At 44.9% G+C, this 136,064-nt stretch overlaps 1 protein-coding gene across 2 annotated transcripts; it reads right to left on the bottom strand.

Annotated features, from left to right (window-relative positions):
- Window positions 1-19,950: 19,950 nt before the first annotated feature.
- LOC139421078 (retinoic acid receptor, alpha b) lies at window positions 19,951-118,068 on the bottom strand. 2 transcript variants are annotated; one of them, XM_071171601.1, is made up of 8 exons: window positions 117,751-118,068; window positions 39,585-39,733; window positions 28,276-28,417; window positions 23,616-23,776; window positions 22,175-22,351; window positions 21,553-21,757; window positions 21,181-21,339; window positions 19,951-20,692 (listed from the first exon to the last, which is right to left on the bottom strand). In XM_071171601.1, exons 1-8 carry the CDS (start codon window positions 117,935-117,937, stop codon window positions 20,487-20,489), a joined length of 1,386 nt encoding a protein of 461 aa, XP_071027702.1. In that variant the 5' UTR covers window positions 117,938-118,068; the 3' UTR covers window positions 19,951-20,486. The 2 variants fall into 2 exon arrangements, with proteins under 2 accessions (XP_071027702.1, XP_071027703.1); XM_071171602.1 differs by lacking the exon at window positions 117,751-118,068 and adding an exon at window positions 69,724-70,708.
- Between the last annotated feature and the right edge of the window lie 17,996 nt (window positions 118,069-136,064).

The following is a 136,064-nucleotide window of genomic DNA, read 5'->3' as shown; positions in this document are numbered from 1 at the left end:
TGGAGGTGATTAAAGACACAGAAAGTGACACCACACCAATGAATATAAAAACTAGTTTGGAATTCGACCCAATGGATCAAATATGCTGAACATTTTGATTGGATACAAAAAGCTAAATAGAATAAAGCAATACCATTATTTCAAATGTCTAGTTTAAGTGTCAACCACAGCCACCTTAGTTGTTATACGTTTGCATCTTAATTATATATATTTTTTTCACTAGGCAAGTCAGTTAAGAACAAATTCTTATTTACAATGGCGGCCTACCGGGGAACAGTGGGTTAACTGCCTTGTTCAGGGGTAGAATGGGCGATTTTTATCTTGTCAGCTCGGGGTTTCGATCCAGCAACCTTTCAGTTGCTGGCCCAACACTCTAACCACTAAGCCACCTGCCGCCCCTTTATAAACATGTCACGAAGGACCAAATCCATGTGTTGATGCCAATGAGCTACTTTAGTGACAAGTTGCATACTGTTACTTTTCCTAATAGTTTTGAAAAATGTCTTCATTCACATCATGTGTTGTATTGTCCTGAGCAGAGACATTAACGTAATCTTCATCATCGTCTTCGCTATTCATTTTCTCATGAGACCCCCTACAAACACCATTTCTTTGAGTGTTTCCGTCCTCGTTGTCATAGACATCCTCTGATTTCCCATAGCTGTGCCCTTTTTCCTTCTCATTTTTCTTTGCACCCTCCAGACCTCTCTGGTAACAGACATTTTCAACATTAACATAGTCCTCTTCCTCTTCGTTGTCCTCCCCTCTGTTGTCAAGACCTGTTGCATAACAGTTTGGTCATGAATTTTCGCAAAAGCAAACTCAAGGGAATTAAAAAAACCTTACAAACAAAATGATATAAACAAAAATCGTTGGCCCGAATTTGAGATGCTGCTTAACTTTTCAGGCTCAAGGCGTAAATCAAGTTAACAGTATAGTGATATCACTTACATTCTCTCTGGTCAGCCTCTGTAGATGGCTTTCTGTTCATCCTTGTCCTCCAGATGACTAGACAGATGACAAGAAGAAGCAGAAACAGCAGTCCTACCCCACCAGTCCCTCCAGAGACAATGATGGGGACCATGAAGACTTGTAGATGGCAAATTCATAGGATATAAAAACAAAAAATGGTGATATGAAGGACTATGAATCATCTTACAATACTATGATTTATCTCTCACGTAAAAGCTATTTTAAATGTGTTTTTTTAAAGCGTGTGTTACTTTACTTCTAATGGTGACAGCTAGTTCACTATTACCCGAGCTGAATGACCGGGTGGAGACATTGACTACATAGCTGCAGCTGTATTTCCCACAGTCTGTATACTCTGCAACAAGGAAGTGAAAGGAGGCAGAGTGGTTGACTGCTGGCTTAGTTCCAGTCCTGTTGAACCCAGAGAAGTCCAGATAGAAGAGGCCTCCAGGATACTGTGGCTGAATGGAGCAGGTGATGGAGAAGCTGTGGCCCCTGATCACCTCTGGCCCCCGAGGTTCCCAAAACATCCCTCCATTTGGAGGACTGAGAGAGATGTTGGGCTGTAGCAAGACCTCTGGGAAGAAAATAAACAGCAATTTGAAAGTCATGTGATTATGCACATATTCACACCTTTTAACTGAGAAATGTGTGTTGTTGGACTAGGTAATCAGTCTCTTGTCTCTATCAAGGCTCTGAATCTTAAATATATACAGTAAGCTCCAAAAGTATTGGGACAGTGACAAATGTTTGGACAAGAGGAATACCTATATAAGAATGATGTTAATTGACTACAGCTCAGCATTCAACACCATAGTACCCTCCAAGCTCATCATCAAGCTGGAGGCCCTGGGTCTCAACCCCACCCTGTGCAATTGGGTCCTGGACTTTCTGACAGGATGACCCCCAGGTGGTGAAGGTAGGAAACAACATCTCCACTTCACTGATCCTCAACACTGGGGCCCCACAAGGGTGGGTGCTCAGCCCCCTCCTGTACTCCCTGTTCACCCATGACTGTGTGGCCATCCACGCCTCCAACTCAATCATCAAGTTTGCAGACGACACAACAGTAGTGGGCTTGATTACCAACAATGACGAGACAGCCTACAGGGAGGAGGAAAAGGCACTCGGAGTGTGGTGTCAGGAAAACAACCTCTCACTCAATGTCAACAAAACAAAGGAAATTATCTTGGAAACAGGAGGGGGAGCACACCCCTATTCACATCGATGGGACAGCAGCGGAAAGATGGACAGTTTTAAGTTCCTCAGCATACACATCACGGGCAAACTGAAATGGTCCACCCACACAGACAGTGTGGTGAAGAAGATGCAACAGCGCGTCTTCAACCTCAGGAGGTGAAAGACATTTTGCTTGTCCTCTAAAACTCTCACAAACTTTTACAGATGCACAATTGAGTGCATCCTGTCTGGCTGTATCACCACTTGGTACGGCAACTAAACCTCCATCAACCGCAAGGCTCTCCAGAGGGGGGTGCAGTGTGCACAACGCATCACCAGGGTTCAAATTACCTGCCCTCCAGGTCACCTACAACACCTGATGTCACAGGAAGGCCAAAACGATAATCAAGGACAACAACCACCCGAGCCACTGCCTGTTCACCCTGCCACCATCCAGAAGGCAAGGTCAGAACAGGTGCATCAAAGCTGGGACCGAGAGACTGAAAAACAGCTTCCATCTCAAGGCCATTAGACTGTTAAACAGCCATAACTAACACAGAGAGTCTGCTGCCTACATACAGAATCAATCACTGGGCACTTTAATAAATTGATCACTAGCCACTTTAATAATGTTTCCATATCTTACATTACTCATCTCATATGTATATACTGTACACTCATATTAACATCTGCTAACCATGTGAACAATAAAATGTGATTTGATTTGGCCTGGGTTAAGATTCTTTGTGCAACGGTCAAGTCTCCACTAGGTGGCAGAGCAGGCTATAATACTGCAGTACTATGCTTTTTAGGATTTTCTCTCTGATGAGACCTTTTTTGCACAATTCAAACCATTTCAAATCAAATCCTGACAAAACTCAAGTCTAGACAAGGCAAAGAGACTCCCTTACCTGAACACACACCTGTGTCGTTACCATGATTGGAGTTATGTGTTCCTCCTCTTGTGTGTGGGCCCACTGCCCTGACCAAAGTAAGCCCTCTCTGGGGCACTAACAACATTCCCACAGCCAAGCTGTCTGCATGCCACAGCAGAGTCATTCAAATCCCATATGTCATTACACACGGTTCGCCAGTGACCAATTTGATAGACCTCCACCCTCCCAGAGCAGAGGTCACTCCCATTGACCAGTTTTCTATTAGGTTTAACTATGAATGAAATCATTATTATTTATTTTGTTTTAATTTGACAATTAAGGATAAAATAAATGCATTTCAGTATAATATTCAACAAAATCAATGTCAAGTTGACACAAGTATAATCAAGGTATTTTGACTTTTATCAACCACAATAGCAACACAGAGGGACTTTTCTTACCTGAGCAGAGAACTTTGGCATCTTGAGACTGTAAACAGTCATGGTGTTTCAATCCTCCATGTGAGCATTCTGTGAGGAGAGCTCTCACTGCCTTTACACCCAACATCATCCAGCCAAGTCGGCCTGCCACCACTACCCTGACCTACAGTACTAGTCAACATTTTGGACACACCTACTCATTTAAGGGCTTGTCTTTATTTTTACTATTTTATACATTGTAGAATAATAGTGAAGACATCAAAACTATGAAATAACACATGTAGAATCATGTAGTAACCAAAAAAAGTGTTAAACAAATCCAAATCTATTTTAGATTTTAGATCATTCAAAGTAGCCACCCTTTGCCTTGATGACAGCTTTGCATGCTCTTGACACTCACAGCCCTCCCACAGCCCAGCTGGCCACACACACCACATTGGCATTGTCCCACTTCTGACCACACACTCTTCCCCACTGGCCCTTGTAAAGAATCTCCACTCCACAGCAGTGACTAGTGCCATTTACCAGCCTGATCTCTTCACCAGCTCACAAAGAGGAAAAGAGATGATAGGAAAAATGATTAATAATGATTAATGAGTAATAATGTTTAACACTGCCAGTATGCTCAAAGCTGTTCTATTCAATGTTCTGTTACAAACGTGTTACTTAACTTTTTTGGACTTTAAAAGCATTTTAAAAGTATTTTAAAACCTTTTTGAGACTTGTGTTCACATGTAAATGAACACTTACCTGCCAATGAAGATAACACCATTTGATGAGCTGTTGGCGAGAAACACGGACGACCAAAACATTACAATTAAACAGAGGTTGCCATTTCTAAATGGGTAACGCCTTATAATAATGTCCATTAAAAAAATCCTACATTTAAAAACATATACATTTGCTCACCATTTATGAATTGTTATTGCTACATTTGCAAATGTTAGTAAACTCAGTATAGATAGTTATTGACACATTTATAAAAGTGTTCAATGTAAACCAAGCAAGGAAACATTATTTGCATATGCTGTTGTGTTATTTACACCATTTGTAAATCCGAATAGTTAGGTATATATCAGTGGAGGCTGGTGACTTGAACGATTTAGGAGGATGGGAGACCCACGGTATAGGCGCGGAACACACGGAGACGACAAAGTGTGTTTCAAAAATCCTCAAAGACTAATTATTTTATCCTAAAGCATCTAATAAAGACATTTAAAGTACAATACTATGGGGAATGGGAATGAGAGAGCTACAGCAGTGATTGAATGCGGGTATGAGGCATGAGTTGAGGTGTTCAGAGGCTTGACCAGGGCAGGACAGGATTTGACTGGGAAGACAAAAAACAATAACACAACACACTACACAGTTAGACAAAAGAGCTAAGAATGAGTTAGTCCAAGCAAGGAGTAAAATCATTGATTAGTAATAATGTGATTATGTTTGTGATTGACTCTACATACAGTAATGAGAGAAAATTGATAGGGGTACTAGTGCTTGGTGGGGAAACATTCAATGTGCCAGTGGATGAGCGAGCACATGAGACGTGGCTTCAGTTCATATCAGGAGAAAGTTGACAATAGTTGTGGAGTGGAGTCATCATCACCTGTTAATCAGGGAACAGGAAGGGACTTAGCTGTAAATACAAATAGCAGATACATTCCATTCCAGCTGCGCCACCGTAGGTTTGAACTTAAACTCAGAAAACTCCGAAATCTCAAAATTCATAAAGTCAAACACAGACTGCGCATCTCGCCCACTTGACACATGAAAGTAGCCCAAGAAACGTTCCTAAATAAAGCCCTGATCGTCCACATACCTGACGGTAACTGACAACTGCAAGCAGACTGGTGGCACCGTAGGTCCCAGAGCGGTTAGGCATGTTTTACCCCCTGGGGCCCGGAGTTTTTAATTATATGTTGACCTAACTAGGAAAACTCTGGACCCTATAAGATTAATAACCCTACAGTGATTAATCAGTTGTAGAAAGGTTTTATATGGGCTATGATGGGACCAGTTTTTCCTAATCAGGTCACATGGTTTAAAAAAACATCCTGGCCCTGGAGGGGATGAAAACCCTGTCAAACTGGAGCTACCTTATATTTGTTCACATAAATTATATTTGGACTAGATTAGGAGGGAGATTTCCTCTACCCAAGAAACATAGACAACAACTGATAGCCATAGTATGTCTAAAGTAAATCATCTAGACCCTAGCCCTATGTATGACATATCCTTCACATTTAGTGGTGCTATCACACTGGCCAGCTAATTCAACTATTTTGGCGATGAACGGTAGTGTTGCAAATATAGAGTAATCTAGGGCTCGGGTTTTGATTACTTACGTTGGACATACTATGGTTAACATGTTATGGTGCATATGCTCAATAAATCCAACGTATGCACCACACCGAACGGACTGCAACTACTGCAAGGCAAACACTGACGCTGTCGGTGTGATCGAAGCGTAAGCCGCTTGAGAACATCCCTGTATCTTCTTACTTTCTCGTTGTGTTCCGCAGTTTGAATACGCAGACCTTCGTCATGATCGATGCAGCTTTTTTGTTTTGCCGTTTAGCTGAATGGTCGATGTTCTTCGGGTCACTGTACCCACCTTTCGACCAAGGCTCAGACTTGCCAAAAAAGCAGGCGAGGCCAGCAAGACAGGCGGCTTGATGAAAGGCTCCCTGTTAACCAGCTTTACTTTTGATACCAATTGGTATTGAACGCCCTCATCTTTTCATCCTTCTTCATGAAACTGATCTCATGCAGAGGTCGACCCTCACTTTTAATTCGCACCTTTTCCATGTACCCCAGAGAATGAAAGGGGTTCTTCAACAAAATGTCCACAACGTTTTCGGCTGCGTTGGTCCATCTACCATTCTGGCGGAGAAAACTGCACACTCGCACTGGTAGCTAGCTACTGTAGCTATTGAAGTTAGTAAGGCAATTTTAAAATTGCACTAACTGGACACAAATAAAGTTCTAAAACCAAGGAAACAATTTATAATATACCTCCTCTGTCTCCTGTAATTTGAAAAAACTAATTTGAATTGAATAATATCCCAAAAATGCTCAACTATCACTTTTCACTCTTGATCTCTATTCAACAATGTTACCAAGCTTCTCAATACATTGAACCCCCTTAATGCCCTGTGTCACAATCCGTGGTCATAATCACCACGTATGTCTATCGAAGGGGGTCAGGCCTACGAGCCTCCTAGGTTTTGTATTGAAGTCAATGTAGCCAGAGGAGGATGGAAGCTAGCTGTACTCTGGCTACACCATGGCTCTGCCCTACAAAGTGCTGTTGAAGTTACTGTAGACTTTCATTGCAAAGGTAGTGTAATCAATTATTTGGTGAAATATGAATATATTTCATATTGTTTTATCTAAGAAGGATAACTTTTTAATGTTTCACTATTTTTATGAAATTTCACTGAGGACGGTCCTCCCGTTCCTTCTCTGAGGAGCCTCCACTGATCTATATCTAGCTCAAGGATGTCCTTTGTGAAACTGCCCTGTGAGAGATGTATGTCTCATGTACAGTAGTTAACTTGTGGTTAACATTTACCAGACTCTCACAGACCAACTGTTTAGTATACAGATGCAACTTTATTTTGTGAAATAGTTTCTCCACTTGATGTTGACTTATGTTATTTCCTGATACAAAATGTAAGCAGTGTTGAGGAAAGTGACTCTGAAAATATAGTTTACCAAGCAACAAATTACTTCACACTGGAGGAAAAAGTTCAGCTACTATATACAGTGCCTTGCGAAAGTATTCGGCCCCCTTGAACTTTGCGACCTTTTGCCACATTTCAGGCTTCAAACATAAAGATATAAAACTGTATTTTTTTGTGAAGAATCAACAACAAGTGGGACACAATCATGAAGTGGAACGACATTTATTGGATATTTCAAACTTTTTTAACAAATCAAAAACTGAAAAATTGGGCGTGCAAAATTATTCAGCCCCTTTACTTTCAGTGCAGCAAACTCTCTCCAGAAGTTCAGTGAGGATCTCTGAATGATCCAATGTTGACCTAAATGACTAATGATGATAAATACAATCCACCTGTGTGTAATCAAGTCTCCGTATAAATGCACCTGCACTGTGATAGTCTCAGAGGTCCGTTAAATGTGCAGAGAGCATCATGAAGAACAAGGAACACACCAGGCAGGTCCGAGATACTGTTGTGAAAAAGTTTAAAGCCGGATTTGGATACAAAAAGATTTCCCAAGCTTTAAACATCCCAAGGAGCACTGTGCAAGCGATAATATTGAAATGGAAGGAGTATCAGACCACTGCAAATCTACCAAGACCTGGCCATCCCTCTAAACTTTCAGCTCATACAAAGAGAAGACTGATCAGAGATGCAGCCAAGAGGCCCATGATCACTCTGGATGAACTGCAGAGATCTACAGCTGAGGTGGGAGACTCTGTCCATAGGACAACAATCAGTCGTATATTGCACAAATCTGGCCTTTATGGAAGAGTGGCAAGAAGAAAGCCATTTCTTAAAGTTTGCCACAAGCCACCTGGGAGACACATCAAACATGTGGAAGAAGGTGCTCTGGTCAGATGAAACCAAAATTGAACTTTTTGGCAACAATGCAAAACGTTATGTTTGGCGTAAAAGCAACACAGCTGAACACACCATCCCCACTGTCAAACATGGTGGTGGCAGCATCATGGTTTGTGCCTGCTTTTCTTCAGCAGGGACAGGGAAGATGGTAAAAATTGATGGGAAGATGGATGGAGCCAAATACAGGACCATTCTGGAAGAAAACCTGATGGAGTCTGCAAAAGACCTGAGACTGGGACGGAGATTTGTCTTCCAACAAGACAATGATCCAAAACATAAAGCAAAATCTACAATGGAATGGTTCAAAAATAAACATATCCAGGTGTTAGAATGGCCAAGTCAAAGTCCAGACCTGAATCCAATCGAGAATCTGTGGAAAGAACTGAAAACTGCTGTTCACAAATGCTCTCCATCCAACCTCACTGCGCTCGAGCTGTTTTGCAAGGAGGAATGGGAAAAAATGTCAGTCTCTCGATGTGCAAAACTGATAGAGACATACCCCAAGCGACTTACAGCTGTAATCGCAGCAAAAGGTGGCGCTACAAAGTATTAACTTAAGGGGGATGAATAATTTTGCACGCCCAATTTTTCAGTTTTTGATTTGTTAAAAAAGTTTGAAATATCCAATAAATGTCGTTCCACTTCATGATTGTGTCCCACTTGTTGTTGATTCTTCACAAAAAAATACAGTTTTATATCTTTATGTTTGAAGCCTGAAATGTGGCAAAAGTTCAAGGGGGCCGAATGCTTTCGCAAGGCACTGTAGCTACCATTGAGAGAAATCATTTGACCCAAGTAATCCACTACTTCAAAAATACCTCCTGGAAATTATCATATCTAAATCTGAAATGTAATTTATTACAATATATATATATATTTTTAACATGACTGGAAGAACACAGAGTCTGATATTAACATGAATACATTCCGTTGGACAACTGACCAGTTATCCTCCTCTCCTTTTGTAACAGTGTAGGGAGATCTGGTTGACAGCCAGAGAAAGAGAGTGTGTGTATCGGCTTAGCCCAGTGGCTCGGGAGATAAAACAAAAACAGTAGGTTCCAGTCGTAAACTACACCGTTAGCTAAATGGCAAAATAGTAATTAACTACTGAAAAGATTCGTTGAATTTAGATTAACTACCAATCAAAATGTAGTTAAATTACTAGTTGAATTAAATGAAGTGGAACTACTTCCCAGCACTATGTCAGATATAGTTTATGTTACAGCTACTGAGATTTGACTGTCTGCATGTCTCTTTAATAAGGGTTTGATTTTAAGTCAGTTTTATTTAAATTTATTATGCCTCTTTCCCCTAGTTGGAGGCTTTGGTGGAAAACATAAAAATTCTCTCTATATATAGCGACATGTCATTTAATGGAATATGTTGAACATCCTTTTACGGTCTGTCTAAAATGCTGATCTGTTATGGACTACGGAGTTCCTCCAAGCTCCTTCAATCTCAATTCAATTTCAATTTAAAGCCTTTATTGGCATGGGAAACATATGTTTACATTGCCAAAGCAAGTGCAAGAGATAATAAATAACAGTGAAATAAACAATACAAAATTAACAGTAAACATTACACTCACAAAAGCTCCGAAAGAATAAAGACATTTCAAATGTCATTATGTCCATATACAGTGTTGTTACAACGTGCAAATAGTTAAAGTACAAAAGGGAAAATAAATCAACATAAATATAGGTTGTATTTACAGTGGAGTTTGTTCTTCTCTGGTTGCATTTTTCTTGTGGCAACAAGTCACAAATCTTGCTGCTGTGATGGCACACTGGTATTTCTCCCAATAGATTGGATTTGTTTTCAAATTGTTTTCAAATTCTTTGTGGGTCTGTTTAATCTGAGGGAAATATGTGTCTCTATAAAATGGCCATACATTTGGCAGGAGGTTAGAAAGTGCAGCTCAGTTTCCACCTCATTTTGTGGGCAGTGTGCACATAGCCTGTCTTCCCTTGAGAGCCAGGTCTGCCTTCGGCGTCTTTTCTCAATAGCAAGGCTATGGTCACTGAGTCTGTACATAGTCAAAGATGTCCTTCATTTTGGGTCAGTCACAGTGGTCAGGTATTCTGCCACTGTATACTCTTTGTTTAGGGCCAAATAGCATTCTAGTTTGTTCTGTTTTTTTATTGTTTCCAATGTGTCAAGTAATTATATTTTTGTTTTCTCATGATTTGGTTGGGTCAAATTGTGTTGCTGTCCTGGGGCTCTGTGGGGTCTGTTTGTGTTTGTGAATAGAGCCCCAGGACCAGCATGCTTAGGGGCTCTTCTTCAGGTTAATTTCGCTGTATGTGATGGCTTGGTTATGGAAGGTTTGGGAATCGCTTCCTTTTAGGTGGTTGTAGAATTTAACGACACTTTTCTGGATTTGGATTATTACCGGGTATCGGTCCAATTCTGCTCTGCATGCATTATTTGGTGTTTTACATTGTACACAATATATTTTTGCAGAATTCTGCATGCAGTCTCAATTTGATGTTTGTCCCATTTTGTGAATTCTTGATTGGTGAGTGGACCCTAGACCTCACAACCATAAAGGGCAATGGGTTTTATAACTGATTCAAGTATTTTTAGCCAGATCCTAATTGGTATGTCGAATTTGATGTTCCTTTTGGTGGCTTAGAAGGCCCTTCTTGCCTTGTCTCTCAGATCGTTCACAGCTTTGTGGAAGTTACCTGTGGCGCTGATGTTTAGGCCAAGGTATGCATAGTTTTTTGTGTGCTCTAGGGCAACTGTGTCTAGATGGAATTTGTATTCGTGGTCCTGGCAACTGGACCTTTTTTGGAATACCATTATTTTTGTCTTACTGAGATTTACTGTTAGGGCCCAGATCTGACATAATCTTTGCAGAAGATCTAGGTGCTGCTGTAGGCCCTCCTTGGTTGGGGACAGAAGCACCAGATAATCAGCAAACAGTAGACATTTTACTTCAGATTCTAGTAGGGTGAGGCCGGGTGCTGCAGACTGTTCTAGTGCCCTGGCCAATTCGTGGATATATATGTTGAAGACAGTGAAGCTTAAGCTGCATCCCCGTCTCACCCCCTGGCCCTATGGAAATAAATGTGTGTTTTGCCTATTTTAAACACACACTTGTTTGTGTACATGGATTTTCTAATGTCTTATGTTTTTCTCCCAACACCACTTTCCATTAATTTGTATTGCAGATCCTCAAGCCAAATTGAGTCTAAAGCTTTTTTGAAATCAACAAAGCATGAGAAGACTTTGCTTGTGTTTTGTTTGTTTTCAATTAGGGTGGGCAGGTTGAATACATGGTCTGTCGTACGGTAATTTGGTAAAAAGCCAACTTGACATTTGCTCAGTATACTGTTTTCGCTGAGGAAATGTATGAGTCTGCTGTTAATGATATAATGCAGAGGATTTTCCCAAGGCTGCTGTTGACATATATCCCCCGGTAGTTATTGGGGTCAAATTTGTCTCCACTTTTGTGGATTTGGGTGATCAGTCCTTGGTTACAAATATTGGGGAAGATGCCAGAGCTGAGGATGATGTTAAATAGTTTAATTTGTAGTCTGTATATTTTATAATTTCACTTAGGTTTACCATCGACCCCACAGGCATTTTTGGGTTGGAGAGTTTGTATTTTGTCCTGTAATTCATTCAATGTAATTGGATAATCCAGTGGGTTCTGGTAGTTTTTAACAGTTGATTCTAAGATGTGTATATGTTTTCGCTGTTTATTCTTTGTTATAGAGCTAAAAGATTGGAGAAGGGATTTATCCATACATCTCTGTTTTGTTGTTGTTTGTTTAGAGTTTTCCAATTTTCCCGAAGTGGTTAGATTCTATGGATTCTTCAATTACATTGAACAGATTTCTGACATTCTGTTCCTTCTTTTTCCGTAGTGTATTTCTGTATTGTTTAGTGATTCACCATAGTGAAGGCGTAGGCTCAGGTTTTCTGGGTCTCTATGTTTCTGGTTGGATAGGTTTCTCAATTTCTTTCTTAGGTTTTTGCATTATTCATCAAACCATTTGTCATTGTTGTTAATTTTCTTAGCTTAGAGGTCAAATATACTGTTTAGGTTTCCTACTGCCAAGTTTACACCTTCACTATTACAGTGAAACCTTGTCCCGTAAATCGTCTAGAATTTGTTGTTGCCTAAATGTTTTTTGGTAGATTTCCACACTCTTTTCCTTCCATCTATAGCATTTTTTAATATTTTTCAGTTCATTTGGCCTTGATGCCTCATGATTTGAGCATAGGTCTGTTCAAGTAGAGTGTGATTTTGCTGTGATCTGATAGGGGTGTCAGTGGACTGACTGTGAACGCTGGGTTGAGGTCAGGGATAAAGTAGTCTACAGTACTACTGCCAAGAGATGAGCATTAGGTGTACCTACCATAGGAGTCCCCTCGAAGCCTGCCATTGACTATGTACATACCCAGTGCCCGACAGAGCTGCAGGAGTTGTGACCCGTTTATGTTGTAGTAGTTGTGTCTAGGGGGGCATATGGGGGGAGGGAATGCTGTCACCTTCAGATAGGTGTTTGTCCCCCTGTGTGCTGAGGGTGTCGGGTTCTTGTCCAGTTCTGGCATTTAGGTCGCCACAGACTAGTACTTGTCCCTGAGCCTGGAAATCTCTAAAATGGAGAAGCTGTCATCGTTAAAGTATGGGGATTCTATTGGGGGGATATAGGTACCACACGAGGACATTTTTCTCTGTTGAGATCATTTCCTTATTAATTTCCAGCCAGATGTAAAATGTTCCTGTTTGGACTAATTTAATAGAGTGGGTTACGTACCTGTATACTTCGATTATAGAAACAGAAAAAAAAATAATGTTTTTTTTTTCCTCATCTCATTTTATTCGATGAAAAACCAAGCATAGCCTTCCGTCCTCTCAGTGAAGTTTTTGTTTGCGGTCTGCCCAATGCAATCTCGGAAGTAGTCAAGACTGTCCATAAAGGGTTTGAATCCTGAGACCGCTTGGAAATACATCTTAATCACCAAAGCTATATTCATATATAAAGTTTGAGATAAGTGAAACAGTGAGCTGACATTCTCTGTTTTTATCTATGCTTTGTAGGCAGGCCCACATTGTTTTAGCCACGCAGGTCCAGTTTTGGACGTGTGGGAAACTCCCCCCGTGATGTAGGCTACGTGTCCATGCCCATCATTTCATATCTTCAAAACCCAAGTCCTCCGTTTGTTCTACCATATAATTGGTATTGTTTAAAAAAAAAAAGTGATTGGTTGTTCATCCTCTTTTCAGGCCTTACAAATAATTACTTTCATATTGCTTATTTGACAATGTTTGGCATGTTCATGCTCAGCCATAATGAAATTTACAGTAGGCCTGGCCCCTATATCAGTGTGAATGGTATTGAAGACATGCAAATACTTAGAAAAATGTGGCCTTCAAAGGGGTTCAAGTTAACATATTTAGCAAAGATGGGTCTACATTTTGTTGATTCGTTTCTGTAAGCCATTTCACCATCTATAACAGACTAACATTAGAATTGGAGTAAAAGACCGTAAACACACAACTTGAAGCAAACCCAAATTTCACCATGGAGCACATTCTGACTGTCCAGTGAGATGCCAAGCCTCGACACACCCACAACTTGTTCATTTATCAGAACCCAGGGCCCTACAGTCGTGGCCAAAAGTTCTGAGAATGACACAAATATAAATGTTCACAAAGTTTGCTGCTTCAGTGTCTTTAGATATTTTTGTCAGATGTTACTATGGAATACTGAAGTATAATTACAAGCATTTCATAAGTGTCAAAGGCTTTTATTGACATTTACATGAAGTTGATGCAGAGAGTCAATATTTGCAGTGTTGACCCTTCTTTTTCAAGACCTCTGCAATCTGCCCTGGCGTGCTGTCAATTAACTTCTGGGCCACATCCTGACTGATGGCAGCCCATTCTTGCATAATCAATGCTTGGAGTTTGTCAGAATTTGTTTGTCTACCCGCCTCTTGAGGATTGACCACAAGTTCTCAATGGGATTAACGTCTGGGGAGGTCCCTGGCCATGGACCCAAAATATCCATGTTTTGGATATGTTTCTGGATGGTTGGGAGAAGTTGCTCTCGGAAGGATGTGTTGGTGCCGTTCTTTATTCATGGCTGTGTTCTTAGGCAAAATTGTGAGTGAGCCCACTCCCTTGGCTGAGAAGCAACCCCACACATGAATGGTCTCAGGATGCTTTACTGTTGGCATGACACATGACTGATGGTAGCGCTTACCTTGTCTTCTCCGGACAAGCTTTTTTTCCGGCTGCCCCAAACAATCGGAAAGGGGATTCATCAGAGAAAATGACTTTACCCCAGTCCTCAGCAGTCCAATCCCCGTACCTTTTGCAGAATATCAGTCTGTCCTTGATGTTTTTCCTGGAGAGAAGTGGCTTCTTTGCTGCCCTTCTTGATACCAAGCCACCCTCCAAAGGTTTTCGCCTCACTGTGTGTAGAGATGCACTCACACCTGCCTGCTGCCATTCCTGAGCAAGCTCTGTATTGCTGATGCCCCGATCCCAAAGCTGAATCAACTTTAGGAGACGGTCCTGGCGCTTGTTGGACTTTCTTGGGCGCACTGAAATCTTCTTCACAACAATTGAACCGCTCTCCTTGAAGTTCTTGATGATCTGATAAATGGTTGATTTAGGTACAATCTTACTGGCAGCAATATCCTTGCCTGTGAAGCTCTTTTTGTGCAAAGCAATGATGACGACACATGTTTCCTTGCAGGTAACCATGATTGACAGAGGAAGAACAATGACTCCAAGCACCACCCTCCTTTTGAAGCTTCCAGTCTGTTATTCAAACTAAATCAGCATGTTAGAGTGATCTCCAGCCTTGTCCTTGTCAACACTCACACCTGTGTTAATGAGATAATCACTGTCATGATGTCAGCTGGTCCTTTTGTGGCAGGGCTGGAATGCAGTGGAAATGTTGTTTGGGGATTCAGTTCACTTCCATGGCAAATAGGGACTTTGCAATTAATTGCAATTCATCTGATCACTCTTCATAACATTCTGGAGTGTATGCAAATTGCCATCATACAAACTGAGGCAGCAGACTTCATGAAAATGTATATTTGTGTAATTCTCAAAACTTGTGGCCACGACTGTACAGTGCATTCTGAAACTATTCCGACCTCTTGACTTTTTCCACATTTTGTTATATTACATCCTTCTTCTAAAATGGATTAAAAAAACAAATCCCCCTCATGAATCTACACACAATGCCCCATAATGACAAAGCAAAAAATGTTTTTTAGAAATGTTTGCTAATTGGTAGGGGAGCGTTGCTGCACAGCTATTTCCAGAGATGATCGATTGGGTTCAAGTACAGGCTCTGGCTGGACCACTCAAGGACATTCAGAGACTTGTTCCGAAGCCAATCCTGCGTTGTCGTGGCTGTGTGCTTTGGGTCGTTGTCCTGTTGGAAGGTGAACCTTCGGCTCAGTCTGAGGTCCTGAGCGCTCTGGAGCAGGTTTTCAATCAAGAATCTCTCTGTACTTTGCTCCGTTCATCATTCCCTCAATCCTGACTAGTCTCCCAGTCCCTGCCGTTGAAAAACATCCCTGCAGCATGATGCTGCCACCACCATGCTTCACCGTAGGGATGGTGCCAGGTTTCCTCCAGAAGTGACGATTGGCATTCAGGCCAAAGAGTTCAATCTTGGTTCATCAGACCAGAGAATCTTGTTTCTCATCGTCTGGGAGTCCTTTAGGTGCCTTTTGGCAAACTCCAAGCGGGCTGTCAGGTGCCTTTTACTGAATAGTAGTTTCCATCTTGCCACTCTACCATAAAGGCCTGATTGTTGGAGTGCTGCATAGATGGTTGTCCTTCTGGAAGATTCTGCCATCTCCAAAGAGGAGCTGGAGCTCTGTCAGAGTTAATGATTGGGTTCTTGGTCACCTCCCTGACCAAGGCCCTTCTCCTCAGATTGCTCAGTTTGGCCGGGCGGCAAGCTTTAGGAAGAGTCTTGGTGGTTCCAAACTTCTATTTAAGAATGATGGAGGCCACTGTGTTCTTGTGGACCTTCAATGCTTCGGCAATGGTTTGGTACCCTTCCCCAGATCTGTGCCTTGATACAATCCTGTCTAGGCTTGGTTTTTGCTCTGACATGCAGTCAACTGTGGGTCCACATTTAGACAGGCCTTTCCAAATCATGTCCAATCCATTGAATGTTCCACAGGTGGTGTTACCCTCTCCGCGGTTTCAAGATCCTATTTTGCTACATTTTCTATCAAAGTTATTAATTGAAAATTTGCTCAACTTTTCAGGGGATATGTACATCAAAGCACATCGTTTGACTTTGTGGTCACAGTTGCGTGATCCAAGAAAGCAGTCGTGCGAACTGGAAACGAGTCCTTTGTTATAGGTCAGTTTGATTTTGTCACTGTCTACCAAGTTGCTCGTGACAATGTTCATGGAGACCCAAACGCACAAATTAGCCTGTTAAAATTGCATTGCAGACATTACTATATAAATATCCTATTGAAACAAGGCTAGACAGAGATAATATCATACATGTTATTCATGTAAGGAACTTGAAATTATTACCTTCCATTATGACAACTTAGTTACTGTAATACACAAAGACTCAACTAATGCCATAAAGAGTAGAATTGTCACCATCTTGACCCTTGTAACATCCTCCAATATCAGGTATGATTCTCCCCAACACTTGGCAGTAAATTATTGCAATATTTACATCAGATTTAACTTTTTATGTTACAACCAAATTGGAGAGTTAAATTACCATGTTCTACCTCCATGTACAAAATGTCAATGCATGAGCTTCTAGACACTTTCACAAAACAGGAAATCCTAGCCAACTTGTCTCTGGTCTGGTTGCTGATTCCACTGAACTGTGCCGGCACACAACACTGAGCTCAACACCTCAAACCCCATTTGATTTATTTTTGAAACCAAGAATATGAGACCCAAAAAACACGACGATTGAACTATACATACACATATACAGTGCCAGTCAAAAGTTTGGACACACCTACTCATTCAAGAGTTTTTCTTTATTTTTACTGTGCCAAGAGTGTGCAAAGCTGTCATCAAGACAAAGGGTGGCTACTTTGAAGAATCTTACATTTAAAGTATATGTTGATTTGTTTAACAATGTTTTGGTTACTACATGATTACATGTTTGTTATTTGATAGTTGATGTCTTCACTATTATTCTACAATGTAGAAAATAGTAATAATAAAGAAAAACCCTGAATTGAGTAGGTGTGTCCAAACTTTTGACATATACATATATATATATATAAATAAATACACACACACACACAGAAAGACAGTGTACAAAACATGAAAAACGCCTTCCTAATATTGAGTTGCACCCCCCCATGAATGCTCCCAACAGTTGGCTAGATGTAATTTGGGTGGTGGACCATTCTTGATACACAGGGGAAATGGTTGAGTGTGAAAAACCAAGCAGCGTTGCAGTTCTTGACACAAACAGGTGCGCCTGACACCTACTACCATACCCCATTTAAAGGCACTTAAATATTTTGCCTTGCCCATTCACCCTCTGAATGGCACACATACACAACCCATGTCTCAATTGTCTCAAGGCTTAAAAATCCTTCTTTAACCTGTCTCCTCCCCTTCATCTACACTGATTGAAGTGGATTTAACAAGTGACATCAATAAGCGATCATAACATTTACCTGGATTCACCTGGACAGTCTGTCATGTTCCTAATGTTTTGTACACTCAATGTATTGTCTAGACTACATTGAGGGGCCAATAAGAAACCTAAAAAAATAAGCCCCCCCCCCCAAAAAAACTGTAGTATAACCCTTAAAGGCGCTCTGAATCTTGTATGTGTTATTGTAACGTGACCTGCTATAGTCCCTGGTTCACCAAAATGCTGATCTTCAAGTCCCACCACAATCTTACTTTCAGCCTAATAGTGGACCCACCACCAGTTAAGAAACAACATTTAAAAACACACACAGGCATGGTTCTTTATTAAATGTCATTCTCTGCGTCCAATGATCTGGCATAATCAAAACAGTTATTTATTTTATCCCCAAATGCTGGTTGACATCTGATTGCATTACAAGTGAGAGTGCAGGGGGGAAAAAAACAGTTGTGAGTTGTCATACTGGCTGCAGAGAGGCTGGCCAATAGCAGCGTTCGATCGTTGTGAAGGACAGATCCACTCCTACTGAACAGCAGAGGCAGTGGTGTTGTGGGGAAAGGAGATGGGTAGGTAAGTTACACTATTTTGTGTAAACAGTGGTTAAAAGGTGGGGAAATAGCTAGCCTGATCCCAGATCAGTTTGTGCAACTCCTATTTCATTGTCATGCTTTGGCAAGACGGCACAAACTGATCTACGGCCAGGCTAGGGAATAGCTAGGTACTCGGATGTGTCAGTAGAGTCAAGAATGACAGACAGATAAATACTAATAGTGTGTAAACAGAGGCAGTTGCGTTGCTGTGATAGATAAAGAGGTGCTGATACTGTGAAACAAACTTACAGAGGCAGTGGTGTTGTGTTGTGGGGGGGGGTAGAGAGATGGGGGACATGTATACATACAGAGGCAGTGGTGTTGTGGGGTGGGGGGGTAGAGAGATGGGGGACATGTTTACATACAAAGGCAGTGGTGTTGTGGGGCGGGGGGGGGGGGTAGAGAGATGGGGGACATGTATACATACAGAGGCAGTGGTGTTGTGGGGTGGGGGGGGTAGAGAGATGGGGGACATGTTTACATACAAAGGCAGTGGTGTTGTGGGGCGGGGGGGGGGGTAGAGAGATGGGGGACATGTTTACATACAGAGGCAGTGGTGTTGTGAGCGTACTGGTATCGTGTCACAGAGTTTACACGGACATAGATAGATACATCCTACAGTCAATGTGCTACAATGTGAGCATACTGGTAACGTGGTACAGTTTGTGACTGATGGTGGGGGGTAGTGGGAGCACATAGATAATGTGCTACAGTACAGAGGCAGTGCTGTTGGGGGTAATACATACATTATCCAGAAATGGAATGAGAGAGGGACGACCTTAGGAAAAGGGGGGGGGGGGGGTCGTCACGGAGTTGTTGGTCTTTAAATTGTCAAATCTTTCTTTTTTTTTTTATTTCAGGTGAAGTATAAATTCAACTCTCTTTACAGGTCGTCAATGGCTATGGTGTTCCTAGCAGTCAGTCCCTTCCTTAAGCGGTCTGAACAGGCGACCAGTGATTCATGTCTTCACTTCAGGACACCAAACAAGAACAAAAAGCAAAAACATAAAAAGGCTTTGACAAAAGTGAAAATTGGCTAGACTCCATGTACTTTAAACACAAAGGAATACATCTTATGTACATTATTTCATGGATGCTCTTTTCTTACAGGTCACCTTCATAACTCCACAACAACTTGACTCTAGATCATAGAACCACTGAAAGAAAATACTGTAAATGGAACAAAACCAGAGAGATGCCAACCCAACCTGGTCCAATTTGTGTTTTGTGTCTCAATTTGATCCAACTTGTGAACGTGACAGTGCAAGAGGTCTAGTGCATAAAGTGAATTGCATCTGAAATTGTGTCGTCATTTTTGTTCTACTTATCTTCTGATTTGATACAAAAAAAACACACATTGCCACTGTGACTACTTAGTGTGCTGATATTCCTGGGTGAAACGAAGAGAACAAAACACTAGGTCTGGGGAGGTGGGATCACAAATAACATCTAAGTTCTTAGAACAGTGAGAAAAATACTGAGAAAAAGAAAGCAACTCCTCTTTTATGCATCATTCCACCTGGACAATTCAAATTGCAATGATTACTTTTTCAATATATATATATTTATATTTCCATATATCTTTTGTAAGAAAATCTGTCTCTCAAAGTTGTGAAGGAGAAGGAGAGGCAGCCCCCCCCCCCCTCTGAGCAGCCCCCGTTTGCTGTCCCTGACAACATTTAGGGATGACTCGTGCCCAGTGTCCAGCAGTCTGTCTGTCTAGTTCCCTGCAGAAAGACGTGCGTCTTGTCGATCTCTTTACCCCAGGTCTGACAGGCACTGAGCCTGAATTCCTGTCCATAGTCTTGAGGGGGAGAGAGGAAGAACAGAGTCATCACTGAGGAGAGTAAACAGAACATCTCAGATGAAACTCCTTGTGTTGCGTCTGCCAATCACTGGCGCTGGTTCTGAGGCATGTCTATGGTGGTGGTGGTGGGGGTGATGGTTATAGTGCCATCCAGATTCAGTTAAGTATGATGGTGCCCGGTCTGGGGCTGAGATAGGGGGAGTGGGGGGACGGCTGTCTCTCCATTGAGGCCTGCGTTTACCCTCAAAGTGTCAAAGTCCGTCCTGGTTGGGCCCAGGCTTGGCCCTCTTCCTAACCCCACTCCGGCCTGGTTTGTCACAGTGTGGGAGTCTGTAGTCATGCCTTCTGGCTGTCCCTGCCTGGGGGGTGGTGGTGGACCCCAGTCTAAGGGGAGGGTGCAGGGGGGCTGCTGCGGGCTGAGCTGGGGGACAGGCTTGGGCTGCAGCTGCCTGGCGGGGCCCCTCCTCCGCTGGAGCGGCCCCCGCTGGCCCCCTGGCCCTCCAGACCCTCTGAGTTTTCCAGCATCTCCTGGATGAGAGGGGGCATGGAGCCTGGGATCTCCATCTTCAGAGTGATCACTCGCTCCGCTCCTGGAGGAGGAGAGGGAGGGAGAGAGAACAGAGAGGCAGAGAGAGTGAGAGGGTCATGTGTTCCACAAGGTTCGGCCACTACAGCAAAATATCATATGTAAGACCCTACATATTTTAATTTAAATAAATAACGCCTGATATAGATAGAAATGGTAGTAGTGTTGCACTGAGACTAGGGCTGAATTAATACAGGGGCCCAAGAGGTAAGAAAAACAACACCAAATATACAATCACAGGAGCCAACTCAAAGTTTAAAATACACCAGAGAGCATAATTTAGCCACAGAGGATCAATCGTTTCTAAAACATTAACTGTGAATTAAGTTATATAACAAGCTCATACAGGTAACAGCCAAATAAAGTTAACACCAACATAAAACAATACAGTTTACCAAGCTACCAATGACTTCACACTGGAAGAAGTTTAAACCACACTAAATCTACCCTGTCAAAAAACAAACAACGCAGTGTGCAGGCGTGTTCTCTCACCCTTGGCGCTGATGCTCCTGAGGTCCGTGATCTTCATCAGCATCTTGGGGAACATGTGCGGTTTGTGAGGCCTCCTCTTCCTCACGTAGATCTTCAGAGCTTCCAGTAGGGGCTCCTGTAGTACGTCCACCTTGTCTGCCTGCTCCAGATCCTGACGGTCTACACACGCACACAGGCACGCACACAGGCGCGCACACACACACACACACAGGCGCACACACAGGCGCACACACACACACACAAATGAAAAACACATCCTTAATACCCAATACTAATTTGCTTGAAAACAAATCACAATTGGCCTCGTGATATCAACTCCCGGCCCTGATAGGAGTGCAATGTTGGATTAGAATTGGAGCCGCGGTGCAGTACCTCCACACAGCAGACAGATGCCGCTGAGCAGGCCGGTCTCGGCGTCGTCCATCTCCAGAGGGAGGAGTGTTTGGGCGAAGGCGAACACCAGGTCTGTGAGCGGGCCAAAGCCTGCGTTGTGCATTTGGGTCCTGTTCAGGGTCAGCCCGTCTGAGAACGTCATTGTGTCCTGGTCTGGAGTGTACCGCGTGCATATCCTCAGAATCTAAGGTAGAAAGAGGGAAGGAGGGAAAATGGGGGAACAGAAGTCAGTCAGTCAGTCTTGCGAGCCAAAATGGCTCTTCAGGGCCCATCTCCTGTAGCGTGAAGCAGCTTGATGTACCATTACCCCCCCCCCCCCCAAGGCAGGATGCTAGTCTATCACAGGGCCTTACACACACACCTCACCCCCCAATCTATCTGCTGAGTGCCAAGCAGAGGTGCATCAGGTCAATTTTTTTATGACCAGGGATCAAACTCCCAATCTCAGGACAGACACTAACCACAAGGCCACTGAGTTAGTTGGAAAGGGAAGGGGAGCACAAATATATTGCTGTTCACTTTCTGTAGATGTTTTGCTGTTTGTAATAAATACACGCATGTCCTAATGTGTGTGTGTGTGTGTCCTGATGCGTCTTCTCACCAGTATGTCCAGACAGGCAGCCTTGAGCAGGGTGATCTGGTCAGCGATAGTGAGGGTGGTGAAGCCTGGCAGATGCTTGGCAAACTCCACCGTCTTGATGATACACTTAGTGGACAGCTCACTGAACTTATCCCACAGGTTTACATCTAGAGCCACGCGGTGCTCTGCACTGTTATTCTGTAGGGAGGGAGAGGGAGATGCATACATATAGGTTATTCTGTGATTCTACAAATACATTGGCTGGTATGTTGAGAGTGCAAGGAGTGTATGTTAGTCAGTGTTTGTAATACCCAAACATGTTGGCAGAGCGAGGGTAATGTGTGTATGTGTGTATAAGTCACCGTGGTGTATTTGCCCAGCTGACAGGGCGAGGGTAATGTGTGTGTGTGTGTATAAGTCACCGTGGTGTATTTGCCCAGCTGACAGAGCGAGGGTAATGTGTGTGTGTGTGTATAAGTCACCGTGGTGTATTTGCCCAGCTGACAGAGCGAGGGTAATGTGTGTGTGTGTATAAGTCACCGTGGTGTATTTGCCCAGCTGACAGAGCGAGGGTAATGTGTGTGTGTGTGTGTATAAGTCACCGTGGTGTATTTGCCCAGCTGACAGAGCGAGGGTAGTGTGTGTGTGTGTGTGTAAGTCACCGTGGTGTATTTGCCCAGCTGACAGAGTGAGGGTAATGTGTGTGTGTGTGTGTATAAGTCACCGTGGTGTATTTGCCCAGCTGACAGAGCGAGGGTAATGTGTGTGTGTGTGTATAAGTCACCGTGGTGTATTTGCCCAGCTGACAGAGCGAGGGTAATGTGTGTGTGTGTGTATAAGTCACCGTGGTGTATTTGCCCAGCTGGCAGAACGAGGGTAATGTGCGTGTGTGTGTATAAGTCACCGTGGTGTATTTGCCCAGCTGACAGAGTGATGGTAATGTGTGTGTGTGTATAAGTCACCGTGGTGTATTTGCCCAGCTGACAGAGCGAGGGTAATGTGTGTGTGTGTGTATAAGTCACCGTGGTGTATTTGCCCAGGTGACAGAGCGAGGGTAATGTGTGTGTGTGTGTGTGTATATATAAGTCACCATGGTGTATTTGCCCAGCTGACAGAGTGAGGGTAATGTGTGTGTGTGTGTGTATAAGTCACCGTGGTGTATTTGCCCAGCTGACAGAGCGAGGGTAATGTGTGTGTGTGTGTATAAGTCACCGTGGTGTATTTGCCCAGCTGACAGAGTGAGGGTAATGTGTGTGTGTGTGTGTGTGTGTGTGTGTGTAAGTCACCATGGTGTATTTGCCCAGCTGACAGAGTGAGGGTAATGTGTGTGTATAAGTCACCGTGGTGTATTTGCCCAGCTGACAGAGTGAGGGTAATGTGTGTGTGTGTGTGTATAAGTCACCGTGGTGTATTTGCCCAGCTGACAGAGCGAGGGTAATGTGTGTGTGTGTGTATAAGTCACCGTGGTGTATTTGCCCAGCTGACAGAGCGAGGGGAAAGTCTCCTTATGGGCCTTGCGGACACGTTCGATCATCTGCTCGGTCTCGGTACTCAGCACGTAGATCTCAGTACACTCTGGCTTCTTCTCCTCCTTCTTCTTCTTGTTCCTGTCGTTCCTCACCGCTGAGGGAGGGAGAGAAAGAGACGAAGAGAGGGGGAGAGGGTTATCCTTTGGGCTCAAATGGCAATTTTCCGGGATATGTGACCACTAACCACTACAGGTTGACCTCACAATCCTCACATAGCCATGCCATCTCCGGCCAAAGAGAGAACACAGAGGCAGTCAGAAAAACGATCGCTATCCCGGAGACCAGACACTACTGGAAACACAAACGCTGATCAACTGGGACATTGTACGTTGGGGGAAATACACACATCAACCACTAGATGGAACCATATACACTTTTTATCCTCAAACTGGCACACACGCAGAGAGACAGAGAGAGACAGAGCGAGACAGAGAGAGACAGAGAGAGACAGAGAGAATAAAAAATGTGTTAGCCGTGTGTTATGTGAAAAATTGTCAGAGGAGAGGGTGTGAGTGAATTGTATGTGGGAGAGAGAGAGAGAGAAAGGGGAGAGCTGAAGTGCTTTGATGTGACAGTGTGAAAAGAGCTTAAGAAGGAGAATCTGTGTGTCGCTGATCTGGCACAATACAGACAGGGAGACATTGGAGAGTTGGGACTAACTCTCTGTCTCCAAACAGTAGCAACAGACACACACACTCTCTCTCGGTCTCTCTTTCACCTTCCTTCTCAATCTCTCCACATTCTGTCTACCCTCCTCTAGAGACCCACTGTATCACCACTAAGAGGTCGACCGATTAATTATGGCCGATATCAAGTTTTCATAACAATCGGTAATTGGCCGTTGTGGACGCCGATTATGGCCGATTACGTTGCATTCCACGAGGAAACTGCGTGGCAGGCTGACCACCTGTTATGCAAGTGCAGTGTCAAAAGGACCTTGTGGCTGCAAGGAGCCAAGGCAAGTTGCTAGCGAGCATTAAACTTAACTTATAAAAAACAATCAATCTTCACATAATCACTAGTTAACTACACATGGTTGATGATATTACTAGGTTAACTAGCGTGTCCTGCGTTGCATATAATAGATGCGGTGGCTGTTAATTTATTATCAGCCTACTTTAACTTTGACAAACGGATGATAATTTAACAAAAGCACAATCGCGAAAAAAGCACAATCGTTGCACAAATGTACCTAACCATAAACATCAATGCCTTTCTTAAAATCAGTACACAGAAGTATATATTTTTTTAAACCTGCATATTTAGTTGAAATAAATGCATGTTAGCAGGCAATATTAACTAGGGAAATCTTGTGTTCAGTGCACGCAGAGTCGGGGTATATGCAGCAGTTTGGGCCGCCTGGCTCGTTGCCAACTGTGTGACCGTAATTCATTTGCATGAATTTGACATAATTATGACATAACATTGAAGGTTGTGCAATGTAAACAGCAATATCTAGACTTAGGGTTGCCACCCGTTTGATAAAATACGGAACGGTTCCGTATTTCACTGAAAGAATAAATGTTTTGTTTACGAAATTATAGTTCCCGGATTTGACCATATTAATGACCAAAGGATCGTATTTCTGTGTTTATTAGAATCAAGTCTATGATTTGATATTTGATAGAGCAGTCTGACTGAGTGGCGGTAGGTAGCAGCAGGCTCGTAAGCATTCAAACAGCACTTTCCTGCATTTGCCAACGTTTATGACTTCAAGCCTATCAACTCCTGAGATTAGGCTGGCAATACTAAAGTGCCTATAAGAACATCCAATAGTCAAAGGTATATGAAGTACAAATGGTAGGGAGAGAAATAGTCCTATAATTCCTATAATAACTATAACCTAAAATTTCTTAACTGGGAATATTGAAGACTCATGTTAAAAGGAACCACCAGCTTTCATATATTCTGAGCAAGAAACTTAAACGTTAGCTTTTTCACATGGCACATATTGCACTTTTACTTTCTTATTCAAAACGGTTTTGCATTATTTAAACCAAATTGAACATGTTTCATTATTTATTTGAGACTAAATTGATTTTATATATGTATTATATTAAGTTACAATAAAAGTGTTCATTGTGCATTCAGTATTGTTGTAATTGTCATTATTACAAATATAAATATATAAAAAATAAAATAATACAAAAATATTTCATTTTTCATTTTATATATATATATATTATTTTTTAAATCGGCCGAGTAATCGGGATCGATGTGGAAAAATCATAATCGGTCGACCTCATATTTCTATATTCTCAATGTATTAAGAGCTGCCAAAATAAGGCAATGACACATATATGTGTGTGTGTGTGAGTGAGAGAGTGTGTGTGAGTGAGAGAGTGTGTGTGAGTGAGAGAGTGTGTGTGAGTGAGAGAGTGTGTGTGAGTGAAAGAGTGTGTGTGAGTGAGAGAGTGTGTGTGAGTGAGAGAGTGTGTGTGAGTGAGAGAGTGTGTGTGAGTGAGAGAGTGTGTGTGAGTGAGAGAGTGTGTGTGAGTGAAAGAGTGTGTGTGAGTGAAAGAGTGTGTGTGATTGAAAGAGTGTGTGTGAGTGAAAGAGTGTGTGTGAGTGAAAGAGTGTGTGTGAGTGAAAGAGTGTGTGAGTGAGAGAGAATTGGAAAGAAGAAGGGAACCATGATAAATAAGATGCTCTCTTTCCTCAGGGCAGCGCAGCACTGTTCACTATGTGTGTTACACTGTTGTTCCCCAGAGACAGAGCTGCCAGCGTGGGCCCAGAAAACACAACCTAATGAAGCCATTAAAGAACTATTAGCCTGGCACTCTAATCAGTCATGGCACACACACACACACACACACACACACACGACAACTTAGTAAATAGCATCAGTGTGTGTCACACCCCATCAGAGATAAGAGTCTTGCTGTTAGGGGTTCTAGGTTGACCGTTCCAGGTTGACCGGCTCAAAGGTCAATCAAGAGGGGTTAAGACAGCCCTGGACACACACACAGCCCAGCTACACAACTCAATATAGATCCCAACTTAAAAACGCAAAAAACACACACCTGCTGATTTTGTCAAATATATATTTTTTAAACACCACAACACACTGTGCGCCACTTCCCAGGTGTAGTAACATACTCCCCACCACTAGATGGCAGTGGTTGATTTCCCTAGCGGCCTTGACTGGGATGAATGTTGCTATAAACCAGCGGCTCGGAACACTGAGGAGAACTCACTTACAGGGGACCTAGAGGATAATGTGCTATGAGATTGTTTTAGCGCTTAGCCTCATTGAAGCCTATAGGGGGATATACAGTGTGTGTGAGCATATGTGTGTGGTGGATGTGTAGGAGGGCGTGGACCGAGGGAGGGAAGCCATCATGGGGTGTGGCGGGTTGCGCATCATTGCTTCGTGATTTTTTTTTAAAACGTCTCGAAATGTAATGGAACCATCACTTTTTGTCATGTCAGCGCATGGTGCTTTGAATATCTACTTCGGGAAGGCATTTCTTGGGAGACAGTATTCACTCAGAAGAGACAGGCGAACGAACGAGAGAGAGATGTCTACTGTTCATTTTTATTGTATATTTCGCTGTTGTTTATCATCTACTTCACTTGCTCTGACAATGTTAACATATGTTTCCCATGCCAATAAAGCCCCTTAAATTGAGAGAGAGAGAGAGAGAGAGAGAGACAGAGAGAGAGAGAGAGAGAGAGACAGAGAGAGAGAGACATAGAGAGAGAGAGAGACAGACAGAGAGAGAGAGACAGACAGAGAGAGAGAGACAGAGAGAGAGAGAGAGACAGAGAGAGAGAGAGAGAGAGAGAGAGAGAGAGAGAGAGAGAGAGAGAGACAGAGAGAGAGAGAGACAGAGAGAGAGAGACAGAGAGAGAGAGAGACAGAGAGAGAGAGAGACAGAGAGAGAGAGAGACAGAGAGAGACAGAGAGAGAGAGAGACAGAGAGAGAGAGAGAGACAGAGAGAGAGAGACAGAGAGACAGAGAGAGAGAGACAGAGAGAGAGAGAGAGAGACAGAGAGAGAGAGACAGAGAGAGAGAGACAGAGAGAGAGAGAGAGAGAGAGAGAGACAGAGAGAGAGAGAGAGAGAGAGAGAGACAGAGAGAGAGAGAGAGAGACAGAGAGAGACAGAGAGAGACAGAGAGAGACAGAGAGAGACAGAGAGAGAGACAGAGAGAGACAGAGAGAGAGAGACAGAGAGACAGAGAGAGAGAGAGAGAGAGAGAGAGAGACAGAGAGACAGAGAGACAGAGAGAGAGAGAGAGAGAGAGACAGAGAGACAGAGAGACAGAGAGAGAGAGAGAGAGAGAGAGAGACAGAGAGAGAGAGAGAGAGAGAGAGAGAGAGAGAGAGAGAGAGAGAGAGAGAGAGACAGAGAGAGAGAGAGAGACAGAGAGAGAGAGAGAGAGACAGAGACAGAGAGAGACAGAGACAGAGAGAGAGAGAGAGACAGAGAGAGAGAGAGACAGAGAGAGAGACAGAGAGAGAGACAGAGAGAGAGACAGAGAGAGAGAGAGAGAGAGAGACAGAGAGAGAGAGATACAGAGAGAGACAGAGAGAGACATACAGAGAGAGACATACAGAGAGACATACAGAGAGAGGAATAGTACTCACACTCCTTGGACATGCCCACTTCTAAACACTTCTGCAGGCGGCAGTACTGGCAGCGGTTGCGGGTGACCTTGTTGATGATGCAGCCCTTCTCGCGATGACAGGTGTACACCATGTTCTTCTGGATACTGCGCCGGAAGAAACCCTGAGAGAACGAGAGGGGTCGGCTGTGACATTTGCTTTAATTGCGCATGAAAAATAATGTAATTGTAAAAATAATTAAAAATAATAATAATTTAAAAAAGGTGAAGGGGAGAACGATTGCGGTTATGTTCTTGTTTGGCTTTGGCAATATACACATATGAATGGCATGCTTTGATGTCAATGTAGCATCGTGGAAGTGAAAAAGAGAGAACTAGAGAGAGAAAGAATAGGAAGACGAGAGAGGGGATTGGGCTGATAAAAGGTCATTTTTGATAGCAGTGGTATCATCGAGATAGTAAAACTAGAACAGGCGATATATTTTTGACGATAGATCCTATTTGTTTTCAGAACTTTTATTTCCATGACTGATCACTTGTTCTCTCATCTCTCTGCAGCAGACATACGATGAGCAATATGTTCAGAACCTAAAAAAAATAATAAATCACAGTATCGAATCGCAACAGACATATAATTGTTGGCAATTCACAGCCCTAATATGTAACATGCTGTCTTCGCACTCACAATTACACAACCCCCAATGAATCAATACAACACATCGACGTCTTAACAGTGCCCACACGGTGTTCAACTTCCCTTTCTGTGTGTGTGTCTGTCAGAGAGAGCAGAGTCCAGCCACGTGTTTCTCCACAGTGACGAACAGTGGCACCACACGTGCTACGCTCTACTCTGAATCATGCCCGATCACACTCTGCTATTTGGGCATTTTAAAACGAGGCAGTTAACATATTTTAAAGACACGACTTTTACAACCCACTAAGCTGAGGGAAATGTGCTAGCTTTGGCAGCGTGCGGACACTTTTGATGCCAATAGAGCAATTTGATGGGGAAAACAGTGTGTGGGAAAGACTATGTTTATTAGGCATTAACAGTTGACATTTGAGTCATTTAACAGATGGGTTTTATTCAGAGCGACTGTACATACATTTTCTTGCCTTCTTTTTGTTGTACTGGTCCCCTGTGGGAATCGAACCCACAACCCTGGCTTTGCAACCTCCGTGCTCTACCAACGGGGCCACATGGGGACTATTATCTGTGTGTGTGTGTGTGTGTGCACATGTGTATGTGAGTATCTGTTCATCTATGCGGCTGTGTGGGCCTAGCTTGGCCAGGGGCTAGGTTAGTTGTGCCACACCGGGTGGGCATTAACTCACTAGTCTTAAGCACCAATGAGCTCCCATTGGTTAATCCCTTAAGGGTCTTATGAGCATGCAGGGCCTGGTGGCATTTGGGGGGGGGGGGGGGGTGCATCATACTAACTCCCATTCCTCCCCAGATAGTGCCCTCCTCATCCGTAGGGACGATGACCGCAAGAGACTGACAGGCAAGTAGTGTGGGAAGCTTTCTGCCTATTGTGTTGAAGTGTGGTGTGTGTGTGTGTGTGTGTGTGTGTGTCAGATGCCTTGCAAATACAACGCATGTTTGTTAAATACAATGTGCACGTTTCACTGTCATCGTGTGAATATCTAGATCAAGGTCACTGATCAGATCATTGCCCATGAACAGTGCAGGTGTAATAGGGCTTGTGTGTTGGAGTAACTCATACAGATCCATTCACACTGGAGAAGACTAACAGAAGTGGAGAGCCTTTGTTGCTGACCTATGAACCAGTCATCGTGACGGGATGAGTGAGTGATGGCATACAGAGATCGGTAGAGGCTGCTGGACAGAGACACACTAAGTATGCCAAACGTTAGGAACACCTTCCTAATATTGAGTTGCTCCCCGTTTTGCCCTCAGAACAGCCTCAATTCGTTGGGACCTGGACTCTACAAGGGGTCGAAGGCGTTCCCACAGGGATGCTGGCCCATGTTGACTCCAATGCTTCCCACAGTTGTGTGAAGTTAGCTGGATGTCCTTTGGGTGGTGGACCATTCTTGATACACACGGGAAACTGTTGAGCGTGAAAAACCCAGCAGCGTTACAGTTCTTGACAAAAAACAGGTGCACCTGACACCTACTACCATACCCTGGTCAAAGGCACTTAAATATTTTGTCTTGCCCATTCACCCTCTGAATGGCACACATACACAATCCATGTCTCAATTGTCTCAAGGCTTAAAAATCCTTCTTTAACCCGTCTCCTCCCCTTCATCTACACTGATTGAAGTGGATTTAACAAGGGACACCAATAAGGGATCATAGTTTTCACCTGGACTCACCTGGTCAGTGTATGTCATGGAAAGAGCAGGTGCTCCTAATGTTTTCTACACTCAGTGCATGCGCCGATATGTGAAACAGGACAACGGATTTGACAGGAAGACAGATGAATATTTGAAAAACAAAACAAGAAAACAGGTAAAGAACAAAAGCACAGCTAAAAAAGGACGGTCAGATAGGAGAGAAGAAGAGTAGACAGGCAAACAAACCAACATACCGAGCGTAAACAGAGGGCCAAATACAAACAGATAGAAAAGGGATGAATAAACAGGCGGTAAAAAGAGACGGAGAGCAAACATGAACAGATGTACAGCCAGATGCAACAGAATAATGACTGGAGGAGAAGAAAAAGAACGATGCCCTGCAGCAACGACGAGTAATGCTTGTGGCGACAATTAGTGTGCCCCTCTGGTGTTACACTTTTCCCAGGAATATCACTAATCCGCTCCATCGCACACACACACTATTGTGGGGGAGATTAAGTGGCGACAGCCCTAATGCCAGCAGACCAGAGCTGGTGTGTGTGTGTGTGTGTGTGTGTGTGTGTGTGTGTGTGTGTGTGTGTGTTGTGGCAGAGTGCACAGGCCAGGCCAACCACTCCTCTGCTTTGAGCCCTGTGTGAAGGTCAGGTGACCCGTTAAGCCTCCCCCAAGACTGTCGCCCCTAATCAGGATCAGCGGAGCCAACATGGATGACTTGAAACCTACCATACATTAGCAAACATAGCACATCCGACGCCGTCCATTTTGTGCCAAACGGCCCTGGTTTCCTCAGCTTATGGGGTTTGTAAAGGTAGAGAAATGTAACAGAATGCAGCCGGTGAAAGAGTCAGTGTGGACATGATGGGGCGTGAATCTAGCCCCGCTACGCTGCGTTCGCATAGTGAACATACTGTATGTAAGCCTACACTCCCAGGCAGAAGGTAGACAGTCATGTTACGACAGGGGTACTGCAACATGTGGTGGGTGATGCCCTCTCCACATGCCAGAGGAGATCCCTGTGCCCAGTTTGGCAGTGGCACTGCTTGGCATGGCAGTGGCACAACCATGAAAAATATTAAGCCCTTTGACTGGGTAAGTCTCTGTGCTATCATATTTATAGACTCCCACTGATTCAAACAGCAAATTCTTCATAACATCAGGCATTAGTATTAGGTCAACTTGGAATCCATGGAAAACTAGCAGTAAGCACTAACTAAAATAGTGAAGTCCATTGTTGTTCTAGTGGTGTGTGTTTGATGCTTCATGGGATTATGCTGCCCTACACTGGCCAATCAGCATCCAACGCAGGCCAATCAGCATCCAACACAGGCCAATCAGCATCCAACACAGGCCAATCAGCATCCAACGCAGGCCAATCAGCATCCAACGCAGGCCAATCAGCATCCAACACAGGCCAATCAGCATCCAACACAGGCCAATCAGCATCCAAAACAAGTAGAGAGAGACCCTACTCCTCGAGCTACAGATATCTAGGAACTGATCTAGAAAGACGAGCCTACACTCCCTAGAAAGAGAGTGTGTGAGAGATAACCTCTCAGTCCCTTAAATATGCATTACAATATCACAGCCGGCATGAAATAATCATGGCGGAAAGAGGTGAGCTAGGTGATTTCACACCGCTGCAAACACCATGGTCGTGTAACTCCCCTACCACTCTTCATGTAGTCCAGGGCTGTGGTTTTATTATGGCGTCGAAGTGTACATCCCAAAAGGCACCTCAAATAGGGCGTGACTTGGGATGCAGACACAGGTAGGAACTCTTTCTCTCTGATTCTGCTATGGGCTGGGATGAGGGCTCTAACTCCTACGTGGCATCCAGCTTGGTAGTTGATGCCTTATTGATGCTCCTGTGCTCTCTCTTCCTAGAGAGGTCCTGGGTTTGGGGTCAGATAGGAAGGATACCTCAGAGACCCTTAGAGGAACCAGACCGAGACGGGCCGTGGCAGAACCAGCAGAACCAACTAGCCTTGTTCGTTCTTGGTTGTTTTCCATTTGCAGTGGAACTGGAAACGGGACTAGGTTTCATTGGCGGAGGAAACAAATGTCTAGTGACGATTTTAGGAGCACGGCCGATGACGCCATCCGACAGTGACATTGTTGTGATGCGTACTGGAGGCATTAGCATGACTGTTTTGTGCCATCCTTTTACTTTCTGTTTGCGGGCAGCAATGGAGAGTGAACAGAATAGAGGAGACAGCTGAAACGAGCCCGAGAAATGCACAACGTATCATCCTGCGAAGAGAGGATCGTTTCAGCCGGTTGAAAGACCAGCTTATGCGTCGGAAGGCTCTTCCCAGGTGCTCACAATCTTTTTGAGCTTTAGAGGTATTCGTTAGCGTAGCTGTACCGTTCGTAGTCAGATTTTCCTTCCTCTGTTGAGAGGTGTACTACGCACACACAAATGCACACGCACCTACTAAATAGTATGTCCAAAACAGTCAATTTCCTCTCGCTTGCCTTTTTGACAGCTACAGCTGTTAGTGGCCTGAAATCCCCTGGACTGAAACTCAGTAATTACAAGGTGTGAAGAATGTTCTGGCAGCAGAGGGCTGGTGCCGTGGTCGAAGACCGGCCTAGCGCACTGGAACTACAACCATAGCTAAACAACTACAGGAGCTAGACCGTACAGCTCTGGAACTAAAACAATACACTGTGGCTAAACTACAGGAGCTCGAGCTAACAATACTGGAACTACAGCAATATAAAAAGAGAGGGGGCGGTTAGCGCTTTACAGGAGAGAAGTGCTGATGTTAGTAAAGAGGACTAGAGCTGTGTTTGGATATTCGTACTAACCGCACTAATTGGGTATGTAGTCTGCTTATTGGTCATAGTATGGATATAGTTATTATGCCAAAAGTTCCCGGATGTCGTACTACATTCATCAAAATACGAAGTATACAAGCAGTGGACACCATTTCTGTGCTTTTAGGGCCCATAATGCAACTCTTCAGAAAACGGGCGTGGCTTCACAACGTTTTTAGATTGGAAGAAATGGTGGAAAATATGCTGCCGAAGTCCGACGAGAGTGGATACAAATTCATTGATTTAACTAATTATGAAAATGTTGAGCAATGTAATAAAGTAATGACTTTTCAAATAAGTTATGCTACACGTTATGCTGACTGACAATTTGCTAGTTATGCTATCCTGCATTACAGCAGTACGTACTGGTATGTTAGCTAGTTACCTAACGTCAGCAGGCTACTAATACATCGAACTAGCTAGTATATTAACTATATGCGATCTAACTACCCAACGTTTATTGACTTGATTATTCACATCATTCTTAGCTAAGTGGTATAATCGTTGTGCGTTCTTAACGGACATTGTTAATTCTGGCTATCTACTCCGATTTCAGAGCACTCTCGTCTGAGTGTGCCAGAGTGCAGAATAACTTCGGAATTTACGAACACTCAACACCTGTTGAATATGGCCGGTGTCAGTAAACATCAGCCAAAAAAAGGGTGATTTAAATTGTTGCCAGCAGCACAGTTACAGTCACCAACACTCTGGATAACATGTAAACAGCCTAACCAGCTCTGCTAGGGAGAGTAAAATGGTCAGAGTGAGATGTTCTCTCATTTATGTCTGGATGTAACTAGCAAGCTAGCTAACTTTAGCCAGTTAGCTTGGGTGCTTGACTGCCGGTGTGAGGTCAGAACGCTAGGATCAACCCTACTCCTCAGCCAGAGCGTCCAGTGTGCGCTCAAAACGCTCCGAGAGCAAAACACTCTGATTTTACGACCGGACAGCCCTACAACGCTCTGAATTTACAAACGGAGGAGAAGATGGAAGGTCTAGGTTCGGTGAGGGTTAAAAGTACACATACAGATGTCGGGAACACCAACTACACTGCCCATTACACACACCTGAAAAACACACACACAGGTTTCAGCCAGGCGAATGAATGCCCTGTGGAACCCATGGGTTAAGGGTCTATAAATAAAGAAAGAGTGGATGACCCGAAGAGAGAAAGATAGGAATAGAGCGCAAGAGAGAGAGCGATTGATAGAGCAACAGAATGAAGAGAAACATGGGAGAAGTGTGCAGGTAGATACACAGCAAAAGAAAGATGAAAATAGAGAGATCATCAGAGAGATGGAAACAGAGAGAAAAAGAGATGCAGGAAGAGAGGAGGCTGAGACAGAGGCGAGAACCTCCTGACAGGACTATGTGGACCTGTATCTGATATGGGATCCTTGATCTCTTCCTGGCCGCCAGCCGACCTCTGGGAGCCTGCGATTGACCCTGACGCGACCTGGGACAGGGGGATCTACTCACGGTACGGTGACCTTCTACCGTGGGGGGGGGGGGGGGGGGGGGTCATCACCCATGCACCACTTCACTCCACACAGTGTCCAGCCTTCCCCATCCTGTAAGCCTATTTAGCTGCACAACTAATCCTAGCCCCTGGTAACAGCCTGGAAGGGTGTGTGTGTGTGTGTGTACGAAACAGATTACTTGTGTATATGCACAGGGGTCACAGTATGCCGTGTGTATGTAACACGGCTAAATCCTCGGCCCTAATCTATGAGGGGCCAAAATCTCAATCTCTCTCATACAGTATCTAGCGGACTGACTATTGGTATGTGTGAGAGCATAATACCACTGAAGCCATGTTTGGTCTCTGTACTGAAAACGTCTTCCCTGAAGTGAACTCTGATGCCATCTATATGGATGTATGATCTCTGTGGTTATATGTAGTTGTTCAGTGAACTCTGATGACACCGTATGCAAGGATTTCCTTTGTGCCGTCTCAGGAATGCAGTCCGGTCTCTGGTATAAATGGAATGAAGGTCTCTAATCCTGCCCATGGGAAAAGGTTTTCTGAAAACGCTTCTCTTTTAGGTTAGCCCATAGGCCTGAGGCCTAGAGGGTCTGTTTTGTTCATGCATGTTGGATGCATTTGCAGTTTGTTTTGGCTGCGTTTCACATTATTTTGTGTCCAAAAGAAATGAATGGTAAATAAGTGTCATTTTGGAGTGGCCTTTATACATGCTAACCCCCCCCTCTGTTATTGGCATGTCCTGTCCTATGATCTTTGACCGTCTGTAACTTTCGCACTCATCATTATTCACGATTCATTTTTCGTAATCACGGTAGCATCCACATTCATGTAGAAGTGTTTAGAAACATTCTATTCTTATTTATAGTATAAGTGACTCCAGAATGACACAAAGCATTATTTACCATTAATTTCTATTGGGCACAAAATAATATGAAACACAACTTAAATGAACTGCAAATGCATCCAACAAGTTTGTAGAGTCACAACGTTGATGTAGTCATTGCATGTTAGGAATATGGGACCAAATCAGAGGTCGACCGATTATGATTTTTCAACGCCGATACCGATTAATCGGATGATTTTTTAAAAATGTATTTGCAATAATGACAATTACAACAATACTGAATGAACACTTATTTTAACTTATAATACAATATAATAAATCAAATAAAATCTATTTAGCCTCAAATAAATAATTAAACATGTTCAATTTGGTTTAAATAACGCAAAAACAAAGTGTTGGAGAAGAAAGTAAAAGTGCAATATGTGCCATGTAAGAAAGCTAACATTTAAGTTCCTTGCTCAGAACATGAGAACATATGAAAGCTGGTGGTGCCTCAACATGAGTCTTCAATATTCCCAGGTAAGAAGTTTTAGGTTGTAGTTATTATAGGACTATTTCTCTCTATACCATTTGTATTTCATATACATATGACTATTGGATGTTCTTATAGGCACTTTAGTATTGCCAGTGTAACAGTATAGCTTCCGTCCCTCTCCTCGCTCCTACCTGGGCTCGAACCAGGAACACATCGACAACAGCCACCCTCGAAGCAAACTAACAGTACACTTCAAGTGACCCTCGTTCAAGATGGCCATACTTCTTCATAACACAAAGGAATAACCTCAACCAATTTCTAAAGACTGTTGACATACAGTGGAAGCGATAGGAACTGCAAGAAGGTCCCTTAGAAATCTGGATTCCCAATGAAACCCATTGAAAAGAGAGTGACCTCAACAACAACAAAAAAATCTGAATGGTTTGTCCTCGGGGGTTCGCCTGCTAAATAAGTTATGTTATACTCACAGACATGATTCAAACAGTTTTAGAAACTTCAGAGTGTTTTCTATCCAAATCTACTAATACTATGCATATCTTATCTTCTGGGGATGAGTAGCAGGCAGTTGAATTTGGGCATGCATTTCATCCGGACAAGAAAATACTGCCCCCTGTCACCAAGTAGTTAACACACCATTCCTAGGCCATCATTGAAAATAAGAATATGTTCTTAACTGACTTGCCTAGTTAAATAAAGGTGTAAAAAAATGTATATAAAAATCGGTGTCCAAAATTTGTATTTTATTTTTTCCAATTAAATCGGTCGACCTCTAGACCAAATACCCAACTTTTGATTACTTTTTTTATAAGAATCTTTATGAGTGTCAATAATATGGACCCCTACCTTTTTGAGAAGAAAAATTATTACTTGTTAAACAAAATCTGTTGTGTTCTTATAAAATAATATAATTCACATACTGCCTAGCCTGGTTCACCAACTACTTCTCAGAAAGAGTTCAGTGTGTCAAATCGGAGGGCCTGTTGTCCGGATCTCTGGCAGGCTCTATGGGGGTGCCACAGGGATCAATTCTCGGGCTGACTCTTTTCTCTGAATGTATCAATGATGTTGATCTTGCTGCTGGTAATTCTTTGCAACCTCTACGCAGACAACACCATTCTGTATACTTCTGGCCCTTCTTTGGACACTGTGCTAACAAACCTCCAGACAAGCTTCAATGCCATACAACACTCCTTCCGTGGCCTCCAACTGCTCTTAAATGCTAGTAAAACTAAAAATGCATGCTCTTCAACTGATCGCTGCGCTGCCAGCACCCGCCCGCCCAACTAGCATCACTACTCTGGACGGTTCTGACTTAGAATATGTGGACAACTATAAATACCTAGGTGTCTGGTTTGACTGTAAACTCTCCTTCCAGACTCATATTAAACATCTCCAATCCAAAATTAAATCTAGAATCGGCTTCCTATTTTGCAACAAAGCCTCCTTCACTCATGCTGCTTAACATACCCTCGTAAAACTGACTATCCTACCGATCCTTGACTTCGACGATGTCATTTACAAAATAGCCTCCAACACTCTACTCAGCAAATTGGATGTAGTCTATCACAGTGCCATCCGTTTTGTCACCAAAGCCCCATATACTACCCACCACTGCGACCCGTTTGCTCTCGTTGGCTGGCCCTCACTACATATTCGTCACAAAACCCACTGGCTCTAGGTCATCTATAAGTCTGCTAGGTAAAGCCCCACATTATCTCAGCTCACCGGTCACCATAGCAACACCCACCCGTAGCATGCGCTCCAGCAGGTATATTTCACTGGTCATCCCCAAAGCCAACTCGATTGGCCACCTTTACTTCCAGTTCTCTGCTGACAATGACTGGAACAAATTGCAAAATTCACTGAAGCTGGAAACTTATATCTCCCTCACTAACTTTAAGCATCAGCTGTCAGAGCAGCTTACCGATCACTGCACCTGTACACAGACCATCTGTAAACAGACCACCAAACTACCTCATCCCCACATTGTTATTTTTGCTCTTTTGCACCCCAGTATCTCCACTTGCACATTATCATCTGCATTTCGATCACTCCAGTTTTAATGCTAAATTGTAATTATTTCGCCAATATGGCCTATTTACTGCCTTACCTCCCTAATCTTACTACATTTGCACACATTGTATATAGATTTTTTCTATTGTGTTATCGACTGTACGTTTGTTTATCCCATGTGTAACTCTGTTGTTTTTGTCGCACTGCTTGGCTTTATCTTGGCCAGGTCGCAGTTGTAAATCAGAACTTGTTCTAAACTGGCCTACATGGTTAAATAAAGGTAAAATCTATTTTTTTTAAATAAATAAACGTAGAATATAGCTCAGCATTTTAATAATTTATTTTATCAAGGCATTATTGCTCATCTTTATCAAAGGGTGTCAATAATTTCAAACCCAACTCTATATATACACATATGTGATCAATATTACCACACTACGTGTGTGTGTGTGTGTGTGTGGCTGTGCACATGCTCATCAAGTCTGAATGCCTGTGTACATCAATAGATTATTCTGGATGTGTATGTTGATTATGGAGTGCATGAGTGTGTGTGTCTATATTCCTTTGCTGTTTTGACAGCTCTGTTATTAAGGATGACAAATAGGTTAAAGCCCAAACAACTGCACATTTGCAGACAGCCATTCCCCCCCCACCAAAAAATGTAAAAGCCTCCAGCTAAAAGAAAAGAAAAGAAAAGTAGACCAGATACACACATCCTCCTTGGGACCCAAAAAAAGAGAAACAACCAGGGGAAAAAAGAGGAGAAAAAAAAACATGCCCATTTAATGAAGATTTCTTCCAGGAGATGGAAGAAGGGTTTGCCTGGGTGCAGGAGAGGACTGTATGTGTGTGTGTGTGTGTGCTTCATGACAGTGAGCCCTACCTAACCATCAAACACACACACACAGTACACCTATGGGAGGGGGCCTGTGTAGTTGCGCTAGTTAGGCTAGCACTAACCTGTGCTTCACCGCAGTCCCAGTGGAGGGCCAATATACATTCAGATGCTGGCAACCTTCAATTATTGAGAATACTTTATATAGCATGCTGGAGCTCAATTTGGTAGCCGGAGTGTTTTCTAGGCAATACGTTTCGTAGCCGGAGTAGTCAGTCTACACAGTTACGGTGTAGAACTCTGGTACTGGTTTTACTCTCTCCGCAGCACTTGACTGATATTAAAGTCATTCACTGGCCTGAGACTTCAGGCTTCCCAAGTCCTTGGGGGACAAAGCGAGAGAGAGGGCGATAGAGGCGAGGGAGAGAAAGAACGAGCGAGCAAAAGAGAGAGGTGGAGAGAAACACAATGTGAGATGGATGGAGAGAAAAAGAGCATGGACAGTGTCTCACCTTGCAGCCCTCGCAGGCGCTGACTCCATAGTGGTATCCCGAGGACTTGTCCGCACAAACAAAGCAGGGTTTGTAGATTCGCGGGGGAGGGGGCGGCGAGGGGGGACTGGGGACTATCTCCTCCGAGCTGGTGCTCTGGGTCTCTATAGCTGCAGAGAGAGAGAGAGAGAGAGAGCGAGAAAGGGGAGCGGGAGATTAGGTTAGTTTAATCTCTAGGTCTGGGTGATCATAAAAAGACACACAACGATGCTATTACTTAGCCTAAATCACCGATTAAGACGTGGTGGAAACAAGTGACACATTGCAACAAGTTGACCGTATGAAAGATTCAGTGGAACCACAGATGGTCATTGGGTCGGTAACTTGCAACACAGCTCACTTGAATAATTACCACACCTTGATGTAACTGCATGTTGCTCTGAGAGAGAGAGAGAGAGAGAGAGGGGAGAGATTCAAATAGATCAAAAGAGAATTAGGATGAAAGAGTGAATGGGAATATGAGAGAGAGAGAAGCACATGGTGATAAAGCAGATGATGTTACCGCCTGTGGTGGGCCGCTCCCTAGAAAGCCTCTATAATAGCATCGCCCCGTGTGAGAGGCAACCTGCTGTGGAGAATAGGTCGAGTTGGCCCACGACCTACTTACTGCTTCATAGAAAGCATGCGCGCACACACACACACACACACACACACACACACACACACACACACACACAGGGAGTAGTGCCAGCAATAATGAATGGAGTTGTGCTTGTCACCGAGGAGAGAAAGAGGCAGGAGAAATACACAAAACTGCTCCATTAAAAGAGCTCTAGAGAACACACAGCCATGTTAGCAACCATGGCTTGCCAGCCAATCAAGAGTCCGCCTAGGAGCCTCCGTGACCAATCAGGGCTCACTCAGGCATTATTGTGGCTCATCGCGGTTCACTAGGTAGCCATAGCGACCAATCACTATGCACAACGGTACAATTTCCATGATGACACTGAGCAAATGAGCTCCAACAGTAGTGTCTTATTAGAGGCTATTGCCAATGATGAATGATCACAGCAATGAATAATATCGGTCACGAGAGTGCATTCAAACCACATTCAAACGAGTAGTGTATTAGCTGCTAGCCTTTTAACAGCAGAAAGTAGACCATATACAGTGCCTAGTTAAAGTCTCCACACCCCTGGCACAGTCTTTACATTTTGTGCCTTAAAATGTCCTCTATACCGAACAAAAAATATAAAAATGCAACAATTTCAACCATTTTACTGAGTTACAGTTCATTTAAGGAAATCAGTCAATTTAAATCATTTAGGCCACAATCTATGGATTTCACATGACTAGGCAGGGGCGCAGTCATGGGTGGGCCTGGGAGCGCATAGGCCCACCCACTTGGGAGCCAGGCCCAGCCAATCAGATGACTTTTCCCCACAAAAGGGCTTTATTACAGACTGAAATACTCCTCAATTTCATCAGCTGTCCGGGTGGCTGGTCTCATATGATCCCACAGGTGAAGAAGTCAGATGTGGAGGTCCTGGGCGGGCGTGGGTACACGTGGTCTGTGGTTGTGAGGCCAGTTGGACATACTGCTAAATTCTCTAAAATGACTTATGTAGAGAAGTTAACATTACATTATTTGGCAACAGCTCTGGTGGACATTCCTGCAGTCAGCATGCCAATTGCACGCTCTCTCAAAACTTGAGACATATGTGGTGTTGTGTGACAAAACTGCACAAGGTGCACCTGTGTAATGGTCATGCCGTTTAATCCGCTTCTTGATATGCCACACCTGTCAGGTGGATGGATTATTTTGGCAAAGGAGAAATGCTCACTAACAGCGATGTAAACACATTTGTGCACAACATTTGAGAGAAATAAGCTTTTGTGCGTATGGAAAAATTCTGGGATCTTTTATTTCAGCTCATGAAACTTGGGAACACCACTTTACATTTATATATTTTATATATAGTTTATATATTTTTTCTTTATAGAAAGGGATTAAATTACATTTGTTCCCATACAGAGCTACATAACTTACTCCAATTTTCAAAGTGAAAGAAAGTTAGATTTTTTTTTTCTTCAGAAAATGAACTAAAAAACATAGATGCCTGGATTGCGTACATCTTCACACCCCAGAGTTAATACTTGATGGAAGCATGTTTTTAGCAGCCATTACAACTGTGAATAATTTTGAATAATATTCTATCAACTTTGCACAACTCCTAGGGCAACACATGCCCATTGTTTTCGTCAAAGTTGCTCAAGCTCAGTAAATCTGGTTGGGAATCATTGATGGACAGCATCAAGCAAATTTAAGTCGGGACTGAGACAAGGTCAACTATTGGAAAGCCAGTCTGGTGTTTCTTTAGCATTCAAATGTGTGTAATTGTCTCGCTGAAAAATAAAACTCTATCCCAGGGTTAGGTTTTCAGAAGACTGAGGTGGGTTTTCCTTAAATTCTTTACCTGGGCTTTGCTCATTTCATATTTATTTTGATCCCGACAAACTTCCCAGTCCCTGCCGATGACAAGCATAAGCACAACATGATGCTGCCACCACAATTCTTGAAAATACATAGGGTTTCACTCTGTGTTGTGTTGTATAGGATTTGACCCAAACCTTTAGTTTCGGCCAAAAGGTTTATGCATTTGCTGTGTTGCCGTTCGGTATTACTTAACGGCCTCGTTGCAAACAGAATGGATGATTTGGAGTGGTTTTCTTTTTTTAAACACTGGCTTCCCTTCTTTTCACTTTGCCCATACAGGCCAGTAATGTGGGGTGAATACAATGTTGTCGATACCTTTCCATTTTCAAGTACTGTTGTGGCAGCGTCACGTTATGGGTATGCTTGTCGCCGGCAGGGACTGGGGAGTTTGTTAGGATCAAAAAATATGAAAGGAGCAGAGCCCAAGTAAAAAGTTAAGAGGAAAACCTTCCTCAGTCCTTTGAAGAGCCAACACTGGGATATAATTTACATTTTCAGAGGTACAATTACACACATTTTAAGACGAAAGACACCAGAATGGCTTTCCATGAGAAGTGTAGTGTTCCTGAGCGGTCCCGTCTCAGTGCTGACTTAAATCTGCTTGAAAGTCTGAGACAAGATTTGAATATTGCTGTTCATCAATGACTCCCAACCAAACTTACTGAGCTTGATCAATGGATATATGTTACCCTAAAAGTTGTGCAAGGTTTATAGAATCTTCTTTTTTCAAAAATGATTCCCAGCTGCAATGGCTGCCAAAAGTGCTTCCATCACCTATTAACTCTGGGGTGTGATGACATGCACAATCAATACATCATCATTTTGTATTTTTTTTGTCATTTCGAAAATATTTACATAATTTTTCTATCCCTTTGAAAATGTGGAGTAGGTCGCGTAGATCATTTGGAAAAATATAAATGAATCCCTTTGTTGATGACATTTTAAGGCAGCAAAATGTGAAGACCGTAAGGCGTGTAGACTTTCACGAGCGACTGTGTGCGTTATGAAAAGGGAAACATGTCTGCCGTGTGATGAGAAACAGTAATCTTGTGTAATCACAGTCCATCATGTAAGCTCCTCCACTTCTTGGAAGAGGGGCTTACATAATTTGGAATAATATGCAAGGGAGACCCTGAACACGCACACACACACACACACGCACACACACACGCATGCACGCAGGGTCACATACAGCTTACATACATGTACACACAACACACCTTCAACCTTTCAGAGCTCTCAGTGTGTGTGTGTGATGCTTAGGGGTCCGACTGAACACTGGAGTGTTAGTAAGTGCTCCATTTCTACCCCAGGACACATAGAACCTGCCAGGCAGCATGAGAGGACGAAAGTGGGAAAGGAACACACGCACATTGACCTGACCCAACAACACATATTTATGGCCCTAACCCACCATGTGAAAGTTGATGCATGAATCTGTCCTACATGTTCTAGCGTGTGTGTGTGTGTGTGAGAGAGACTTCTCGTGTACAATCTTACTCGTTTCCATCATCACCACACTAAACCCCCACACATTCTTCTACCTTTCACTCTCATCTCTTTCACTCCCTCTACGTTTACCTCCCCCTGTATCTCTCTCCAGATTCTTTCCATTCTCTCTCTACAACCCAAACATCCTACCACCGCATTTGCTATTCCCCCTGTCCTTCTGTCCCGTAGTCCACCAATCTCCAGCCATGTTCCCCTCTGCCCTTTTCCCTTTGACCCCCAGCCATCTCCGGTCCACGCCCTTACCGGCTTTCCCCCCCAATATTTCCTGACATAACACACATTCCAGTGTCTGCTGCCCTCCCTCTTATTTCTGCAAGCTCAGTCCACCTTCCCATCAGTGCTGGGTAGGTTCCAACAATAACACTGGTATAGGGCCTGAGGGTGGAATTCCAAAACACCTTTTACCATCAAACAAAAAAATGTGTGTGTGTGTGCATGTGTGGGAATGTGTGTGTATGATGAGAGAGTGAGTCAGTCGGCGAGTGTGCGTGCATACTTACGGTACATCCATCCTAGCTCTACGAAGTATTATTTTCGAAACAGACCAGATTTTCGCTGTGTGTGAGAATGAAACGAGAGGGAAAAGTAAAGAAAGGAAGACATTGGCAGAGACTGGGATAGTGTGGAAGAACACGAGAGAGAGACAAAGAGAGAGAGCGAGAGAGAGAGAGAGAGAGGGGGGATGAGGAAAAGCGATAGAGACTATCCAGGATCACTCCAGTGATCTCTGGGTTTGGAACAGATGAGGAACAGGACCGACGGTTTAGAAAACATGGCACCACTATATTAGCTTTGGCCATCCGCTGTTTGTCCTACGGACAATTTATTCCAACATAGAAACAGGGGAGAAAAAAAACTAGAGGAGAAAACAATGCATTCACTGCCTGTTGTTGTCCTGCCAAGGCCCTTCCCCTAGTGTCCTCGGTCGCTCTGAATAGCTCAATACAAAACATATAAAAAAAAATATTTAAATTTTTTTTTAAATGATTTTAAATAAACTCGACAAATACACAATGGAAAAGCTCGAACTCTCGGGATGCTGGAATTCAGACGAGCCTAAATGCTACCAGATCACCCCGCCACTCTCTGTCATTCAGCACAGATCCTGAATCAGAAGTAATGAGAGCGTCTCCGCGATACTACATGGAGGATGCATTCAGTTTTTGACCCGAGAACAGTGCTTCAAAGTGTGTGGAGGGGGAAGTGAATCTGTTTTCCTTGCGGGTCAATTACCAATTGATTTTCCTGGAACAACTTTGAGGATTACTGACTCGGATCTACTAGACTTTTTACAGATGTCTAGATATGTAGACACTAGTCAGTCGATCACTATGATGAATGGTACCAGTTCTATATATCCCATTTGAGCCTGAGCCCCATCTACATTTTTTTTGTCTATGCTTAGCTGCGTCTTTCCAAGTATATCCACTACCAAACCAGCCGGTGTTTCCTGTGTTAAAAATAGGCCAGAGTGTCACTAAAAATACACCAGCCCCAACCGAGACAGAAAGAAGACTAGAGAGAGAAGGATGTGAAGTCTTTATCTCCTCTCCAGGCACACACACACAGAGAGGAAGCAAGTGGCGGTTGAGGCTTTCAGTGCTGTCTTTGTGCCAGCTAAGGGAGGTATTTTGGGCAGGTAGGTACACAGACAACAACAAAAAGGCGGCAGAAAAAGCGGGCTCAGAAACAAGATGAAAGAGAGCTATGGTGAGAGATACGCTGTAGGTGAAAAGGGGGAGTGAGAGAGGGACACACTGATCTTGTGCTGCTATACGGAATCAAACCAACATGTTGAGGTAAAAAATATATATATATTTTTTTTAAAGACACAGGAAGTAAGACATTTCAAACACTTCCATCCTACTCTTTCCCCTTCGCAATACACTCACTCCATTTTCTCACCCCTCTCCATCTCGGATTCTCTCACACTTCTTCTCTCCCTCTCCCGCCTTCACACGCAGTCTTCTTGTGGCGCGCCAGCCTCCTGTTCCCTGGAGTCCTGTCTGACCTCTTTTCTGCCAAGCTGTCCTTGTAGGAGTCCTGACTCTTGTATGAGTGGCACATTTCAGGGTGAAAGAGGGACATCCTCGACTTCACTTGAAACTCTACCTGCACGCCTGGCGCTATGCCACCCAAACTGGTCCCAGATGCCATGTGTTAAATAAACCATGTGTGATAATAAACCAGGATTTTATTAGATGAAAGACAAACCGATCAGGTCATTACTAATCAATCCTCCCAGGTAGGCGATGTACACCAGCTACAGTGAGCTAGCTTCGCTAAAGTCTAGCCTCCGCGGGCCTTCTTGTCATCTCAGCTAAATAGGGACATTTGAGAAGAAGCCAACAAGATGCCAAAAAGCAGTTCGCCCTGATCAAGGACATGACTGGGCTATTATGAAGGGCTCAGAAGAGAGAGTGCCCATTCAGCCAAACTGACATCTACTTTAATAATCACTTTATTTGTCACATGTGCCGAATACAACAGACATTACCGTGAAATGATTACTTACAAACCCTAAAAATAAAAATGTTATAAATAAAAAAAGAAAAGTCTGAGTTGTTGGTTAAATAAGAAAATATTAGCAAAAAATAAATATATATAAAAATTGTAAAATAGGGGGTATTACATGGGGCACCCAGTCGAGGTAATTGAGATAATATGTACATGTGGTCAGGGGGTAAAGTGACTATGCATAGATAATAAACAGCGAGTAGCAGAAGCGTAAAAAGGGGGGGAGGGGTCAATGCAAATAGTCCGGGTAGCATTTGATTAACTGTTTAGCAGTCGTTCCGCTTGAGGGTAGGAGCTGTTAAGGAGCCCTTTGGACCTTAGACTTGGTGCTCCGGCACTGCTTGCCACATGAGTAACAGAGAGAACAGTCTATGATTAGGGTGGCTGGAGTCTACGTACCACCCTTGTACTACCCTCCGTAGCGGTCAGATGCCGAGCAGTTGCCAATTCGAGCGGTGATGCAACCAGATGCTCTCGAGGGTGGATCTGTAGAACTTGAGGATCTGAGGACCCATGCCAAAGCCATGGAAGGCAGACTCAATTAGCCACCAGCATCACACAGGAGGACTTTCTCCTTCCCTCTTTCTTTCCATCCCTCCCATCAGGCAAAATGATGGGTGTCCTCTCTCACTACCCCTCCCCTCCGCTTTTTGCGCATTTACAAAAAAAAGGCACCTAAATTTAACTAAGCAAGTCAGTTAAGAACAAATTCTTATTTACAATGACAGCCTACACCCTAGCCAAAACCAGACGACGTGCGCCGCCCTATGGACTCCCAAGCACAGCCGGATGTGATGCAGCCTGGATTTGAACCAGGTACTGCAGTGATGCCTCATGCACTAAGATGCAGTGTCTTAGACCACTGTGCCACTTTGGGGCTTAGTCTCAATTCCAAACAAGTGTTTCCATGGAGGCATGCTAACTGGGGGAGAAACATGACCAAGAGTTTCTGTTGTTGTTCTTGAATAAAGCAAAGTGTTTTCTATCTGAATCTGGCTTACTCTTCAAGTTTTCTGTTCTTGTTATTAGTTATTATGGGGTCATGGAGCATTCCATTTCGGTTCCATGCAGCACATCACCCACAACCCGGGTGATATCAGCACAACACTGAGCTATAGTTAAAAGGGTCAGTATGTAGCTTCCCTAATTACCGGATCCAATTCACATAGAAATATTAGTTATAGATCTTTCATTCTCTTTGAAAGCGAGTCTGATAAGCAGTAGATCCATTCTTTGAGCTCTGTTTCTATGCTTCCCATTCCTAAGTTAAGCTTTGCATAATTTTTGGTTTTGCACACCGGCTTCAAACAGCTGAATATATGATATCTTTGGTTATTGAAAATATATTTCACAGCGGTTTAGATTGTACAGCGACTCAAATCACTATACATTGCTTGTATTGCCACATAAAAATTAGATTATGTTTGCCAATTTTGGTTTATCAACCACGTAATGGCGGAGCGATTTCTACTACACATTGGGCATTTAAGAGCTTCCTTAGCTGCTCATTGTAAGAGCTGATCACATGGAGAGCTGATCACCTGACCAGACTGACAGCGGTGGGGGTCGTATGGTGGAGAGGGGGAGGGGTCGGGGGTAGGCGAGTGGCAGAGGGCTCTCATATTTCCCATAACCCCCCTGGGCCCTGTTGACCTGTCTGTCTGCCTGGCGTGACCTTGTGCTTGCACCATTTGACCCCTAGCTGACAGATGGACCAGTTTGGCTGGCTGAGAGGACCATTAGTGTTCGTGTCGGATCTGAGGGTCGCGTCACAGAGGCACAGACAAAAAAAATAAAAATAATCACGTACACATTTAACCACGTCCACACAGGCGGTAACCGATGCTCAATAAACACGCACACAAATCGGCCGTCGCGGAAATACAGCTGAAGAACGTGCAAACGCCGCAAACGAACTGATAAATCGTGGAGTTAACACAAAGTTCCATATACTACTGGGCATTATCCACATGCCCATCTGGGGCATTAGATCAGGGGAGGGAGGCTAAAGGCCCAGCAGCTCCTCCTGAGAAGGCCTTCGAAGAGGGAGTTTATCAATTAGTAAACAGTCAAAACCAGTGCTACTGTACACGCCCACCACTTACCCTCTCGCCGGAGAACGGCCTGGATAGGAGAGAGGCCGCTGCTCCCCTCTGAAATATTTAAAAGCCCCAATCATTATAGTGCTACGAGTTAAATGGATGAGGCCAGTGTGTGAGGGGAAGGGGTGTGTGAGGGGAAGGGGTGTGGAGGAGTGTGTGAGGGGAAGGGGGTCGTCTGTGTTATAGAGTAAAATAGTAGAAGGGGAAAGTGGAGGCTCGGGGGGGGGGGGGTGGAGCAGAGGAAGATGAGGGATTGTGAGTTTGTCTCTGTGTGTGTGTATGGGTGTGTGTGTGTGTGTGAGAGTGAAAGAGAGAGTGAGATAAAGAGGAGAAGAAAAAAAAAAATAGGGCCGAGCATGAAAGGGAAGCGGCTGCATACCTCGCAGCAGCAGAGGCAGCAGCAGCGTTGGCGGTAGTCCCCGGGGGAGCAAGAGGATCCTGGTACAGTTACTAAGCCTCCCTCGCTCTCTCTCCTCTCCTCCCGCTTTTCAAATGGCTCACTGTGACTGTATTATAGTCTTCTCTCACAGACATTTGCCTCTCCTCACAGAAAACAACTCCCACCATTGTCATGCAAGTGGGGAACCAGGGACAGATATCAAATACTAACTCACGGACTGAGGAAACTAAAAACAAGGACGAGTCAAAATGTATATATATATTTTTTTTTAACATATACGCCTAGTGTTGCACGGTATACTGGAACTTCGGTACTTTCTAGATACTAGAACATGAAAAATGGTTCGGCACTAGAATTGGTGTTACTTTCGATACATCTGTCAAATGTGTCTCACAGTTCAACTCTGTCTATCAGCACAGTCAATGTCCCCCTTATAGCGTGAAAACACAGTGCCTGCTCCACTTAGCCTGCACTAGGAGTCTGGGCTGCATCATGTTAGCGCCCTATTCATGCTGCACCCAAGTTAACACACTTAAATAATGCGGTATATAATGCCTGCAGGAATGTTGAAACTTTTCATTTCTGTTCGCAAAACAATGTCCATACAGGCTAGAACACAATCCAATGCAAGAAGATACCGGTAGCTTCCAGCTTCGTAGGCTAACTTTCCTTCCAGCGTGTAGCTGAAGCTATGATCAATTCACTACACTAGTACTTTGTTTGTGACAACATGAAAATCATAACCACAAAATATGCGGATTTCAAAGCGGATTGCCACCAAAACATTTTTGATTCACTTAAAAATTGGTCTCTCTCTTTTATCTATAGAGATAGTTTATAGTCCTAAAGACCGGGAATGAGTTACCTCTGGTTTATTCCGCCATTCCTATGGGGTCAAGTAAGGTCTGAGGTTAACACAGGCTTAGGAGATCTTATAAGTTTTGTTCTATGAGATAATATTCAGTCAGTTAAAATGACCTTTATGAAAAAGGAAGCCTTTGTACTTTTGGGGGGGGATTACATAAACGCTTCCAAATTCCCCAACAGTGACGTTAGCTGATGAAGATTAGCTCCTAAAACAAAACGTATAATATCACCTAAGCCTGTGTTTACCACAGACCTCATTTTCAGCGTTTATCCCCAAAAAAACGCAGATCATTTCACCATAGGCTCTGTCCAACGAACCACGGTAGAGTTAGTACATACAAAAAGACGCCATTACTATGTATCTCGATTGCCTCCGCGAACTGACTCTTCCCTCCCCCCCGCCTCGTGAGCGATGTTGTTACTGGTTAACGAGACAGCTTATTCTACAAAAGTGTGCGCTACTTCTATGGCAATGTTTTTTGATCAGTACAATAAAAATAGGTCCCAAATGAAAAGGGTTAGATATTGTTTGTCATCTGTAGCCACATGAAATCAGGCCCCAAAAAAAGCTGACTAACAAAAAGCATCCACACCTGTTCATTCATATCTATTGTGAATAGGCCTCATTGATTTACCCAGTTTATCAATAAAGATTTATAATTCAAATAAATGACTACCATTATGTTGTCATGTAGTTAGATTGGCAAAAACAAAATTGGGTGTATGACTGTATAATTGAGTAATTCATGCAAACGTTAGTGTGCCTGAAAATTTTTTCAAATGCAATTGATATTTAGCTCAAAATATTCCCAATGATTGAACAGAGCAGTAGCTGAGTTTCTCTGTCTGGACCAAGTGCAATTCTGTGACTACGGTTGGTATGCCTTCTTTTTTTGCAGTAGTGTCCTTTTGGAATTGAGTATCGTGATGGTATTGAGAATCGTGATACTGAACCTGGTATCGAAGTCAAAATTCTGGTTTCGTGACAACACTATATACTGTACATCTCAGCTTACTGGCGGTGTAAGATCATGGTTAGTCTTGGACAGGGATGGCTGTCAGAATCTAAACAGTCCTGTATGATTGTATGATTACTATCCTCATGTTGGACCTGGGTGGAGGCAAGAGTGTACATTGACATATGTGTGCTTGCTGATATGTATAAGAATGTGGGTGATCATATATGAGAGAGCGAGAGAGACAGAGAGAGAACTAGCTAAAAAAGAATGAGAGGCGAGGTCACAGCACAGAGAACGGCTCACATGGGCAGGCAGAGAGAGAGGCAGAGACAGAGAGAGAGACAGAGAGAGAGAGAGACCGACAGAGGCAGAGAGCGAGAGAAAGAAAGAAAGGCAGAGAGAGAAAGAAAAGGCAGGCAGTTGGGATGTAGGTCATCCAGGGAGGCAGGCAGGCCAACTCCAGACCCAGCTCTAGACTGTCAGTGCTGTGTTAGTCACAGTCCTGGATCCAACCCAACGAACCCCAACCTACAGACACACACAAACACACAGGGTGACTCATCGCTCCAAACTCCGGCCCCTGGCCCCCAGCCTCCGATTGGTGGGCCGGAGGACTGTTTACATGGCAGAAAAATGACATGAGATAACCCTGAATGGTCCCCAAGGCTCGTACGATTGGCAGACAAGACTTTGTTGGAGGGAGAACAGGGAGAGATCCATCCTTTTGCTTTGCAGAGCACTACACTGTATGTAAAACAGACAAACAAGGGTTACAGTATGCAACCAAGGTCATGGTTCGAAGTGTAAACATGCCATAGGGGTTAACTGGTGGACAAACAGTAGGACTGTCCTGCATCTGGAGTTCTTTCATTGGTCCTGGACTGTCCTGCATCAGGAGTTCTTTCATTGTCCTGGACTGTCCTGCATCTGGAGTTCTTTCATTGTCCTGGGCTGTCCTGCATCAGGAGTTCTTTCATTGGTCCTGGGCTGTCCTGCATCAGGAGTTCTTTCATTGGTCCTGGGCTGTCCTGCATCTGGAGTTATTTCATTGGTCCTGGACTGTCCTGCATCAGGAGTTCTTTCATTGGTCCTGGACTGTCCTGCATCAGGAGTTCTTTCATTGGTCCTGGACTGTCCTGCATCAGGAGTTCTTTCATTGGTCCTGGACTGTCCTGCATCAGGAGTTATTTCATTGGTCCTGGACTGTCCTGCATCAGGAGTTCTTTCATTGGTCCTGGACTGTCCTGCATCAGAAGTTCTTCCATTGGTCCTGGACTGTCCTGCATCTGGAGTCCTTTCATTGGTCCTGGACTGTGCTGCATCTGGAGTCCTTTCATTGGTCCTGGACTGTCCTGCATCAGGAGTTCTTTCATTGGTCCTGGACTGTCCTGCATCAGGAGTTATTTCGTTGTCCTGGACTGTCCTGCATCTGGAGTTCTTTCATTGTCCTGGACTGTCCTGCATCTGGAGTTCTTTCATTGTCCTGGACTGTCCTGCATCAGGAGTTCTTTCATTGGTCCTGGACTGTCCTGCATCTGGAGTCCTTTCATTGTCCTGGACTGTCCTGCATCTGGAGTCCTTTCATTGGTCCTGGACTGTCCTGCATCTGGAGTCCTTTCATTGGTCCTGGACTGTCCTGCATCAGGAGTTCTTTCATTGTCCTGGACTGACCTGCATCTGGAGTTCTTTCATTGGTCCTGGACTGTCCTGCATCAGGAGTTCTTTCATTGGTCCTGGACTGTCCTGCATCAGGAGTTCTTTCATTGGTCCTGGACTGTCCTGCATCAGGAGTTCTTTCATTGGTCCTGGACTGTCCTGCATCTGGAGTTCTTTCCGTCCATTGTGCATCTCTTGCCTTTTTCCTCACCTTGATCCCTCCCAGAGTGAGCAATCAGTGCCTCCCCCTTTAGAGCTAGCAGCAGGGAGAGGAGTGGCAGTGAAACAATAGGGACCAGGGCTAAAGCCTGGCGGTGAAACAATAGGGACCAGGGCTAAAGCCTAGCAGTGAAACAATAGGGACCGGGACCAAAGCCTGGCAGTGAAACAATAGGGACCGGGGCTAAAGCCTGGCAGTGAAACAATAGGGACCGGGGCCAAAGCCTGGCAGTGAAACAATAGGGACCAGGGCTAAAGCCTGGCAGTGAAACAATAGGGACCGGGGCCAAAGCCTGGCAGTGAAACAATAGGGACCGGGGCCAAAGCCTGGCAGTGAAACAATAGGGACCGGGGCTAAAGCCTGGCAGTGAAGCCATTGGGACCAGGGCTAAAGTCTGGCACCAGTCCACTGGGGGGAACCAGGTGGTTAACCCCCATGTCATCTCTGGGCTTTGTTTCTGACAGCTAAATCTACAGGGATTAGCACCCCAGCAGACAATGGCATCGTAATCCCACCCGCTCAGCCCAGCATATTGACCAGAGGGAGTACCATGGGTCAGTACTCTGGTCCATTAGGCCAGGCTGGGCTGATTCGGGCTGTCGGCCCGGGAGGTTAGGACCTCGTACTGGGATATTTGTGCGTTTAAATTTTTTTTTTTTGTGTAACAGTTATGCTGTTATCTGTGGTGCTGTGGTGAGTGGCAGGATATTGGCAGAGGTAATCAGGGTTAATCACCTTGCATGACAGAGTGGGAATCTGCTTCTGAGAATTAGAGTAAGCGGGGGACTGGTCCCAATCCCAAAGTATAGAGGTTTTTGGGCCTTTAGCCTACTTGGTCTCATACTAGGGACTTTATTTTTGTGAATAAATAACATTTCATAGTAAGGATTGTTGGGTTATATTTAACTAAAATAAAACAAGTCTGTTGACATCCTTTACTTTTCAAAACACTGGGTTTCAGTCATTTAACAATGTACATAGATAATAAAATGTAAAACCCCACAAAAAAACAGTTCAAAATGTTTTTGTAAATTTGTACAATTTCATATTTGACCCTGGCCATCGAGTTCAGAGGTCATAAAGTGAAGCTATGGAAGCCTAGCCATACCAGCTAAGTATAGCAGACGGCAGTGATGCTACACTAGCTATCCAGCCTCAGGGGAGTAGAAGGAAGCCCCAATGATGCTCCCATTTCTGCTGCTGTGACACGCTAGCGTCTCCCTCTTCTCTCTCCTGCGTGCGCGCTTGGGGAACAACGGGCTCAATGATTTCCTCAGACCTGCCCTACTCAGCGCTCTAGTCTCTCATCTCCACTTTAAGACTTAATCTCTTCCCCCTCGCCTTTCTTTTCTTCCCCTCTGCTGCTCGCCCCCAGCCAGCCTCTCCAGGGTCCCTCTTCAGAGCCAGAATGAAGTGATGAAGGGAGAGAAGGAAAGTGTTGCTTGGAGCTATTGAGGCTGGCTGACGAGAGCGAGACTGTGCTGGGTTTTAGAAGAGAATAAATGACGATGTTCTCTCTTTTGGTACATCTACTGAATACCACAACAACAATCATAACTACAACCAATGATATTACTACTATACTTAAACAACAACATTCCAGAACATAAAGCCGTGACAATCAGTTTTGTAACCGACCACAAACAGCACAGATGCTTTTTTTTAACACCACATCTTCTGAAACCGTTCCGGTCTTATTTCTGTTAACATTTTAACCCAATTCTGCGACTCGGTTGTGATTTGGAATTCTGGGACATAAGACCGTCTCGGAGCCGTGGAGCTGGGAGATAACAGCATGGTTTCAACCTGCCCCCCCCCCCCCCCCCCGACCTCGCTCTGAAGTGTGCGGCTCTACTTCCACCCACCCAGCAGTGTACCATGCCATGTGCCTCAGAAGTGGGTTTGAACTTCTCCCAGCCACCCAGCCTGTTGCACCCCAAAGCTGGGCTAGATCCACATCCTTCCTCCTAGCCAGCCATGAGATTACCACGTGCCTCAAAGCTGGGCTCAGGGCTGGGCTAGAGGGCATTTCTCGGAGTCTGACTGGAGGAGGAGGAGAAGAGACCCCCACGAGGCTTGCTGAAATGCCAGAGCACTCACATCATATCATGCATGACTGCAGAGCGGAATGTGCGCCATGGGGCAGGGCGCTGACTTGTGTCTTTAACACGCTATCTTCTCTGAAGGGGGGGGGGGGGGGGGGACTGTGACTGGCCACTTGTATTCTGGATTGTGTTCTGGTACATTACGGCTGTCTGGAAAAGCTATGGGGAAAATAGGGAAATGTGTTCCCTACTTCCAACAGACAAGCTTGGTAACCCCCGAAAAGTTGAATATACTAGGGATCGTTGCTATTTGTTTCAAGAAAATGTGTCTCTACTTTTCAAAAATAAGGGCCAGGAGCAATAGGCTGGAAGTCTTTTTTTTACAAAACAAATCAGGACAGACCTTTAACTACAAAGACAGTGTTCGCAAAACAAATCACTTCAAACGTCCAAGAGTATATTGAAATCATTCAAGGACTCAAGTAAGTGAACGGGGAACACTGTTACGCTTTTTATCCAATTTCTGTGACGCCTTGGAGGCCTCAGTGCGGCTGTGTCATGGTTTTTACTCAGGCATGAGCTGGCCAGCCGCTGTGGGCAGAAATAGCCTATTTCAACACGTGGCCAGGCTCAGCTGGGTAAGACTCAAGTGACTGCCAGTGGCTCCTCCACTACTCAGCCAAACTGACCAGCATCAAGATCCCAACTAAGGCACATTTTTACATTTTTTTTTTTTTTTAGCGAGGAGCAAAGAAGAGTCAAGACAAGAAAACACACAACTTAGTGTGGAGAAGGGAGGGAGAGGATCAGGCTAGATCTGTCTGTCTCTAAAAGGCTGGAACCAAACTGAACTGTTGCTAAAAACAGAGACGACTTGTCTTCGTCTCCTCCTCCACAACCAAGCTGAGAGAAGGAAATAGGAGCCAAACAGGGAAATGGTTTAATTAGATCACGATTAGTAATGAGATTAGCCCTGTGTCGAGTGTGTGTATCGAGTGTGTGTGTGTGTGTGTGTGTGTGTGTGTGTGTGTTTCAAGTGAGTGAGTCAAGTGATCGTGTGTGTGTGTGTGTGTGTGTGTGTGTGTGTGTGTGTGTGTGTGTGTGGTAAAACCACCACAAGGGCTGACCCAGGGACCCGGGCCTGGTTCTGAAGTGTCCCCTTCATAGAATCAACTATTTATCTACATATAGAGCTTAGCATAAAATCCACGTAGGAAACTAATTAACCAGTAGTAAAGTTAAAAACAGCCCAGCCACGGCTGAGGAGATCCGTGAGATCTCCCAGCGACAGCCACTGACCTACATTTAGCTGCAGCTGCTGTGCCGTGTCTGAGAAAGGGAGGCAGCACTGGGGGATTTCTCCAGAAGTAGGAGTTTGTGTGTGTGTGCGCATGTGTCCGAATGGATATAGGAATGCGTTTGTGTCTATTAGCAAAAGTGTGTGTGTGTGTGTGTGTGTCTGGCTCTATAAGTACGCAAGCATGCGTGGTGAGATTTAAGAACCTCTTCAACATCAACACCCGCTGAAGATGCCCCGAAGCATCTTCAGCGCAGCGTGACTTTCCTACAAGCGCTGTGTCATGTGTATACATTCATGTGCATCACCGTGTGTATCAACTATAAATAAGTCTGCGAACGTCTCCCTCCCGAGGGTACGGCTTTGTTATTCTTCTGTTTAAAGGAGCATGTTGAAACTCCTCTAATGTGAATGAGAGCGGTCATCAGTAAAGGAGAGAGAGAGTGTGTGGCTGGAAGGAAGCAGTGTTGGTTGGTTTGTGATAACGAACGAGAACCGACCGTTAGACCTACACCTCCCTCACCTCACCTGGGCAAGACGGGAAAGATCACGTTCCAACCCCGGTGGGGGGGGGGGGGGGGGGGGGGCTACTGAGCCCAAAACGCAAACCAAAACAGGGACAGTGGCATTCTGCAGGGCATATAGGAGAGGAGGAGGGAAGGGAGGGAGGAGAAGGGAGAAAGACATGGGGTTACGACAGGGGAGGTGGAAAGAGGGGATGAGTGAGTGAGCGAGAGACAGAACAGAGAGGGAAGAAAGGGGTTGGGAGAGACAGCGGAAAGAGGTCCTGGGTGGTGCAGCTGTGAAAAGCACTGGGGTTTGATCCCAGGCTGTGTCACAAGCATAGGACGGCACTCAATTGGCCCAGCGGTGTCCGGGGTTAGAGGAAAGTTTGGCCGGTGGGGCTTTCCTTGGCTGATCGTGCTCTCACGAATCCTTGTGACAAGGCCGGGCACATGCAAGCTGACGCCGGGTCGTCAGTCGAACGGTGTTTCCTCCGGCACATTGGTGCGGCTGACATCCGGGTTAAGAGAGCAGTGTGATAAGAAGTAGGTGGCCAGGCAGGTCATGTTTCAGAGGAAGCCTGATTCGACCTTTGCTTCTCCCGAGCCCAATGAGGAGCTGCATTGATAAGCCAAAGTACCTAATTCAGGGGGGGGGGGAGCTTGTGGTCATACCACCCAGAACACATCTGTTCAGGGTCGGGGCTGGTTAGTACCGGGACGGGATACCGCCTGGGAATTCCAGGTGCAGGAAGCTCAAAAAAGTTATTTACAAAAAAAGAAAGAGGAAAAGGATGAGGGGAGGGAGAGAGAGGGATAGAATCAGTGTGGTGCAAAGGTCAACTTCCTCAGTGTGAGGAGACGGATCTGGGGGGGCAGTTTGGCCAGTTTAGTCCGTTTACACTGCCTTATGTGCGGCTTGACCTACAATCCCTTTTATTAGCTGCTCATTTAAAGACTCTCCAGTACTTTCTTAGCTGGCCCACACGGGGGAAAATGTAGGGAGAATGGTGCTGCACAGCTTAAAGAAAACAGTTGCTTTCAAACTAGGGATTTTGTGGTTCATTAAAAAGGTAAGAGAGTCATTCTGCTCATAGATTATGCCTGTACGAACTACACATTGACACATCCAGCCCAAAGCGGGGCGTTCGGAAACACGTAACCGGAGAATTACTTTAAGGTGACACGGTATGCACAACTGCCACACAGCTTTAACCAAAAGGCAACCACGACCCCAAGGTGATGTGTCTGTGTCTCTGTTAGTTTACAGTAAGTAGTGTGTGTGAGAGTGAGTGAGTGAGTGAGTGAGTGAGAGATTATAAATACTATACACATGTGTATCGATGAGCTTCATCATAATAGCAGAAATAGTATTATTATTATTGTCTTTGGGAGGTGACGCCAGCCAGTATTACATTTGTCTCCAGTTGTTTCTCTGGCTCCTTAATCCATCATTGTAAGTGCTTACAATCACTTAACTTCTCTTCTCTCCCCCAGAGTCCTCGCTCCAATGAGCGCCTAACTGAAGCTGAGCTTTCAACTCCACTGGTGTCTAATGGCATTCTCCATATTGACGCGTGTGCAGATCTGACAAAGGCCCACGCCCCTTTCCTGGCAATGACATTAAATATAGGATGGGTTTTGACGGGGGCGCCAGGGAGCGAGAGCGTGTGAGAGCAGGAAAACGGAGGCTGGGAGGGGTGCTATTGATGGGATGGACGGAATAAACACATTGCACTTCTTTCAGCGATCTTCGGATTCTCCCAAATGACCACGTTCTTCCCCTTAACACAGATGTACATGTATCTATACTTGGTTCAGGACAAGTAGCACCAACCCAGTGAGTTAAGTTGGGTTGAACGTCTTTTCAACCAAAAATACATCTTTATAGAGAGTGTAGTGGTTATAGGGACATGCCATGAAGAGTTAACCATACTGACTTAGTGCCTTCGGGAAAGTATTCAGACGCCTGGACTTTTTCCACATTTTGTCACATTATATTTCCCCCCCCCCGCCCTCATCAATCTACACACAATACCCCATAATGACAAAGCAAACCAGGTTAGTAGACATTTTTGCTCATTTATAAAAAATAAACTGAAATATGACATTTGCATAATTATTCAGACCCTCTACTCAGTACTTTGTTGAAGCGCCTTTGGCAGCGATTAGAGCCTCGAGTCTTCTTGGGTACGACGCTACAAGCTTGGCACACCTGTATTTGGGGATTTTCTGCTGATCCTCTCAAGCTCTGTCAGGTTGGATGGAAAGCGTTGCTGCTCAGCTATTGTCTGCTCAGCTATTGGTTTCAAATCCGGCCTCTGGCTGGACCACTCAAGGACATTCAGAGACTTGTCCCGAAGCCACTCCTGCGTCGTCTTGGCTGTGTGCTTAGGGTCGTTGTCCTGTTGGAATGTGAACCTTCGCCCCAGTCTGAGGTTCTGAGCACTCTGGAGCAGGTTTTCATCAAGAATCATTCTGTACATTGCTCCATTCATCTTTGCCTCGATCCTGACTAGTCTCCCAGTTCCTGCCACTGTAAAACATCCGAGCAGCATGATGCTCCCACCACCATGCTTCACCGTTAGGGATGGTGCCAGGTTTCCTTCAGAAGTGACGCTTTGCATTCAGGCCAAAGAGTTCAATCTTGGTTTCATCCGACCAGAGAATCTTGTTTCTCATGGTCAGAGTCTTCAGTTGCCTTTTGACAATCTCCAAGTGGGCTGTCATGAGCCTTTAACTGAGGAGTGGCTTCAGTCTGGCCACTCTACCATAAAGGCCTGATTGGTGGAGTGCTGCAGAGATGGTTGGCCTTCTGGAAGGTTCTCCCATCTCCACAGAGGTACTCTAGAGCCCTGTCAGAGTGACCATCGGGTTATTGTTCACGTCTCTGACCAAGGCCCTTCTCCCCCGATTGCTCAGTTTGGCCGGGCGGCCAGCTCTAGAAAGAATCTTGGTGGTTCCAAAATTCTTCCATTTAAGAATGGAGGCCACTGTGTTCTTGGGGACCTTCAATCCCTTCAGATCTGTGCCCCGACACAATCCTGTCTCGGAGCACTACGGACAATTCCTTCGACCTCATGGCTTGGTTTTTGCTCTGACGTGCACTGCCAACTGTGGGACCTTATATAGACAGGTGTGTGCCTTTCCAAATCATCTCCAATCAATTGAATTTACCACAGGTGGACTCTAATCAAGGTGTCGAAACATCTCAAGGATGACCATTGGAAACAGGATGCACCTGAGCTACATTCTGAGTCTCATAGCAAAGGGCCTGAATACCTGTGTACATTTGACAAAATGTAAAAAAAAAAAGCTGTTTTCGCATTGTCATTATGGGGTTCTGTGTGTAGATTGCTGAGGATTGTTCTTTTTTTCCCCCCATCAATTTTAGAATAAGGCTGTAACGCAACAAAATGTGGGAGAAGTCAAGAGGTCTGAATACTTTCCCGAAGGCACTGTAACATCCCCCTGGTCAATAACAGTAGGCTACATGTTTACACCATCTCCTCTTACCTACAAGGGCCAGGGAGAGAGACATCTCGATACCGTACAGAATGACCATGACAGATGAGTCAACACAACAGCAGGAACAGGAACACTCCAACATATGTGTATTCTCTTTCCTCCTGCTGCGCTCTGATACTCAAACCAGAGGTCTTCAGGCTACTGTTCGTAGCGACAATTTAGTGTGTTCAAGGGATCCCGGTGTGAACTGAAAACCATGACTTTGGCGTTGGTAGCGCTCTGCTCTTACCAATTGAGCCACACAGCCTCCTGTCCGTGACCGCATCGGTTCAGATGGTGGTGTTCAAACGACTCCCCGGGTCGAGCGGTCGTTGTGGTAACTCGATGGAGGTTGTCGGCTCATTAGGCTAATGCACTAATTTGAAACACCTTACGGAGCTCATCTGCATAATTAATGAACTGGCAGGTGTGAGGGCGATGGGTGCTTTCATGGGATAGGGTTGGCACAGAGTGTGTGTACGTGTGTTTGGGATTGAGTGTGTGTGGGTACGTGTGTTAGTAAGTTTGGAATGGAGTTTGGTGTGTGTACGCGTGCTTGTGGATGGATGTGGGTGGATAACCAGCGGTGTTGTCGTACTCCAGTCCAGGACTCGAACTTGACTTGTGACTCAGATTTGGACTCGGCCAGTAGTGACTTTGTCAGAAATGTTCTGTTTGTTGCATAATTTAACATACTAACTACAGCAGCAAACGTTTTAGAGCTGTTATGTAGTTATTCCTTAAAATGTGCAACAAAGTAACATAATTTAGATTTTTAAATGGTAGCTTTTAGCTTGGACTCGAACACTAGAGACTGAACCCGAAGTTTAGTGACCTGACTACATCAAATCAAACTATTGATCACATGCGCTGAGTAAAACCGGTCTAGACTTTATCGTGAAATGCTTACTTACGAGCCCTTATGCAACAATGCAGTTCAAGAAATAGAGTTAAGGAAATATTTACTAAATAAACTAAAGTAAAAAAAAAGACAAAAAAACTAACAGTAAATAACAATAGCGAGGCTATATACAGGGAGTACCGGTACCGAGTCAACATGCGGGAGGGTACAGGTTAGTCGAGGTGATAAGCAGTGGTTACAGGCTGCCTTTGACCCGCGCTGGGATTTCTGCTTGACATTACAACCAAGCCCCCTTCCCTTCCACCCCCCCTTTGCTCACTCCTGATGCCCTCTGCCCCTCTGAGCAGACACCACCCCCCTTCGTTCCCCTCTGGGCCTCCTTGTCAGTGCAGGTTTTGGCCGGCAGGCTCTCTCCTCCCTCCCCTATTTTTACGGCCCGCATTTTACAAGTGCTCTTCAGTTTCTCTTTCTTGCCCTCTTTTCCTTGGTGTTTTAGCGGAGTGTAACAGAGGAGAAGACGCCCCCCCCCCCCCCCCCCCCCCCCAACCGTCTGGTCTGCTCTTTCTAAGTGCTGCGCAAACTACGCAAGTTATGCCTGTGCGGAATTCAAGCCTCATGTCCAAATCCAATTAGTTAGCGCTTAGCGTTGGTGGTGGTGTTGAGGGAAGCCACACCGCAGCCAGGGGAATTCCATAGGAGGGAAGGAATATCATATGGATTGATAGCTGGCTAAATGCACCATCTTGGCTGCACCTACATTTACTGCACCCTATACATTTGTCATCGGCGATACTTTTTTTGTTATAGACTAGCTATAGTCTACATTTTTTTGGGACAATGAATTTCGTATAAGACTGTTGCGTCACCCTTCTGTGCTCTCACTTCATTCTATCCAATCGCTCACACCATATCCTTCCTTCCTCCCGAGCTCAGTGCGATCCACACAGAAGTGAGAAAGACACAATGAGAGTCAGTGGTTTAGGGGTACGCGAGCAGCCGTAGCCCACAGGCTGAGAGTGGCTTAGGCGGGTTTATCCTTAGCCCAGAAACTGTCAGTGTGCTTGGGCACAGCGCCCTTCAAATCCGCCTTAGCACAGCACAAATAGACATCCATCTCGCTCCAGCTCCCCTTTAGCTCTTCCACTTCTGAGTAAAGTCCCGATCAAGAAAAGGAGAGAGGACAGAGAGGAGTGGATTATTGAGAGGAAAAACAAACCCTCAGACCAAAACAGACATCAGACACTTTAGGGCTTATTCTAGGCCAAAGGCTATAGACCTACATTCCACCACAAACTAAGCTCGTTGCAACCCAAACACTAACTTAGAGTGAACCAATGCTAATACCAGGGTTCATACACATGTTGAGAAATGGAATTTCATGACTTCTCCGTGACTGTCAACCAAATTTCCATGACCGACAATTGCACGTAGAAAAAAAGCAAGCGTTGTGTGGTATCAACACTGGGAGGCTGCTCTCTGATCCCATGTACCATCTCATGTCACTCAGCAAGACACTCAACCTCCCACAAAGTAGAATCCCTGTTAGGCAACTGTATAAAGCGCATGTGGTCAACCCCCAGTCGGCAGAGCTACTGGGCGTGCAGGCTTTTGATACAGCCCTGCTCAAACACAGAGCCAGTTTGTGAAGGTCGGTGGGACGTTTTTTTTGGGGGACATGCCCGAAAACATTAACAAAGGCTAATAATAGCTAAACAATTAACTAGAGGGTACAAGATGTGTTTTGAATTGGCTACCTACCTAGTTCATCGGTTCTCTATCATATTTTTGAGGTTAGGCCTACGTGCTGCTGCAATGTCCGACCAGCCGTCTCTCCTTGACCAGTGGCCCATTCGTCTCGCACCATGCAGGTGACACGCACAAACACAGATACACGAGTGTCATTCTGATCCTGGCTGCCATCCAGGACCTCTATACCAGGCGGTGTCAGGGGAAGGTCCTAGAAATTGTCAAAGACGACAGCCACCCTAGTCATAGACTGTTCTCTCTGCTACCGCACGGCAAGCGGTACCGGATCGCCATCTATGCAGTCACTTTAACTCTACCTACCTGTTTATATTACCTCAGTTACCTCGACTAACCGGTGCGCCCATTGACTCTGTACCAGTAACCCGGTCTATAGCCTAGCTATTGTTATTTTACTGCTGTCACTTATTTGTTTTTTTAAGTACTTATTTTTCTTAAAACTGCATTGTTGGTTAAAGGGCTTGTAAGTCAGCATTTCACTGTAAGGTTGTTGTATTCGGCGCATGTGACAAATAAAATGGCATTTGATTTATACATTTTTATTTGATTGATAAAATATTTACATGATCAGAAGTGATCGAATAAAAAAAACGTGAGCTGGCGCACAACCAGAGAAAATTATTTCATGTAGAAGTGCTGACTAATGGCGAATACACTATAAACTATTCAAATAGACTTTTGGGATTTTTTTTTTCATTTTCCCAAACTTTTCCAAGCCTGACATTTCATGACCGTACGAACCCTGTAATAGAAAACATATGGACTAAATAAAAATGAGGAATTACACCTACACAAGTCTTCCAAATGTTGTTTTACAAATGTAGGTATACTTTTGCATGTAGACTACAACCAAAACTCGACTCAAACAACAGAGAAACACTTGTTAAAGAATATCACAAATAACATGTTGCAATATTTCATTTCAAGTTGAGGACCCGGTTGTTCCATTTGAACACTGTCTAGACCACACAGCTGAGGACTAACAGAACCATGAGCCAGCCAGCCCAACCAAGCCCCAGACCAAACACTCCCTAACTGCCTTCACTAAACAGACACAGAACAATTCCCAATCTCCACTCTATAACAAACACTCCACACCATATCCAGTACCAGGAAACACTTTCTAATCTACCAGGCACCACAACAACAGGGCTGGTCAGGCCATTAAATCATTAAGTTGTGCAACAGCGTCTGCTAGTAAGTCGACTCAGCACTAGCTCTAAGGAACCGCCTGTTCAGCGGGAGTTTAAATGTGAGTTTGTGGTAATTCGTTTTGTTTTTCTCTTTTTAAAAGAGGTTCAACGAAGCAGGCGTGGTTGCGGAGCATACTGGCACAGGGCCTGGCCTCTGGGTTAGAAGAAAAACCTGCCCTCTGGTCCCCTCTCTCTCGGTCTCAGTGCGGGTGAGGTGTATGAAGTGAGTGCGAGTGTCTTGTCAGCCTTCCCTGATTACAGAGGAGCTAGGCTAATGGTTAGCCTGCAGGTACGGGAGTGCGACTGTGCTCTGTTGAGAGTTGTGTGGTAAATAGTGTTGCATCGTAGTAAAGATGGGATTATACCCCAACCAGAAGCCATGGACTACAGGCAACAGCCGCACTGGTTTATGCTGAAATGTGTGTAGGTGCAAAAAAAATAATATGAGCACAAGAGGGAAGTGAACGAGACGGAAATCAATCCCATTTCCCAAATGCATTTTATACGAGAACATTTCATAGTCCTCGAAAGTGCAGCGTATGGGCGTTCAGCATTCCGCTTCTAACACATGCGACACAAGAAGATTGTGCGCTCGGCTCTTTAGACAACAGTATCGCCTTTGTTTTGGACACTGTCCGTGGAAGTTGGAGTAGCCACTTCTGAAATCGGGTCCTCGCTCTACACATTTCCCTTCTCAACGGGCTATTACTCATGGTAAGACGGGAGGCCCCGAAAACACAGAGCTGCAACAGTAGAGTAGGCCCTCGCTTAAAAACCACAGCCCATACCAGCTGGCAGTCCCTAAAGAAAGCGCCGCTCCCCATCTAAGACGGCACACACCGCATGGCAAAGACGTGGGGGGGGGGGGGGGGGGCTACACGCCGGGCTTTATTTACACACTGTGGCCAAGAGGAGAGTGCAGCCGCAACCACTTTCGTCGTCTCCACGAGTGTCTGCTGCCAGACCATTTATCCCTCACATCCATTCAACACAGAGCCAGCCTACTACTACTGGTCGGCCAAACCACAGGAACACCGAGCAGACGCTGCCAGCCATGTTGGGCTGTTGCCAGGGCCAAGAGAGGCCGCCCGCCTGCCCGCAAGATCTGCATTTGACAGCGGTCTCGCCACGCTGTCTGGAGCGCAAACTGCAAACCCCGAAAAGCCCCAGTAGGCCGGAACATTCTTTTACAACCCCTTCCTTTTCTTCTTACTTCCTCCCTTCCTCCCACTGTGTCCAGCGCTCTCTTGCTTCCTCTCTTAAAGTCTCTCTCTTTCACTTACCACACTTCATTTTCTCTCTCTCCCCCCCCCCCTATATCTTTCCCTCTTATCCAGCCTTTTCTCCACTTCCTCCATCCCGGGTGATCGTTCCCTGCCGGCGCGGAGCAACTCTGTCCATGGGAAACAATTAAAACGCCACATGGTCTTCCTTAGTAAGGACTTCCATTCTGAGGCGCTACAAAAGAGGGCCGTGACGGCCGTCGGGCTCCCAGTAGCTCCACACACACTCCATGCCAAACACACACCACACCAGAGAGCCATTAGACCAGAGGCAGCAGGGGAAGGAAATTCAAGGTGGCAGTTTTTTTTTCTTTGGATGCCAGGACTTAAGGATGAGTGACATGCCACCAAACCGGACGAGGCTGTATTTGTCATCATGCTCACTAATACATCGTAAATGTTAAATATAAAATGCACTCATAACAAACTAGATATTTTAATCGAGGTGTCTGGTCCTCCAATATGGTGAAGACATGGACATAAAGGCAGACCGTCCAGCAATTGAGACGATGGATTGAAAAGTGTAATCCTGGAACAAACTAATTTAATTTGGCCAACAGAGTGGATAACAACAGTGTAATAATGAGTATTGAAGTCCTAACCTGGTGCCTGTCTGTTTCTGCTCCCAACTCCCAATGGTGTACACAAAAGCACAAACAGACCTGCGACCGGGCTATCAAAGTCGAGGTCTGTGGTTATAATCCAGGCTCCATCTCATTCCCAGCTCCAGTCTCCTCCCCTGCCTGCAAGACTCTCCTCCGGGCCGCAGCAGCAGTCAACATGATGGAGGACATTTCAAACAACCTGTGATTGATGTGCCCCGAGTTCCGTTGCGCGGGATGGTGCCTCTCGCTGCCCTGATGAGGTGTGGGGACTTTGCCAGCAGCGAGGCAGGGTGCTCGAGTTGAGTACCCGCCTTTTACTAGGCGTTGCTCACACACTCCTACAAGGATTATTTCAAGCCAGTGAAAGTGTCGGCGCTTGCTCAGACATCAAGGCTATCCAAGCACTATTGTCAGTCACTACCTCAATGAGAACATGGTGATTAAACAGACAGACTTGGTGGCTTATTTCCTGTCCTATTCAATGCTACGGCTAAGAATATCACCCAATACAAGAATCATAGTTAATTAAGGCTTGCTTTTATATCACTACCGAAATAGATGTTTTAAATAAAGACACTGAGGGGTCAGGCGACCCAACGACTTCCATTCTACGCCAAAGTGACCTACACTGACGTGAGAACGACTTGGGGAGGGGAGACAAAAGCTCAAAATAACCGTGCTTTCTGACTTGAGTGCTCTGGGGGATTATCCCAAGGAGGGCTGAACTAAATGGCACTTCACTGTCGGGACTGAATGGCTGTCTACCTCTTTGTGAGTTGCGATTGCCACAAGTTTGTTTTGGCATGAAATGGGTCGGCGGCAGGGCGCCCCGGGAAACATTCATGACTCGAATGGTGGCTTCTCTTCCTTTCAAAAAGTCTGGAAAAAGCAGGGGTTATAGTTCAACGTAGTACGGTGGTGCTGCTGCATATTTGTTGAGTGTTGCTGTGCGCACAAAACAACACAGTCACCCTCAGCCTTCACACAGAGCGAGGGAGAGAGAGAGACAGCGAGAGAGAGAGCGAGCGAGAGGCAAGGCAGCTTTGCACTGGGCTTGTTTCCACATCAAAGTTTGTCTGGATTTCTGAGCTGTTTTTAAAGTTGTACTATACAGAAATTGCTCCACGGTTTCCTGGTACCTATAACTAATAGTTACTCATTTCAGTTTATTTGACAAAATAAGATAGTGTAGAGAATAAGTGTACAATCTAAAACTGCTGTGAAATTCAATTTCCATGACCAACAATATTGTAGTTTAAGCTGTTTGAAGCTGGTGTACAAAACCAAAATAAAAGTCACAAAAATTAAGAATGGGAAGAAATAGCGCACATAGAACAGATCTAGCGCTTGATAGATCTATAACCTGAATTTGGTCAGGTCGCCCAAAAAGTCACATATTGCTACTATAAGACTGGGAGGCTGCTATCCCTGGGTCTTGTTCAGAAGGACACACATATAGCAGGGCTGGGAAACATATCAAATTAATTTGATTAATTCTAATTTATGTTTTTGTGCGTTGTTCCAAATGCCTATATTGCAAAAATCTATTTGATTTTTTCTTCATTTTTTCATTCTTATGAGTGTTTATGTCTGCTTGCTCTCATGTCTTTTTGGCCTCGTCTCCTTCGCTCCTTCTGTGCTGTGTGCAATGGCTTGTAGACTGTGCACCTTCCACTTTACACACGCCAAGTTCCTCCCCCTGCCACTCACAACAACAAAGATGAAAAGATCACTTCTTCCTGTCTGACAAGCGGATTCAACTCACTATTTGCATTTGAGGTTTGGTCCACCGGAATCGTCACTCACATGGACACCGAAACACATTAAAACATCATTTTATAGTAATAGGGGAGAAGTTACCTTTTCTAAAGATGCCCGTTTTAAGTCTCAACTACTCAAATTGTGCGCAGAGCAGACACTACTAAAAGGAGAGTATCAATGAACATTGCTTCTGGAAAACATATGCTCAGTTTGCCACATGTGGCATTGCGGTATCACATACCCCCAGCAGCATTTTTCACCAAACACTTATACTAGCTGTCTAGTATGTGTTTGATAATTGTGCAATAAGCATAAAATGTCATTATATAAAGGATTTGGCTACTTGTTCTCATTCTCATAACAGCTACCTTGTTAGCAAGCAAATAGATCCAAGTTGATACACTTGCCTGCTATAAGAAGTTGGTCACTATTAGTGGTTCTTGTAATAAAACAATTATTTTTTTAAAGGGGGTTTTGTCTTTTTTTTAAAGACTTGAAAGCCAGATCAGCGATTATTGCAAAGAGCATATTAAACTATTTTGATAAAATAATTTAATTTAATTCCTAGTGGTTCCTATGGTTTCCAATTTCACAAGGCCTGAATTCATTAGATTATTGCTGACTGTAAAATGCAGTGTATTGCACAAGCTGATTTGGGGAGGGAGGGTTTAGAATCGAGATCTATATCATGAATCGCCCATAAGTTTGAAAAGAATAGAGATATGATTTTTAGGCCATATCGCCCAGCCCTAACGTATAGCAGAACGTGTTGCAATGAAAATCAGTCCTCTAGTTGTTGGAAAAGTTCAGGTAGGCAAGATCTTCCCTGTTCCATTCAGTTCCAAAATGTTGTCTCTACTGAACAGAACCCTGGTTTGTGACTCAACGCAACACCCTGTTGGGATCTCAGCAGTGTTGTTCTCTCATCAGGATATTGCTATGGGAGACCTTCAAAGAGCGGCTCTGACTGTCTGACCGACTCAGCTGAAACTGAGAAAGCTGTGGTCAACATAAATTCTCCATGACAACAACAAGCAACTATCAACATCAAAATAGACCTGAAAGTGTAGGGATGAGCATGCTATAGAAAATATCTCAAGAGTTTAAATCAAAAATACCCAAGTGTTGTCATTGAAAAGGCTCTTTCCCAGATTGTAGAATATATATATATATATATATATATATATATATATATATATACACTTCACTGTGGGTGCCACCATATTATCTTTGGGCGTAGGGCTAAATCCTAACCTCCTTTAGATGTGGCCCTCCTCGTCTTCCTGACCTCTTCGCCCCCTTCAGAGGGGCATAAATACTTTGGTCAATTGTACTCATCTCCATGAGAAAGGGGAGCTGAGCCAGTGAACGAATGATCCCTCCAACAGGCTTACACAAGCTTAGCAATGTTGACATGTCCGAACAATCACTGAGACCAAGTTTCCAGGCAGACTATGACCATCAAAACGTCACACTTGCACTTTGAGCACATAGCAGGGATTTGTCAAGAATGGACCCCAAGGTTAGGGGTTACATGGGTGATTCAGTCAAGCACGACTCATTCCACATTTACCATTGGTAGCCTAACCATTGTTTTGAATGACAATCGATCTAATTGAATGTTAGGTTGGAAAAGTAGTGCATCAAGGGTAAAACATTATCAACCGTTTCTAACTGAACAAAATGATGTGTGACACCAACGTGTGATAGGTGACCTCTAAGCATTGAAGCGTGACTAAGGTCAACATCGTGTCATCATCACACTTCTTGTGAATTTGGAGCAGACATGTTCTAAATATAAACCTAGTTCCTCCTCACAAATCACAGACATTCACTTGTTGGCTACGATAAAAAATAAAAAGACTAATGAGTCAGCAAGTTACCAATACATTACCTTACTATCCTACCCAGTGTGGTCTTTGGACATTAAACATTAAATGCCACTGAAGGCTGTCAAAAAAAATCTGGAAGCAAAGAAGCATTGTATATCTATTCGGTCATACTGATCATTAATAAAATATGTACTTGTTCTTTGGCAATGTTACATGATAGTTAGGTCTACATTTTTCTCCCATGTGAGAAAGTAGGCCGAGGCTATATATAGCATGTTGTTGTATATATAAACACTAGTATGGCAACACAGACATGGCCACATATTAACGAGTCACAAGGCGCCTCAAGCCTGGCATTGTTTTAGTTTTTGCAAGCAGTTTGAAACAACGTAATACGGCGGTTAGAATGGATTGCCACAATGTTATTACGATGTTGCATGTTTTAACGAAGATTGTTGTAGGGCAATATAATGTGACGAGTTGGCCAAGAATACAAGTTCAAATAAATACATTTAACTGACGATGCACTGTCGACAAAAGTTAGTTTGGCCTAGATTCAATAACTTGAGACAGGCTTCATGAAGCCTAAGGAAGACCCGAAACAGTAAAACAACGAGGGGTCGTGCTTTGCTCATATCGCCCAACAATCAACAGCACACTTCATGGCATGCGCGTAATATCTACGGATGACATTATATGTGCGCCTTGGTACATGCGTGTTACTTTCGACAATCAATTACTGGTTAGTCGAGAACAAGTAAAGTGGAAATCAACATACAGTGGTTCGATCCATTCCAGTGTTGATTTCTGATGGACGAACTGAAGGGACGGTGTCCCGCAGGTACGAGGCTCTTATCGGGGATTAGACATCCTCGGTTCTGGTGGTAGTAATCCATGGTTAAAAACGGGTTCGGACTAGGGGTGAATCCCACCACATCCTCACTGTCGTACATCATGCAAAACTAACTACAGCCCGAAATAGAAAGATAATGTCCTTTGATCTCCTCCCGTTAGAATAAAGAAGACAAGAGAGGGTTTCAAAAACACCGAGCGCAACGAAGGATGTCATCACATATCGCGGGGATAGAACACATTGGAAGGTTTCCTCCCAAACAGAGTTGTGACAATATTACAACAATATTACAACTTCTTGTTCTCCAATTTGTCAGATGAAGTGACGCAACCGACCTATATTGTGGCTTAATTCAGAGGGCACAAGCAGGAGCAAACAAACTGTTGTGATTAGGAAAAATTGCCAGACAAAAAAACGTTAAAACAATTATTCCGTCCAGTGTTTTTGAATGGTGTTTCCAAAACTGTTGACCAACTCGGGCGACACAGGGTTTAAAGTGGACCACGCTATCCCGCCCGTCGATCTGACTTTTCACTCCAATGCAAGCATGTGTAGAATGCAAGTCATATAGAAAAGTCGCCTATGAGAATGTATTGTCCGGCACGCTCCCAGCGTCAGTGACGTGTCCACCCAATCTCGTATTAAGATATACAGTATGTCGCCGAATCAAGTGGAAATAGGTATTTTAATTCAAACTCGCTCCTATAAAACACCAGAACGGATCATATGTCCAGGATCACGTCTTCGATAGACGACGGCAAGCGTTATAATATTTAATCTCAAACACAATAGGTTAAAGATTTGCCGAAAAAATCTCGAGAATCTTTTAAGCATCCTGTTGTTTTCGGGCTCCCCACGTTACATAAGGATACTTGAGGACCGGCGTCCATGTCTTGTGAAGAGACCTCTGCACACAGTTCATTCAGTTTCCAAATCCTGCCCTGCAATTTTTTGACGAGTATCAGCAGCTGCGCATTAGCTCCACCTATCCAGCCTCCCTTATCCTTCCTAAACCCTCAGCTGGGTGTCTACAACCGGAAGCATCGTGTTTAGGGGAAAAGGAGAGCGGAAGAGGCGAAGCCCGTAAAACGGCTCAGGCGTTTCTTTTACACCATGCCCAAACCGGACGCATGCGGCATCGTGCACAAAGTGATTTTGTTCCCCCACTCCAAATCAAAACAAACTCTGAACCAATTATACTAAATTGGGGACAGGTCGAAAAGCATTAAAACATTCACGGCAATTTGGATAGCTGCAGTTGCTAGCTAATTTATCCTATTTAGATAGCTAGTTTGCTGTTGCTAGCTAATTTGTTCTGGGATATACACATTGAGATGCTATTTTACCTGAAATACACAAGGTCCTCTACTCCAACAATTAATCCACACATAAAACGCTCAACCAAATTATTTCTAGTTATCTCTCCTCCTTCTAGGCTTTTTCGTTTTTGGACTTTATAAGGCGATTGGCAACTAATTTCATAAGGTGTATTACCAACACTGACCTCTTTTTATCTTTCAATCACCCACGTGGGTATAACCAATGAGATGGCACGTGGGTATAACCAATGAGGAGATGGCAAGTGGGCAAATGCTTCTAAAAGCCAATGAGGAGATGGGAGAGGCAGGACTTGCAGCGTATTCTGTGCCACAAATAGAAGCAACTTCTATTTTAGCGCCTGGCAACGCCCGAGCAGTGTGGGTGCAATGATTGAATAACATGTATGTGTACATTTATTTTGCGACGCGGGCGATGTGGTCAGCATGTTATGCCTGCTATCTTAGTTTATCCTTCCGTCTATCTCCCTCTCTGCTCTTCCTCATGGGCTCTGGCCAATTGTAACCTTCTCATAGAGGCAGGGTTTTGATGTACCATCAGAGGTAGAGTATCTATTCTGCATGAGATTTGAAGTGGAACATGATAATTACAACATTACAGCCCTAATTAATCTATGACTAGTGGAACTTGACAGCAACTGGGCTGTCGTTTTGTTACAATGACTGAAGTTGGCCAATGGCCCTTTCAAAGTTTTTCCATAACCAAAAATATTGTACACTGAGCAAAAATATAAACACAACATGTAAAGTGTTGGTCCCATGTTTCATGAGCTGAAATAAAAGATCCCAGAAATTATTCATACTGTCACGCCCTTACCATAGAGAGCACTTGTTTCTCTATGGTGTAGTAGGTCATGGCGTGACTAGGGGGTATTCTAGTTTATAATTTCTATGTTGGTGTTTTGTATGATTCCAATTAGAGGCAGCTGGTAATCGTTGTCTCTAATTGGGGATCATATTTAAGTAGCTATTTTTCCCACCTGTGTTTGTGGGATATTATTTTGTGTTTGTGCACCATGTAGTCACATTTCGTTGTTCGGTTATTGAGTTATTGTTTTAAGTTTCACTTTTGAAATAAATATGTGGAACTCAACATCCGTTGCGCCTTGGTCCCGTTCTTACGCCAACAGTGACACATACACTCAAATGTATTTCTCTCCAATTTTGTGCACACATTTGTTTACAGCCCTGTTAGAGAACATTTCTCATTTGCCAAGATAATCCATTCACCTGACAGGCATGGCATATCAAGAAGCTGATTAAACATCGTGATCATTACACAGGTGCACTGAAAATAAAAGGCCACTAAAATGCGAAGTTTTGTCATGCAACACCACAGATGCCTCAAGTTTTCAGGGAGTGTGCAATTGGCATGCTGGCTGCAGTAATATCCGCCAGAAAAATGTTAATTTCTCTACCATAAGCCACCTCCAACGTCATTTTAGAGAATTTGACAGTACGTTCAATTGGCCTCACAACCGCAGACCACGTGTATGGCGTTGTGTGGAAGAGTTGTTTGCTGATGTCAATGTTGTGAACAGAATACCCCATGGTGGAGGTGGAGTTAAGGTATGGACAGGCATAAGCTATGGACAACGAATACAATTGCACAGAGATACCGTGAGGAGATCCTGAATCCCATTGTTGTGCCATTCATCCGCCGCCATCACCTCATATTTCAGCATGGTAATGCACGGCCCCATGTCGCAAGGATCTGTATACAATTAATGGAAGCTGAAAATGTCCCAGTTCTTCCATGGCCAGCATACTCACCAGAAATGTCACCCATTGAGCATGTTAGAGATGCTCTGGACTGACGTGTACGACAGCGTGTTCCACTTCCCGTCAAAATCCAGAAACTTCGCACAGCCATTGAAGAGGAGTGGGTCAACATTCCACAAGCCACAATCAACTCTATGCGAAGGAGATGTGTCACGCTGCATGAGGCAAGTGGTGGTCACACCAGATACTGTCTGGTTTTCTGATCCACGCCCCTACAATTTTTTTTAAGGCATCTGTGGCCAAAATATCAATATCTACATGCCCAGTCATGTGAAATCCATAGATTAGGGCCAAATCTATTTATTTCAATTGATTGATATCCTTATATGAACTGTAGGCCTGTAAAATCATTGAAATTGTTGCGTGTTGAGTTTCTATTTTTGTTCAGTTTTGTTTGAAGCTAGTGTAAAAAACGGACAGAAAAAGACGCAAAAACAAAAAAAAACTTAGAACAGGAAGCATAGAAATCGCACACAGAACAGATCTACCGCTTCTTAGACTTGCTTCAATGAGAATTACAGAGCTATAACTTACATTTCTACGTGAATTTGGTCAGGTCAACCAAAAATGTACATATTGCAGCTTTAATAAAGTTGTATTCTATTCAAAGACAAAAAAAGGCTTGAACAGTTTTAAAAAATGAGTGAAAAATCGGTAGGGTTAAGCCTGAATGCAGAATAATGTAATTACTGAAAACAAGTGTGGCGGCTGTTGTTCTGAGACAAAACAAGACGCTTGTCAATATTGTTCCACCTTTCCATCCATCCCTGTCCATGTACCGTAAATACGCCCATTGACTGCCCACAAACACACACACACACACACACACACACACACACACACACACACACACACACACAAACTCTCTGTAAACCCAACAAACCAGGCAAACGCCTCACCTCGTGCTGGCCCACCACATGCTCACCTTCTCACTTTGCTGCCCCCCCCTACACCTTCCTTGGCTTCACTTCCCTGGGCCGAGGTTGCACACACACTTGCCAGGGGGTAGAGCAGTGTGCACATAACTAGGCAATGAAGAGTCAAGTCGTGGCGCCACTGTGCATCAGTCAACGAGCTAAACCAAGGTTGCTTTCAGTGAGTGAAAGATGGCCCCATCCGTGAGTAGAACAACGTATCAACCTCTTCTTTCATGCCTTGGCTGATCCCATTTTTTTTCCTTGAAGTGAAAGTGCTCTGGTATTGATTTTCGTCTGTTTAAAATATTAGCTGCTCGGGATAAAAGACCACACATCAAATAAATACACATTCGTTAATCGATAGGAGGCATTAAATCCATTGAGAGTGGTGGCAGGAGTACTAGCCACAGACACGGGCCCTATATAGGATATTAGAATTTTCTGATAGGTATGTAAGCGAGCGAGCAGCGCCTGGCAAGCTGCGTAATGAAAATTGACTTCATTGTAAATGTACAATACAAAGCAATTTTCTATTACTTACGCTTACATCATTGCCTTTGGCTTTAGCCCAGTTTGCCTATTACCATTTCACAACATATTTTCGTTTGAGGTCAGTTGATGATTAAGTATAGAAACACGTTTTCCACAACAAGCAATTCAGGGAAGTGGAACAACAGCCTTTGTTTCTGAGGCACTGCTAAGTGCACTCATATATTGTAGGCCTTCCCTTCTTGACCCAAACAATCACATGTTCACACAATCTGTCTGACCTTTGACTGATTCAAATCATTATTTGTCACATGCACCGAATACAACTGGTGTAGACTTTACTGTGAAATGCTTGCTTTACTGTTAAATGGAGCTATATAAAGGTAGTACCAGTACCAGATCAATGTGAAGAGGTACAAGTTGTTTGAGGTAGATATGTACATGAAGGCAGGGTAAAGTGACTAGGCATCAGGATAGATAAGACTAAAATAAAGAACAGCGTAGCCACAGCAAAGGATGAGTGTAAAATTGTGTGTGTGTGTGTGTGTAATGTACACTACCGGTCAAAACTTTTAGAACACCTACTCTTTCAAGGGATTTTATTTTTTACTATTTTCTAAATTGTAGAATAATAGTGAAGACGTCAAAACTATGAAATAACACATATAGAATCATGTAGTAACCAAAAAAGTGCTAAACAACTCTTCAAATGGCCACCCTTTGCCTTGATGACAGCTTTGCACACTTTTGGCAATCTCTCAACCAGCTTCACCTGGAATGCACCTGGAATGCCCACCTATGCTGAGCACTTGTTGGCTTTTTTTTCTTCACTCTATTTTACACTTTTTTGTTGACTACATGATTCCATGTGTTTTTTCATAGTTTTGATGTCTTCACTATTATTCTACATTGTAGAAAATAGTAAAATAAAGAAAAACCCTTGAATGAGTAGGTGATTTAAAAAACTTTTGACTGGTAGTGTATATGATTGTTTGTATTGTGTTGGTATGCGTTATCTGTGTGTGTGTTTTCTGCAGTGTACGTAGTGTGTAGTGTGTGTGAGTGAGTGAGTGTGTATATAGTGTGTATATTTATACAGTTGAAATCGTAAGTTTACATACACTTAGGTTGGAGTCATTAAAACTTGTTTTTCAACCACTCCACAAAGTTCTTGTTAACAAACTATACTTTGTGCATGACAAGTCATTTTTCAACAATTGTTAACAGGCAGATTATTTCACTTATAATTGTATCACAATTCCAGTGGGTCAGACGTTTGCATACACTAAGTTGACTGTGCCTTTAAACAACTTGGGAAATTCCAGAAAATTATGTCATAGCTTTAGAAGCTCTGATAGGCTAATTGACATCATTTGAGTCAATTGGAGGTGTACCTGTGGATGTATTTCAAGGCCTAGCTTCAAACTCAGTGCCTCTTTGCTTGACATCATGGGAAAAGGAAAAGAAATCAGACATGACCTCAGAAAAAAATTGGAGACCTCCACAAGTCTGGTTCATCCTTGGGAGCAATTTCCAAACGCCTGAAGGTACCACGTTCAGATGAGATGAACGTATTTTGGTGCGACAAGTGCAAATCAATCCCAGAACAACAAAAATAGAACTGTTTAGCCATAATGACCATCATTATGTTTGGAGGAAAAAGGGGGAGCCGCGTCACGGGGGTGGCAGGGTCATGTTGTGGGGGTGCTTTGCTGCAGGAGGGACTGGTGCACAAAATAGATGGCATCATGAGTCAGGAAAATTATCTGGATATATTGAAGCAACATCTCAAGACATCAGTTAAAGCTAAAGTCGCAAATAGGTCTTCCAAATGGACAATGGCTTAAGAACAACAAAGTCAAGATATTGGAGTGGCCATCATAAAGCCCTGACCTCAATCCCATAGAAAATGTGTGTGGCAGAACTGTAAAAGCGTGTGCGTGCAAGGAGACCTACAAACCTGACTCAGCTACACCAGCTCTGTCAGGAGGAATGGGTCAAAATTCACCCAACGTATTGTAGGAAGCTTGTGGAAGGCTACCCGAAACGTTTGGCCCAAGTTAAACAATTTAAAGGCAATGCTACCAAATACTAATTGAGTGTATGTAAACTTCTGACCCACTGGGATGGGATGAAATAAATAAAAGCTGAAATAAATAATTCTCTCTACTATTATTCTGACATTTCACATTCTTAAAAGAAAGTGGTGTTCCTAACTGACCTAAGACAGGGAATTTTACCAGTATTAAATGTCAGATTTTGTGAAAAACTGAGTATAAATGTATTTGGCTAAGGTGTATGTAAACTTCTGACTTCAACTGTAGTTTAGTGAGTGTGCATAGGGTCAGTGCAGATAGTTTGGCTTCCATTAATTGACTATTTAGCAGTCTTATGGTTTGGGGTTAGTTAGAAGCTGTCCCTGAGGTTGTTGGTCTGAGAGCCGATGCTCTGGTACTGTTTGCCGGACATACGGTCTATGACTTGGGTGGATGGAGTCTTTGGCAATTTTTTAGGCCTTCCTCTGATACTGCCTGATATAGAGGTCCTGGATGGCAGGGAGCTCGGCCCCAGTGATTTACTAGGCTGTCCGCACCACTGTCTGTAGTGCTTTGCGGTCAAGGGTGTTGCCTTTTCCATACCAAGAGGTGATGCAGCCAGTCAAGATGCTCTCGATGGTGCAGCTGTAGAAACTTTTGAGGATCAAAGGGCCCATGCCAAATATTTTCAGGCTCCTGAGGGGGAAGAGGTACTGCCGTTCCCTCTTCACGACTGTGCGGATGTGTGTGGACCATGTTAAGTCCTTAGTGATGTAGACGCCAAGGAACTTGGAGCTCTCGACACGCTCCACAACAGCCCTGTCGATGTGGATGGGGGTGTGCTCTTCCCTCTTTCTCCTATAGTCCACAATCAGCTCATTGGTCTTACTGATGTTGAGGGAGAGGTTGTTGTCCTGACACCAGACTGCTAAGTTTCTGACCTCCTCCCTGTACTCTGTCTCATCTCCATCGGTGATCAGGAGTCGTGCGCGGTTCACCCCAGTCGTGGGTGAACAGGGAGTACAGGAGGGGACTAAGAACACACCTTGAGCGTCAGCGTGGAGGTGGTGTTGTTGCCTCCCCTCACCACCTGGGGCCAGCCCGTCAGGAAGTCCAGGATCCAGTTGCAGAGGGAGGTGTTTAGTCCCAGGGTCCCTAGCTTGATGATGAGCTTGGAAGGGACAATGGTGTTGAACACTGAGCTGTTGTCTATAAACAGCACTCTCAGTTATTTCCCCTCTTGTCCAGGTGGGAAAGGGCCGTGTGAAGTGCAACTGACATTGCATTATCTGTGGATCTGTTGGGGCAGTATGTGAATTGAAGTGGGTCTAGGGCGTCTGGGATGAGATGGTGTTGATATGTGTCATGACCAGCCTTTCAAAGCCCTTCATAATTACAGATGTGCGTGCTACAGGTGTTCATTTAAGCAGGTTACCTTGATAAGTTTCTTCGACCTGTAATATAACTTTTTGAAGTTTTTGTCCGATGTAACGCTGACCAGAATGAGCGTTTGGATATGTATACCAAACGCGCTAACAAAAGGAAGTATTAGGACATAAATAACGGACATTATCGAACAAAACAAACATTTATTCTGGACCTGCGATTCCTGGGAGTGCTTTCTGATGAAGATCAAAGGTAAGGGAATATTTATCATGTCATTTCTTGTTTATGTTGACGCCAACATGGCGGCTATTGGGTATATGTTTGGGGCGGCAGGGTAGCCTAGTGGTTAGAGTGTTGGACTAGTAACTGAAAGGTTGCAAGTTCAAATCCCCGATCTGACAAGGTACAAATTTGTCGTTCTGCCCCTGAACAGGCAGTTAACCCACTGTTCCTAGGCCGTCATTGAAAATAGGAATTTGTTCTTAACTGACTTGCCCAGTGAAATTGTTAGATATTACTTGTTAGATATTGCTGCACTGTTGGAACTAGAAGCACAAGCATTTCTCTACACCCGCAATAACATCTGCTAAACACGTATGTGACCGATTTAATTTGATAACCCTTCATGGACTGTGTGTCAATTGGCAAGAAACAACACACCAAGAACTCGATGAAGCCAGGGCCTCTATTCACAAAGAGTCTCCGAGTAAGAGTGCTCATATAGATCAGTTTGGCCTTTTAGATCTTAATGAATAAGATTACACGGACAGGGGGGAACTGATCCTAGATTAGCACTCCTACTGGAATACAAGCCCCGGACACCCCAATGCCTCATGGAGTTCTACAGAGAAAGTCATGGAACTGAGGCCATTTTTCTTGCTAATTTCTCATCTTGCTGAATACGTCCTGGCTGGATCCGACTTTGAGAAACGCACTGACACTTTTAAAACATTAAAACGCCATTAATCACTTTCTGGAACCTGTGAGGGAAGGCTGTGAAGGAAGATGGCTTTTCCTGGGTGTAGACAAGGCAGGAATTCTTCTCCCTCTTAAGCGCTAAAACCTCTGAACCGATGCCCACTTTGAGTGATAGACAGCCGAGCACAGGTCAATCAAGCCTTTAAATTCTGAAAAGGCAATGAGTTGGCAGCCTGCTTGAAGGTAGTAGAGGATTTACGAGAGCGACTGACCGTCCAGGCTCTTTCTGGGCATTGTAGGGGAAACAGTGTTACATGCCAACACATTGGACCTGATGATGAAGACAATTGGAACACTTACTCATTATCAACCACCTTATAAAAGGTCAACCCTCAAATTGGCTTTGGTTAAAAATGAGATCCGCGATAGGTGAAACAGCACCGCTGGCCGCCCCGGGCTCATTTGTTATTGTTTTGAGGAAATGAGCATCCCGCATCATGGTAAAAAATGTCAGCGTAGTACATACTCTGCTGTGCTATCGGTTGTGCAATGCTGTCCGAGGAACAAAAAAAACAGTGTTCGTTGTTTGAAGTAACGTCTATGTGATATTGCAAACGGACATGGCAGTTTCACCACTATGGATTCCAGCTTTAAGGAGAAGTTTTTGTACATGGGAAATGCAGTTGTATATTGATGTGACATGTTTAGGGCACTACACCTTATCTTCGCCTACAAAGACATAATTGTAGTGTGCTGATAAATCGAGCAGATATTGAAGATATTTACTTCTAAGCTAATTTACAACCCTCAAATGAATTGCGGGCTGATGAACTTGAGATAATGAGAGTAGATTACATGGTGTCCTTGATAAGAGCAATTAGCATTAGTCTTTGGAGCCCAAGTGGTGCAGGGAGGATGGGGGAGCTGAGATTTAGGAAGGGAGATAGAGTGGGGGGGATTTTGGGGGGATTGAAGAGGTTTATGATGTGATGGGAGGAAATGCGTGGGAAAACCTGACGGTAGCTTCAAAGCACTAAACTATTTATAACCCCCTCATCCCTGACCCCCCTCCCCTTCCCCACTTCAACATAGACATAGCAGACCACACCCCTCCTTTTTAAGTGAGGATTACCAGAGACATTGGCCTCATTGTTTTTTATTTTTTATTTATTTAACTAGGAAAGTCAGCTAAGAACAAATTCTTATTTAAAATGATGGCCTACCAAAAGGCAAAAGGCCTCCTGTGGGGGCGGGAGCTGGGATAAAAACTAAAAACAATTTAATAAAAATATAGGACAAGAAAGACAACACCACCTAAAGAGAGACCTAAGACAACAACATAGCATGGCAGCAACACATGACAACACAGCATGGTAGCAACACAACAACATGGCTACCGCCGAAGTATCATTGTGAATCTCACACCCGCCGTCATCACTTCTGCGAGCAGGACTTGCTAATCGACCTGGCCCGGGTATCCTGGAAGGATATTGACCTCATTCCGCCAGTAGAGGATGCCTGGTTGTTCTTTAAAAGTAATTTCCTCAACATCTTAAATAAGCATGCCCCTTCCAAAAAATGTAGAACTAAGAACAGATATAGCCCTTGGTTCACTCCAGACCTGACTGCCCTCGACCAGCACAAAAACATCAGCTGGGCAAGACAATCTGGACCCTTTCTTTCGAAAATTATCCGCCACCATTGTTGCAACCCCTATTACTAGTCTGTACAATCTCTCTTTCGTATCATTCGAGAATCCTAAAGTTTGGAAAGCTGCCGTGGTCCTCGCCCTCTTCAAAAGGGGGTGACACTCTAGACCCAAACTGTTACAGACCTATATCCATCCTGGCCTGCCTATCTAAAGTCTTCGAAAGCCAAGTTAACAAACAGATCACTGACCATTTCGGATCACACCGTACCTTTTCCACTGTGCAATCCGGTTTCCGAGCTGGTCACGGGTGCACCTCAGCCACGCTCAAGGTACTAAACGATATCATAACCTCCATCGATAAAATACAGTACTGTGCAGACGTCTTCAATGCCATTACAACTCTCCTTCCGTGGCCTCCAACTGCTCTTAAATTAAAGTAAAATTAAAAGCATGCTATTCAACCGATCGCTGCCCGCACCTGCCCGCCCGTCCAGCATCACTACTCTGGACGGTCCTGACAACTACAAATACCTAACTTCTGGTTAGACTGTAAACTCTCCTTCTAGACTCATATTAAACATCTCCAATCCAAAATTAAATTTAGAACCAGCTTCCTATTTTGCAACAAGGCATCCTTCACTCATGCTGCCAAACATACCCTCATAAAACTGACCATCCTACCGATCCTCGACTTCGGCGATGTCATTTCCAAAATAGCCTCCAACACTCTACTCAACAAATTGGATGCAGTCTATCACAGTGCCATCCGTTTTGTCACCAAAGCCACATATACTACCCACCACTGCGACGTGTACGCTCTCGTTGGCTGTCCCTCGCTTCATACTCGTTGCCAAACCCACTGGCTCCAGGTCATCTACAAGTCTCTGCTAGGTAAAGCCCCGCCTTATCTCAGCTCACTGGTCACCATAGCATCACCCACCTATAGCACGTGCTCCAGCAGGCATATCTCACTGGTCGTCCCCAAAGCCAATTCTTCCTTTGGCCGCCTCTCCTTCCAGTTCTTTGCTGCCAATGACTGGAACGAACTGCAAAAATCCCTAAAGCTGGAGACTCCTCACTAGCTTTAAGCACCAGCTGTCAGAGCAGCTCACACATCACTGCACCTGTACATAGCTCATCTGTAAATTAGCCCATCCAATCTACCTCATCGCCATACTGTATTTATTTATCTTGCTCCTTTGCACCCCAGTATCTCTACCTGCACATTCATCTTCTACACATTCTACCATTCCAGTGTTTAATTGCTATATTGTAATTACTTCGCCACCATGGCCTATTTATTGCCTTACCTCATTTGCACACGCTGTATATAGATTTTTCTATTGTGTTATTGACTGTACGCTTGTTTATCACATGTGTTGTTGTTTTTGTCGCACTGCTTCGCTTTATCTTGGCCAGGTCGCTGTTGAAAATGAGAACTTGTTCTAAACTGGCCTACCTGGTTAAATAAAGGTGGAAACAAAATTACGTTACTTCCTTTATGAGATCAGTTGGCTCAGAGGTGACAGAAAACAAAATGGAAGGAGTCATTAGCGTTACAGTAATTACCTTCTCCTCCACAAATGGATGATGGGCTATCTAGCTCTCTGCTGCCACACACACACACACACACACACACACACACACACACACACACACACACACACACACACACACACTCATAGATTCATAGCCACAGGAAGAGGCTGCCCAGTATCGTGTTTCTCACACAAGACGGTCGGAGGAGTCGACTTGTTATATTTCTGTCACTTCCATTAATACAATACACTTCAGAACATCAACTAGCTGAGAGAAGAGGGGACAATGGATCTTGTCCCTATGTACATGCATGTGTGTGTTTCTCTCCCTGTCCCTGCAGACAGCAGTAATGGGCTTTAACTGCTTATCATGGTTATGTACGATGTAGGGCTGGGCGATAAGGCCAAAATATCAAGATGGTATTTTAATAAAAAAAATAGCGGTATGACAGCATTTTGTTTTTTAATAATAATACTTTATGAGTAGTGTGTGACGCTACAGTGGCAACACATACATTCCAAGTGAATTTAATGGTTCTTTTTCTATTCTGACTGTTTTATACTGTTCAATTAAACCAAAAATAAATTTTCAGCAATATCTCAATTTCTTGTGCTCATTTGAGGTCATTTCCACACTGCCACGTAAGGGTCTGCACAATATCAGATATCAATCTAGGCCTTATTTTTAACCAAATGTTGCAACTGCGATTTGACTTGCGGTTTAGAGCAAAACACTTGGGTGAAATGTTGTAATCATTGATTATTCTAATTCTATAGTTAGAATATAATAGTGGCCACTTTGAACACAGTGTTGTTTGACATGACAACGAATGAAAATGCCTGGGAGGAGTTGTGACGGGGTAGGAACCAAACTGTTTCCTAGGGGATCCTATAATCTTTGGCTACATTAAATGTTTTCTCGTAGCAACTTCATGTAGCTAACATATTCATGCTTCACATATTTATTTTTGATTTATTAGATACTGTTGCACAAACAACATGCTGATTTAGGTCTACACCATCACTGGTATTATCAGGTTGTACAGACCTTTGGTCTGACTCAGTACATTTATTAGCTAACGTAAACTCACGTAAACTCGTACATCGCCTTGGTCCGTACAATTGCCCTTATTTTAGCGCCCCAAAAACGTAATACTTCCAGATCAACTGTAATGTCAATACCATTGTAAAGCAGAATTTCTCCCCTTTCCAACAGAATCAATTACATGACCTAAACACTGCCCGTTTCTGCATAATTCATGCAGGCAATGAGCACCGTCGGGTCTTTTTTAAAATTGACGGGTGGGGAAGGAGAGTCGTGTGTCGTGTGGGAAAACTGCTTTTTTCACTCGATCTGAGAAGCAAAGGGAAAACAGCATCGTTATCATCAACACTGTTGCATGTGCTGCATTGACCATGCAGACTGAAAGCAAGTGCGTCTTGGTCGAGGAACAACAAACACACTCCTTGAGTGACAGGGGGCGGGGCTAGGTCTGTGTGGAAAGCGGCATGGAGAGAGAGAGAGAGACAGAGAGAGAGAGGACTCAAGTGGCGGAGTAAACTATCAAAAATGGACGTTACACATGGCATATCACTTTTAACAAACCAAACATTCAAATACCGTTATAGAAGGTAAAGTAAAAACCCTAACTGGTCCGTGCATCAATACCGGTATATCATAAAATACGGTATACCAACCAGCCCTAGTCCAAAATGGCATGCTATTCTTTACTTAGGGATAGGCCACTAGTTAACATTAGTGTACTCTATAGGGAATAGGGAGCCATTTGAGATGCATTAAGAGCCTCTATCTGACAGAAGAGTGGGTTTGACATGTTGCTCAATCGCTTACCTCACACCTCCGGTATCCCCCTGCTCATTGCTCGGTCTGTGTACATGTGGCCGAGGGCAATGGTGAAAGAAGAGAGGGGGGGGGGGGGGTGTGACATGTTACAAGCTACATAACTTTATGGGAAAGACAGCTGCAACATAGATCAGTATATTTCCATGTACGTGTATGGATTGGGTGTGTGTGTACATTGCTAAATCCGTGACCATATGGTGGTTGCGTTGCATGAAATACATTTTTTTTTACGAGCAAATCCCCCAACTTCCCTTGTCCAAACACCTCCGATGGAAAACAAGAGCTTTTACCTGAGAGAAAGTGGTGACATGACATCTCCGTCTGTGTACTCTGTAGCTAGGCCAAGGGTAATGGTGATGGCTTGAGTTAGCTGTTAGCATATGGCGTGGATTAGCTACTGTTAGCCTCTGCACATCTGGAGGAGCCAGGCAGCGACTGTGTGTGAACACTGGAGTACACACTGCTTGTTCTGGGAAGGGTAGTGCACACGTATGCACACTCATGTACATGCACACACGCATGAATGGAGGAACAAAGAAACACACACAAACACACACACACACTACGTTGGGAGGTTTGAGCCTGTGAAAGCCTGTCTCGTTATCCCCGTAATGGGCCAGAGGACGTGTGGAAGAGGCCAGAGCTCTTGTAATCTTAACGTCTGTACGTGTTTGTTCATCTTTGTTTTGACACACTTTCATGCTCGACTTGTTTACTGGGGGGGCCACTGGGGTGAGGGTGTTGTGTGAAAGTAAGAAGGATGAAAATATTAGCTGAAGTACAGGTTTTTTTTCGCGATACGAGAGATTGAATGACCTTGCTCCTATTGTACTTAGGAGAAACACCTTTCCAAGGTAGAATAGCCCTGGCCATCTCTTTTAAAATGGAGAGAAAGAGCCGAATGTACAGAAGTAATTAGCTGATGTTAAAATAACCAGTTAAAAGGTTGAACCTCAGCAACTGTAAAGTGCTTGAAAAGTCATTCTTACAAGGAAAAAGAGCGAGAGAGAAATGCTTTACAAACAGGCTCTCTTTGGAAGGAAAACAGCTTGGTTTCTTAGCTCAGTTGAGGCTCATTATTTATTTATTTTCATCCTGGCCTCCACATCAAAACATGCCTTTCCCACCCAGATGGAAGCCAAGGTCACGGCCCACGGATACTAAGAGAAAATGAAAAGAGGAAAATCTCTGACCGAGAAGATCCTTGGTTTGCGTCATGTGGCCCAAGTTGTTTAAATGTTTTTTCTTATTTTTCTTTCTTCTGAAAGTTGTATTTGGGTGATTACATTTGGCCTCAATCCTTTTTTGACAGCACCACTTTTTGATTTGAACCGAAACCTTCCATACATATTTGCCCATTGCAGAAGTGCTCAAAAAGTGACCTTTTGGACCTGAATGCAAAAACATTCAAGAGAAAGGTGCTCAAAGCTGACCCATTTTGCCCACCATAACATGAGACATCCATGTCTTCATCATTGAAAAGAGAAATTGTTGAAATTGATATTGTTTTAAAGCTTAAAAACAGGGCTGTCAAACAATTGTACAATCTTTAACGCCAGTTGTAAAACAAACTTGTAGACTCCCATCTTTTTTTCTTAATTTTCACATAATGTATGTTGTAGCTTAGATCCTATTTTGTGTTGTGCCCTCTATCGGTTGAGACACAAAATGTTTTTGAATATTGGGTGGGTGTCATGGTTAGGCTGATAAATTGACTAAAATGGGAATACAATTGAAATTCAAACTTTCAAATGGTACCACAAAGATGGTTGGAGGTCCACACATCAAGAAAATGTTTATTTGGATCCCCATTAACTTTGCAGAATCAGTAGCTTGTCTTCCTGGGGTCTCTAAAATAAAGTACACAACAAAACACTGACACATTGAGCAGGCACACAAATGTAAAATACGATATAATTTGTTTTTTTATTACTAACAATACAACTAAAATGTTGACTTGAATGGTAAAATGCGTTGTTTTAAATTATACGGTCAATACTACATATGAAACCTATTGAAGTCATAGAAATATAGATAATAGAATAGACATGACCATTTAAGTTGACATTTGATGGTTGGTGGACCTGCAGTCTTCTTTGTGGTAATAATTAGAAGTTGAAATTCATAAAAAAAAGTGCAGTGGTCTGAAGGGATAGGTCCATTCTATTTCTATGATTGAAGTGACACCCACCCTGTGTTCAAGAGCATTTTGTGTCTCAACCAATGGCGGGCACAACACAAAAATCTCAGATGATGCGAAATAGGGTCTAAGCAAAAACATATTTTTACGTTACAGAGTTTACGTGTTTTTAGTTAATTGACGTTAAAGGTTTAGAAAATGACAATTTTCCTAATATATACATTTATATATATATATGTTTTATAATAAAATAGTTTGACAACACTGTTTGTACGCTGTTAAATTATATCAAACACCTGTTTATCTTTGCCAGTGATGAAGACATGTCTCATGGTATGGTGGGGTATGCAAAAACAGTCAACTGCGAGCATCTTTATCTCCTGAATGTATTGGCATTCAGGGCCAAAAAGTCACTTTCTGGTCACTTCTTTCACAGGCAAAAGTTTTGTTAAAATCAAAAGGGATGCTGTCAAAAAGTTGTTGAATTCAAATGGTTTTACCCATTCTGAATGTGTTGTGTTATATGTGGACTTGTGTGTGTCTTTGGACGATAGAGCTCTATAAAACATCTCCCAGCATCCAGTTTCTCAGCGATTCATTTTTCAATGATAATATACAGGTAGGAGGAGGTGGATATTCTTCTATTCTCGTCACTGTGTGCAATTCAAACAGATCTCCACAAAATATTCACTTGGTTCAGATTTGATGCTTGTTGTGTAGCCCAGAGAGAGTGTGGTAGAAAGTGGGGGGGGGGGGGGGGGGTATAGAGGGTGTAATATGTTTAAGTAAGATAGTAGGATAGTGTAGTTGTGCATTTGGTTTCTGATTTAAATGTGAGATGTGGAGAACATCTTGAACAATCTGGCCATAAATTACCATGTACTCTTATAATCTCCACACGGCACAGCCAGAAGAGGACTGGCCACCCCTCAGAGCCTGGTTCGTCTCTGGGTTTCTTCCTAGGTTCCTGCCTTTGTTGGGAGTTTTTCCAAGCCGCCGTGCTTCTACATCTGCATTGCTTGCTGTTTGGGGTTTTAGGATGGGTTTCTGTATAGCACTTTGTGACATCTGCTGAGGTAAAAAGGCCTTTATATACAAATGTGATTGATTGATTGATGGAGCCCAGAGAGAGTGCTGTGGAAGGGATAGAGCGAGAGAGGGAGGGAGGGATAGAGGGGAGAGATGAAAGGAGGGAGATGGGGAGGCAGAGATGGAGAGAGATTGATAGAGAGAGATGGAGGGATGGCTGGAGGGAGGGAGAGGTCATAGAGTGCAGTGTGTGTAAGTGGATGTGCACCACGTGCTCCAAGGCCAGGTCTTTATAACACCTTGATGACCTACAGTACTGACCCCAAACACCAGATGTATCCTCCTCCCTGACGCCTTTAAAGCCTGATCATACCTCTGTGTGTGTGTGTGTGTGTGTGTGGGGGGGGGGTATTAGGCTACACACACAATGACCCTTTGTACATATGAGCATGCGTGTAGGCTTTTGTGTGTGTACAGATTTAGTCGGAAGTTTACATACACTTAGGTTGGAGTCAATAAAACTCGTTTTTCAACCACTCCACAATGTCTATTTAGCAAACTATAGTTTTGGCAAGTTGGTTAGGACATCTACTTTGTGCATGACACAAGTACTTTTTCCAACAATTGTTTACATACAGATTATTTAACTTACAATTCACTGTATCACAATTCCAGTGGGTCAGAAGTTTACATACACTAAGTTGACTGTGCCTTTAAACAGCTTGGAAAATGTGATATGTGATATTAATTTTGTATAAATATTCATTAATTATAGTACAGATCAGGCACCAATGCTGTAATTCTGTTTCCGTAAATCTTTTACCGGATGTAAATCCACTTCAGCTGCTGTAGTCAAATAACCTACATTTAAAAAAAATCTGAAGCAGAATTGACTGTAATTCTGTTACCAAACTTTGCATCAGCACAGTTTTTGTGACATTTTCTTGTTCTAAGTAGTCCTTGTGGATAGACTTGTATGGTTGAATGAAACTTTGAAAATCAATGTTTTTTTTTGTTTTGGCATACATTATAAAAGTGAGGAAAAAAATCGTAATAAAAAGCCGGAGTAAAAGTAAAAACAGGAAATATCAGGAAATGTGCCAAACCAGTTGAAATGGTAATGGTAATGGGACATGTAAAATCCCCTGCTTAGCCAGCAGGTTCGAGGAACAAAAGCCCCATAGAGCTGTAGCCTTCCAGGGGCCCTGAACATGACGAATGCTGCTGGGACCAAGGCCGGGGCAGGGGGGGCAGAGGACTCCCCCCGGCACAACTCCACCCCAACCCCATGAAGGCCTGGAGATATTGATATGGGGTGGGGGATTAGAGTAGAGGGAGATATCATCACCATTTCAAAGTTGGGGCGGTGGAGTAGTATCCCTCCCTCCATCCCTCCCTCCCTCGACCTCCAGAGCCCCCGCTGGACTAATCGATCTCTGTGGACAGAAAAAAGAAAAAAAACGACCGCCATCATCTCCCGCCGGACACAGAGAAGATGAGAGAGGGAGGGAGGGAGGCAAGGTGCGAGAGAACGAGGAGAGGCAGCGCGATAAAAGAAAGAGAGCATGTGAGCAAGGAGAAGAGGTGGTGCAGCCTCCCGGGTGGTGCAGTGTTCTAAGGCACTGCATCGCAGTGCTAGCTGTGCCACCAGAGACTCTAGGTTCGGGAGCCCCAGGGCTGGGCCGGCAGGACCGGTGAAGAGAGAAAGGCCCTGTGGGAAGGCTTTGTAATGGGGGCCCGAACAGGAAGACTCCGTTACATCACTCATTATGTACATCACACTGGGGGGGACGACACAGCCACAAAAACACAGAGCTCAACTCCACCCTGTACCAGACCGACCCAGGACATTGTTGCAGCTCTCTGGTGGCTAGCAAAACAGTGCAGATTCTGGTACAAGCCTAGATATACATTAGTTACACGCATGTGTTGTAGGACTATGAGCTCCAGGTCAATTAGATGACAGCTCCTAGAGGCTTGTTGTTACCCTGTCACAAAATGGAACAGAATAAGAATAAAAGAATATGCCATTTAACAGATGTTTTAATCCTAAACGAATCACAGTCATGCGTGCATACATTTTGAATGTGGGGGGTCCTGGGAATCGAGCCCACAATCCTGCCGTTTCAAGGTTTATAGAGGACCACACTGGTGAACGTCCTCTCTATGCAGATACACACGACAACATGTTCCATAGTGTAAATATATTCCTCTATCTGTATTTCTCTGCAGTGTGTGTCAGCTGTGGTTTTGGGTAGGGGTCAATGGAGGACGCTGGCCAGGGGATAGAGAGGTCATCCTTTACCAAAAAGGACAACAGCTTCCCATAAAGCCCCTGATCTCTGTCAACAACAGCATCAGCGGGGGGCCCTGGCCCAGAGCCCCGGGGGCCCATCTCAGGGACAATACACAACCCAGCCAGGGCCAGTGAGAGAAGAGAGAAAGTGAGCAGCAGCACTGGTTAACCCCTCAGCGCCGTGCATATCAATAGGAGCCGGGCTCAGTAGCTAGCGATTTGCATTCAGATGCGGAAGGCGTCCTCCCATTGATTCTCAACGAGCTCCTAATGTCTTATCATCAGTAACACACTACGCCGCCAGGGACTCAAATCCTGCAGTGCCAGACGTGTCCCCCTGATTAAGCCAGTACATGTCCAGGCCCATCTGAAGTTTGCTAGAGAGCATTTGGATGATCCAGAAGAAGATTGGGAGAATGTCATATGGTCAGATGAAACCAAAATATAACTTTTTGGTAAAAACTCAACTCGTCGTGTTTGGAGGACAAAGAATGCTGAGTTGCATCCAAAGAACACCATACCTACTATGAAGCATGGGGGTGGAAACATCATGCTTTGGGGCTGTTTCTCTGCAAATGGACCAGGACGACTAATCCATGTAATGGAAAGAATGAATGGGACCATGTATCGTGAGATTTTGAGTGAAAACCTCCTTCCATCAGCAAGAGCATTGAAGATGAAACGTGGCTGGGTCTTTCAGCATGACAATGATCCAAAACACACCGCCCGGGCAATGAAGGAGTGGCTTCGTAAGAAGCATTTTAAGGTCCTGGAGTGGCCTAGTCAGTCTCCAGATCTCAACCCCATAGAAAATCTTTGGAGGGAGTTGAAAGTCCGTGTTGCCCAGCAACAGCCCCAAAACATCACTGCTCTAGAGGGGATCTGCATGGAGGAATGGACCAAAATACCAGCAACAGTGTGTGAAAACCTTGTGAAGACTTACAGAAAACGTTTGACCTCTGTCATTGCCAACAAAGGGTATATAACAAAGTATTGAGATAAACTTTTGTTATTGACCAAATACTTATTTTCCACCATAATTTGCAAATAAATTCATTAAAAATCCTACAATGTGATTTTCTGGATGTTTTTTTCTCATTTTGTCTGTCATAGTTGAAGTGTACCTATGATGAAAATTACAGGCCTCTCATCTTTTTAAGTGGGAGAACTTGCACAATTGGTGGCTGACTAAATACTTTTTTGCCCCACTGTATATATTACAGTCAGAACAACACTACCCCGTGTTCCTTGGCTGTAGGCCTCACACGCAACACAAAGACTTAAGGGTGGACATACGTTGATTTGTGGAATAAGACCCTGACAGAAGCTCTCGGGACTCAAAACACTCTATAGTTGTACACTACACTGTCTACACGTCAACACACCCTCCCTATATAACCAAGTGTTGCTGGGTCTCATCCAACATATTGGTTAGCAGGTCTCCATTCCTGGCTCTTTTGAATCCCACACACATTGTTTATTCAGATTCAAATCTCAAGATCAGCTCTCCCCTTTGGATTGCAGTAATCTCTCTCTCTCCGTCACACACACACGCGCGCGCACACAACCAGCCAGCTGCTTCAAATCTCTCTCTCTTCTATTCATTCACAATATCAATCCTTAACACATAGCCAGCTGCTTCAAAACAATTCTCAACTATCGGTAAAGTTCACAAAAATGTTTTTATGAATGCAGATATTCTGCACTTCCTTATCTTGCCCTACAATCTGATACCAACTATGAAGTCATTGTGTTTGGAATAACTAGACACTGAGGTTTTCCAGTAGGGAAGGATTTAGTAGAAAAAGCATGCAGTGGGTGTTTCGCCAAAAGGGCTAATTAAATTTGACAGACTCATGTAACATGTGTGTGTATTGAGAAACGTATTAGTACTGGATGGGGAATCCCCACAGCACATGGCATCCTGCCCGTTTCCGTCTCACTCTCTCACACACACACACACACACACACACACACACACACACACACACACACACACACACACACACACACACACACACACACACACACACACACACACACACACACACACACACACACACACACACACACACACACACACACACACACACACACACACACACACACACACCTCTCTGACGGGTCAATTCCCATCAGCCTAGCAGCTGCAGACCAAGGGGAGAAGTGTGTGTGCGTGTTCTTGCGTGCGTGTGTCTGTGCAGGACAGGAACAAACACTGTGACCCAGGATCTACTTGGCTCGCGCCGCCCCTGGTCACTTCCCCCTAGGAGAGCCACTATAGTTTGCCTTCCATCCACTCCCTCATTTTACACTGACATTTTAGTCATTTAGCAGACACTATATTTTCATACTTTTTTCATACTGGTCCCCTGTGGGAATCAAACCCAGAACCCTGGCCTTGCAACCACCCTGGATAGCAGAGTGGACAACTGACCACTCTGAAAGAGCCATGCTGTAGCACCAGCTCCACATTCTTTTAATGGGCCTTTAATGTGCATATTTAGCCAAAGTTCACCAGCGGTAAAGCTCCTGTGACCAGCTGGGCCCAGAGACTGAAGTGCAGATCACTCTACCAACAGCAAACCTTCCTTTCTCATCAAAATTGGTGTAATAACCAGCTGCACTACAACACTGCTCCATAGACACAACACTGCTCCCATAGACACAACACTGCTCCCATAGACACAACGCTGCTCCCATAGACACAACAGCGCTGCTCCCATAGACACAACGCTGCTCCCATAGACACAACGCTGCTCCCATAGACACAACGCTGCTCCCATAGACACAACGCTGCTCCCATAGACACAACTCTGCTCACATAGACACACCGCTGCTCCCATAGACACAACGCTGCTCCCATAGACACAACGCTGCTCCCATAGACACAACGCTGCTCCCATAGACACAACACTGCTCCCATAGACACAACACTGCTCCCATAGACACAACACTGCTCCCATAGACACAACACTGCTCCCATAGACACAACACTGCTCCCATAGACACAACACTGCTCCCATAGACACAACACTGCTCCCATAGACACAACACTGCTCCCATAGACACAACACTGCTCCCATAGACACAACACTGCTCCCATAGACACAACACTGCTTCCATAGACACAACACTGCTTCCATAGACACAACACTGCTCCCATAGACACAACACTGCTCCCATAGACACAACACTGCTCCCATAGACACAACACTGCTCCCATAGACACAACACTGCTCCCATAGACACAACACTGCTCCCATAGACACAACACTGCTCCCATAGACACAACACTGCTTCCATAGACACAACACTGCTCCCATAGACACAACACTGCTCCCATAGACACAACACTGCTCCCATAGACACAACACTGCTTCCATAGACACAACACTGCTTCCATAGACACAACACTTAAGCATTACAGTACAATTGTTGGTTGGTTCACATCACTTGACCCGAGTTGGAACTACTATAATATTGACTATTTACCAGACAGTTTACCAACCTGACCCAAGATTGACTTTTACTACAGTCTTTGAAGCGGTCTCTTTTCCCGCCTGTGCCAATACAGCCAGTGCTGTTCTTGATGGGGTGCAGGCGTTTGGGCTTTGGAAAGAAAGAAGGCCCCATCCCTGCCTACCTCCCCCTCTCTATTCATCCCTCCATCACATCCCTTAATAAAGACCAACATCTAGGAGGTCAGGGGTCAAGTGCATGTTTCCCAACACCGTGTGCCAATCAGGCCGCAGCACCATCTCTGCCGGGTGTTAGAGAGAACCAGAGAGAGAAAGAGAGACAGAGAGAACCAGAGAGAAAGAGAGAGAAGGGGAAGATAGTCAAGGTCTTGTAAAACAGAAGAAGCGACATATTGACAATGCTCACGGGAACAATGAGGCAGACAACAGCCTCATCTGATAGGCGATTATGTCACTCGTTGCTGCAGCGGCTCAGATTAATGCAAATCAAATCAAATGTCATTGGTCACATTCACATGGTTAGCAGATGTCATTGCGAGTGTAGCGAAATGCTTGTGCAGCAATATCTAACATGTAATCTAACAATTCCACAACAACTACCTAATACACACACACAGGACCAACACACACATGTCCAATACACACACAGGGCGACGCAGCCATGCGCACACACACACACTCCGATAGGGCACTGAGTTGGCATATACAACAACAAAACGTCCGAGATACCACAGCCGCAATTAAGTGACTGTAAAATATGCATTCAAGTACAGTATTTCCATGTTGAATTACTACCGCCTCTCCATCTAAAAGCTGACAGCCAGATAGACACGTACATACACAGGCACGAGGCAGAGTGGCCCGATGATTCTGGTGGCTGATAGTTCAGTAATGACCAGAGTGCTTAGGGCTGCAGCCAAAACACTGGAGGAGAGCAGCTGAGCTCTGCAAAGTATACAGAAAAGAGAAAAGTCGTGTAGTTTTATTTCCGCCCTGGACCCCCCCCCCCCCCTTTGAATCATCACATGGAAAGGTACACGAGATTATTACAATTGTTTATATACAAACTATTATACATTTATATCACAAAGAAGCTGCCTTATGGTTCTAGATCTAGCATGATAAAGACCTGTCCTCTTACAGAATCAAATCTAAGTTATATATATCTATTTAGCCTCTAGTGTAATTATGTGACCGAATTGGCGCCCCGTTCCCTATATAGTGCACTGCTTTTGGCCAGAAACCCATTGACCCTGGTCAAAAGTAATGCTCCATAAAAGGGAAAAGGTTGCCATTTGGGACGCATCATGGCGTAAACGTGACCAGCATTCACCCCGGGCACTTATCCTGCCAGTCTATTAAGCCGTTTGCCGCTAAGCCCTGACATCAGAGCTGATCAAGCTGATCACTCCTCTCTGGCTGATCTGAAAGTCTCAGAGCTCACCTCATCGACACAACAAAACCACCTAAATCATTACACTCCAATATCTGGCATCCCTACCGTCCCCCGAGACGATGCCCACTGCCAGAGAAGTTTCAGTCAAAAGACGATGAACATGAACTGTAAACACAACAAGACACCACACGCACGGCACACACACACACACACACACACACACACACACACACACACACACACACACACACACACACACACACACACACACACACACACACACACACACACACACACACACACACACACACACACACACACACACACACACACAAATAGCGTGTGGCACTGTGATCCGTACTAACTGCACTAAACACTCAGTAACCCTCCGCTGCACACTTCACTAAACTGTTTGTTTGTCCAGCTGATTAAGTAACCCTGTCATGACGGCGGCGCCACTTCATGCTAAGAAATTGAGACCCGCCTAAACTGCATTCCTAACTGAGTGTGTGCGTGTGCGTGTGCGTGTGTGTGTGTGTGTGTGTGTGTGTGTGCATGTGCGTGTGTGTCATGTACCAGTGTGCGTGTGTGGCAGCCTTTCTGTGCTGTAAGCCACATTCTCTCTTGAGTCGGCTGCTTTAGTTTCCAGACCAGTTCATCCTCTGATTCGTTCAGACCAAAAAATAGGGCACCTGGTCTATAGGGCAATGTTGCATGTATGATGTCAATGGAGGACGTCACGCATCATAGCACAACATCAGATCACATCTCATAATATTGTTATGAACGTTATGTTGTCAATATGGTATCGGTATCATGGTATTGTATGACGGAGTGTGTGTATATTGGTAGTACTGGGGACAGTGTGATATAACCTTGTCTAATGCAGTAATCTAGGTTCACAGAGCCCTAACCTGCCATTGACCTGTTGCACCGTTCTAGCCACACTGCACTGCTCCTGTCAAAGGACATAAGGCGTGTCGGTTATCTGGCAGACTTCCTCCAGTCTTATTGCCGTAGGCCTCCTCCAACACCAGGCCCAGATGCTCCCTTCTCTTAGTATGCTAAGTGATGCACTAGCAGCTAGCCACCTCACTCAGAGCAGGGCACTGAAGTCTGGGACTCCAGCACACACACCAGAACCACCTCCATCTGTCTGCCCATCCTCCGCTCCCTCCCTCCCACACAGGCAGGCCCATCAAGAGAGGTCATGTCAAAGAACATAACCTCTCCCTCCACCTCGCCGTCTCTGGGAGGCCCCCGCAGAGGCAAGCGGTGCGCTGTGTGCTGGCGGAGGAGCGCTAGGCTAACGTCGGTCTGTCACGCTGTGACGGCCATTTCCCCTGAGACGCCACCCCTCAACACACTGGACATTTTTTACTACGCACACACACACACACACACACACACTTTCGTTTTTTTTCAAACGCATGCTTTCTCTACTCTCTTGCAGACCTTCAAAAAAGCCTGTCTGGCAGCTGCTGTTGGGTACCGCGGAGCGGAGCAGGAATCAAAGCAGACATTAATAGCATCTCACAGACATAATTAGCGAAAGGGAACTCGCACCATGTGCCACAAATGATTAGTGAATTATGTTTCCCCCCTGCGATAGAGGAAGGAGGCAGGTTTTATTTTTTTTATTTTTTTGCCCCCAACGTTCTCCAGCAGCGTAGAAGTAGTAGTTACCCACTGGAGTGTGATTGATGTGAATACTGTAAGGGAATGGGCTGGGGCATGTTAAAGAGGACAGGATCGATGCTTTGTTTACGGCGGCATGAGCAGGAACTGATGCGAACGAGGGAGGTGTGTTGGTCTGCACACGTGTGGATGAACACACATCTGCTCTCATGTCAAGTAAGCACGGGAGGGGCAAGGTGCCCTTCCAATGATACTTTAATGTGTTGAGTGCCTATTTGGATGCTAACGATGATGATGATGTTGTGTGTGTGTGTGTGTGTGTGTGTCGCTGTCAGGAGTAATCAGTCTTGGTGAGGACACTGCTGGCCCCTCTCACTGAGTCATGCCTTTACTAAATGAGGTTGGACTGAAGTGTTGTTTTAATCAGCCCAGCCTGCCTCCATTCATTATTCAACACCTTGGCGCACGGGAAGCCTAGGGGCTGGTGGGGGTGGACGGGAGGGCGGAGGGGAAAGAGACGGGGGAACAAGGGGAGGAGGAGGGGGGGAAGAGGAGGAGGGCCCGATGAGGAGTTGTACGAGTTGAACTAGAGGAGGAGGAGGAGAGCCAAAGAGGTGTACAAGGAGAAAGAAGGAGCGTGGGAAGGAGAGGAGAGGAGGGAAGCAGGAGGAGAACCCCACATGTGGGGCTGAGGAGTAAGTTTAGGGGCGGCAGGTAGCCTAGTGGGTAGAGCGCTGGGCCAGTAACCGAACGACAAGGTAAAAATCTGTCGTTCTGCCCCTGAAAAAGGTGGTTAACCCACTGTTCACCGGTAGGCCGTCTTTGTAAATAAGAATTTGTTCTTAATTGACTTGCCTAGTTTAATAAAGTTTACATTAACAACAAAAAAAATAAAGTTGTGGAACCCTCGTCTCTCTCAGCCCAGCTGCTGACGGTTAAGGATGGATTCCAATCCAATACTTCGGCCTCCTTTCCTCTGCCCATGCTGGCCGTGTGGATTTAAAAGAACTGGAGTAAGTGGTCTAGTGTCAACTCCCTCTCTCCTTGTCAAGGTGGAACTAGGCATAACCTTCCCCGTCTACATGGACCATTCTGCTGTTCCTTGTCCCTTGGGGTCTTTTCTCTGAACCAACCACCCAAAGGTGTCCCTCTCTGTTGAGCATACAGAGTCAGTCAACCCTATCCCCCCCCCACACACACACACACACACACACACATTGCCCGTCCCTTCCCTCTCGTCCACCTCAGTGGCTAAATGTCAGCGGGCATGGTGCGCGACGTGACGTGGTGCGTGTGAACGTGTGAAAAGGGAGGAGTGAGGGAGGCGAGGGTTTGGATCAGGGAGTTTCACACCTCCAATGAGAGGCTTAGACTTCTCTGCTGAATGACAAGGCTAAGTGGCAGCCAGTGCCATGGGTACACAGCTAAGATACTGTGAGAATCCTACAGAGACACTGTGAAGATACGGCGAAGATACTGTGAAAATCCTACAGAGACACTGTGAAGATACGGCGAAGATACTGTGAAAATCCTACAGAGATACTGTGAAGATACAGCGAAGGTACAGTGAAGAGACACTGTGAAGATACGGCGAAGATACTGTGAAAATCCTACAGAGATACTGTGAAGATACAGCGAAGGTACAGTGAAGATACTGTGAAAATCCTACAGAGATACTGTGAAGATACAGCGAAGGTACAGTGAAGATATGGCGAAGATACTGTGAAAATCCTACAGAGATACTGTGAAGATACAGCGAAGATACTGTGAAGATACAGCGAAGGTACTGTGAAGATCCTACATGAAGAAAGATACTATACATAGAGACAATGAAGATACTCTACCCGTGAAGGTATTGCAGCAAAGACTCTGGAAAGATAGTGTGAAGATGACGCAACAGTGAAGATGATAAAAATGATGAAAACAAAGACACATGCTTAAGAAATACTGCAGAGATACGTGATGGACATCACAGAAGTCAGGGAGAAGTATGGGAGGGGTCCCTTCTTCTCTAAACCAAGCAGAGGATGGAACTTGAACATCTTCAGTTTCAGATTTTATTTTATTTTAGGGCTTTGGAAATCTTTGAAGTCTGTTGCTCTCCTTCCTCCCCTCCCTCCATCCACCCCCCCTCGATCTCTCTCTCTCTAGATACAGCTATCTCTGCATGGATTTATAGGGAGTAGAGAGAAATGGGCCAAAAAGCCACCCGTAACCCGCTCTCTTCTCCCCCTCCTTTTCACCAGACTGTCTCTTGTTTCTCTGTCTCCCTCACTCTCTTTTGCTTTACCTCCCTCTCTCCGTCTCTAGTTCTCTCTGCCCCTTTTCATTCTTTCCCTCACTTTCTCCCCCCCACCCCACCCCACCCCCCACCCTTTCCTTCCCTCCTGCTCACATTACTCTCTGTTGAGTGATAAACATTGTCTGTGGCCAGTAAATCCAGGCTGGGGCCTGAGGGAGGCTGACAGGCCCTCTATAAAACACTCCACTCTCTCCCACAGACACTGCCTTTGGTCTGGAGGCCCACAGGAAGTGATTTCACGCAAACACACACACAGGGTATACACACACACACACACACACACACACACACACACACGCAAACGCATTCAGGAACTCGACAGAAACTCTCTCCACCCCTGTCCTCTCCTCTAAATCCTCCCTCTGTCTCCCTAACTGAGCACTTAACCGCGACTGACTGACACTTTCATTACTTTAATTAAAAGGGTGACACGAGGCACCTCGCTTTACGCTAGCCCCCCACTCCCGCTTGAGTAGGGGAACTGGGCAGCGTTAGCTAGTGTTAATGGGGCTAGCTAGCGTTAGCGCCTTTCCTCACCCCTCACCCCCTCCTCACCGTGTCGCCACTGACAGCTGGTCCAGTGACCGTGCCCGAAGAGCCTCAAACACCTAGCCAGTCTTCCTCCCCTGTCCTCTCCTCCTTTCCCTCCTCTCCTCGATCACACATCCCTTCCATCAGGATAGCAGCACTAACAGAGTCAGACTCATCTGCAGAGTGCTGCCTGTGTGTGTACTGGGAAGTATGTATTATATATGTTTAAATCCAGTGTACAGGTGGAGGCTTCAAAACTAAAGCCTGCTTCAGCTCTCCATCTCGCGTTCCCTCCCTCTACACTTCCATCTTTCTTCTCCTCCAGGAATGTAGAGAGAGATGGCGGAGGAGGAGGATTGATGATGGGGGAGGAGGGACGGGGGTGGGGGTAGTGTCACATCTGGAATGAGACTGCCTGTCAACACACACTCCTGCGCTCACGGACACACACACACACACGAGTTCCTCCACTGTGGAGAATTAACAACTTAAAGAGAGGGAAAGAAAGTGAGAGAGCGAGAGAGAAAAAAGACAGAGGGGATCGGGGGCTGCCTTAGTAAAAACACACCTGGTAGCAATTTCTGTCCTCTGGTAAATCGGGCCAGAGAAGAAAACGATTTGGGTTTTGGTCTCATTTTTCAATCAAAGAAGTGATTACCTGGGAGAAAATTAGAGTGTGTGCTGTAAAACGTCTGCCCGCTGTTTGAAGTGGCGGGAGGAGTTGAGAGATTTGAGGTTGGCTGTGGGAGGAGAGGGAGAGCTATTGGTCTGGAGTTTAGGAAGACTAGCCACTTTTCTCAATCTCACCACTGGGAACAGTGAATGAGTGTGTGTGTGTGTGTGTGTGTGTGTGTGTGTGTGTGTGTGTGTGTGTGTGTGTGTGTGTTATCCCCTGCATGCAACTACAAATCATATATTGGACTGTGTGCGTGTGCGTGTGCATTGTACAGAGTCTTGCAAAAGTATTCACCCCCATTGGCATTTTTACTATTTTGTTGCCTTACAACCTGGAAGTAAAAATGCAAAAAAAGGCAGTCGCACATCTGAGCATACTTTTTTTGCAGGTGCACGGTAACAGGAAACCGCACACTGCAGTTGATAGTATCACTGATCTTTAATAAGCTTACGTATCGGCCTCACGGCCTTCGTCAGAGCTAAAGGACGCCCTCTTCCAAATGGTAGCCATAAATGCAGAGGATGCGCACGGTGCAACAATATGATGAAGTGTGAATATTTCTGCCACCCACACACAGGAAAACGGTTCCAAATAAATGGCATTATTACGTGTTCTTCCACCCATGTTATTTCCATTGTTAAAACGTCCATGTGGGCTCTGCTATGTAGGTAAAACAGAGAATCAGTGAACATTAAAGTTCAAATCAGGAGAGGGGATTATCCAGTCGCAGTACATTTTTACATGACCTAAAACATGACAGTTCTACCTTTAGATTTTGTGGCATAGAGAAAGTTAAGATATCAGACAGGGGAGGTGATATTAATAATACTCTGAGTAAAAGAGAATGCTTTGGGATTTTCACCCTCCAGACATTATTTCCTAAAGGACTTAATGATGAAATGCCTATGTATGTCATGTTGTGAAGTTGAACATTAATTATGCCCCTATTTAAGATTACTCTGATGTTTTTCGTACGATGTACCCAATGATTAGTGGAAGACCTACCGAGCAAGTTGTCTCCTCATTGTGGTTTTACAGATTCTAATATTTCTGAAATGCATATTGTTATACTTCGTAGCACTTATTTGTTTTTTTCCTTCGCCTCCAACCCCTTTCGATGCATTAAACGGATGTGGGTGGGACCAGGTCTACATAAAGGTGACGATTCCAAAAAAACTCACAAAAGCTCTGACCAAGGTTATTAAAGATCATTGATACTATCAAGAGCAGTGCCCCGTTTCCTTTTTCCTTCATCTTACAACCTGGAATGAAAATAGATTTGTTTGGAGGGTTTGTATCATTTGATTTACACCACATGCCTACCACTTTGAAGATGCAACATATTTTTTATTGGGAAACAAAAAAGAAATAAGACACAAAAAAAATGAAAAGTTGATCGTGCATGAACTATTCGCCCCTGCAAAGTCGATACTTTGTAGAGCCACCTTTTGCAGCAATTACAGCTACAAGTCTCTTGGCACATTTAGCCACTGGGATTTTTTACCCATTCTTCAAGGCAAAACTGCTCCAGCTCCTTCAAGTTGGATGGGTTCTGCTGATGTACAGCAATCTATACCACATTCTCAATTGGACTGAGGTCTGGGCTTTAACTAGGCCACTCCAATACATTTAAATGTTTCCCTTAAACCACTTGAGTGTTGCTTTAGCAGTATGCTTAGGGTCATTGTCCTGCTGGAAGGTGAACCTCCATCCCAGTCTCAAATCTCTGTAAGACAAACAGGTTTCCCCAAGAATTTCCCTGTATTTAGCACCATCCATCATTCCTTCCATTCTGACCAGTTTCCCAGTCCCTGCCAATGAAAAACATTCCCACAACATGACCAGGCTTCACTGTGGGGATGGTGTTCTTGGGGTGATGAGAGGTGTCGGGTTTGCGCCAGAAATAGCGTTTTCCTTGATGGCCAAAAAGCTCAATTTTTGTCTCATCTGACCAGAGAACCTTCTTCCAAACATCTGGGGAGTCTCCCACATGCCTTTTGGCGAACACCAAACGTGTTTGCTTATTTTTGTCTTTAAGCAATGGCTTTTCTTCTGGCCACTCTTCTGTAAAGACCAGCTCTGTGGAGTGTACGGCTTAAAGTGGTCCTATGGACAGATACTCCAATCTCCACTGTAGAGCTTTGCAGCTCCTTCAGGGATATCTTTGGTCTCTTTGTTGCCTCTCTGATTAATGCCCTCCTTGCCTGGTCCATGAGTTTTGGTGGGCAGCCCTCTCTTGGCAGGTTTGTTGTGGTACCATATTTTTTCCATTTTTTAATAATGGATTTAATGGTGCTCCGTGGGATGTTCAAAATGTCAGATATTTTTTTATAACCCAACCCTGATCTGTACTTTTTTCAATTTTGTCCCTGACCACTTTTCAGGTTTTTATTTTTTAGAATAATTTTAAACAAGTTATGTTTTTCATTTCACTTCACCAATGTTTACTATTTTGTGTATGTCCATTACATGAAAACCGAATAAAAATCTATTTTAATTACAGGTTGCAATGCAACAAAATAGGAAAAACGCCAAGGGGGATGAATACTTTTGCAAGGCACTGTACGTGTGTACCACCACTCTGTATGTGTCTCTCTCTCTCTCTGTGTGTCTGTGCGTGCGTGCGTGTCTCTGTGTTTTTCAGGTCCCGGCGGGTCGTAGCAGGACTTCCAGGCTGTTTTAGTCTATGGAACAGGAATAGCAAGAGGCCAGTCAGCCAGTCAGTCATCTAGTCAGCCGCAGCTAGCTAGTTCCCCCCCCTCACACTACACACACAGTTTCCATGTTACACACCGAAGATGAAGCCGTGAATAACTGCTTATCAACAGCTCTGGCAGCAAAAGTTTAAATGTTCTTGGTAATCTAATACTTTTGAGCAACAAGTCAAAATACACTGAACAAAATGATAAGCGCAACATGTAAAGTGTTGGTCCCATGTTGTATGAGCTGAAATAAAAGATCCCATAAGTTTTTGATATACACAAAAACATATTTCTCTCAAATTGTGTGCACAAATTTGTTTACACCACCGTGTTAGTGAGCATTTCTCCTTTGCCAAGATAATCCATCCACCTGACAGGTGCCACACCTGTGGTGCCACATCATGAAGCTGATTAAACAGCATGATCATTACACAGGTGCACCTTGTGCTGGGTACAAGAAAAGGCCACTAAAAAGTGTGCAGTTTTGTCACACAACACAATGCCACAGATGTCAAGTTTTGAGGGAGCGTGCACTTGTCATGGTGACTTCAGGAATGTCCACCAGAGCTGTTGCCAGAGAATTGAATGTTAATTTCTATACCATAAGCTGCCTACATCGTTGTTCAAGATAATTTTGCATTACGTCCAACCGACCTCACAACTGCAGACCACGTGTATGGTGTCATGAGGGCGAGCGGTTTGCTGATGTCAATGTTGTGAACAGAGTGCCCCATGGTGACAGTGGGGTTATAGTATGGGCAGGCATAAGCTACGGACAGCGAACACAATTGCATTTTATCGATGGCTATTTGAATGAGCAAAGATACCGTGACGAGATCCTGAGGCCCATTGTGAGGTCAACATTTTTTGATGAATCTGTGACGAACAGATGCATATCTGTGAAATCCATGGACTGGGGCCTAATGAATGCATTTCAATTGACTGATTTCCTTATATGAACTGTAACTCAGTAAACTCTTTGAAATTGTTGCATGTTGCGTTTCTATTTTTGTTCACTGTATGTTTCCTAAACCATAGACGACCCTGGAAAAGGCAGACATTCCTTTCCCCCTAACCTTCCAATGATAGATAAACAATAATTAAAAATCAACCAGTCCCAGTGTTCAATAAATCATTCTAAAAATAAAGGCCAAAACATGACTATAAAACACATTAAGGAGTTAACAGACCAGCCTCCCTGAGAAGCCCAGATTTATAGAGACAGTGGGGTGTGTGTGTGTGCTACTGTAACAGATGTGATCGTTAACTCTTGCGTTGTACGTGTGTGTGTTTGGAAATGGGGAGTAATTTAGTGCCCCTCCGTCCCATTCCAGACCATCCCGACTTCGTCGATCAGACTCTCTCTCTCTCTCTCTCTCTCTCTCTCTCTCTCTCTCTCTCTCTCTCTCTCTCTCTCTCTCTCTCTCTCTCTCTCTCTCTCTCTCTCTCTCTCTCTCTCTCTCTCTCTCTCTCTCTCTCTCTCTCTCTCTCTCTCTCTCTCTCTCTCTCTCTCTCTCTCTCTCTCTCTCTCTCTCTCTCTCTCTCTCTCTCTCTCTCTCTCTCTCTCTCTCTCTCTATCTATCTATCTATCCGCTCCTTCACCTCCTCGCTCCATCCTCCTCTTTTCCTTTACCTGCACCACTGATAACATTTTTGTAAAAAAAACTTTATGGCTCACTGTGCTTGTTAAGTTATTTATTGCCAGTGAAGGGGAAGGGGGGAGGGGTAGCTAAAGAACACTACACTCTATAAACCTGCGCCCACACATGCACACAGAAACACAGGCACATGCACACACCACAACCATGCAAAAAACAAACACGTGCACACATGTTCGCACACTAAAACAGGGACAAAATCAACATGTTAAATAAGGCCAGGATGCACATCATCGCAGGCAGACAAGCACCACTCAGAGAGCTCCCTTAGTAATTTGCTTTCAAGGAAAGGAAAGAAACGAGGCAGTCAGAGGAGGAATAAGTGGACACAGCCATGCATTGCCAAGGTGATGAGACAAACTCAGCGGCCAGCGGTGGCCTTTCAGACGTAAAAAATACATTCTCTAGAGAGAGAACGAGAGTGGAACAGGGAAGGAAGAGCCCCTTCAGCCTCATTAACATGGCCACTTGAGATGTATACGGTAGGGCCTCTTCGTAGAATTCTCCCTGAAGACAGACAGAAGAGGTTCTTCTAAACATGAGCTCCATCATCTTACTATTTCCGTGGAAAACAATATTTCTCTCCAAAGTGTGTCAATGCTGCCATTGAATAACTAGGCTCCACTTGGGTTGTTATATTTTTTTTTATCAAAACTAACTAACTCAAGGTCCAATAACATCTCATTCAGTGGGATTGAAGGAGAGTTATGAATAACCACAACGATTGAAAAGAAACCTGCAAAATAACAAGAGAGAGAGAGAGAAGAGAGAGAGAAGAGAGAGAGAAGAGAGAGAGAGAGGAGAGAGAGAGGAGAGAGAGGAGAAAGAGAGAGGAGAAAGAGAGAGGAGAAAGAGAGAGGAGAAAGAGAGAGGAGAGAAGAGAGAAGAGAAGAGAAGAGAGAGAAGAGAGAGAGAGAGAGAAGAGAAGAGAGAGAGGACTTGAATGTCCCCCCCCCCCCCCCCCCCCAGTGTTTCATAGGTCGATAATGGTTGAAAGCAAACTTCTACATTCATTAAGGTTTTCCCGAAACACCGGAGGCTAATAGCGCGAAGCCACACCACAGCAACTGTCCAGCCGGTTTGCAATGAACAAAAACACACTCTCACACAGATAGCACAGTGTGACATCATGTTGGATACGTCGCCGTGAAGGACGAAGAGGAAATGGACTTGGATATACTCATCTGTCCTCGCCTGTTTTAAGACAGACTGACAGATACACCAAAAAGACAAACTTGTCGTCCAAGGCAATTATGGTTCAATCAGACCAGCCTCCTGGCGCGTGCCGTCTAAACAGACCAATTAGGAGTCTTGGTCTTGACAGGCCATTATGACAGGAAAGCAGCGTTTGTCCCTCAGCCGAATCCCTTGGTCTCTCTGTCTCTCCATCTTTCTCTTCCTCCATCTCTCCCTCTATGACACAGCTGGGCATTTCACACCGGAAGGGTGTCTCTCCATTGGTTAGGTACACACACACACACACACACACACACACACACACACACACAATACAGATGCTGTCAAAGTGCAATGGAGTTTTTTATTTTCAAAACTGGTAGAACTACAATTTTTACCCTGTAGGCACCTCCAATTTACCATAGGTGAGATAAATTACACAGTAAACGAGAATCATTGCATCCAACCAAATTAATTAGAATTTTGAAGGATTTAGTCCAGGCCATTTTTTTTTTTTACTTTGAAGTGAAAAATCTTACTTTCACTTTTGATTTAAAAAAAAGAATTGGCCCTGTGCATGTGTAAAGAGCATTTTTTTCAATTTGAACTTATATTATAGTGGAGAAAAAAGTGTGAATCATGCAAGTGTACCAATATATTGGACCGTATCTGTATTGGCAGACAAAGAAGTAACCCACACATTTCCCCCAAGGGTCAAACACACACAGTTTTTCAAAGACACACACACACACACACACACACACACACACACACACACACACACACACACACACACACACACACACACACACACACACACACACACACACACACACACACACACACACACACACACACACCTCTCTAATGCAGTGGTCTTAAGCATTTCTCATCAGATAGAATCCTGAAGTTTGTGCGTTTAAGTGATCAGAGGACAGGCAGTCAGGCAGTAAGGAGTCAAGTCCCTTTATCAGGCTTGTAGCACCCACCATGCAGCCACACTACAATCATAGCCTACTTTAACAGGCTCACCCTTGTCACCCCACCCCTCCCTCAGTCCCTCCTTCAAGAACCATCCCTTCATTCTCTCCATCACTGACCCCCCCCATCCCTCCGCCTTCCCCACCACTTGTTCCATTTACCCCCTCCCTCCCTCCGTGTCCTTACATCCCTCCCTCCGTGTCCCTCCATCCCTCCTGCAAGACCCCCCCCCCCCCCCCCCCCCTCGAGGGTTGTGGATGGGAACTAACGGACCTTCTCTTTATCCTTTACATTAACCCAGCTTTCAGACAACAGAGACGATGCCCAGATGATGTCCCACACCACAACTGTCTGTTTAGCTGCTTCACCATGGGCTTTGGAGTCTTTCCAAGTGACTGTCCTGCCTCTTGGCCTGTTGTCAGTGCCCAGCGCCCATCTCCCATCGACTACCACACGTCCCTCCCTCCACAGACGAGAGAGATCTCTGTCAGGATATGGGGAATTATGACCAAACACTTCTTGCTGTCGGGGTGGCGACGTCATGTCAAACAAACTTCCAGAGAGGTCAGCGTGATGTTCTGAGTTGCCGCACAGAGCACTCGCCTACTAGGGCAGTCCAACGAACTGCGGGGCCACAGGTCGTGGACCTACACAGACAGACCGATCTGGGGCCTTGCAACGCAAAATTAAGAAAAGCTGAAAAGAAGAGAGGGGAACGAGGCACAGGCAGAGAGAAGAGGCGAAATTTAAGACCCATAGGAAAGATTCTTGTGTGAAGGGCACGCCTGACCCTGGTTGATTTAAGATGCCTGTGGGCTCCAAGGTCACCTCCTTGTCTCCTTCCAGGGGCCTCTCCTGCACCCCCCCCCACCACCACCACCACCATCCCACCCCAGGACAGCAGGCTGCCGCACAACGCAAAGGAAGTGTGTGTGTGTGTGAGATGGGTGTAGTTTGCTTTGAAGTCTCAGTCAGACAGTCATGTGATGAGCACGACAACGACTAGGTCTGTTTTGAAGTTCACAGTACTTGGAGGTTTGAAGTGTGAACGACTTGTTGCCAAATGACTGTCGTTATCATCGTGCCAAGTATTATACAATTCCAGGTCTAAAATGACTGAAGTCCTATCCCTCACACCTTGGCAAACCGTCAGTCACGTCTGCCGAGTGACATTTCACACGGTCCTCCATGAGCTCGTAAACAAGAAGCAGAGTCGAGTAAACACCACCACCACCATGGAGAGAGCAGTCATCACAACCACTAACCAGTCACAACATAAGAACAGCCACAACAACCGGAATCAGTTAACCGGTGATGCAGCAGTAACCGCAGCAACCTTTATCTGCTCCACAGCAACCCGTATCACCCCCGACCCAATGAGCACCGGCGAGCAACAACGACCCATATCAGCTCCGTCAACACAGACACAGCAACCCGTATCACCCCCGACCCAATGAGCACCGGCGAGCAACAACGACCCATATCAGCTCCGTCAACACAGACACAGCAACCCGTATCACCCCCGACCCAATGAGCAACGGCGAGCAACAACGACCCATATCAGCTCCGTCAACACGCAGACACAGCAACCCGTATCACCCCCGACCCAATGAGCAGCGGCGAGCAACAACGACCCATATCAGCTCTGTCAACACGCAGACACAGCAACCCGTATCACCCCCGACCCAATGAGCAACGGCGAGCAACAACGACCCATATCAGCTCCGTCAACACAGACACAGCAACCCGTATCACCCCCGACCCAATGAGCAACGGCGAGCAACAACGACCCATATCAGCTCCGTCAACACAGACACAGCAACCCGTATCACCCCCGACCCAATGAGCAACGGCGAGCAACAACGACCCATATCAGCTCCGTCAACACAGACACAGCAACCCGTATCACCCCCGACCCAATGAGCAACGGCGAGCAACAACGACCCATATCAGCTCCGTCAACACAGACACAGCAACCCGTATCACCCCCGACCCAATGAGCAACGGCGAGCAACAACGACCCATATCAGCTCCGTCAACACGCAGACACAGCAACCCGTATCACCCCCGACCCAATGAGCAGCGGCGAGCAACAACGACCCATATCAGCTCCGTCAACACAGACACTGCAACCCCTAGACAGGTGCTCGTCTCACATGGCTCCCTATTCCCTATGTTGTGCACTTTTGGTGCAAAAGTAGTGCATGGTCAAAAGTAGTGCACTATATAGGGAATAGGGTGGTAAGAACACCATCAGGCAACTTAAACAGATGTGAGATCTGATATCGTCAGACCTGTGAAAGAGATGACAGAGGGGATAAGCTCCGACCTGAGGAAACGGAAGACAACGTAGATATCGTCAGAGCTGTGAAAGAGATGACAGAGGGGATAAGCTCCGACCTGAGGAAACGGAAGACAACGTAGATATCGTCAGAGCTGCTACGTACAACGACAGAGCGACTGTCATCAAACGTGCTCACGCTATGAGAACTCAGGGTCTGCAGAGAGAAGAAGCCTTTAAGGCCGTAAACAATGACTAACATGCTGTCTAGACCGGGCACGTGCTCGCGTCCGCCATCGCGCGCATGTTGACTTTGTCCATCCATAGCAGACGCGGTCCGGACACGCAGGTTGAAGAATCCAAACGAACTCTGAACCTACTATATTCAATTTGGAGACAGGTCGAAACACGCGGATATTTAGGAAGCTAGCTTGCTTGTTGCTAGCTAATTTGTCCTGGGACATAAACATTGGCTTGTCATTTTACCTGAAATGCACATGGTCCTTTTTTCTGGATCTTTGTAGAATTTCGACCCATTTTGAGTCACACAAAATCATGTGTTCTCCAGTCCAACACTTAACCCACAGATAAAAGGGTAAACCTAGTTAATGTCTAGTCATCTCTCCTCCTTCAGTAGCAGTAGTCTTCTTCCTCTTCTTCTGTGGACTTTACATGTCGCTTGGCAACCAACTTTAAGGTGCATTAGCACCACCAACTGGACTGGAGTGTGGAGCTCAGTTCATCTTTCAATCATCCCACGTGGGCCTAAGCTCCTAAAAACCAAGGAGGAGATGGGAGAGGCGGAACTTGCAGCTGTCACAGGTAAAAATAAAAAGAAACAGAACTACATTCTATTTTAGCGCCTGGCTACGCAGACGCTCGTTGATGTGCGTGGGCAGTTTAGATGAAATGATTGAATAACACACATGTGTACATTTATTTTGCAAGGCGAGCGGTGGGGTCAGCATGTATCTAACACTGTTAAAACTGGGATCGAGAAACCCCCCCCCAAACTAGTCAGAGGTATTCCCCTCCAATTAAAACAATTATCTCGGTCTTCAACATGCGCCATGCAGCCTGGTGAGTGGTCTGCGAGTCCACATAGACGTCACAGCAACCCTCGAGAAGACAAACATCGGTTGGGCATGTCCCAGTTGGTGCCTGCCCAATAGTGGACCAATCAAAATGGAGCTCGGTCAAAGATGATCACTGTGGTGATGTGGACGGGAACACCAGGACTGGCAGCTCCCGACACGCAGCGCCACGCTGTAAAACACCGTGACGATATATGAGACGTACAGCCATACAGACAGCCACCGAGCGAGAGAGAGAACCAGAGAGAGAACCAGAAAGAAAGGCAAAAGAAAGAGAGAGAAAGAGAGAAAGGAGAAAGAAGAGAGAGAAGAGAGATAGAGAGAGAGAGAGTGTGTGCGCGTGTTGACAGCTCTCCAACACCTCTGTGGTGCCAGACATTGACTGGGCTCGAGTGGCGCTGCAATGCCAGAGCCGACTCACACCTTCAGAAGGAGCGATGACGAAACGGTTTGCAGACGTACACCAGGCCTGTCAGGGAGCGAGGCTGAGGACAGGGTTGTAAACATGCCTATCCAGTCTAAGGGCCAGACCTTGTCAATCACTTGGCATCTTTACTTTCAATAATGTCTGTTTGTACGTATAAAAGGAAAGAAGGACTGCTGCTACCGACCAAGGTGCATGACCTGAGGAGCAAACTGAAGTAGAGACGAGATTCAGCGGCTCTTGGAGGAGTGTTGTTATTGTACAAGTAAAACCAATTCCAGAGTTGGTTAATTGTAACGACAAAATACTTTTTTTTTAATGTGCTTTCATTGTCCTCCAAGAGTAGCTGTACACACTTGTCTTTATCTTCTTCCCGGCAAATTCTATCTCGATAATAAAATGAACACATAAGCCAATACCTATTGTTACAGAGGTGGTTCAGTGACCAGTGACTTTGAGTCCTATGGGTTGAACCCCATCGGTCCTGCTAGCAGGAACTACAAACCAGTCAAATGAGAGCAGAACATTGCTTTAATCACTTGAAAACCAAGAAGCCATAAGCACGCTCCTAGCCTGACACTCTGTTAGGGCCGTGACACACTTGGGAAAGGATGCAACCCAAATAGCACCCTTGGTCAACGAAGAGCTCGCTGCATTAGGTAGTGTTTGGATCAGCGGGACCTCCGAAGCAGGGTGTGTGTGTTTGAACCTGTGTGTGCGTGCGCGCGCGTGTGTTTGTTTGTGTGTGTTAAGTAGACGTCTGTGTCAGCGGGACCTGGGAGGCAGCACAGTCATCAGCAGCGATGATTTATTTATTTAATTAATTTTTGTACCTTCATTTAATTAGGCAAGTCAGTTAAGAACAAATTCTTATTTTCAATGACGGCCTAGGAACAGTGGGTTAACTGCCTGTTCAGGGGCAGAATGACACATTTGTACCTTGTCAGCTCGGGCGTTTGAACTTGCAACCTTCCGGTTACTAGCCCAACACTCCAACCACTAGGCTACTCTGTCGCCCCATAATACACCTTCTCCCTTCACACCAGGGTGAGTAGAGACGAGAGGAGAGGGAGGGGAGACAAAGAGACAGAGGTAGGCAAAGGTCAACTGTATCAGAGTCATAGTTCTACCTTAACCCGCACGTACCGCATTCATAAGCAGCACATAAGCATTTCATAATGTAAAGTGTTAGCGAATGCAGCTGGGAAGTGGTTAGGATACCCGGCACAAAGTTGTGCCGTTGTTCCGATGGGACACTTGTAGCTTCAGCTGTGTTCTTTATGTCAGTCTAGTTGTGTCATGATTTTGTCTTTAGTTTTTAGTCATCTTAATGCAAGCACTTTGAGATCATTTAAATATATTACTATTATTTTGACTATTATTGTATTTTTTTGCGGTAGTCAATAAACCCAATTTAAACACGGCAAAACACACTCAACAAAAGGCACGCCTGCATTTGCATCGTGGTCATACGTCTTCTCTCATAATTGCATTGATAACGTAGCAGACCATGGCAGGTCAGCCTATCAACAACAAGCTTGTCTGTGTTAGTAAATCAGACTTAGTGTTGGTTTGTGTGTGAGGAAAGCGACAACAACAAAATGAACCAACCCAAAAGAAAGTGAACAGTACTTTCAACTCTTTGCTGCAGGATATGTGTGGTGGCAGCGGAGGAAGGGAGGGGGCAAGGGAGGGGGCAAGGGAGGGAGGAGAGGGTGTTTGAGGGGAGAGGAAGCTGGTGGGTGCGGGCGGTGGGGCGGGGTAGGGTATAGTTCTCAACATGGGATGCTTTGTGGCTTAATAATGTGGCGGTCTATATTTAACTGGTATTTCTGGAGGGCGATGATGGGGGGGGGGGGGGGGGGGGGGGGGTGAGTCAAATGATCGTGGTCAACGTCTCTCCGCAACAGATCTCGGATATGTTCAAACAAACTGTCCGGGAAAAACCCTGGTAACACGTTTAGTTCCAAAAGCATATTAACATTGACAGTAAAAGACTAGAAGGCGGATCACACATTGGGCCACAGCGCCACAGGCTCAAAATCAAAGCCTGTTTTAACGTCACAGGGCATTCTGGAGGCATCACGCAGTGTTTGTTGTTGCTCTAGCAGCTTCCTATCTGACACACGCACCCACAACTCATATCGCCTGACATCACACTCAGAGAACACAGAAGCCCGTAGCAACCACAGGGCGTTCGGCGCCACCACCACAACTGTGTGACGTTCGCTACCACTCCCTACACTGGGAACACAGAGAACTACTGAGCAGAACGAAAGAAATGATGAAAAAGAGGTCGAAGAGGTGATGAAAGAGAGAGAGAGAGAAAAGATGAGCTGTGTTGAAAGAGGGAATACCCTGGGGCTAGCTGATCCAGCTCTGCTACTGCTCCGACTAATCCCAGCCTGAGCACATCAGCTAGGCTTTATCGGTAATTAGCACGCTAACCACTCCCCAGTCCCACTAGGGTCTGGACCTGGAGAACACAACCTCCACAGCCAGCCAGCCCTTCCATTCCATTAGGCCACTTTAAAGTGCATGCTATACCCTGGGCTGGGAATGGAGAGGAGGAGGAGAAAATGAGGAAGAGGAGGAGACGGGAGTTGAGAAAAAGGAGGGAAACAGTAATTTTCGAGGCTGAGGGTGTTGTTCAGACTACAGAGGGTGCAATTTTTTTTTAGGGGGGGGGGGGGGGGGGGTTGGTCGGAGGTGAGGGTTTCTGTCATGGAGTGTTTTGCTGGGTAGCGCTAACGCTCCTTGTCCTGTCGAGGCGAATCGGGGATGATCTCCACGGTTACGAGGGGAGACCGAATAGGAGAGAGAGAGAGAGAGAGAGAGAGAGAGAGAGAGAGAGAGAGAGAGAGAAGGGTTAGATGTGATGACAAAGACCTCCGCTCGGCTGCCATGCGCCTGGAAATGTAGATTTTTATCCCAGTTTATTGGGAAATAAGACCTTAATCCCTGCTTTAACCAATAATGCTGGCAGGAAATTGTATAACTTAGCTCAATGTACATGACATAACTACTGTCTCGGGTCAAGGTTAGAATAGATCGCATGGGGTGGGGTGAGAGGAGGAAGAAGAGAAGGAGGAGCGGCTAGGGTTTGAGAGGCACATTTATAAAAGAAACATGTTTTATGTCACCTTTATTTCACCAGGTGGGCCAGTTGAGAACAAGTTCTCATTTACAACTGCGACCTGGCCAAGATAAAGCCAAGCAGCGCCGACAAAAACAACACAGAGTTACACATAAACAAACGTACAGTCAATAAAAGAAAAGAAAGATCGTTCTATCTATGTACAGTGTGTGCAAATGTAGAAGAGTAGGGAGGTAGGCAATAAATAGGCCATAGAGGCGAAAATAATTACAATTTAGCATTAACACTGGAGTGATAGATGTGCAGATGATGATGTGCAAGTAGAGATACCGGGGTGCAAAAGAGCAAGAGGGTAAGCAATAATATGGGGATGAGGTAGTCCGGTGTGCTATTTACAGATTGGCTGTGTACAGGTACAGTGATCGGTAAGCTGCTCAGACAGCTGATGCTTAAAGTTAGAGAGGGAGATATAAGACTCCAGCTTCAGAGATTTTTGCAATTCGTTCCAGTCATTGGCAGCAGAGAACTGGAAGGAAAGGCGGCCAAAGGAAGTGTTGGCTTTGGGGACGACCAGTTCAATATACCTGCTGGAGCGCATGCTACGGGTGGGTGTTGCTGTGGTGACCAGTGAGCTGAGATAAGGCGGGGCTTTACCTAGCAAAGACTCATAGATGACCTGGAGCCAGTAGGTTGGGCGACGGATATCTAGTGAGGGCCAGTCAGCGAGGGCATACAGGTCGCAGTGGTGGGTAGTACATGGGGCTTTGGTGATAAAACGGATGGCACTGTGATAGACTCCATCCAATTTGCAGAGTAGAGTGTTGGAGGCTAATTTGTAGATGACATCGCCAAAGTCAAGGATCGGTAGGATAGTCGGTTTTACGAGGGTCTGTTTGGCAGCATGATTGAAGGAGGAAATGGGAAGCCGATTCGAGATTTAATTTTGGATTGGAGATGCTTAATATGAGTCTGGAAGGAGAGTTTACAGTCGAGACAGACACCTAGGTATTTGTAGTTGTCCACATATTCTAGGTCAGAACTGTCCAGAGTAGTGATGCTAGTTGGGCGGGTGCGGGCAGCGAATGGTTGAAGAGCTTGCATTTAGTTTTACTAGCATTTAAGAGCAGTTGGAGGCCACGGAAGGAGGGTTGTATGGCATTGAAGCTCATTTGGAGGTTTGTTAACGCAGTTTCCAAAGAAGGGCCAGATGTATACAGAATGGTGTCGTCTGGGTAGAGGTGGATCAGGGAATCGCCCGCAGCAAGAGCGACATCAATGATATGTACAGAGAAAAGAGTCGGCCCGAGAATTGAACCCTGTGGCACCCCCATAGAGACTGCCAGAGGTCCGGACAACAGGCTCACATATTCTTGAGTAATACGTTTTAGGTGTGGTTTATGCAGAGGATGTGAATCTGTGATATGTCCAGGAGGTGGCATACTTATGGGAAATACATTTAGCATGTGGAACAAACTTTCTATGGACAGAGTAAAGAGGCTTTGAGTGACCGGGTCTTTTGAACAACATGTCAAAAAGAGACAAGAGGGGAAAAACATACTCTTCTCTTCTCTTCTCTTCTCTTCTCTTCTCTTCTCTTCTCTTCTCTTCTCTTCTCTTCTCTTCTCTTCTCTTCTCTTCTCTTCTCTTCTCTTCTCTTCTCTTCTCTTCTCTTCTCTTCTCTTCTCTTCTCTTCTCTTCTCTTCTCTTCTCTTCTCTTCTCTTCTCTTCTCTTTCTCTTCTCTTCTCTTCTCTTCTCTTCTCTTCTCTTCTCTTCACACACACACACACACACACACACACACACACACACACACACACACACACACACACACACACACACACACACACACACACACACACACACACACACACACACACACACACACACACACACACACACACACACACACACACACACACACACACACACACACACACACACACACACACACACCTTTGCCTCATGCTACGTCTTCAAATGATAATGATAACGTAGTGTAGTAATGTAGGATACGCCATGCTGCTTCTCACCACCCTCTCCCCCCTCAGTGCTTCCTCAAACACAGCATGCGGGCTGTGTATGTCGCAGCCCCCCCTCCATCCCCCGCCAGCTCCTCTCATCTCCGGTGAGCCCCCGTCTTGCATGACAGCTCACCCAGGCCATCTCCGAGCGTGGAGGGGGGCTGTGTAATAATTAGCCCCTGGCGGCGAGGGAGGGCTGTTTGTCAGCTAACACTATGCAGGAGCTGTGGATTAGTCTCTCAGCACCAAGAGAGGAGCATGCTCAACAGCCAGCCAGGCAGACAGAAGAACATACTCCCGTCTCCGCGCACACACACGGAGGCAGGGAGCCCCTCTGCTCTGACAGGCTGTTGTACTCCAGGCTCCTGTCTGTCTGTCTCGTCTGTCTGTTACCAGTGCATAGCTACATAGTCTGTCAGTCTGTCTGTCTGTCTGTTACCAGTGCATAGCTACATAGTCTGTCAGTCTGTCTGTCTGGTCTGTCTGTTACCAGTGCATAGCTACACAGTCTGTCAGTCTGTCTGTCTGGTCTGTCTGTTACCAGTGCATAGCTACACAGTCTGTCAGTCAGTCTGGTCTGTCTGTTACCAGTGCATAGCTACACAGTCTGTCAGTCAGTCTGGTCTGTCTGTTACCAGTGCATAGCTACACAGTCTGTCTGTCAGTCAGTCTGGTCTGTCTGTTACCAGTGCATAGCTACACAGTCTGTCAGTCTGTCTGTCAGTCAGTCTGGTCTGTCTGTTACCAGTGCATAGCTACACAGTCAGTCAGTCAGTCTGGTCTGTCTGTTACCAGTGCATAGTCAGTCAGTCAGTCAGTCAGGTCTGTCTGTTACCAGTGCATAGTCAGTCAGTCAGTCAGTCAGTCAGTCAGTCAGTCTGTTACCAGTGCATAGTCAGTCAGTCAGTCAGTCAGTCTGGTCTGTCTGTTACCAGTGCATAGCTACACAGTCAGTCAGTCAGTCTGGTCTGTCTGTTACCAGTGCATAGTCAGTCAGTCAGTCAGTCAGTCAGTCTGGTCTGTCTGTTACCAGTGCATAGTCAGTCAGTCTGGTCTGTCTGTTACCAGTGCATAGTCAGTCAGTCAGTCAGTCAGTCAGTCAGCCAGCCAGCCAGCCAGCCAGCCAGCCAGCCAGCCAGCCAGCCAGCCAGTCAGTCACCAGTGCATAGCTACATTGTCTGTCTGTCTGTGTCTGTCTGTCTGTCTGTCTGTCTCGTCTGTCTGTTACCAGTGCATAGCTACATTGTCTGTCTGTCTGTGTCTGTCTGTCTGTCTGTCTGTCTGTCTGTCTGTCTGTCTCGTCTGTCTCGTCTGTCTGTTACCAGTGCATAGCTACATTGTCTGTCTGTCTGTCTGTCTGTAGTAGCCTCCCGACTGAATGGAAGCCACGATGGGGAGACATGGTGGGTGGAGGGACAGAGCTGCTTTGCATTTTTTTCCCATACAGACATGGGAGGAGAGGGAGAGGAGTGGTGATGGGGCCAGAATGTCACCCAGCAAGGCATGCTGGGACAGAGCGGATGTAATCTTGGCTATGATTGGACAGTTCATTGGTAGAATGGGTAATGTGTCAGTGTCCTTGGTGTCCACATCACCAACAAACTAACATGGTCCAACCACAGAAAGACAGTTGTGAAGAGGGCACAACAAAACCTATTCCACCTCATGAGACTGAAAAGATTTGGCATGGTCCTCAGATCCTCAAAAGGTTTTACAGCTGCACCATCGAGAGCATCCTGACGGGTTGGCAACTCCTCGGCCTCCGACCGCAAGGCACCAGAGAGGGTAGCGCGTACGGCGCAGTTCATTACTGGGGCCAAGCTTCCTGCCATCCTCTGACACCGCCTGGTATAGAGGTCCTGGAAGGTCCTAAAAATTGTCCGACTCCAGCCACCTTAGTCATAGACTGTTCTCTCTGCTACCGCACGGCAAGCGGTATCGGAGCTCCAAGTCTAGGACCAAGAGGCTTCTAAACAGCTTCTACCACCAAGCCATAAGACTATTTACATTGCTTCCCCCCCCCCCCCCCCCACTCTGTTATTATCTATGCATTGTCACTTTAATAACTGTCCCTCTATGTACATATCACCTCAATAACCTCAACTAACCGGTGCCCCCACACATGACTCTGTACCGGTACCCCCTGTATATAGTCTCAATATTTTACTGCTGCTCTTTAATTAATTTTTGGGGGGTATTTTTCTAAAAACTGCATTTTTGGTTAAGGGCTTGTGAGTAAACATTTCACTGTAAGGTTGTATTCTGCGCATGTGACAAATACAATTTGATTTGATTTGATAAATGATTTAATCAAATATTGTTTGTGGAATGGATGGGTGGTCCCATATCACATCCTCCTACCTGTCAATATTTCCTTACTCCAGGTGAGCTACCGTCACAACTGCTACAGTCGGAGCAACCACCCCTTATTGTCGCTCTTCACAAATCAGATGCACAGACAGACACACACCGACGCATGAAAACACACGCGCACACAGACCCGGAGAGAGCGCCCACCTGCCAGTTCAAGTGAGGACACACACACACACACACACACACACACACACACACACACAAGGCATTGTGCCCAGGAACATTCCATTGGTTATTCAAAGCTGCCTCATTTCGATCAGACCAATCCGCTCGCTCAGTTCGACACATCGCCGCATGACAACTGGCCGGGATCCAGATCGCCAGGAGCAACTAGTCAAGGCTATGTTCCACACCAACCAAACCTCTAATGTGGAATCCAGTTCTATATAGACTCCACTCCACTTTGATCTGGTTAAGTCATTTAGCATGACAGCCATATATACGTAACACAGGAGATGCTGGAAATCAGTACACAGCACAACAACCCTGTTAAAACCTGTGCAGCTCATGTTTAACCTCCTGCGTTTTTCCTGAATTGATCCAACTTTATGTCAAACTTCAAATACTGATTTTGGTACAAATATAGGATGGATCAAGTCAGTCTGTGCGCCAGAGTCAACCAACCAAGCACAACAAAAAAATTTCAGCCATTCAGCAGTACCTGATAACCTTCTAATCAACCACTAATGTCCACATACACCAACAACAGAATACTGCAGTGTGATTGGGTACTTACTGGCTGGCGATGGGGTGCTGTATCCACTGATGGGCAGTCCGGACAGGGTGGGTGGGGACAGCCCCCCCAGCATGTGGGGGAAGAAGTAGGAGTAGTGAGGCATGGGGAATCCCCCCACAGAGACAGTGGGGCCCCCTGCACTCCCTGGCCCCCCCGGGGGGTGGCAGGGGTTACCCTTGCCCGCCATGTTCTGCTCGGCAGACCTTGAGCCGAGTCCAAAAAGTCTCCTGTAGGTATCCGTGGTGACGGCGTTCTACATCCCTAACCTCACCCGCCAATGACGACGTAATCCAATGAATTAAGAAGTGGTGGTGGTGGTGGTGGTGGTGGTGGTGGTGGTGGTGGGTGACGGTGGACAACAGCGATGTGTGCGTGTATTTGTGTAGGTGTGTGAAATGGAGCTGTTAGGTTACATCGATGCTCCCAGGGGATGCTTCAGAGAAACCTTGAATCCAAGGGCATATGGGCTATTTTCTTCCAAAAGGCTGGTCCTCTGCCTTGATATGAAGAGTGTCCTAGAGGTAGAGTAGGCCACTAAGCTTTTATATCTTGAATGAAACACCAATTACATAATATACTAAGGGAGGTCGCTAGGCAGAATTATCTGGCACCAATGGACTCCAGATCCCTTGTTCAGGATTGGATAGACTTCTCAGGCCTTGGGGATTGGATGAGAACAGCTTTTCTCTCTCCAGTGACTCAGCAGAGCTCACACAACAACACGACGGAGCGGAGGAGGAGGAGGAGGATGATTGTTATGACGATGGCTGGTTTTAGTTGTCACTGTAACATGTCTTGCGCCCCAGGTCAACCGCTATCGCAGCGGTGACTCACTTTCAGTCTCGGCAACACACCTGTGGCAGAATGGCAATCTTCTTTCCTTCAGAAACAGAGACAGACAGACAGACAGCGAGAGAAAGAGACAAGAGTTAGATAGAGATTCACTCACTGCTGCGCATTCAGAGACAGAGAGACAGGGGTTCAAATGCATATTCAGTGGGGTGGCGTTGATTTTTGCCCGGGTTCATCTCTATGTAGACAGCGTGGGAAAACAGAGCCCGGGTTCCTCTCTAGCGATCTTGTTAAAGCGAATGTTTTCAACTAGGAGGACAGCTCCCCCCCCCACCCCCGCCTCCTGCTGCCTCCCCGGCCTCCCTCCTGCCCTTGCGGGGTGAATCATCATCAGAGATGCGGAGGCTCATTAATGGAGTCCATCTGAACCTCTCTCTCTCTCTCCCCTCCTCAAAATAAACAGGAGATGGTGATGAGCTTATGCAACCTGCCAAGCGAGACGGGAGGGAGGGAAGAGTAACCTAGTTCTGCCTTTTTCAATGCTGATGTTGTACAACATGCCTTATATAAATCTAAAAACCTCTCGCTTTGCTACACACTGTAGCAACTAGCTATAATACATGTCTGCATCACCATCCACTACCAGTGACAGCTTTGCTTCCATCTCTTTCACCCATCTGGCATTGACATGTCAAAGGAGGGAAGCGTTTACTGTTCTTTGGAGTCTGGATTGGAGCCGTCTGAAAGTTGAAAACATCGTTCGAGTGTCTTTTTCTCCCTCCCGGTCTATCATGTCTGTCTGCAGCCGTCTGAGAGGCATTTGTTCTGCCCTGGCCCCGGTAAGGGGGCGTTGGGTGCACAAGGGCCCGTTTTTTACAGGGTCAGGGGCCTCGTTTTATAGATCTCCTGCAAAAGTGCTGCTCCCGCCGCCGACAGGAGTGTGCGTGAGTGTGAGTGTGCGCGCATGCGTGTGTGTGATCTCCTGCAAAGTGTTGCACCAGCATCAGACCCCCGCTTTGTGAAGTCAGCCCCACACACACACACACATGGGCAGGCACAGGGCTCTGGACCCCCATCGTAAAACAGCCAAACACCACTGGGTTTTCAGACATGTTTGTGTTTGACGGGTGAGGAGGGGAGGGGAGGAGGGGGATGAACAGGCCTTTTAGAGAGACTTGGTGAAGGTCTGGGATAAAAACAAGACTGCTGTGATAAGTGCACCAGAGCATTATTATCAAAACTCTAAAACATGACGAAGTACCCTTATAGGAACAGAAACATGACGAAGTACCCTTATAGGAACAGAAACATGACGAAGTACCCTTATAGGAACAGAAACATGACGAAGTACCCTTATAGGAACAGAAACATGACGAAGTACCCTTATAGGAACAGAAACATGACAAAGTACCCTTATAGGAACAGAAACATGACGAAGTACCCTTATAGGAACAGAAACATGACGAAGTACCCTTATAGGAACAGAAACATGACGAAGTACCCTTATAGGAACAGAAACATGACGAAGTACCCTTATAGGAACAGAAACATGACAAAGTACCCTTATAGGAACAGAAACATGACGAAGTACCCTTATAGGAACAGAAACATGACGAAGTACCCTTATAGGAACAGAAACATGACGAAGAACCCTTATAGGAACAGAAACATGACGAAGAACCCTTATAGGAACAGAAACATGACGAAGAACCCTTATAGGAACAGAAACATGACGAAGAACCCTTATAGGAACAGAACAGGAAAACGGAACAAGATGCAGTGAATTCAGACCACGTATTACTTTCCAGCAGCTCCTGTATTAGGTATATACACGACTCTCATGCTCAAATTATTCAAATATCCATTCATCCATCCATCCATATACCAACCCAACGATTCGTCCTTCCCTGAGAAGGAATACCATACATCAAAAATGGCTACATCCCGCTTGCCGCTCATAGATCCCACCTGGGAATTACCCTGAGCTTTAGCACAATGCACTGGGTAGAACACGTTCAAAGGATACAGAGGGAGAGAGAGTGATGGCGAGAAAGGGGGAAAGAGAGACAGGGAGCGGGGGAGGAGGGCTAGATCAAAGCGAGAGGAAGCGGATGAAGATACCTTGTTGTGCTCGCCGCTTTCAATCTCGCTCATACATTATTAAAACACCCGACTAAGTAGGTTAAACCCCATAGGTCCCCTTTACATAGCCATGCACTCGTTCATTTAATCATGGGCATGTGTGTATACCAGTGCATCAGTGTGTGTGTGTGTGTGTGTGTGTGTGTCAGTGTATTTCTATCAGTGTGTAAGAGAGGAGAAAGAGAGAAACAGAGACAGCTATATTGAGAGAGGAGAAAAAGAGAGAGAGAGAACAGAGACTGCTATATTGAGAGAGGAAAGAGAGAGAGAGAGAGAAACAGAGACAGCTATATTGAGAGGAGAGAGAGAGAAACAGACGGCTATATTGAGAGAGGAGAGAGAGAGAGAAACAGAGACAGCTATATTGAGAGGAGAGAGAGAGAAACAGACGGCTATATTGAGAGGAAAAGGCGTGGCCACATGAGAGGCATAAGCCAGTGTACACATAAAGGAGTGGGAGTTCATAAATATATGCATCTCTATACATCTACAGTATGTGACCAACACTGGCTGCATCAGTATGCATGAACCTGACAGTGGTAGGAAAAGAGAAGAGAAGAAGAGAAGAGAAGAGAAGAAAAGAGAAGAGAAGAAAAGATAGAAAAGAGAAGAGAGAGGAAAGAGAGAGAAAAGAGGAAAGAAAAGAGACGAGAAGAAAAGAAAAGAAAGAGGAGAGAAAAGAGAAGAAGAAAAGAGAAGGGAAGAAGAGCGAAGAAGAGAAGGGAAGAGGAGAGAAAAGAGAAGAGAAGAGGAGAGAAAAGAGAAGAGAAGAGAAGAGGAGAGAAAAGAGAAGAGAAGAGAAGAGGAGAGAAAAGAAGAGAAGAGAAGAGGAGAGAAAAGAGAAGAGAAGGAGAGAAGAAGAGGAGAGAAAAGAGAAGAGAGTGCGTCTGTACATCCTTGACAAACTACTTGATCTTCCAGTATGAATATATTTGTGGGCATATATTACATGCTGCGACCAAACCCTTTGATCAGTATGTCAGTTACTTCACAGAGGAGAGGAGAGACAACATGGAACAGCGGGTGCAGAATAAAATGGAAAATGGGAGTATAGTTGAGGTCTTAAGGACAAGACACACCATAACGAACATTGTGCGTGAGTATTAAATCACCCACTGGGTGTCGACGAATTGGTGGAGACTCAAGGATATTCCTGCTAATATGTAGAATTATCTGGAAATAAACGGAAAATTAAATACTGGATGTACACATGTCGAATATGTATCTAACTCGCTCATATAACATGAATGTACATGTTTGACAACACACCATGAACACACATGTGTGTGTTGACCCAGACACCTGCGCGGGCAGGCACATACTCACACATACAGTCGGGTGACACACTTGATAAAGATGAGCAAATATGTATCAAATAATTAAAATACTGAGCTATATTGTACGCTCAATAACATTAGAAAATGAAATGATTTTATACAAACAATTGCTCAGAGAAAAATAGATTTTGCTTAACAAGTAATACAGTTTTTCTCAAAAAGGTAGTGGGTCAAAATTATTGACACCCCTGTTTTCAATACCTTTCAATATCTCACCTTGCTGGGATAAAGGACACTGAGTTGGAGAACACGTTGGGAGGGATCTCTAGGCCATTCCTCCATACAAAATCCTTCTAGATTCTGCGCTTATGGACGGCCCTCTTCAATTCAATCCACAGGTTTTCAATTGGTATCAATTCCAGAGACCGAGATGGCCAACGCAAAATGTGGATTTTGTGACCATTGAACAATTTCTTTGTGGATTTTGACGTGTGTTTGGGGTTGTCGTCTTGCTGGAAGATCCACTTGCTGCCAAGTTTCAGCCTCCTGTCAGAGACAAACAGGTATTTGGTTCAAATACCTGTACTGGGTAAAGTTATTGACCTTAATAAAGGCCGCAGAACCAGCGGAAGCCAAATAGCCCCATAACATCAAAGATTTACCACCATATTTTACAGTAGGTACGGGGTTATTTTCTGTTCATGCGTTTTGACGCCAAACCCACCACTGGTGGGCGTGGCCAAAAGAGCTCTATGTTCATGTTATCTGACCAAAGCACCGATTCCAATCCAAGTGCCAATGCTGTTTATCAAACTCCAGGCGTTTACATTTGTTGGATGACATGACTGAAAATCCATTGAAAACCTTGAATTGGTTTGAATTTGAAACCAATTGAATTGGTTTGAAACCTTGAATTGGTTTGAATTGAGAACTCCAAAGGATCTGAAAGGATTCTGTTTGGATAAATGGTCTAAGATCCCTCCCAACGTGTTCTCCAACTCAGAAAACATTTTTAGAAAAAGGCTCAGTGTCGTTATCCTCGCAGGGGGAGGTATTTGAAAGGTATTTCAAATAGGGGTGTTGATAATATTGACCCTTGTCTTTCAGGGGGGGGACAAAAAGTAGGATTTGTTTCTTTGAGTATACAATACAGCTGAGTATTAGAACTATTTATTTTTATACAGTCATTTCTGCTCATCTCTATCAAGGGTGTCAATCACTTCAGACCCCACTGTATATGCAAACCACTGACACTAGAGATTGACACAGGAACAGGACCGCTGCAGGTCTAGCAGGGCCCGCTGGATTCAGGCAGGAATGGGGATGAAGTTCTAGAGTCAAATTCGGGACAGGACAGGATCGACATTCCACAGGAACTGGCAGCAGGCCCACTTAATATAAATAAATCACTCCTTTCCTCAGATGCACACAGAGATATACACATGTCCATAAATTCAAATGAAGGGCTGCCTTCATTGCCAAAATGTGGTGATGTGGTTGTTATCAGCTATGTGCACTATGCAGGCAACTGTCTCGTGAGTGCTGAGCAGCAGGTTACACCCACGCAGAGTCAGATGAGAAGCTAAGGAAGGAATTTATTTATGATTTCTGCAGCCTACAAATTTTTATCTGGATGAACAGGAAGGTTCTGGGGTTATAGAACTCAGGATCAGGACAGTAAGGGGGGGGGGGTTGACAGGACCCTGCAAAAATAGGTAACTAATACCCAGTACTGACACACTCATCACCACTAATAGTAGCCGCTACAGTTATCAGTGAGCATTAACTCAGTAGTGACTCACTAACTCACATCCATTAGGGGCAGTGGCCCTAGCCTAGTGGTTAGAGCGTTGGGCCAGTGTCGGAAAGGTTGCCGGATCGAATCCCAGAGCTGACAAGGTAAAAATCTGTCATTCTGCCCCTGAACGAGGCAGTTAACCCACTGTTAAATATATATTTTTTTTAAATGAACTCAGAGTAGAGGTCTTCACGGGTCCAAAAAGTTGGGAAATAGATCCGTGAATTTCCCACCTGACCCGATATTTATAAATAAACGAGACCCATATAATTCAATTGAAATGAATTAATTAGGCCCTAATCTATGGGTTTCACATGACTGGAAATCAGATATGCATCTGTTGGTCACAGATACCTTAAAAAATAGGTAGAGGCATAGATCAGGAAACCACTCAGTATCAGGTGTGACCACCACTTGCCTCATGCAGCGCAACACATCCTCCCATAGATCAGGCTGCTTCACTCCTCTTCAATGGCTGTGCGAAGTTGCTGGATATTGGCGGGAAGTGGAACATGTCGATCCAGAGCATCCCAAACATGCTCAACGGGTGATATGTCTGGTGAGTATGCAGGCCATGGAAGAACTGGGACATTTTCAGCTTCCAGGAATCATGTACAGATCCTTGTGTATTATCATGCTCATGGAGGTGATGGCAGTGGATGAATGGCGCGACAATGGACCTCAGGATCTCGTCATGGTATCTCTGTGCATACAAATTGCCATCAATAAATTGCAATAGCGTTCATTGTCCGTAGTTTATGCCTGCCCATAACATAATCTCACCACCACCATGGAGCACTCTGCCAAATTTTCTAAAACGACGTTGGAGGGGGCTTATGGTAGAGAAATGAACATTCAATTCTCTGGCAACATCTTTGGTGGGCATTGATGCAGTCAGCATGCCTATTGCATGCTCCCTCAACTTGAGGCATCTGTGGGATTGTATTGTGTGACAAAACTGCACATTTTAGAGTGGCCTTTTATTGTCCACAGCACAAGGTGCACCTGTGTAATGATCATGCTGTTTAATCAGCTTCTTGATATACCACACCTGTCAGGTGGATGGATTATCAGATTGTTGCACAAAATTTGAGAGAAATAAGCTTTATGTGCATATGGACAATTTTACATGTTGCATTTATTATTTTGTTCAGTGTATATAGCTATTGCAAATCTGACTCACTCTGCAGCATCTCTTCTACCCTCCCTCTGTAACCCTCCGTTGTCCATCTATAAACCATGGCTTCCAAAAGTGCCTATACTGTATGAAACATATGGCTGGAATTGTGTCATCCATTGGAAGAGAGGGGTCATAGAGTGTATGTACGTGTGCTTGCATAATTGTGTGTGTGTGTGTGTGTGTGTGGAGGCAGAGTGGTGGGTTATTAATATCGCAGGATAGCTAGGCTGTTTAGCTAGTGCTCCGCTCTAGCTACAGTAGGCTGTAAACCCCCTTCCTATGACTAGTGACTGAGGACAGAGATCCAGTGAGTGCTGGAGATCTCCCATGTACACACACACACACACACACACACACACACACACACAACATGTATACACACGTGCACCAACATGCATACCCACACACACACGTGCACCAACATGCATACCCACACACACACGTGCACCAACATGCATACCCACACACACACGTGCACCAACATGCATACCCACACACACACGTGCACCAACATGCATACCCACACAAACGATGCACACATTACAAACACAAAGACAGCCCCATTTTCTTTTAGGCCCACATACATCAAATATGGCCATCCAAGTAGACAAAATCACAGTCCAAAACATTAACATAATAGTCTGTATGCACAGACAACTAAACACATTCAACACTCATTCAGATTTATAGAACGTTTACGCATGGACAAAACATTTGAGGCATGTAAATAGTAAAAACTCACTCGAAAACACACACACACTGATTTAACACACGCACATGGCAGTCAGCATGCATAGATAGGACTCATCAGGAAAGATGAGGAAAGAAAGAAAAGAAAACCCACAGACAGCAGTGTTTTAGAGTCAACTGAAATGAGTCAGCACAGGAAAGAAAACCCACAGACAGCAGTGTTTTAGAGTCAACTGAAATGAGTCAGCACAGGAAAGAAAACCCACAGACAGCAGTGTTTTAGAGTCAACTGAAATGAGTCAGCACAGGAAAGAAAACCCACAGACAGCAGTGTTTTAGAGTCAACTGAAATGAGTCAGCACAGGAAAGAAAACCCACAGACAGCAGTGTTTTAGAGTCAACTGAAATGAGTCAGCACAGGAAAGAAAACCCACAGACAGCAGTGTTTTAGAGTCAACTGAAATGAGTCAGCACAGGAAAGAAAACCCACAGACAGCAGTGTTTTAGAGTCAACTGAAATGAGTCAGCACAGTTCTGATACTTAGGAACATTGGTTTAGGAACCACTGTAGAAGAGCAAAGGATTGGACTCTCTTTAGGGCCATTGTCTTTGCCCTCCCAAGAAACTAACTCCCTCTCTCTCTTGTTTTAGGCATTCAAGTGTGGCCTGGAGTGGTATTTGAACCCAAAATAATAATCTGTAGTTTGCCCACCACTGGTTTGGAGGAAAAGACATAGACAAAGCTTCAGTGTAAAGGAAGTGGCCTATAGTGTTAGTAGTGATTTATGAGGCGACTATGTAGGGGCCCTTCATAGGGCCTGAGAGTGGGGAGGCCCCATCTGTCCCTGAGACTGGCAAAGCCACAGGGGTTAGAGGTCACAGGTTAGAGGACCATGACCCCCCATGATCCCTCACAGACCGCCAGACACACCCTTGGCTGTCAGTCACTGCCACAGTCAACAGCTACACACACACACAATCTCTCGCTCTCACTCTCTCACACACACACACACACACACACACACTGGCACAGACTGGCTCACACAAGCATCCACCCACATACATCCATAGAAATACACAGAGCCTTTTTCACATATACCCATAATCCAACATGCCTACAGTACATACACATGGATCTGCACACAGATGCTCTCATGCATATGTACGCAGACACATTAACACCACTATTCCTATCCTGCTGTACAGTACGTCCCCCTGTAAGTCAACCACCCACTCCTCCATATCCCTCCATTACTTTCCTGTAATATCCACTATGCAGTACGTCATCCTCCCACTTCCTCCGTTGCTGTACTATAATCTACAAGCCAATGCTGCTGTTGGTCGCGGTATCACCTACAGTAGAGTACAGCCCACTAATGGTTCTGAATGTCAGGCTTAGTGGCGCGTGAGATGGAGAGGCCCCTGCTGCCAGCTGCTACTACCTGCTAATGTAGCCTAGTGCTCCAAAGGTAATGTGGCCTAGGGCTCTCCATGTCTCCTCAATGCCTACCAGGCTGAAGGAGCTTTGTTGGCTAATGTATCAAGGCTAGGGGTATGCTGGGCTTACATTATAAGGCTAATGTCCTTCAGTAATGGTGGGGTTGACAATGGGCTTGATATGGACAATTGTTCGACGCTAGCAGAGCTTAGGAGGCTTACAGGGCTAATAGTTTTAACAGAATTCCGGACAAGGACACATGTTGTAATTGAGGCTAGCAGTGCCAACGCAAAATAAAAACATAACTAGGCTACAGCTAGTAGCGCTAAGGCCACCATTTTACAATTCACCGGGATTCCAAGCTGCAGCGAGGAAAAAGTGCTGGGAAGGCTAATACCTATAATACATTTCTAATACACTGCTAGTGGAGTTAGCAACCCTCGGTGCTAGCAATATTAGCAGGCTAATGGAGGCTAACAAGAAACAGGGGGGGGGGGGGGTAGCTAGTGCTAACAGTGAAAAGGGAGGAAACCGCAGCAGTGCTAAAAAAAGGCGATGGGGAGAGCTAGCTAGGCTTCTCATCCTCCAGGCATTCACTTCTTCCCTCAGATGTGTGAGCTGAGACTGAGGATGTCTTCATATTCTCTTCATGCCCCCTTCCCTAAGGCTCCATCTTTGATAAAGACATCTTAGGCTTCAGAGGGGCTCTGATATCCTGAAAGAGCAAGAACATGTTTGTGGAGTAAAGGGCAAAAGGCATGTTTTTGCCTGGAGAAAAAGGTGGAATGAGTATGTATGCTATTTGTGAGAGATTATGATGATGATGATGATGATGATGATGATGATGATGATAGTAATGTTGGTAGCACATTGCTGACGGACGGTTACAACATCAAGTGCACATAGCTGTGATAATTTCACGGCGGTGAGACGTGGTGATAATGAAAAGGTTACAGAGTTTGATTATGACCGTGTGTTTATTTGTATGTCAGTAGCTATGCACTGGTCTATATAATATAAATAGGGCTTTGTCTGTGTGTGATTGTGTGCAATGCTTATTCTCGATAATGGCGATGACGATGATACGCTGATGTTGTTTCTAACCCTGCTCAGATAACCACAGACGACAAGAGGGTTTCCCCAAAAAAACAACATATAAAAAAGAATCCTTGTTAAAGCACTCTGGTTGGATTTGGTAATTGTTGTCGAGAACCCCTCGTACTTTTCTTTGTTTGCTGTAGAGCGAGGGCTGGACACATAAAGACACACACATTCACTGACTCCCTGAAACACACACACACACACACGTCCTCCGTCCTAAAATGTCCCTTAATTTCTGTGACAAAGCGGAATAACATCAAACTGAGCCAATCGATACTCACACCGACTCTGATGACAAACAACCCATAGGACCCCATCCCCTCTGGTGAGTGTGTGTGTGTTAGATGAGAAACAGCAAGACTGTAAAACACACCGGGTAATCCTGCCACCATCGATAATGAAAGCTGTCATTTACACCCCCCCCCCCCCCCCCCCCCCCCCCCTGTCCCCCACCTCCGAAAAAACACACCCGAACAAACACACACACATAAATACACACTCCATCAAAGTGGGTGGCCCAACTGTAGATTGTAAATCCAGACAGGAAGTCAAAAGGGAACTGGCGGAAAACACAACGCCTTTCGCTCTCTCTCTCTCTCTCCAACACTATTCCCACAGCTATAGTTAGCTGCACTGCTCTGTGTAGCTGCTCCAAGCCCAGAAACCTGGGAGGAAGAAAATAAACATTTGTGGTCATCATACACAGGAGGGAGGGAGGGGTCTTAATGGAAGCAGGAGAGGAGGGAGGGACAGATCAGGCAACCCTCCAGTGAACTGCGAGGCGAAAAGTAATTGATTGCGGTGCCTGATGGAGCTGGCTCGTGGGCCCGGACGAGCTTAGCAGATGAGTATCGATTGGTTAATTGATTGATTGGCATCTGTAGGAGAGGAAGGCGGAGGGACATAATTGGTCTTCATGGAGCCATTTCCTCAGGGCCAGGCCGCAAATGAGAATGCCGTGCACACGCACACTAACACATGCACGCACACATACTAGGGCTGGGAATTACTAGGGGACCTCACGATATTCTCACGATATGTATTGCGATTGGATACTGTGATTGTATTGCAAATCAATGTTCCAAGCATATTGCTCATCGTATGTCTGCTGCAGAGGGACAAGAGAGAGAGCCATGAGAAAACAAGTGATCAGTCATGGAAATAAAGGTTCTGAAAATTAATAGGCTCCCTATTTTAAAAAGAAGATGGAGAACAAGCTATGAAGGAGTTTTGGTGCCGGTACAGCCAACAAGCGAAAAAAACAGTATTGCGATAGTCAAAACAATACTATGCAAACATCGTCAAATATAATATCCCGACCCCCCCATCACTAACACATACCTTCACACATATGCACACCAAATAAAACTGCTAAGGTTTGTCCAGCATTGGTGCTGCTTTTGACCAGCCTTTTTTGTGACCAGCCTAAGCTGTGTTTTTTGCTGGTGACCAGCATTCACTGTTTTGGACACTGGTGACCATCATAAGCTGGTCACCAACAAAACCAGCATCAAGTCACATCATGCAGGCTTGCAAAATAATACCAGTTTCTATTGGAATCGAGCCAGAGTGGGGAAATCCACAAATTGGAAGTGTCATTCTATTCTCTGTTACTGGGCTATTCAAAATCAAATACAAATTCACTATAATTGTAGGCTAACTCTGTAAGCCTCCCTGCACAATCAATGAACTAACAGCATCGCCTAGACCTATACATTCTCTCCCAGACTCATCGATAGACAGTTTGCAGCGTAGCGTAAGGCAACCAGTCCATCCAGCATGCATAATAATACAGGACACTCAAAGGCAGTTACTATAGGCTGCTTTTTAAAAAAATGTTTTTCTGCCATGCGGTAGGCGATGTATTGTTTAACGGCACAATCATTTAAATTCTGTTTTTTTTTCATGCAAAAGCTCTAATATGCCTGTGTGTGTTTTGAATGAATCCTCACCTTAGAAAGCTCTGTCCATTTCATTCTGCTTTGAAACATCCACAAGTGCCATGTTTTCCACTCAGTCACAACCTGTCGTTGACACTCTTTCTTCAAACTGATCAAAACATTTTTTAAAGCACTATTTAAAGCACTGTTACGATGATAAGTGTTTGATATTATTTTTGATTGCATTTGGATTGGCGTCAGAGCGGTTCGAGGGGCAGTAGAGCCCAAAGTACCAGGCCATTAGAACCAGTTGGTAGCTAGCGAGTTGGTTACTACCAACGCAGCTCCAGAGTGCATAAAAGGAGACTACTGTGACAAGTCACGTGGACACACTCATAACCACACACACACACACACACACACCATTCAACCATAGAAAAAAATAAAAAGAAAGAGGTGTTAGAAACAAAATCTCTCTCCCTCTAGATAGAGCCCGCTCGTTCGCCATTAAAAAAAAGAAGTCTCGATTCATTAGCGACCCTCGCCATGGCGACACTTGGCGATGGACAGAGAGAGAGAAAGATAGAGGTGATGGAGGTAGAGAGCGGTAGAGGGAGGGTAATGGTCCATTCCCAAGCTCAGCAGCCATTAAAGGAGGAAATGAAATGGAATGAAGTGATGCCAGGAGGGCTGGGGCTGAGACAGAGGCCCTTAAAGACTTCACACACACACTCCCCCTCCAGTGGGAAAGACCGAGTATGAGGAGCCATTGGTGTAAGAGCGGAGGGGCACTTCTAGTGGGAGTCTGCTCCATAAAGAGGCTATAAATCTCAGTAATAAAGCTATGAGATCCCCACCATGGAGGAGACTGTCTGGACCAAACACCATATACACTGGAGATGAATGATGATGAAGCTGACATTGGACGTATAGGTTGAGGTGAGACACAGACAGATAGACAGACAATGTAGCTATGCACTGGTAACAGACAGACAGACAATGTAGCTATGCAGCTATGCACTGGTAACAGACAGACAGACAATGTAGCTATGCACTGGTAACAGACAGACAGACAATGTAGCTATGCACTGGTAACAGACAGACAGACAATGTAGCTATGCACTGGTAACAGACAGACAGACAATGTAGCTATGCACTGGTAACAGACAGACAGACAATGTAGCTATGCACTGGTAACAGACAGACAGACAATGTAGCTATGCAGCTATGCACTGGTAACAGACAGACAGACAGACAGACAGACAATGTAGCTATGCACTGGTAACAGATAGACAGACAATGTAGCTATGCAGCTATGCACTGGTAACAGACAGACAGACAGACAATGTAGCTATGCAGCTATGCACTGGTAACAGACAGACAGACAGACAGACAGACAGACAGACAATGTAGCTATGCAGCTATGCACTGGTAACAGACAGACAGACAGACAGACAATGTAGCTATGCAGCTATGCACTGGTAACAGACAGACAGACAGACAGACAGACAGACAGACAGACAGACAATGTAGCTATGCACAGGAGACAGACAGACAGACAATGTAACTATGCACTGGAGACAGACAGACAGACAATGTAGCTATGCACTGGAGACAGACAGACAGACAATGTAGCTATGCACTGGAGACAGACAGACAGACAATGTAACTATGCAGCTATGCACTGGTAACAGACAGACAGACAGACAATGTAGCTATGCAGCTATGCACTGGTAACAGACAGACAGACAGACAGACAGACAGACAGACAATGTAGCTATGCAGCTATGCACTGGTAACAGACAGACAGACAGACAGACAGACAATGCAGCTATGCACTGGTAACAGACAGACAGACAGACAGACAGACAGACAATGTAGCTATGCAGCTATGCACTGGTAACAGACAGACAGACAGACAATGTAGCTATGCAGCTATGCACTGGTAACAGACAGACAGACAGACAGACAATGTAGCTATGCACTGGTAACAGACAGACAGACAGACAGACAGACAGACAGACAGACAGACAGACAATGTAGCTATGCACTGGTAACAGACAGACAGACAGAAAATGTAGCTATGCACTGGTAACAGACAGACAGACAGACAGACAATGTAGCTATGCAGCTATGCACTGGTAACAGACAGACAGACAGACAGACAGACAGACAGACAGACAGACAGACAATGTAGCTATGCACTGGAGACAGACAGACAGACAATGTAACTATGCACTGGAGACAGACAGACAGACAATGTAGCTATGCACTGGAGACAGACAGACAGACAATGTAGCTATGCACTGGAGACAGACAGACAGACAATGTAGCTATGCACTGGAGACAGACAGACAGACAATGTAGCTATGCACTGGAGACAGACAGACAGACAATGTAACTATGCAGCTATGCACTGGTAACAGACAGACAGACAGACAGACAATGTAGCTATGCAGCTATGCACTGGTAACAGACAGACAGACAGACAGACAGACAGACAGACAGACAGACAGACAATGTAGCTATGCAGCTATGCACTGGTAACAGACAGACAGACAGACAGACAATGCAGCTATGCACTGGTAACAGACAGACAGACAGACAGACAGACAATGTAGCTATGCAGCTATGCACTGGTAACAGACAGACAGACAGACAATGTAGCTATGCAGCTATGCACTGGTAACAGACAGACAGACAGACAGACAGACAGACAATGTAGCTATGCACTGGTAACAGACAGACAGACAGAAAATGTAGCTATGCACTGGTAACAGACAGACAGACAGACAGACAGACAGACAGACAGACAGACAATGTAGCTATGCAGCTATGCACTGGTAACAGACAGACAGACAGACAGACAATGTAGCTATGCAGCTATGCACTGGTAACAGACAGACAGACAGACAGACAGACAGACAATGTAGCTATGCACTGGTAACAGACAGACAGACAATGTAGCTATGCACTGGTAACAGACAGACAGACAGACAGACAGACAATGTAGCTATGCACTGGTAACAGACAGACAGACAGAAAATGTAGCTATGCACTGGTAACAGACAGACAGACAGACAGACAGACAGACAGACAATGTAGCTATGCACTGGTAACAGACAGACAGACAGACAGACAGACACAGACAGACAATGTAGCTATGCACTGGTAACAGACAAACAGACAGACAGACAGACAATAAGCATTGCACACAATCACACACAGACAAAGCCCTATTTATATTATATAGACCAGTGCATAGCTACTGACATACAAATAAACACACGGTCATAATCAAACTCTGTAACATCATCATCATACTACTGCATAGTGACAGAGGGGTAGAGGGACGGACAGACGCACAGATACACACACACACTAACCAGATCTGTGGTATGATCATTACACACACACACACACACACACACACACACACACACACACACACACACACACACACACACACACACACACACACACACACACACACACACACACACACACACACACACACACACACACACACACACACACACACACACACACACACACACACACACACACACACACACCTTCAAAATTAGTGGATTCAGCTATTTCAGCCACACCCGTCGCCGACAGGTGTATAAACTCAAGCACACAGCCATGCAATCCCCACAGACAAACATTGGCAGTAGAATAGCCATTCTTTTCAATGACTTTCAACGTGGCACTGTCATAGGATGCAGTTCATAAAATGTCTGCCCTGCTAGAGCTGCCCCGGTCAACTCTGAGTGCTGTTATTGTGAATTGGAAACATCTAGGAGCAAAACCGGCTCAGCCGCGAAGTGATAAGCCACACAATCGGGTAAAAATCTTCTGTCCTCGATTGCAATACTCACTACAGAGTTCCAACCTGCCGCAGTAAGCAACGTCAGCACAATAACTGTTCGCCGGGAGCGTCATGAAATGGGTTTCCATGGCCGAGCAGCCGCTCACAAGCCTAAGATCACCATGCGCAATGCCAAGCATCAGCTGGAGTGGTGTAAAGCTCACCGCCATTCGACTCTGGAGCATTGGAAAGCCGTTCTCTGGGGTGATGAATCACGCTTCACAATCTGACAGTCCGACGGACGAATCTGGGCGTGGCGGATGCTAGGAGAACGCTACCTGTCTTTAGTTCCAGTGAGGGAAACAGTTTGGGGAAGGGCCTTTTTCAGCATGACAATGTCTCAGTGCACAAAGCGAAGTCCATGCAGAAATGGTTCCCGAGATCGGTGTGGAAGAACTTGACCTGCCTGCACAAAGCCCTGACCGCAACCCCATTGTACACCTTTGAAATGAATTGGAACCTTGACTGCGAGCCAGGCCTAATCGCCCAACATCAGTCCCCAACCTCACTAATGCTCGTTGCCGAATGGAAGCAAGTACCCACAGCAATGTTCCAAAATCTAGTGGAAAGCCTTCCCATAAGAGTAGATGCTGTTATAGCAGCAAAGGGGGGACCAACTCCATAATTAATGCCCATGATTTTGGAATGAGATGTTCGACAAGCAGGTGTCCACATACTCTGGTTATGCAGTGCATCTGTGACAGGATGAGGGTCCCAGGGTGATTTTAGTTTGAACCCGGTGTTTCCCTGTGTCTCACAGAACACAGAGGCATGCCAGAGAGAAAGGGTTACCGTATGGAGTGGAGCCTAGACAACAGGGGAAAATAGAGGGGGGGGTGAAAAGGGAGAGGGGGAGAGGGAAAGATGAGGGAAATGGATAGATAGAGTGGGGGAGGACAGCAGAGGAAAGGATGAGGAAAGGACATGGGTGACCAATAGAGAGAAGGGAAGAAGGAGATATGGAAATAGTATTCTCTCTCTCACATACACACACACACACACACACGGTCAATGTCATAAACCGACAAGATTCTCTGGAGCTCATCTCCACGCAGTGGCATTCACAGCTCATAACCACACCAATGTTAGATGGTTGTTGAGAGAGCTAGTGGACGGGAGGGAAGGAAGGGAGAGAAAGAGAGGGAGAGAAAGAGAGGGAGAGAAAGAGAGGGAGAGAAAGAGAGGGCTTGGAGATAAAAGGAAGAGCTACTCCTCCCCTAAAACCAGGTCCCACCGCACCCCTCTGATCCCTAATGTACCATGGCTCAGGAACAAGAACAGTGTGTTCCCTAGTGCGTGTGTGTGTGTGTGTGGTGCACGTGTGTGTGAGAGAGCGAGAAAGAGAACGAGAGAGAGGATTAAGTGGACGGGTGTACTCAGATTGTTTAAGGATGAGGGAGCACAAAAGTGAGTCAATGGCAACGCATGTAATGTGAATGTGAATGTGTATGCAACCGAGTGTGTGAGTGTGTGTCAGCTCCTTTGTTGTTGACAACATTGAGTTTTTATTTCATATACAGGATCTGGCGTTTCTGAGCCACGGACGTGCAAATTGACGGACAGGTTAACACTTTTTGGCTTGGCTAGCTTACTTTTGTTTGAAAAAATGCACCTGGACACAGTACCTTGTTTCACCTGGCTGCCGACTCCAGATCTTTTGGAGAACATCACGTGAGGAGTCGCCTGGAGCTTGAGAGTAAACAAGAGACAGTGGAATACAGCCGTGCTGAGGCAGAGGGCTCGTATTGAGGACGACTGGCTACTATTCTAAACTTTGTGTGGTGAGCTTTCTGGCGCCCAGAGCTGATGAGGCATCAGCCAAGTGGTGATAAACAGACTGGAAGAGGAGTGGCTATAAGACTCAGGCTGGTTTCCAGACTTGCCCTCTACAAGATCATCAGCAGACTCCATCATCTAGCATCCTCTGTCCAGCTCCCTTCGCACAAACCATGAACTGACCCTCTTTATCTGCAGAGGATGCAGCTTTCAAAGGCTTGGCCTCTATTGGTTGACCCGTCATGACATATTACTTGTTTGTTATTTTGCTCTTGAAGCTCTTTGAGATACCATGAAAAAGCGCTACAGAAATGCAATTAATTATTATTATGCGCTCGTGCATGTGTGTGTGTGTGTGTGTGTGTC

Source organism: Oncorhynchus clarkii, chromosome 12 (assembly GCF_045791955.1).
Source record: "Oncorhynchus clarkii lewisi isolate Uvic-CL-2024 chromosome 12, UVic_Ocla_1.0, whole genome shotgun sequence".
NCBI classification, from domain to species: domain Eukaryota; kingdom Metazoa; phylum Chordata; class Actinopteri; order Salmoniformes; family Salmonidae; genus Oncorhynchus; species Oncorhynchus clarkii.
Note: the sequence above shows the minus strand (reverse complement) of the source record. Positions and strands in the feature narration are given on the sequence as shown.

Coding starts and splice junctions, on each gene's coding strand:
- LOC139421078 (XM_071171601.1), bottom strand. CDS start 117,937: ATGGCGGGCAAGGGTAACCCCTGCCACCCCCCGGGGGGGCCAGGGAGT. Junction 23,777..28,275: donor AGTGGGCATGTCCAAGGAGT/GTGAGTACTATT, acceptor TCCCTCCCTCAG/CGGTGAGGAACGACAGGAAC. Junction 22,352..23,615: donor AGCTGGGCAAATACACCACG/GTGACTTATACA, acceptor CCCTCCCTACAG/AATAACAGTGCAGAGCACCG.